This window comes from Numenius arquata, chromosome 6, assembly GCF_964106895.1.
Source record: "Numenius arquata chromosome 6, bNumArq3.hap1.1, whole genome shotgun sequence".
Taxonomy (NCBI): Eukaryota; Metazoa; Chordata; class Aves; order Charadriiformes; family Scolopacidae; genus Numenius; species Numenius arquata.
In genome coordinates this window covers 6176630-6319383 of record NC_133581.1, presented here as the reverse complement: position 1 = coordinate 6319383, position 142754 = coordinate 6176630, and the positions used below count along the sequence as shown (strand labels likewise).

The window sequence follows — 142754 nt, the reverse complement described above, 5'->3', positions numbered from 1 at the left end:
AGTGAAGTCTCTTTGCCGGGGCTGTTTAACGAGGCCCAGCAGCTCTGCATGCTATTTCAGCCAAAGGTGAAATCAGACGGTGGGCTGCCTATCTGCAGCGTCGAGCAATGGGGATTCACGTAACTCCCCATGACTTCCATGTCTGCAAGAAGCTCTGGTGACTGAGTCACTGCCCTAATCACCCCACCAAGGCAGTTAGAAAATCTTTAAAGATGGGAAATTGGAAGGAGAAGCTTTTCACCACTGCTTGTTTCCAAAGTGGTGCACCCAGCCCACCACTGAGAGTTAACTGTAATCTCACAACAGCTGCACGGAGCTGCAGGGTTTTTTTCCTGTGCATTTTACAGATGATAAAATTGAGCAACAAAGGGTTAAGAAGATTTGCCCAAAGGTATCTGGAGCAGAGCCCAGAGGAAAAATCAAACTTGATGAGAACCCATGGAAAGTTAAGCAAGGCCAGAAGCAGTGGGATTCTGAGATTAATTCAGAATTCAGCTTTGGGTGTAGAGTGAAGAATAAAAGAGCTTCTAATATCTTCCACCTGTATCCTAACTTTCCTCTATGAAAACACCTTGGCCAAGTGCTAAGAATTAAATCAAACAGGACTGGAGGGAGACAATATGATGCAAAATGGAGAAGGGTTGATGCAAGGATCTTCAGCAAAGCAATGGGCAAGCTGCTCAGGAGGGGGCTAGCAAGCTGCACTCATCCTGCCTCAATACATGCAACACATAGGAAATGTTTATTTGGTACAATTAGCCCTACCTCCCCCTCCCCATCTGTGGAAGAACAGCACCGTCACACCTGACAGTGTGTCAGTCACACATACGTTGTCTTTCTCACAAGACACATCAGGCGTCTTTGCAGGGATAAAAATAAGACCGGCAAAGAGAAATACTTGTGAGGCAAAGCAGAAACAAAATACAGAAGTTTCCAGAGGAGCAAGTGTACAGTTCAGAAGGGACAAGAACTCAGGTGAAGGATGGGGAGGAGGAAAGCGTAAAGCACCTACTCCAGAAGCTAACAAAAACAAGAGTCTGCAGGGGTGGGAGAGGCAGAGGAAGTCCAGGACTGAACCCAGAGATAACTCCAAGGTTACCTGCAGGTGTCTCTCCCTCCACTTTCTTCCTGCTGGTTGCCATTTTCAGCAAATTCCCTGCCACATCCTCACTGCCAGCCTTCTCCTCCGCTGCCTCTTTCCCACCAGCCACGGCCTTCAGCAATTTGCCTGCCACGGTTTTCAGCTTCCCTCTCCTCTTGGCTTCCTGCTTCTTTCTCTCCTCATGCACGGTCTTGGGAAGCATCCTTGCATTTTCCCCAGCCAACTTGCTGCCTCTTCCTGCGAAGGCACCCCAGGAGTACTTTGTCTTCCTCATAATCCCAGCAGATTCAGATGCTTTCCGTCCAACTGGGAATACTATCAGGAAAAAAAAAAAAAGTTAGAAATACTTCTATGCAAGGTGATCTTAGTGGCTATCTCCCAGAGAAGACATTTCTCCCCAGCTTTATTTTTTTGTCCATGCAGCTATAGGCTTCAGCTGCCTTATAAGAAGTATAACCTGGTTCCTGTCCGCGCAGAGCAGGGACATTTTTATAGGCTGCCAGCCCTCTTATGTAATCTATCTCTCTTCTAGGAAAATAATGTCAAAAACCTCATACACAATCTAACCACAGCCACTGGGGGAAAGCCAGCGGGATTTTCAGCATTTTCTAAATGACTAAAACATTCCTGCGCGCGGCCAGTTATTTCGATGACAATCCTATCAGTTTAAGGGAGTTGATTATTAATAGTTTCTATGAAGCACACATCACTTTCCAGCCGCCCCACATGCCCTGGCTGCACCTGAGCTCTTCCTTGGCAAGGAGATCATGCCTGACTACGGAGCCAAATTTTTTCCCCACCTCCCAGAAAGCCTGGAGTTAGCCAACAGGGAAGTACAGCCCCGGAGAAGAGGTGTTGGTTTTTACGTTTTAGCAGCAGAGGAGGTAAGAGTGATCTCAGCTTTCGGGATTGCGCAATTTTCCAGCAACAATATACACTATTATATATTACTTTATATTTATACACACACGCATAACATTACAGTAATCCCCCCTAAAGTGTGCACGTCTGTGTGTGTCCATATGTGTATGTGCATATATAGCTCTATTCAACATCCAGCCTCCAGGGAAGAGGAGGTCCGTAAGGACCGTACTGACGAGACTGGGACTGTTAAAGGTTCTGATCCATAATCCTCAGAACAAATTCCTGTACAGAAAATACCATTTAACTCCAGGAGCTCATGTTTAAAATAGATTTTTAAAAAGTCCCTGCACTCCTGTGAGAAAGACGCTACACTTGGAGATAAGCTGAAACGCTGTCCTTACCACACTCTCTTTGCTAGATAGTTACAAACTGGTTTTTATTTCTCCTTGCCATTAGTATAAAAACAAAATCAATACCTTGAGGATTTTCATCAGCTGAAGAAAGAATCTTGTATTAGCCATTACAAGCTGTATTGATTCAAAACCATATACTACTCAAGAATTATTTTGGGGATGGTATGAATTTAAGGGACAATTCTTCCACACAGCATCTAGGTTCATCCAAATAAGTGCATTCATCTCTGGGTTTAATGTCTGCAATTTCTTCCAAGATTTTCTACATTTTCGTGACAGTAAAATTCCACTAGTTTTCTACTTGGAAACCAAGTAAAATGTAACATTGTTCTGGCTCTTTTACTCAGTGCTTAATTCCACCAGCATGTTATCATGGAACCATTTGATTCATTAGTAATGATAGGGAGGAGGAAATAAATATATTTCATTTGGAAGGACAAAAACAGAAATTCCAGCAGTAGTCATGCATTTGAGCTGTTGGCAGTAGGAAATACTGAGGTTGCAAAATACAGTGCTTTCCCAGGTTGTGAAAAATGTTGAAAATGGAGAGGCTTTATGTACACCCCATTTTGACCATAATTTTTAATTGGCTAAAGTTAAAATATTTCCTTTGGAATATTATAGCCATACCACCAAGGAATACAAGATAGGGATGGAGGGTTAGTACTGAGGAGATGCATTCCAGGCATGCTGGAAATCCTTCAGCAATATTTTCCCATGAAAATTCCGACACGATGTGTTTAAGTTTCCCTTCATCAGCATTTTTCCAACAAGCCCAGCTCTAACAAAAATCATTTCCCCAGACTTCTCTGTGGAAGGAAATTGGATGTCAAAGTGCCAGTCCTGCAGGCAAGATTCTCTGCAGTATACATATTTTGAACACAGTATAATTGCAGATCGTGCCCTAAACTGAGGCAACATGATGTATGGGAATTGCTGTATTTTCCCAGAAAGCTTCTTTCAAGGGAATACAATGTGAGCCTGTGGAAAGCAGGGAGTGACTGAGCAGAGATGGATAGACTTCCTGAGGCTAGGACCACCTCTTGCTCCATGGTCCACTCAATCAAAGCCATGGCAGACACTCCTCAAGAGGGTGCCCTCAGGGTATACCCCATCTGAGCACCACAGCACCAACTATCCAGATCTCCTCTGTTCTACCTTTAATTGGTTCACAGACCAGGGGCAATGTGTGTAGATAGGCAAAGCAGGCAGTTGCCTGGGGAGCAGGCAGCTGTGAGCACCCTACAACGGGACAGCAAGTTTGGGGTGGCCTTTCTGACGGTGAGCACTAAGCCCATCAGCAGCATGAGGTGGTGCCCCATCCCTCCTGCTGCAGAGGGAGCAGCAACCCATTGTCACCCACTCTGCCCAACACTGCTTTCCAAACGCAAGGGCTGAAGGACAGCCACACTGAGGGAGAATGCACTGTACCAGGAGAGGACGTGCCCCAAAGGAGCTGCTAAGAGGCCACCAGCAGTCTGCTTTTCTGGGTCCTACGTGTCTTAACAGCCCATGCAGGGTGCACAGGCCTCTCTGTACCTAATGCTATTTTACTGCTCAGCCTAAACCTCTGCAGTTCTCTAGGAACATCCTCTATCACAGTGGTTCCATGAATGGTTTTATGCCTAGAGAAGCAAAGCCCCCAGGGAAGTTATACCTTTACAGCAGAAAAGCTGAAAACTGTCAAGATTACACTAGAACAAAGGTCTTTCAGCAAGTGTTTACATAAGGCAAAGGGAATGTGTGCTGCCCAAAACCATCATTTTGGGCAGAGGAATCAGGACACTGTACCTTTTCACCTGCCCCTTCCATGGGCACCTGAGCTGCCCACCCAAGGAGAGTCCTTCCAAACAGAAAGAAGGGCAGCAGGAAACCACAAGGACAGAGCACCCTAACAAGCACAGTTCTGCTTTTAACAATCTCCTTTGTCAGGTGTGCCAAATGACCGCTTTCTTCCTCATAAGCCACTTCTTGAAGCCCATCCTCTCCCTCTCCTTCCTCCTGGTGTTTCAATGCCTCTATTTATCCACAGTGTGACCGTTCTCTAGGGGGAACCTTCTCCTTTCTGGCCTGACCCTTGCTATGCTTACTGAAAGAAAGAGGAGCAATTAGTCTTGTGGGAACATCCCCAGCATTCAGGAGTTTCCCTTTTTTCCTGGAAAGGCCCCCAGCCTCCCCACATCACTGAGACTCTGTCTTACTATCTTGGAAAATCTGTAACTCCTTTGTCTTTAGGAGCTTTCATTAAACAAGCAAATATCTCGGATAAATTTTTAACTCTTAACTCTTTATCTTGCTGCTTCCCATTTCTTTTGCCTATTTAGATAAAATCTCTTCATAATAAGTGGGTTGTGTGCCTGCCTTGAACAATAGCTGTTTGGTCTGGATGCTAATCGCATGAAGTCAGACTATTAGCACTTCAAATGAAATGACTTTGCAAGAGTCCAATTACATCAATATTCCAATTCCAGCAATGCAGTGATGCCCCTGCTTGCTTTGCAGGGACTCCACATGAACACACTCAAGCATATACAATGGAAACTTTGTGCTCAGTAGCATCTGTTATATGAAATACACTTGAGTCCTAACAGGCTGGCTGGATCTGCAGTATCCGCAGAGGAGATCTGGGGGTTTTTCACCTCCTTCTTTGTTCCCAGAACATGCTGGTACTCTCCACCACTTTGAACCAAAGGCATGAAAGATGGCAGAAAGGAATATTAATTATGATGATAAAACATGCAGAGTATGGCACAGAAACCTAGTGGTTCCCTAGGATATAAACCCAGGCAAAAGCACTTTGTGAAGCGATGCTGTAATCTGACTGTGTGTTCCTCCACCCACACACAGCATCTTTGACTTCACCAGCAATCAAAGAACAGCCAGTCTGTATGATAAGCAAGGTAGGCTTTTTGGAGAGAGAGAAAACAAACAAACAAACAAACAAAAATAAAACCTCCCCCTCCAGTTCAACATTGCAGTTGGCATTGCCATAATGGTCATATGCAAGAGGCAACTTTGTTATTTGTGCAAAATTAGTTGTTTATCATTCTGTGGAAAGCATATATTTACTCTTATTTCCTGTGGATAACCCCGTTTCCTAAAGGAATGAGACAACACACCCACAGGATGTATACGTCTCTGTGTTCATCCAATCCCCTGACCTAACACACTCGAGTGGGTTTTAAGTCAGTTTTAACCAATTTTAAAGCCAGTTTTAACCTAACTGACAGAGGGTGGCTGGCACAAAATAGTACACCCTTACACACTTCAGGAAAATACATGGCTGAGGAGAGGAGACCCTCACTGCTCCTGCTGAGGAACAAAACACAGCATGAGCTCAGCCTTTATTAGGCATCAGAGACTCCACCCAGCAGTTCAACCTGAAGGTACATTGACATGGTTTCCTTGCCTCTGTTGCTCACCAAATCCCCTGTTTACTCTCCAGCTAACCTGTGCGTGTGTGCGAGAGTAAATAAAGCAGCACAAATATTTAATACAAGCAACCTTTCCCATGGCAACAGCTGAAACGAAGCTGCTTCCCTACGGTGCCTCCTCACCCCAGGCTGCACCCCCTCATCCCCCACTCCCCCCCCCCGACATCTGTGTCACCCCAAACAGGCAAAAGAGCTGGAGCTAATTTGGAGTTGCCACTGCTGCCTGGTGGCCAGGGTTGGAGCAAAAGGGAAAGAGGGAACCTTCTTCCTTTCTCTTACGGAGCGCTTGAGTACCTTGAGTAGCTCTTCTCTGCTCAGCCAGATTTCCATCACCTTAATCTGAGACTTCTCTCCTGTTCTGGATTTGTCTGGAACTGGAGGAATACAGTTTATTAGGAGGGGACAGACAGACGGATTGACAGACAGACAAACAGACAGGCTGCGTGGTCTCAGCAGTTTCAGAAACCACACTGAAGTCCTAAGAATAAGTCCCCCCAGGAACTGAATACTGCCCCTTCCCCTGGCCTGAATACTGAAACGAAACACGTTTGGACTTGATGTACAATTTGTGCTGCCTCTGGTTTCCTCCTGATTGTGAGGACCCCATTCCAAACTGACCTCAATTTTCACTTAATTAGTAACCTACTTTGCCTTTCCTTTGGAACATTTTTAGCTAATTCCTAGGGATTTTGCCTAATTCTGGGTTTTTTTTCATAATGAAACAAGCATTGCTTTAAGGAAGATGTTTCCCCTTTTGACAACAACAGTAGTAGTAATAAATAAATAAATCATATAACCCCCAAAAAATTTAAAGATGAACTGTAGAAAGCCAAGCAATAGGCATGTTTGATGTGACCCTAAAAATTTCTGCATTAAAAATATCCTATCCATGTACTAAGAGGATAAAGCAATACTTCCTGAAGTAGCAGCTTAGTCTTCAGTAAAGAAACTGGGACCAAGCTGGGAATTCCCACTCCCTGACTGTGCCCTGCAGGCTTCCAGCAAGGACAGAGGATACTGTAGTAATTACAACTTCCTTTTGTTTTCCTTCAGCATCAGTGGAAGAGTGAGAAAAAAAAAAACATCCACCAGACAGAGTACATAGCACACAATACAGACTGGTTTAAAAAAAAAAGTTTCTCCAGACCAAAATAATAGGTGGCTAGGTTAGACCAAACGCTGGGATAATAAAATATTTCAAAGCAAACTTGTTAATTTTCACATATTAAATTGACCTGATGCCCTGTTTGGAGCTGGGTTATATTTGGCTATGGGGAGGCACAGAAATAGCCGACAGCGGGATGAGCAGGAGGTGGTTTCTGTGCTCCCCCAGCTCTCTTGGGAGGCCAGGGGCTGCTGTGGCATGACTGGTGTGGAGGGACGGGGGCTGCAGCCCTCAGCGTGGCACTGGCACCTGCAGGGACACGGGGAGAGAGGGGGGCCCACAGACCCAGGTCAGAGATGGGACAGAGCTGATGGGCTCCATCCCCTCGCCCCATGCACCCCGGTTTGGTAGAAGACCCCACTGCTTGCTACAGCACGGGCTGGGCAGGACGTAAAGTTTCTGCAAAGGTTTGAGGGTTATTTTCCAATTTTTTCACGGACAACAAGTTATCAGGGAAAGTAGCCAGCATGGAAAACATGCCACAAAGTGAGGTAAGCTGACCAAATCTGTGTTTGCCCAGGGCCTCCAGAGTCCTGCGTGGGCAGCAGGTGAAGAAGAGATACTGTCTGACCATGTTCTCCTACCACGTATACCTCTATATAAACAATATAGACAATATATACCCTGTGCCAAACTGCAAAGTATACTGTGCCAACGAGGGGTTTGAAGGACAGGTGACCTTGCCTGTCTGCCTCAGAAGGGATCAGGAAAATACAAAGGAAAAATATCCTAGAAGTAGTTTTTCATACCTTATCTCCTATTATTCAGGGTCCACCCTCAATACTTCAGCGCTGGGAAAGCCCAAGTCCTGAATGGTCTCTTCGTTGCAGCTCAAGGAAGTATTTCTGCCACAGAAACCACCTCAGTGCTACGGGCTGTCCGTCTGGTCACATCCCTAGAAAAGCAGCCACCCAGCAGCTTGGTTTCTAATCCTAAGAGCTATCTGAAGAGTTATCCAAGGAAGGCTCCAGGGGCAGGTCTGCCAGAGGAAAACTACAACTGACATGCTGGTTGCTATCCTTGGCATAGAAAGAGCTTTTTTAAAAAAATACATTACGGATATTGTTTGCTAGTGTGGTAAAGAATGCATTACCTCAACCACCAGCATGTCTCTTTTCAAGACGATCCATGATTTTATCCAGAGGGTTGTTTTTTTCTGAAAGCTTGTATTATGAATATTCCATCTCCAGTTGGACAGACAAGCCTAAAATTATTTTATCTGAGAGTTTTCACGTGGCTTAGATTGACAGGATTCCTCTGTGCAGTTTTACATAGATTCTTTCCAGCAGTAAAAACGTTAGGTTCTGCTTTGTAGGAAACTTCCTACACACATCTGTACCCACAGCCCTACATGGCGCAGCATATGCAGAGATTTGGGACTGAAAATCCACATTACATCATTTGCATGTTTTTCCTGCTGCCACAAGAGGCCAGTGATTGTGTAATTTCCAGTCTCCCGTGTTTCACCCCCATCGTATTGACATGGCTCCACTGGCACATCTGCCAGACACCATCTGGAGGCTAAAACTCATAATTACAGATTGGCTCCCAGGACATCCCCAGGCCTCTCAGATAGGATCCGGGCACATTTAAATATTAACTCAAGATCAAAACTTAACCATTTCTCCACTCAGCATTCCCAGCAGGTATCTCTGGCTACAGACTCAGGCAGGAATGCCCCACACACCTGCGCTGCCAAAGGAGTTGTTATATGCCATGGGATATGTTTACAACACAACTCAAGGCCTTTATCCACATTGCTGAACACTCTGACACAGCAGACAGGTTATTTAGGAGAGGAGGCGAGAGGAAAAAGATCAGTTTTCATATAGACACCTAATAAATCATATTTTCAGAAATGCTCAGCATCTGCCATCGTTACTTCTGGACAGTCCGAGTAAGCACTCCATTCCCACTCCACAGTAAGCAGGGACCTAGTTTAGCCACCAGCCTTGGTAAAGCTCGGGATACCAAAGAAGATGCCATGTCACACTGTAAAATGGTCAGTTTTAAAAGATTTTTGCAGTTTCTAAACACTAGAGCTGGCTAGCTACAGGGAGGGGTTTGCTACAGCAAGAAGAACCCATAAGGGTCCTAGGAGACAGCTAATTGTCCTCAGGAAAATACCCTGGGGAGGAACGCTGCACAAGCATGAAGAGAAGCATTAAATTTTTATCATCATGAGTTCAAGCTGAATAAAGCAGGCCTCTTAAATATATGGCAATAAAACATTTGCACTGCGCCACTGTGTTTTCTTCCAAAAAGCATTTAGAGGAGACACGGCACTAGAAAATTCAGCACTGCTACATGATGTGGAAGCTCCCTGAGAGTCTTCAACATTTTCTGACCCATTCTTCTCTTACAGGAATGAAAGAAATACCAACAAAGCAAGAGGTGGGCAAAACTTGTGGGGGAGGTATCGGATACAGGCAAAGTAAAGGGAAGGGAAGAGTATTTGTCATGCATTCAGTATCAGGATGTATCTCATCTTTCCAGTGCTTCCCACTTCTCAGCAAAGTGGAGGGAGTGCTATATAAAGACTCCGAAACGCTAACCCAGCTCCCGAGAGCTGCACAGCACCCACTGCCAGCACATTGGCACATTGGCAGGGTTCCTCTGCCGCCTTCATCGCAACCGCTCTGCCGGTGTTCATTGCTCACAGCAAGTTTTTCCCTGCAAAGGAGAAAGATGTGGTCCTCGAGGAACCAAAATTAGGTAATTTGTAAGGATATTTCTAAATTACCAAGCACATCAAAAAAGGAACCACTATTTTTTCCCATCCTGAACAAGCACGTTATCTGTTCTGTTATGACCTTAGATCTCCAGCACATGTTATTTACTGGTTGTTAAGAGCCGAGACTCTTGAAATTCAATTAATAAAAGAGCATTAAGGCCACATTCCAACAAAGGATTTAAGTAAGTGACTATTTCCTTTAGTTTCAAAGAGAATATTCAGCCTCTTAGCTGTACACACCTGTTTAGTGAGCAGGAAATAGTTGTGCGGAGTGGTGTTTGTATGCTCCATGGCTACAGGACAACGAATGCCTTGGAGACAGTAACATCTGAAAATCACACAAACTGCAAACCAATTTAATACAGCTGATCTTGACACAGCACAGAATCATTGGATTTTTAAGGCAGCTGCCTTGGAGCTTGATTGAATGAATGGATTTCTAATGGTATTTTCTGCATAAGGTTTTAATGAGGAGCTTCCAAGCCCAGCAATGGTTACATGTTCAGTGAGGTCTCCTTGGCTGTCACTTGATGAAGGTGAGAAGATGAACTGGGCACCCCGTAGCCCCGATTCCTACTAACCTTACTTCTATGCAAAGGGAAAGTCAAAGAGCTGTAAAATATCTTCTGGATCCAAATGGCTATGGATCCCACTTTGTATAAGGGGGACCTGAATCTTTCATGTCTGCAATTGCCTTCTCCCACCCTAAACATGAGCAAGAAAAAGCGTGTTAACATTTTCTTTCCTCTTGCTTCCCAGTCTTGGGGGCCCATCACACACAGAGAAATCTGGACCGTAGTCTTACACAAAATATATAATACAACAGATCTGCTGTGGTACAACTAGTTCCAAGAAGAAGCAGATGTACCTTGTGATATTAATTTATTCTAACGTTTTTTGAAGGGAAGAGATGGGGAGAGATATTGATATGTATGGCAGGTACTGACTGATATTTAAAACCTTTGACATTACCATATGTGCCTGGAAATAACTGCCAGTATTATTAGTTGCTGTCATTGATGACAGCATGTAAATGACTATCTAATCTGCATACACAATTAAATAATTAGATGCTATATGTAAAAGCAGTTATTTATAGATGCGGAATCAGAGAAAAAATTTAAACCCCATCTTCATAATGTATCATCTCACAAATCAGATCCTCTTAAACATAGGTATAGATCTTCATTACTGAGTGTTCCATCTTGGGTTTAAAAAAAATAGTCACAATTAATATTTAATATTATTGATTTCGCCTGTGGTGCACTGAATCACCAATGCCTGCATCCAGCCCGCTGGCAGGAAGCTATAGCTGCCCTCCACAAAACGCCCGTCATTATGACGGAGCTCGTTGTGAACAAAACAAGCCGGGAAAAAAACCCATCCTGCTGAAGGCCCCGTCCACCGCGTTCAATGAAGGCTTGATCTATTCTTACGAACAGCTGACCTAGATTCTCTGCCTGAATGAGAGCATTTCCCAGCATCGAGGCTGTTCAGAGAGTCAGAAATTCATGTACTGCTTATCATGAGAGAGGGGAGAAAAAAAAAAAAAGATATAATCTTAAGGGAAAGCGATGGCATCCATTAGTCATAAAAGAGCTTTATCCATATCCACACAAAGCACTCCCCGACATGCTTCTGCTCTCATTTCAGAGTCTGAAAAGCACTGCAGCCCTCATCTCAGCACAGGCAGCAGGCCAGGCAGACACGGCTCCATGGAGAGGCTGAGATGTGCCAAAGCCGTGGAGGAGACAAGCACACAGCAGGGTGGCCAGCTTGCCGCTCCGGAGCCACCCGCGGCTTTCCGGCAGCTCGAAGGCAGGTCCTGCCCCTGGGCTGCCAGCAGCGAGGCTGTGCTGGATCAAGGACTGCTGGTTCACGTCATGCCAAGAGGAAACAAGCCAGTGAGGTCTGCTGAACCCTACACTGCCAGGTCGCAATGAGATCCAGCTGCAGGCACAGGGCGCATCCATCATCCCTGGGAAGCTCAGGAGGCCTTGAAGAGGCAATGCCGTGTACTACCAATGAACCGCATCGGACACTTCTCCATCTGCCAGTTCTTCAAGAGATGGATGGGAAGTGCATCCTGTGGCACTCAATAACATAATGATGGTGGCATGTGGCTCAGAGGGACAGAAAGGCCGGTCAGCCCTGGAGTAAGGACCTCAGAGACCTTTGCTCCCTGCCTCTGCTACTGATCTGTTTTGCCTACAATCACACTCCTCATCTCCCCAAGATCCTAGTGGGCTCCTCCACCAGCTGGGCCCAGTAACACTTCATATTAACCATTGATACTCACCAGAATGGTGTTCAGGGGACCCTGAGGGTGTCCATCACTATGAGGGATGCCAGCTTGATGCCAGCCCTTAATGGCTGCTGTCACCGACGCTGAGCTGCCCACAGGAGCGGGTCCAGGTCTATGCCAGCACCCAAGCAGCATCTCCCCAGGTGGGATGAGAAGGAACTGGCAGGCAGGGACTAGTGCAAGACACTCTCAGGCCCACCAAAGCACAGCTCCCACCCCAAGGTTATGCTGCAGTGTTGGTTGCAGGGACAAGGACAGGAGCACAGACCAAGTCTCCGGGGCAGGCAGGAGCTGGACAGTCAAGGGAGGTTTCCTTCAATACCAAAATGTTTTGATCTGCCTCACAGATGGAGACAGAAAGCTAAAATCACATCAATTCAGGTCCTCTGATTGCAGAGAAATTCTGCCCTTTCTCCAGGCATGAACATCCCAGGCAGAGTCTACAGAAGAGGACTTCTGCTCATATGGACCCTCACTGACTGCACCACATGGGCAAAATCCACATGTCCAGCCCACTCAGAAGGCAAGTGACCACTGTGGGCCACGCTGCCGGCGAGCATCCCCCCTTCCCCTCTTCCCTGAAACCTCCGGAGGGGCCGCCGAGAGAAGAATGTAAGATCTAATTAACCAGCTCTCAATTCAGATCTAGTTCAGCAAATGCAAATACCACATCAGGCAATTGAGTTTTCCTCACCAACTTATTTTTTGCATGTGGGCAACATGCAAACTAGGTCAGTATTATTCCTACCAAAACACTCGCTACGGGTGTTATTTTTAGAAAACCATGTGATTGTCTGACTTTTATTTATGAGAGCACAGAAAGATCCACTGTATATTTTCCTGTCTGTCTTGTTTGGGGTGGTTTGTTTTTTCAGTTCTTTGGGTGGGCTACTGAGATCTCAGACCTCTTTTAAAAAGGCAAAGTCAGACTCAATCAAGAGACCGTGCAGGTTGCATGCCTTGGCAGTCAATGAAACAAAGCACACGCAGCAGTGAGCAAACCAAACCAGACAAGAGCACAGAGAGGCTATGAAAAGGCAAGACAGTGATGCAGGTAACGAGGGACAAGGATATGGAGCAGAAAAGGTGCCAGGGGACTATGGGGATTCCCCATGGGGATGGGGTGGGGAATCAGGCAGAGTTTGAAGGATGATAGAAAACACTGCGCTTAGATCTTCGCAACTCCTCCAAGGGTAGACCCAAGATCTCAGCAGCTAGACAAAAGTCAGCAGGAGAGCCAAGTTCAGCAAGAGAAAACTTGTCCAGAGGCTCAAGTTCATTTTCTAAGACTTATTCTTACCTCCTTGGCATAAACAAATCAACTTGAGGCAATAAAATCCTGTACCAGCTTCTCATTCAGCAGGTTAGTGGTCACAACCCCAATCCAGATCCATCAGACAACCAAGCCAGGGTAGATCCCCTCAGTGGGGAGGGGGCCCCTATGGCTGAGACCTAACAGGGACCCTCTGTGTCTAGATCTCCACCTGCCTGATTATCATCTGCCCTGTCTGGGCAATCCCGAGTTTTTGCCCAGTGCTTGAGTCAACAGGTGATTCCAGTTCTGGGGATGTGAATCCCTTTACTAACCTTGCATGGCCAATGTGAAGAAGTCTACATCTCTGCTGATAATCCAGACTGCTTTTATAACCTAAAAAAAAGGCACAGGTACGGACCTTCCTCTCCAGAGGATACAGAAGCAGATACAGACATTTAAAACAGGCTAGTCAAGCGGCATGCCCGCACTGCCTAATCCTCTCTATCAACAACAGAAGGAATTCAGAATGAGTAGCTCGGATGTCCCTGCAAGTATTTCAGAGCCTAAATTTCCAGAAATTAACCACCAAAAAAGTGTCAAGAAACTTGTCCCCAGGCCCACAGGTCTTCTGATTTTCCACTCACATGAAACAAATCAGATATATACAGTCTGTGAGGGCACAGGGTCAGTTGTACGGCTGACGAGTCCCATGCCTTTTTGGGTTGCCTATCTGGCAATGGCCCCAGCAACAGTTGCTGGCTGCACCTGGCTCATCTGGAGAAGAGGGGAGCCCCACACAGGAATCATGCTTGCCCACCTCTCCAGGGCACCACCACTAGCCCAGGGCTTCTGCACAGCTGGGAGACACTGCTGGCTCTTGGCTCCAAAACTCTGCAAGCAACATCGGATTTTGCTGCTGAGAGGACGAAAGCATGGGGACGGGCCGCTCCTGCCACGGGGGACAGACAGGGAAGGGAGTGAACTGGTTGGGAGGCCTGGTGCTGGCTGACACCTTTTCTGCCTCTGCCTTTTTGGGGTCCCAATTGCCTCTTTGGCAATCCACCAACAAGCTGCATACACTCAAATTCAGAAAAGCTGTTTTCATCTGTCCTTTCTAATTGATCTCAAGCCCTGAAGCTGCCGTCCCAGGCGGTCTGCCTCACTCAACTCATTGCTGTTATCATCTAGGTGACTCCCCCCCAAAAAGAAATAAAAACTTCAAAAGAAACAACATAGGCAAAGACAACTGGACCAGATCCAACTCAGCTTCCAAACCACAAATAATATTTCTTTCTCCAGCAAGAACCACGCTGCCACAGAGCATTAGGTATGTACTGCAGATAAAGCTGCACAAGCTACATCCTCCACACAGGGCAGGCAACTGTACATTTTCCCGCAAACAGAGATGGCACAAACAAATGGGGACAGGCAGGCATCTGGCTAGGCCATCTTACAGCTTGGGAACTCTGCTCCGTGTGTTCAGGGGTGGTGAGTGAGAACCACGTACAGGGATGCTGAGGGGTGTCTTAAGAACATGGGACATACCCTGGAAGCTCGCCAGAACTGCCTGGGTGATGCAAGCTGGCTGGGGGATTAGCCATGCATTGCTGTGTCATCATCTAACGCTGCTGTGCCACATGATTCTAACACTGCCCCCAGGAAAAACACTGGTTTGGGATAAACAGCATGAAGATGGCTTCTTACACCCTAAACTTCCCATTTTTCTTCCATCACTCACGTAAGACTCGCACACGGGTCACTTCTGCCTCACATCACCTGCAACACATCACATGTGATGTTGCACTGAATTTTCTGTAACTATACTTTTTTGGGACCGATTCATACAAAAATAACATGTACTTTATCGGTCACTGACACACGTGTTCTCTATCTTATTGTTAAAAACAGCAAACTAATATTGCCTTGAAAAAGAACCAAAGGCAGCAATTATTCACTGCACTCAGTAGTAGCGAAAACTGCTTTCCCGCCATCTCAGTTACCCTCCTGAAATTACGCAGTGAGTTGTTGGTGCCACATTCCCATTTATCTCAAGAGCCTTCTGTAACAACAACAAACAATAGCTTCTCCTTCATTTATCAGGCCTCCCATAAGAGGAAGAACTCATGTTACAAAGGAAGGGCCACATAACTTTCACAAGTCCCTTAGAAATTTCAGTGTACACAACATCTAGGAGAGTTCTGAGCAGCCCAAGGAAAACAAGGATCTCAGTAACAGAAGAAGTACTAATGAGCGCAGGACAATAGGCACAGGCGGGCAGGCAAACAAAAAGCAGATGGAGAAGTGTAACGGGAGCCAGGTTATCGGCTGTCCCGTAACAAGAGAGTTGGGGCAGGTCTGCTCTGTTGCCCACCAGCACCATGAGATGTGTCACTGAAGCTCACGGAGCCACCCCAGAAGCTGAAGCTGTTGCAGAGGTGAGGAATGAAACTCCTTTATTTCTGCTAATGAGAGAGCACGAGTCCCCTCCTCCTCTAACCAAAGTGATGTCCCCCTCGCTGCTATGGACGTGCACGCGTCATTCCAGCGCAAAGCCGCTGTGAGAGCAGATTCAGGGTCACATCAGACCGGCGAGCACAAGACAGCCCTGAATTCCCTCATTCTTTAAACATCCCTTCTTTGGTGGTTTGTTGTGTTTTGGTTTTTTACAAGCATGCAATGAAGACTTCGTGTCTTCTTCAGGAAGAGTAATGTTTTATTTAAGATGGCCTGCTAGCACCATGAATTTTACATGACACAAGCTCCATCTCACAACATCTTTAAACCTCTCCTCGTTAGTCAGCAGGGCTCTGATCCTGTAGCCAGGAGACGTGGCACCTCCCACCGGCAGCCCTGCCATGGGGGCTGACTCATGTTGTTCACAAGTATAGCCCTTCTCCCCACCGACCACCACTGAAACACAGCCTGCCCCGAAGCATCCCCTTAGAGACCTTCCCGGGAGACAGAGCTGCTGCATCAGCTCCCCCTCCCAATGCTTCCCACAGAATTCCTCCCTCACACACAGGTTGTTTGGAGAAACACGGATGTGAGCAGAGCGTGGGCAGGTCTAGCGGAGCATCCTATCTGCTGCAAAGCCTCTGGAGGTCGCAGATAAGCAAACACAGGCAAGGGCAATGCTAAGGGCATAGATATATAAGCAAAACAAGAGAGGCAGCAGACCAGACATACCTTCCCATGATTTTGGGTCTAGTGCAAGACTGTTGATGGAGCTATGCCTGGTAATAAGCATTCAGAAAGGCCAGCTTTTACAGTAAACTAACCATATTCAACTCTCAATTAGCCATGGAAGATTAGCTGGGTTGGGGATTAGCTGGACACTTCCTCCCCGTAGCACACGGGGCTACACCACCACACCACCGCACACCTAACGCAGGGCACAGGAGCCTCCGGGACTCCAGCAGGCTAAAGCTGTCCCCGCTCAGCCCAGAAACCAGGAGGCTTGCGACAAGCCTTTCAAAGGTAAAAGACCTGAATACGTTCTTATCCCCTAACTAACACATAGCCTCTACTAGCCAGGCTCTGGCTCTATATAGGTTGCCCCATCCCACATTGTCTTCGATGGCTGAAAGCTGACAGTATCTTAACAAACCAGCCAACGCTAAAACACGAACACGTGGACAGCAAAAGCTGTCCAAAGCGTTAGGCAGCTGGTGTGCTGACACCGTTGCCCGTGTGCCGAGTAACGATGTCTCACCGCTCCTTTGTCCTCCCTTACCCATCTCCTTCCATCTGTTGTTCCTTGGCTCCCACTTGGGTTGTACGCTCTTCAAAGCGGGGCTTTCTGCTAGGACCTAGGAGATAATCTGTGACAGGGCACCAGGAAATCGGCCTGATCAACTCATGTGAGTAATTAGTGAGTTGGAATCGACATTGTACAGGAATGTGTATGTGAACTGGTTAAGCATGATGTGTCTGGATGGAAAACGTGACTCAGAAGTGTTACTAACTTTATTCTTTCTCGTGTCCGTAAACCTAAGTGAGAAATGGAAAAAATGGAGTGGGTAGAAAAAGACAGAAAGACAAAGAGACAGCAGGCTGGCAGGCAACCATCTCTCAAATACAAATGCACTCAGATGACTGGTACACAGATCAGATGCTGAGAAGCGCTGAGCATTTGCAACTTTACACACATTCCCATTTCTTCTTTTACAGTTATTAACTTTGCGTGCTGCTCCATTCTGGTTTTGCTTCATCTTTCACATAAGCAGCCCAAGGTTTGGATCTTATCTTGATGTATCCCAGTGGCATATCGTGCGCAAGCACAGCTACACCCAGGGGTCAAGGCATCTCTTTCGCTGCCTTCTGTACATGATGATAGTGCAACTACGCTGGTCACCAGGACAACAGTCACAGCCTGTCAAGCTGATAAGAAGTTGGTCGGCTGGGTTCATGCTCTGAGAGAGAGTAAGGCCGAAGCAATAAATGCAATGCACAGCAGTGAACTGCAAATGGCATTTGGTTGTCCCCTTAGGGAGCTGGAATGAGAATGAACACAAGAGCCACAAAGAAAGAAGAGGGTCTGAAGAGGTTTGCTGTTTAACTTTTAAAGCTTCACAGTTAATGGGAAATGGGAAAGACTGGAGCTCAGACATGGGGCTTATCTCAGCCCTCTCATGCAGGGAGCGGTTTTGAGCTCACATAGTCCCGAATTTTCCAAAGTGACCAAAGCTATTGTCATGCCTACGGGCTCAGAGGTTGTCCCTGCTGGATACCAAAGTAAGGGGAGACTAAGAGAAATAACCATTACATTTCAGGCGTTCTCTGTTACCAAAATTGCCCCTCGGTAACAGCAGCCAGGACTGCTGAAGGGCTGTACTACCTCATGCTAAGACCTGAGGTGTCTTCTGGCTGGACCTGAACCCACTGCAGGAGGAGGAAGCTGCCTCTTCCCAGAAAAAGCCCCACCAAGCAGACCTGAGCTGAATCCAGGGTGTGTCACTCAAGAGAACTATTTTGCCAAACAGGCATTTGGTAGATTCAGAAGTAAAGCCATAAACCCAATCTTTTGAACGCTGCCAAAGTTCAGGGAAACACAGAACTGGTATCTCTATGTTCAGTCTTACAGCTCCAAGGCCCACAGTCAGACCATTCTGCCAGTGTAAAGTAGATATGAAAGACAGTCTGAAAAGAAAACCAGCTGTCACTGGAAGTCAAGTCCATTTTATCATGCCAGCTGTAGTCCACGGGCAGAGGGGATGTTATAGACAGAATTTATCAAAGTGGTAAAGCCTTGTCAGAACAAGAAGGGATTGTGCATATCCAGGTAAAGTCCAAGAACGCCGATAAGACCATTCTTCATAAAACCGATAAGAAACACCATCCTGTTTCTTTGAGGGATACTCGTGGACACACTGGGGCTTCTGCCAGAGCAAGGCTTTATCAGCTATGTTGAAAATAAGGTCTGGAAACGCAGGTCACACTGGTCAAGCTCTAATCCAAATGGGAAGAGGGGAGCAATACAAATAGTGTCACGCTATATGACATGGGATCAGGCTGCCACACCAGCCAGTGCTAAAGGAGTAGGTGATGGTTAAAGGTCTCCTCCCCGAGTCTGCCCCCCACTCCTTCCTACACACAGAGGAAGAAAGTCAGTCTCTTTCTCCTGTCTCCCAGATGTGATTCAGCAGTGAATTATCTTGTTAGAAAGGTGCCCCAGCATTCAGACACCTTCTATATCCCCCGGCCTACACATCAGGGAGAGGCGAACTGCAAAGCCAGCTGCACAAACATCTCTGCGTGGCTGGGGCCGAGATATACACAATGGCCCAACACATTCAAGGCCTTTCTGAGCACAACAAAGCAATGCCAAGAAACAGAAAAAATGTCATCAAGGCGATATAGGTGGGTTTCTCGCATTTGTCCTGCGTCTCAGTCAAAACAGGCAGGCATAATGCAGGGAGACAAAGAGGCCTTTCTCAGCGAGCAGCGTGCCATGTACTCCCGGGTCACCTCAGGCGGCTGTCTGTCTGCCCACTCTCCTTTCCCCTGTTTTGATTGTAGCTGCATCCTTTCTGTATCAAGATGCGGATACTCAATGCGTGCTCACCTTTGCCCCCAGCTACAAGCTGTTTCTGCTTAGCTAATGCTTTTCTTGGCAGGCTCAGCCCGGCAAGCCAGAGTTCAGTTTGCACCTCGATCAGCTGAAGCACAGACGACCGGCTCTGGGAAATGCTGCGGAGATATGGCCAAAGTGGAGCTTTTACATGGAGCTGCAAATTGCTCTGTGCTGGTACTCGGCCAGTGAGATGCTGACCCACAACTGGGCGTCCAGCCACAGCCAAAGGACAAATCAAAATAAACAAACCAGGAGTTTCTTCCAGGGACATATTATGAAGAGATTTTTCAAAGCAGGATTTAAGAACAGAATCCTGTCTGTCCTTAATGACTTAGCACGGACTGTGCACAGTGACAGACCCTCGAAAAAGCTTGAAACACAGTTAATGTAAATGGGAAATAAGGAAGATATAAGACACAGGAAAAGAGTTAAGACATATAGGGCTTTTCACAGCTCTGGCACAGCTCTCCCATGCAAGTAAGCTTGGCATGCATTTCCAAAGTGGTCAGAGCAAACGGCAGAAGCTTAGCTGGTCCTGAGTAAAGGCTTAAGAATTTGATTTCATTTTATCTGATATTTTTATTTCTTTGTGGAGAAGTAGCCATTAGTCAGCATTCCATGAAAGAGGCTGCTATGGGAAACCCACGACTAAGAACTCTCCTTTGACTCACTTTTTCTCATTAGCAGGTTTTTTGGAAGAAAATATTGCACAGCCTCTTCTGCAATAGCCCTGTGCAGAATCCACAGATGTAGGGAGACGGACCTCCCCAACACCAATCACATCTTCCAAAGATCTCTCAGCTGAAATACGTAGGTTGAAATTACTGTGGCAAACACAACGCTGTTTGCAGATCTTGGGCACAATAAGTAAACAGGCAAAATAAAGCAAATATGCCACAAGCCAAAGTAAGCTACAGAGCTGCCTCTTTAAGACCTTTGCTAGGGTAAGAGAAGATGTTACTGAGTGGCTTACTCCGTCCGTAGCAGGGGATAAGGGGGTTTGTGCTGACTCTCAAGCGATCTAGCGAGCAGACTGTGACTTGGCAGCCTGCTGTACTTTGCCCGCTTCCCTGCTGCTCCAAGAATTGAGTAAGCGGTGAGCGATCTGCCCGCAGATGTCATGGCATATGCCTCCCTGGGCACCAGAACCAGCACACTGCCAGGTGAGGTGCAGGGGCCGAGTCATTCACCCTCCTGGCCACCCGAACCTTTTGCAGGGCGCAGAATGCAGCAGCTCAGGACTCTCTGCAGAGGAAGCGATGGGGCTCCCTCACATCTGCAAGGGGAGACGTGTCAATCTTTACCTATATGACTCAGCCCTTCACTGCAGCTCTCTGTGGGAGCAGCGGTGACAATGAGATTTGTAACTGGTTATCTATAAAATGAGAAGAATTTTTATCAAACGCGTAAACATCAAACTAGTAAACATCCTCCAGAGTGCACAGACTCTCACAGAGACTTACCCTCGCAGCAGGTAGACTAAACTATCAAAACTCCTTGTCGCAGCACTCCTTGTCTCAGTGCACCAAGACAAAAATAGCAAGCAGGGAAAATAAGGGCCTTCTTTAGCCCCAGTAGGTACGACTAATCAAAAGAACCAGATATCTACAAACTAAAAATAATAATTTATAAGCATACACCTTTGAAGACAAGAGTATTGTATCTATATAGCATAATCAGGGATAAGTGCACAAAGCTACTAACAGGAAAGACGTCCCAGAAGTAAAGTCTCTGAGTTAAACCAGCACGTTCTCCACTGGTATAAAATAGTGCATCTCCATGGACTTGGATGAGCTCACAAGCATTTACATACAACCTTCGAGATCCCACCTGCACCCACACACCCTCCCTAACTTCATCTAGAACAGAGAATCCATCCATCACCTAGTCATCCATTAATCTGTTGACTGTGCAAACAATCAGAAACAAGAGGAGCTGTGTATTTATTACACATTTCTGAATAAGTCATGCCCAATATCTAGGACAAACAATACTTTAAACCCCAAAGAACCCTTTGAAAGCTTTTTGCCTGATGGAGACAACAATGAAAAAGTAACATGATAGAAAGGGAACAGTAAATCATTCATGAGAATGATTAAAAACAAACTGTGGGTGAGGTGCAGCAAAACAACACTGAAAACCGCCAGTGTATTCTTCTTGAGTATCTTGTCTTCTAGAGGGTGGAGTAGTTGTAAGCAACTTAAGGAAGTCCTACTTTGCGTTCTTTAGTGCAAAGATGACGTACCAGGTACAAAATCCCTGGAGAACTGCACAACCGCAAGTTACAGCTTATTCAGATGACCCATGACTACGTCAGGCACTGAAGCAATAATGCTACTGTGCTTAAAATTACTTGTGCAAATAAGACTTAACAAAAAGGCATGTTAAGGACAGTATTGAAATAAGGATAAATTAGACTCCCAAGGGCTGAATAACGCTTTACACCAGTGATCTCACTTACATGTACACGATCATTTTGGAATCCTAAAATCAAGTTCTGAAAGAGTTATGGTGCCAAAATATTCACAGCTACCACCTAATTTAATCCAGTTGTTGGTACCACAGCTTCCCAGATGAGTGTGTTAGCCACAAATCATGCTATTGGCATTTATTTTTGGTCCCTTCAATTCTATGAAAATGCCTGTTTCAGGAAAGCTTGTTTCCTAAAACTATCTCAAGTAAAAAGCTCAAAAACAATCAATGTAGACAAGATTTGTTTCTTAAAGAATCTTAAAACAACATCCTTGAGCTTCAAGGCAAAATTCAGCCTCCGTTATGTATTTGAACATTCATTGACCCAACTGTGTGTCTTAAGACCTTTCAAAAACTGATTCTGAAAACAGTTCAAGGCGGTAATATCCTTGTAAGAAAGTTCTGCCTTCAGTGTGTCTCCTGGGTTGTTCTCAAAAACAAAAATCTGCATTAGGTCAATGAAATCATGCTAGACTTTACGGTCAACACCATGTTTGACCTGGATTCCAATTCAAGGGTATTTTTAGCCTAATTTCTTAAACAAGCAAGACTTATGTGATCATGATGTGTGTTTCTGTGTGTCTGTCTCGTCAGCCCCATCTACCTGTTCCTGAACCCCCTGGATAATTCCAAATACACTGACATTCAGGTACATGAGGCTTGGGTAGATGGGTAGAGTAAGACATTATTAGTGCTTCAAGTCAGCTTTTATCAGCCATCACAGAATCCTCATAGGCCAAAACCAGACTTAATTCATTACACCACTCTTGGAAACCATGTGTGCTATCAGCTATTTTAATATTACTACTAGCCTATGTAATATCCTAAGCATACATAACACTTGACATATGCAAACCATAGAACAAAGTTTCTGCCTGTGTTTTCTCACTTTAAGTACCTCTCCCTTTTTTTTCTTTTTCGTTTTTTTTTTTTTTTTTAGTTTGGCAAATAATTTACTTTAGTAATATAAATATTTGAGCCACAAACCACCCTAGCATTCAAAGACTTTGGCACTGCATCGCAGTCATGTATTATTTGCTTCATTACAAAAGGTTATCCCTGTATTTTTATTAAGGAGCCTGCACCAGCTGTACTCAAGCTCAAGGCAAAACATACCAAACAAGCAGCAAATTCTGAATTACAACCTACAAATTCAACATTATCCACTACAAAATTTGTAGTGCCCTGCAAAATACCTTCAATGTTGCAAGAAAGACAATTCTATAAGGGATATAAAACCAGACTTTGGAGACAAAACTTTTTTCTGTTATATGTCTAGCTGTCTGTTTCCAAATGCATGGCTCTGTCCTCCCAGCCAAGCAGCACCTTCGAAGGTTTAGTTCTCGAGAAAATGAAGATTTCCCTTTGCCTTCAAAACAGACTTTTCCTTTGCTTTCAGCACAAGCATCAGGGTTCTATCTCCCTCTACCAGATCTGCCAGCAGAACCACAGACATAATCCCTAGCTGGGCCTCAGTACTGCCTCCAAGCCCCAGCCCTCCCAACAATGCCCTCATATTATTTTAAAGCAAAGAAACTCCTTCGTGCTCAAATGAGCAGAACAGAACAGCAAAACAGTGCAGACCCGTAGAAACTAGCTCAGCAACCACATTTCTGCCCACAGGAGAAGGGCTTTGAAAGCACTTAAGATCTCCGAGATCCCCCCTGACTGGGAGGAGGTTCTGGAGGTTTTCAAAACCAGAGGCTACCACACCTTCCTCTTCGGAAAAGTAGAAAGCCAACAGGTACCTCTAAGCACTCATTACTCTTTTTTACTACTTAGAATTAACAACTGCTGGGAAATCAATACTGATAATCACAGCACTGGTTTGCCAGACCATCAGAGGCCAAAGAAAAAGGATGAGAAAGATGTAGGTGTTGGCAAAGAACACGACAGCTGCAGAGGACCTAAGCAATTTCTTTAATAAAACGGAAATTAAAGTGTAAATCGCTAAAACAATACTGGAAGAGAGATTTAACTTAACGCACAAGCAGACAGATTTTGAAGCCTGAAAGCTAGCTATGACAAGAAGCAGAGAAATGTAAATGCAGTGGTTGCTAATGGGCATAATGAACAGGCAGGCAGCTTCGACAGCATGTTCTCGGCTGGAAGCTATATTCCCCAAGGACTGCTTATCTTCCAAACCCACTTCTTTCAGCAACCATATAAATGTAGCAGGCAGATTTGCCAACCACAAGCATGCAACTGCTGGATAATGGTTAGCGGTTGCCAATTAGGCCAGTAGCCAAAGCTGCTACCTGGACAAACCGAGGAAACCTGGCTTCTATGATTCCTGTCACCAACACTTGCACCTACTGCTGAGACACATGGAGAAAAGACAGCTCTCCAAATGGGGGGCACCCCTCTTTCACAGACCTCTGAACTGTGCTACACTGAATTCACCTCCTGATTGAACTTCCACCCCATTTGCACTGTTCATTCATTTCTGTCAGCTTGCCTTTGTTTATTTGCCTCTTTAAACACAGACAGCCTGGTTTTATTTGCTCAAAAGGATGTTTTATTTTGTCCTTTCATCCAAACAACTACTGTCTGCAAAATTCCAGACTCCTCCCACAAAGAACCAGCCAAGTGCAATGCCAAAGGTAAAGGTACACTATTGAAAAAGCACCAACACAGTAAAAAAACACGCAAAGCAAATCCATGTGTTCATGCTTAAAAAATAAAGAAATACCACAATGAAAATCCATGGTATCCTACCAAACACAGTGGGACCACTGAAAGGGCCATTGAGTACATGCAGCCTGATAGCCCAAACACCCACTTTTCTAATGCATTGCTGAAGATACGCACTGCTTAAAATTCAGAAAAGCACATATCAGCCTTCTGCCCTTTTTTCAGCCCACAGGGATGGGTGCTATTCAGCTGTTCAGGAAGCTTGCTAGTTCTTCCAGATGTACCAGCTGGTCTAAGATACGATGCGTTACTACTATTCTTTTGGAAAGGGTATTCCAGCAGACATACATCCAGACGGAGCCAGGATACTCTGCCCACTTTAACCTTATTCATGGAAGCCAAAGAGACAACAAGCTCTGGGAAGCCACTCCTTACTCTTTTTAACGCAACATGGTGAAGTACTTGATGTTGGATGTAGTGTTGGTACGGGGGCAGTGACCCATCCCAGCAGATAAGCCAGTGTGGAGGTCTCATATTGAGCAGCGCTAACTGGAGAGTCAGGGCCAGCATCCCCTTAGCTCTACTCCACTGCATTCATCCCCCACATTGCATCCTGATAGAAAAACCCTGGGATATAGAAAAAGCATCATTTCCCCTTAACATTTACAGCTCTCAAACAGTAGTTTATATTCTGCAGAGAAAGCTGGTTGCTTCTCCATGCTGAGGCGCCTCCCCTACACAGGCAGACACACACTGGAAGAGAAAGAGGGAGGGCAGGAGGGAGCCTCACGGTGTGAATTGAGACAATAACAACAGATCTGGGGCAGAGCCTGCCTCATGCTGTCAGCTGAACACTGAGCCCTTTCAGGGCACTCAGACCCAAACACTGGCTGGGAGATTTTAGCATTTCTGCATCGTAATAGAAGCAACAAAAATAACCACCATAAATAACGGCTATATGTGTTTCTAACATCATACACTTGCTCTCCTTTTTCTCTCTGTTTACTAATAATAGGTAACAAGAATGATTAACATTACAGAGCATGGAAAGGAAAGCATTTCACAAAGCGAGCCCCCCCCAAGATGAACAGTGAGCTGCCAGACATCAATGTATGTGGAGCTCCTGAACAGTAAAACCAGAATTAACCTCTGCCCTTGCTACCGATCAAGTATCGAGTGTCTAGTAGATTTTGGACTCAGTCTTCCCCAAACGGTGCATATTCAAACCTAGCATGTAAATAATTAAACTTTCTCTACACATTTCCAAGATAGGAAGAGAAAGGCTATTGCTGTTCAGGGTTCAGTGTAACTATACATAATCTTGGCCCTCTTTCCACCTTCTGAAATTACTGAAATTACAGCCAAAGCTGTGAAGACAGCATGACAAGGAATCACTTACTCAGCTGCTAAGGAGCTCCTGCCTGCACTGGACAAAATAACAGCTCCAAACCAGCCACGGGGAGATAACACGTACAGCTTCAGCCACTGGGAGATAACAACACGTACAGCTTAGAGCAGAGAAAAAACATTATTCAAGGCCAAGGTTACCAAGTGGGTACTGAAATAGGGTCCTGTTTATAGCCAGCCACATCACTGATAGGCGACAAACTTGCTGAAGAATAAGCTGCAGACAGGACACAAGGTTGTCTATCAGAGAATATAAACACACATGATTACAACTCCCAGTTTTGAAGATTTACATTTTAAATATAGACCTATGTTAAGATTTTCAATAGAATTTTGATTTTGCTGCATTATCACAAGCATTGACTCTTTGTTGTTTTAAATAAAAACTGACTAAGGCAACACAGAACAAACGAATTGTTCAAGGCTGAATGGAATGATAATACAACATTCCTGTGATAAGGAAACACACCCAAGGTCCACTGCAGAAAACTTCTTATTCTCAGACATGAAACCACTTCCAAAACCTGCCTTACTAATGCCACTTAACATGTCTTAACTACAAAAGTATATATAAAACTCGCTTAGTTTCTACCAAGGAAATGCAAAGCACACAAGTGCTCTGTATTTTGAAAGTCACACAAGCAATGTGAACTATGAACTTCAGGATTCATGAAACCATGACATTTTAAAGTGGGAGGAGAGACAATATTTTTCTATCTTGTCCAAACCACAAAATACTAAAATGAACAAACTACAAACATTAAGATTCAGTAAAAATATTTGGGATCCAACATTTAGTATCAACGAATTGTTCTGGTGAGAAAAAAAAAATCAACAACTAGGCATCAAGAAGACAATCCACAATTTTAGTCAGTTTGTATAATCCAGGAGAATATCATATGACTTCATCTGTATGGGACCTGCTTTTTGCAGAAGGAACACTTAACATCTTAAGACCCTAAAAGGTAACTCTTGAACTTAATTATGTCAATATATGTACTATATTAAAAAAAAAAAAAAATCCTTCTTTATGCTACTAATCATAACTATTTGGAGGTATTAATTATGTCAAACAGCACCAAATCCAGGGTGTCTTTTTCCCTTTTGCTGCTCAATAAAGTGCTGTTGGCAACAGCATGCTTTAACACTCATAATTTATTAACCTCATAGGTGTTGTAGCGTGGAACTAAAGCCACAGACAGGAGGCATTTAGCAAGTTCTACATGCTGCATATTTTCACTGCAAAGGAGTTCCTGCTGTGCTTTTCTTGCCTCCCACATTTTTATGATTTTTCTTCCCCTCATGGTAACTGCCAAGCCTCACATATTTTGGAAATGCCTCCTTATTTCGCCCTAACCCTCTTTCTCATGTTTTAAATAGCGTTGCTGTGCATTTATCGAGACATTTAACATATCCTGATGAATTTTTAACTTTTTCAAATGCAGATAGTGAAGTTCAAGAGAAACATACGATGTTTGACAGGATGGCATCCTGGCTACAAAGACTCGCTATTCCACAGGCTGAAAAGAGATGTAAAACTAGGGCAGCAGCCACCATGTAGGAGGGTCTCGTGAGGAAGCACTGAGATGTGCACATTTATCTCTGGTTGCTCCAGCTGAGGAAACAAGATTTTTATTATTGTGCTGTCACTAGAAGCATTCATAATGATAGCCCAGCTTCTATGATTTCTAAGAAAATCTCATTTGTCAGTCATCTTCACATTTTAAGGCAGTTCTTTTGCGTATCACACCAAAAATGTTCAAGATGTACTTGAAGGTTTCAACAGGATGGGTGTTTCCTTTAATGGTTGGGCTCGATGATTACTTAAAGGTCCTTTCCAACCTAAACGGTTCTACGATTACATCAACACGTTATCAAAGTCAGCTGGGAAACCTACATTTCAAAACTAACTTCAAGCAGAAAGAGATTTAGAGTATATGACATTATTTAATGTCACTACTAGTTTTATCTTCATTCCCTCTATACACCCACAGAGCCATCAAGGAACTTTACAACACTGTTCAGTAAGACACAGTGACGGGAACTGAGGAGTAGTATTCTGCTGGGGAGGATTTATAGGAGTAAGAAAGTTGGTTCAGCACTCAACTGATAAAGTCAAAAAAAGCCCCTTGCTACTTGATCATTCTAGATACTCTAAAACGTCCCAAAATACGCAATTCCTGTGACACCACAAGAGTGAAGACAGATGTGAAAGCATAGAGTACAGGGAAGAAAGGACCAAAGTTTTCTGCTTTTTAAGGGAATGTAAATCCAACCACATCTTTCATCCAGGGTCTCAATTCAGCTAAGGAGGGCTGGCAACATTTTACATTAAGACTAGAAAGTACATGCACATGGAGATTGGGTCATGCTTCACAACATCGCCCAAGCACCCAGAGCTACCTAAAGCTGACTCTTTATACACTGAAGTTAAATGATTAGCTCTTTCCTGCACCCTGAAAGCAGGATGTACAGGAAAAACACAATTTATCCAGCAACTTAATTGCCTTAAATTATTTGTAATATAGTTGCTGTGATGTCAGGCATTCAGTCACTGCCGGTCGCAACCCACCCGCCTAAGTGTGGAAAGCGAAGGCGAGGAGAAGGACTGGGGCCCTTCCCGAAGCGCCCGGCGCCACCGGCCTGCGCGGGTCCGGCCCAAACGCGAGGGGCCCTTCTAGGCCGCGGGGGCTGGGGCGGGAGGGATGGCAGCCCTAAGGGGAAGCAAAGGGGTCGCAGCGGGCGGGACCGCGAGCAGTCTCTCAGCACAGCCAGCAGGAAGGCGCCCGAGGCACTCGGCCAGCCGCGCTGCTGCAGGCCCCGCAGCCACCCCGGGCCCCGCCGCACTGACTCAGCCTTCGTCGGCTCCCCCTACCCGTCCAGTCCCGCGCTCTCTCGCGAGACTCAGCCGCTGTAGACGCGATGTCCTTTGGGGCACTGGCGGGGGGAGGGCAGCGGGGGGAAGGGAGGCGAAGCCAGGGGTGCCTTGATTGATAGCGGTCGCCGCCAGTGGGTGGGGGGGACGGTGAGCCTTCAGCCAATAGCTTCGTCCCGAGGCGAGCGGCCAGCCAATGGAGAGGCTGGGTGGGCGGGGCACGCCGCTGGCTGATTGATCCCAGCTTTGGCGATGTTCAGTCAGAGCGAGAACATTCTAGAGGTGAGTACGGGGCAGCCATTGCTGGGGTCCCGTTAACCACCCCCTTCTGCCGGAGCTGCGCGCTAGCCATCGCCTCTCCCTCCCCCCTTCCCTTTTCTCCCCCTTCCTCCTCCCCCCTCTCCTCACAGGTGCCGCCGCTAACGATGCCCCTGATTGTGTCTTGCCCGCAGATTGTCCGGCACTGCTGTCCCTGCTGATACCGCCCGCCTCAGGACGCCGGGACCCGGAGGCTGCGGCGTCCGCCTCCGCCTCCCTCTCCGTCTGGATATAAGTGCCCCCACGGCCCTGTTCTCCTCGCACACTCGGCTTCGTCGCAGCCCGGGGCGAGCAGCGTTGGGTTTATGTCTTTATTGGACGAAAACGGTGAGTGTTAGCATAGGGCTAAGGGCGGCTGAGGGCAGCTGGGATTGAAAGGAGGGCTTGGGTTCTGGGAAGGTGAGGGGGAGCGAACGGGCGGGCGCCTTAGGCTGGGCTGGGGCGTCGGATTGTCGGGGAACGGTGGATAGTGGGAGAGGTTTTGTGTAACGAGGTGTTGGCTTTGATAGGAGAGGGAGCAGAAAAGAGGGGGGAAAAAAAAATACAAAACCTAACTAAGCTAGAAGCTCCAACGCTTCAGTTGCGCCCGTTTGCTGGGATTTTTTTTGGTGGGTTTTTTTGTTTGTGTGGTTTTGTTTGGTTTTTTTTTTTTTAATATTTTGTTCTTCTTTAATCCCCCCCACCGCCATGCGAGGAGACAAGATGGCGGCGGCCGGGGCCGCGCCTCCCCGCGCTGTGGGCGGGCGGGGGGGGGGGGGGGGAGGGGGCGGTGGCGCAGTTACAAACCCGCCCCGAGGGGGGTGTGGGGGGTCTCCTGTTCTTGAAGGGTTAGCCCCGGGGGGGGGAGATATGGAGGGGGGGGTGGCGGCTGCGGAGCGTCTTCCCCCCCACTCGCGGCTGGAGAGCGCATGCGTGGCTGGAGGTGACTTCCCCCCCCAGTCTCTTCCAGGGCTGACTCAGTGCTTAATTGCTGCATTTATGACTCATCACAGGCCTGAGCGGGGCGGGGAGACTGGGCTTTGAAGCAGGGAGTTTGTCTTCCTTCCCGCTTTTTTTCCTCTGTGCATAGCGTATGGGGGGGGTGTTCGGGATGAGGTGTCCTAGGGACCGGGAGAGGGAGCTTTAGTCTGCGGCGGACAAAAGCAGTAATCTGGAAGGAGGGGTAACCGCATGTTCCGTCTGAGAGCTCCTGCTCCGTCACCGAGGTACCTGCTTCCTCAGTGCTTCTGCAAGCACGTGGTCGGGTCACATGGTGGCTCTTCTGAGACATCTTGGGGAAGGAAACCTCGTGCTTGAAGCAAAGTCCACGGTGCGCTTTTTGCTGAGGAAGGACAGAAATCCGCCTGGGCTTATATAGAACATAAGGCGCATACAGATCTGTTTGCCTCTTTTTTTTTTTTTTTTTTTTTTTTTTAAAGAATTCGTAAACCTGAACGGAGGGATTCAAATCGTGTGGAACCCATAGACGTGCTCTTATGCATAAATACGAAGAATGTTATTTTGATGTGTCAACGCTTCTGTCATTAATGATAACAACATGATGACGTGTCAGAATAGCCATGCTGTGGTCAGGGTTGCCTATGTACTCAACCAGTTGTGGCTTAAGTACTCTTAGATCTGATTATAGAGACACATGTTAATTTAAATATGTAAATACTGCTTAAGGCAACTTTAATAATAGGATTCATCCTCCTTCCCCTCCCCCCTTCCCCTAAGAAAAAAAATCAACTGGAAAATCTGCTGCGCTGCTCTGTACCTCTGCATTGCTAGGCTTTCTACAGTGAAGCAACTTATGTCAGACTTAATCAGGCTTATTGTTAAGTCAAAACTCAACAGAAGCTGCTATGAGAATCCATAAGTGAGAGGGAGAATTACCTAATTTTCAACTCTTTTCCACTCCGATCAAAAAAAACTGGTAAGCCATGTAAAAATTATGTTGGGCTACAGATTGCTGCTGCTTCATCTTACTGATATTTCTCAACATTATGACAAGAGCTCAGTTTATGTGATAGGTTCATGCTAGTATGTGGAATTTGAGACTGTGTTCCCAATCTTTCTCCTGATTTCCTCTGCTCTGCAGCCTTGAAACATCACATGGTGCAAGAGCCATTGGTCTCCAAATCAAGCAGTGTTGCTTTCCCTTCCTTGTTGATCACAGCAGTCCTTCAGGAGTTAATTGTACAGAAAATAGTCTTAAGCCATTGAATGTTTTTTGAGTAGTAAGAAATAAGACGGTGGAAAGCTTTGTGGTGTAGTTGGGGAAAAGTTACTTAGCAGTACAATTCAAGGCTATTGTTTTCAGTTCCCCAAGTTGAAGAAAACCATAGCGTAAAGAGTGTACGCCTTTTTTTTTTTTTCCTTTTTGTGCTAAATATAACCTCTTACGTAGTTCAGTAGCAAGATCTGATTGGTGCACATTAAGATAAACTTCATTTCTTTTCTGTTTATTAACACTTGCAGAGCTGTTGCGCAGCCACTGGTACCTGTATTGGGGAAACATAGCATACAAGCAAGAACCTTACAGCCTCAGTGGCGAAAATTTTTTCATGTCAGAGACCGAGAACTCTTGCAGTCGTTTATGTCATCCCGTCTTCTCCAGACAGAAGATACCAAAAAACTGCAATCAAAGATCTCTTCATCTTATTGATAAAGCTACTAATAAGGCAAAATGTCTGTCAACGTCAACCGCGGTGTTTCAGATCAGTTCTATCGCTACAAAATGCCCCGTCTGATTGCCAAGGTAACTTACTAACCGTTAGTGGTAAGTAGGTAGTGGTTCTTCCCACTTGCTCTCTTGATAGAGGAGGAAGAGAGGTGTGAGCTAATGATAATGCTTAGCCAGTCAGAGGGCAAAGAGGATGTCTGCAGCTTTCTGTCCAGAGAAAGTGCACATTACTTTCCTAAGAATACACACTTCAAAGCAGAACTTTGATGTAGGGAAGTGGGGAATACGTGCTAGGTTTGGCTGTTGCAGTAACTTAAAATCTTGCAACACTTTTTCTTTTTTTTTTTTCCTTTAGGTGGAGGGCAAAGGAAATGGAATAAAGACGGTTATAGTCAACATGGTTGACGTTGCAAAGGCGCTTAATCGGCCTCCAACGTGTAAGTAGTCTGGGGTGACACAGTGGTTTTTTAATGCTTTTTTTGTTTGAAGTGGTAGTGTTAAGGAATTAATAAAGCATTACTACCATTCTTTCAAGATTTGTAAGAAAGAAGTGTGATTATTTTGAGATGAACAAAATGAAGCAATGGCATTATTTACTTGCTGTTAAAAATGGCAGCAAAGACATGAGGACAGTGGTGTTTATTATGCTTTCCTTACAGATCCTACCAAATTTTTTGGTTGTGAGCTGGGAGCACAGACCCAGTTTGATGTTAAGAATGACCGTTACATTGTCAATGGATCTCATGAGGCGAATAAGCTGCAAGACATGTTGGATGGATTCATTAAAAAATTTGTTCTCTGTCCTGAGTGTGAGAATCCTGAAACTGATCTGGTGAGTTCCCTCTGCATTAATGGTAGCACTATGGAAACATTTCATTAGACGTTCATGGAAGTGGCGCAAAGTTAATACATGACTTGAATATGTAGGAAGAGAAAATGCACCCTTTAGGAAGGTTTGACATTTATAACAGTTCAAAACTTTTTTGCTACTTATAAATTTGGCATGTTGGGTGTGATAGAAAGTATCTAAACTTCTGGCTTAGTCCTGTGGAAGTGATAAAGTAAACATCAGGTTTGGGGTTTAACGCATGATTGTTCTGTAAGTGGTGTGTTAACTGGAGATTGTTCTTTTTTTACAGCATGTCAATCCTAAGAAACAAACTATAGGTAATTCTTGCAAAGCCTGTGGCTATCGAGGCATGCTTGACACAAACCATAAACTCTGCACGTTCATTCTCAAAAACCCACCTGGTAAGTGCGTTTCCTTATTTGGTGGGGGTAAAGGGAACTTCTTCAGTGAGCTGTTATGAAGTAGAAAACTTCCTCTAATTAAAGTGTAAAAAGGCTCCAGCACACACCTAGAGTATGTCTGTGGGTCAGGATGAGGTAGCCGTGTTCATAGTTTCAGCATGAGCATTCTCTTCCCTTGTGATCCTTCCCAAGTAGAAGCATTTGTGAGGAGTTGGATCTGCCTATGCAGGACAGAACTGAGGAGAGCTAGTCAGCAGGACTGCATTGCATTTTTGCATTTAACTCGGTGCAAAGTAAAAGCAGTGTAGTAAATGCGAACTGTGATGTACTTGTTCTGTGCAAGCAACACTCTGTAGTAAGCATCTAGTTGCCTGCTGCAATTTAAGCTTGCTAGAGTAGAAAAGTCTAACCTATTCCAGGGGTCTCTGCACTGTGAGGTCACCTGTTATATAGACTTGGACAACTTCATGTCTTGATGAGAAACAAGACTTTCACTGGAACGAGAGGCTTTCCCAGCAGATGTAAATCTGCCCTGAATGTTATCTGGGTTGGGTACTATACATAACTTACTGCTAATAAAAGCATCCAAACCCCTGTAGGGATTTGGCAGAGGTGCAGTAGTAGTGCAGGGACTTAGCTTGCTATAGTTCATAGAATAAAACCTTAAAATTTACTTGCAGAAAGTGGTGAGACTGGTACGGGAAAGAAAGAAAAAGACAAGAAGAACAGGAAAGGAAAAGACAAAGAGAATGGTTCTGTGTCCAGCAATGAGACACTTCCACCCCCACCACCAGAGGAGATCACCCCTCCACAGGTTGTGGTAAGTAGAAGGGAAAGCAGGGAGATGGGTGGGTGTGGTGTCTTGCAAGGAATACCAGCGATTTAGAAGTTTTAAATCTGAGCAAGTCAATGTTGCCAGTCAGTATGTTCTTACTGTATCCGGAACTTCACTGCTGGAATGGAAGTATCTTTATGTCTCCTCTATAGCAGTTTTATCAACTCTTTTGTAACAGTATGTTTGCTTCTTGCTAAGTGAAAGCTGCAGACCCTTTACAGTCCAGGGTTACTTCAAGTAACCCTACAGATGGCTACAAACTCAAGTCTAGCTTCCATTACTTCTTTCTTACATATGCCCTTTTTTCCCATCATCTTTGACTTCCAAATCATAGTATAACCCTTTCATTAGGGAAAAATCAAAAGTACCTGTTCATAAAAAATGCTCTCAAATCTGCATCTAGAAACAACACTCGCCTATTGCTAAGCTTGTAGTAAGGTTGTATGAACCTTTTGGTTTGGTTTTGTTTTCTAGGAGGAGGAGGATGATGATGACTGGGGTGAAGACACAACAGAAGAAGCCCAGAGGCGTAGAATGGATGAAATCAGTGACCATGCAAAGAACCTCACACTTAGTGAAGACCTGGAAAGAACAGTGGAGGAGAGAGTCAACATACTATTTGATTTTGTGAAGGTGAATAGTCTCTGGTTATTTGCGTGGTAGCAGCTCTGCTGTAGTTGTACAAAATGCTGGTTGCAAGCTGCTTAAGCTTCTACTGCAGTACTGGTTCCACCAGTGGTGGGGAAGGAAGCGATGCAATAGAGCATTGATACAGACCTCCGTAGCTTTAAAACGTTTGTGTCCCTGTCTTTGCAGAAAAAGAAGGAAGAAGGTGTCATTGATACTTCTGACAAAGACATTGTAGCAGAAGCAGAGAGACTGGATGTAAAGGCTATGGGCCCGCTGGTTCTCACTGAAGTCCTTTTTGACGAAAAGATTCGTGAACAGATAAGGAAATACAGGCGTCACTTCCTTCGTGTAAGCGGCCTCTTCTTTTGCAGCCAGTGTAACAACCATTGGGTTGGCTTTTTGTAGCAACTAGTTGACTCAGTTGTGGATTGCTTGTTAGTGTGGGGAAAAGGGCTTTTTTTGTAGTCTTTCGTGTTTTTAAAAAAACTACTACTTAACTAGGGAGAGTGCTGGGAGGGATAGTAAAAGCTGTTGTAAATTTTGCTATCTCATTTTGTGGAGAGCAGAAGTAGCAGCTGTTTCTGGAGAGGGAAAAAGCTAATTCAGCTGTCTTTGCTTCCTCTAGTTCTGCCACAACAACAAGAAGGCTCAGAGGTACCTTCTCCATGGCTTTGAGTGTGTGGTGGCCATGCATCAGTCTCAGCTTATTTCTAAAATACCACATATTTTGAAGGAAATGTATGATGCAGATCTTCTGGAAGAAGAAGTCATCCTTAGCTGGGCAGAAAAGGTAAGGGGTAGTACTTCACAGCCCATACCAGCTCAGTACCTGAATGCAGAACGCTGCATCTGATTTCTCCATTCTGGTCTAACTTCTTGTGCAGATGTCTTTTAAACAACCAATCTGAGATGAGTTACTGTCTAGGAGAAACCTCCCTTTCAGAAATGGGGTGCTTGGGGTGGGGTGGGGGAGGTTAGAGTTCTAAGTTAAGCTCTTGCTGTATTTGGGTACAATCTGACGTGAACTCCTTCAGTGTTCAAGCAAAATCTGTGTACTCTTATCCTTCAGGCCTCAAAGAAATATGTTTCAAAGGAGCTTGCCAAAGAAATCCGTGTCAAAGCAGAACCATTTATTAAATGGCTAAAGGAAGCTGAAGAAGAATCTTCCGGTAATGAAGAAGAGGATGAAGATGAAAACTTAGAGGTAGGAAAGGCTCGCTTACTGTAAACCACTCCAAGGTCGTGCTCCTGCAGGCTTGAGTCTTGTACTTCATTTTGGTGCACGATAAAATAGCTTTATGCATTACTGTGCCTGTTAGGAATGTGGAGTTCCTCCAGTTCCCAACTCGTTGTCAGCATTTTTGCTACACAGTCGCTTGTCTACGCAGGATCGTTCCTGTGACAGAACAGGTGCTTCCGAGTAGCCAAAGACAACTCATTGTGAAACAGTGCAAACAGTCTCTTGCACACTACTAGTTCATATAGTGGAAGATTGTCGAGGTATTGTGCATAAAGCCTCGTGTTTTAGAGGAGTTAGTGGGTGTATGTTTATTTAAGAAGCTGATTAAAGATCAAATGGCCATTTTCCTCACGGTTTAGGCCTAGTTAAAATCTGTTACCTACACGCTTCAGCTGACTGCAGCTGGGATTTTTTTTTGCACGTGGGCTTTTTGTTTGTTCGTTCTCCTCCCCAGTAGCACCTACCCATGCTCCTGGATGTGAGATCCCACTCCCTACAGCCAGACATGCACATCTCTGCCTTCTAAAGACAGGTGTTGAGGTGTAGCTGTAGTTTCAACGTGCCTGACTTAACCTCTCCTGTACTGTAGTCGTTCTGGTGCTGAGCACTGCGCTGAGGGCTGTTGTGTGGGCGGGTGTTGGCAACGCCTGATGTTAAAATCCTTCTTGGTTCTTAATGAGGGTGATGTAGATGGTGTAGTAAAAGCGAGTGTCTTGTCTCCGCAGGTGGTGTACTCTACAACTGCCAGCGTACCTAAAGTTGAAACTGTGAAGCCTGCAAACAATAAAGATGACGATATCGATATCGATGCCATTTAAAGTGATGCAACGTAGCTTCCAGCATAATAATGCAAACTTCTCTGCATTTTCTGCCAGAAGTGTGACTTGTATGTGCACAAGCTGAAATGGCTTAACATCCTGCTACTCTTTGTACTCTAAAAAAAAAATGTATCTTTTTACTGTGACTGGTCTTGTGTAACTAAGCCTAATACCAAGGAGTCAGCACGTCGGTGAACTGATTTAGTTTGCAACTGGCATGTTCTGTTTCGTTATTCTAACTTGTGTTGGACTCATAGTTGGAGCACATTTATACAGTTGTGGAAATAAAGGATTTGGTTTTGGTCAATCTTCATTTGTGACTCTGAACTCCCTTATTTCTTTTCCAAGTAAGTATTTACACAACTTGGTGAAACGTACCAAGTTGGAGACAAAAAATGATGAAAATCTCTTAAGGCTATTTTTTTTTTTTTTTTTGGCTGATTTAAGTTAAGAGGCTGTTGCAACAGTGGATGTTTGAAACCTGGGCAAGAAGCGGCTGTTGGGTAATCTACAGTGTGCAGATCACAACCGCTTCAAACGGGGCAACTGTCTGGAGTCTGATCCTTGCAGGCTTTATTTTTAATCTCTTCCAAGTTTTGGTGTGTGTGGGGTTTTTTTCCTGAGGTTTTCAACCGCTCCATTAAATAAAGTTTTTGGTGCTTTGTCTGGAGGTGAGGGAATGGTACCTCTGTAGTTGGGGTGTGCTTGCCACGGGGCGGCTGGCTGTGGCCATGGGTGCCGCTGTGGCAGAGGAAAGGGGCACCTGACTCCTGATTTGGGGCGGGGACAGGAGGGAGCACAGGAGCCCCTGAAGCTGACCCAGGTACCTCTGGAATGGGGTTCAATAGACCATAAATGCCAACACTGGAGGTACTCAATTCCTTTGGAAACTGAGTGCAAAGAGCAGCCTGGTCCATTGAAATCTGGAAATGGCTGTGACGTGGTGACAGGTTTTGGGTGTCCCAGGAGTGTGGGTTCGTTGCTGTGAGATCCAGTATTAAGAGGTTTGGGGAGACTGAGGCTCCAGTGCCTGGTGAGCGGGTTTTTCCCTAATCAAGCTGTTTTAGCAGCATTTGGGATCAGATGAAGGGGGGAGATGGTGTTGCTGGTTGTGATGGCAGGGATTTGAGCTGCAGGTTTTTCTCTCTCCAAACCAGTGCGGTGCAGGTCTGTGAACTGATGGCTGTTGTCGCTTGGTACTGGCAGATGCCAGAAACGGCATTAGAAAGATGGGGTGAAGCCATGAGGCGTTTGAAAGTGTTCTTTTGTTTTCAAAGGGTGTTTATTGCACAAGTACAAAACCATTATTTTTAATAATGTTTATTCCCGGCTTCTTTTTCTTTCAAAGAAAATTTGTTCTTTCTGTTTAAAGCGCTATACAGCGAGACCTGGACAGGCTGGAGAATTGGGCAGAGAGGAACCTGATGAACTTCAACAAGGGCAAGTGCAGGGTGCTGCACCTGGGGAGAAATAACCCCCTGCACCAGGACAGGTTGGGGGCTGACCTGCTGGAGAGCAGCTCTGAGGAGAAAGATCTGGGAGCCTGGTGGACAACAGGATGACCATGAGCCAACAATGTGCCCTTGTGGCCAAGAAGGCCAATGGCATCCTGGGGTGCATCAAGAAGAGTGTGGCCAGCAGGTCAAGGGAAGCCATCCTCCCCCTCTGCTCTGATTTGGTGAGGCCCCATCTGCAGTACTGTGTCCAGTTCTGGGCTCCCCAGTTCAAGAAGGACAGGCGACTGCTGGAGAGGGTACAACAGAGGACCATGAAGATGATGAGGGGACTAGAACATCTCTCTTATGAGGAGAGGCTGAGGGACTTGGGTCTTTTTAGTCTGGAGAAGGGAAGACTGAGGGGGATCTGATCAGTGCTTATAAATATTTTAAAGGGTATAAATAAAGGGTGGGTGTCAGGAGGATGGGGCCAGTCCTTTTTCAGTGGTGCCCAGTGACAGGACAAGAGGGAATGGGCACAAACTTGAACATAGGAAGTTCCACCTAAACATGAGGAGGGACCTTTAAGAGTGGCAGAGCTCTGGAACAGGCTGCCCGGAGAGGTGGTGGAGTCTCCATCTCTGGAGACGTTCAAAACCCACCTGGACGTGTTCCTGTGCAACCTGGTCAGGGTGGACCTGCTTTGGCAGGGGGGTTGGACTGGGTGGTCTTCAGAGGTCCCTTCTAATGCCATATCATTTTGTCATTCTGTGTGACCTCTCCAGAAGATGCCCCCCTGGTGTAACTGTGGTGAGCACCCCATCACAGGCGTGTGCTGCCAGGCTGGAAGCAGCATTGGAAAGGTGGAGATCCTCTGGAAGAATCCCAGGTGAATGCAGCGCAGCTGCTACACGGCTGATGGATTTTGCCTGGTACCACTCTTAGGGGTGGGTTTTAGTTCATGTGGGTCGTAATTAAGAGACTAGAATCTGGGGAATTTATTTTTAAAGTAAAAGGCTAGAACTTCAGGGTGGTGACAGAGGAAAGGGTTAAAGACACTGTCGAGTTGGAGGTTTCAGTCCTGGCTTCCTGCTGGCTTAGAGCAACAGGTTGGGCATTAGCAATACCCAGCACACAAAATCCTTCACCGGTATCTCCCAGTCATGGTGATGACGTGTGTGTAAGACGTCCCTCCTCCAGTTGTGCCTCCCTGGCACGCTCGCCTGTTGCAGGGGGAGGTGGGTGTTTGTGCATCGGGCGAGTGGCTCTGCCTTTCTGAGCAGAACTCCTGCTCGCGGTGGGAACGAGGAGAGGCCTCGCTCTTTCCCGGGACCGTGTCACAGCTGGAATGTCGAGAAATGCTGTGGCCCCTCCACGAGCCCCACAAGAGAGGTCTCTGCAGAATCTCTCCTGATTCTCTGAGCCCAATCCTCAGCTAGTGCAGGTCAGCACGGTCCACCAAAATCATCGGTTGCTCCATGCTGGTGCTCTGCAGGTGTGGCTTTGCAGGTCCAGGTTGCTGCCATCTCTAGGACGTGACCGGAAGGTCTCTGTCAGAAGTATGTGTTGCACGGTGGTGGCTGCTCCCAGCTGTGACGTGGTGAAGTTTCTCTTTGGGTGTAGTTAGTTTCATTTTAGAGCAGACTTGATCTTAATTGGAGGCTGCCACCAAAGAGGATAATCATCTCTTTTTGTTCACCCCAAGACCCAGCAATTAGCAGGACAGACCTTTTCCCCCCAGTAGGGAAACTTGGAAATAAATCCACCAAAAAAAACAGTTTTCCGTGGGATCAGTGAACCAATGATGTCACAGCAAAGCTATACGATGGTAGATTTGGGTTGAAGGCGGTGGGAGTGTGCAGGGAGTGAAGATGTTCTTGTCTGTGGTAGCCTACAGGGGCCTCAGATTAAGTGTATTATAAAGTGGTACCTTAATGTTCAGATATGGGAGGGAGGCTTCTGGAAGCACTTGAGACCACCACTAACTATGGAATTCCTGGCGCTGGGTTACACTTCTCACCCTATTTTCACATTCATGTTGCTGTTTCCATCTGGGGTCGTTACTTGGGGATTCCACCAGCTAATAAAAACAAGCGGTGGTTTCGTTAGCGTTTCTTTAGGGAAGGAAGAAGTCGGACTTAGAAGTTTCCCGAGTCTTTGAATTTACTGCTGCTGCTATCTGGTTAAAAGTAACACGTGCGTCTTCAAAAGGCAACTCGGTGTTTAGATCCGATCTGCTCCAAGCTTCAAAGAGACTTCTGGCACCTGGGATGGAAGCGGTTAAGTGTTGGGTGATTTCCCTCACTTCATACTGTACCCTCTCTCTGATTAAAAACCCTCAGCGTGGATGCTGTGACTTGGGCAGGTGGAACCTCTGGTGGCCGGTCCCTTCGCCTTGGCTTTACAAACCTCCGTCCCCCTCCAGGAGCTGCCATCGGGGCCTTCACCAGCGGCTTCTCTCCACCCAGCACAAAGGGAGCTTCTCAGCTTAACGGCTTTGCTTGGGGCAGCATCACGGGCAGATGAAAGGAGCTCAGCAGCTTCGGCTGGGGCTTGAGATCCTGGTTGCTGTTGAGTGTATAAGAAGTAAAATTGCTCTGTTTTATCAGTGAGAGCCTAAAAATTGTCATTGGAGGCCAGGGCCTCGCTCAGCTGGATGCGGTAGACGTAATCCTGAGAGAGCACAGCTCAGGCGTGCGGCGAGGCAATGACTAAAGGATAAAGGGAAAACGATTTTGAGGGGTCGCAGCAGCCGTAGTAATGTGCTGAAGGCTTTTTATGTCCCCTTGCTGTGGCAGCGGCTGCCCCAGGAGGTGTAACCGTGGTGCGATGCTCCCAACGAGGGCAGCTTTTTAAGCAGGTTGCAGTTCCCTCCCCGGGGTCACCTCCAGGAGGCATTGCCATCAGGCTGTCGTTCCTCGCCGCCAAGACCTTCCACGTTCCTTGGGCTGAGACGCTCGCTGGAAGATCCCGATCACCACCCAAGTCAAACAGCCGGGTTGATTTGTTGCTGGCCAGATGTACCACAGAGTTAAAGAAGATGATTTATAACTCAAATAACGCCTAGCATGCGGGTGTATTTCAGTCGTGCGAGTTCTGAACCTCGATGTTTGAAAAGAAGAGGTATCGCTGAGAAGTAGTTAACGTAGCGATCCGTAACGAAGCTGTCCCTTCGTTTGAGGGCTGCTACAGGGTAGTAATAAAGATCACAGCAGTTCTGGGCTCCCAGTAAAACCAGTGAACGGAAATGGCAAGGGGAGACGGAACAAAAGTAGCTGACCCACCAATTAAGTCTTCCAAACTGTGGCAGCTATTTTCTTCTCAAACTAATTACTCTGACAGAGCCCCGGCGTCTGTTCCTGAGGGTTGACTCCTTGGCATTCAGTAACGCCACCGAACCGTGATGATGTGGAACAGAAAACCCAGAAGTAAAGACAATAAAAAGCAGCTTGAAAACGATGCTCTTCAAAGCCTTATCTGTGAAATACTGTTCGCGTGCTTAAATTTCAGCTTGAGTCTTTTAAAGTGGTTGGAGCTACTGGGATTTTTTAGGTGCTTGACAAGCTGCTGGTGTTGTTTATGTTTCTCATTTTGATGACCATCATCTTGCTGCCGCGGAGGTGTCAGAGTCTGTCTCCTGACTTGGATTTAGTGAGGAGCTCTTCTGGAGAAGCTGACCGGGACATCACTTCCTTCCCCGGTGTGGACCAGCACCGGGGTATCTCCACAGCTTCCTTAGAGCTGTTCCAGTTGACATCCGTCAAGGACACAGCACCCCAGCACTCAGGTGATGAGGCTTTTAAATTCAGTAAAATTCTGCAACTCCTTAATGTTTTTCAGAGGAAAAAAGAAAAAAAACTTTGATATCTTGGGTTAGGAGCCCAAGAAACAGAGGTTCACCAGAGGGAACGGTTCCTCCTGTTGTGATGAGTGTCAGGGAAAACCAATACATGTTAAAACACGTGCTTCTAAGCTGGATACTTCCTGTGATGGCCACGCAAATCCATCACGACGGGGCAGGTCCAGGGTGAAGCCTGGATCAGCAAGGCCCGTGGCTGGGCGCAGGGGTGCTTGGGAGGGTACACAAGCTCCACAAGGGTCCCAGCTGAAATGCCAAGGTGGGTAGGCCCCGGACTGGGCTTCTCCCAGCTCTTTTTCATGCTGCTCCTTCCACATTGCTCAGCTCCAAGGGCGCTTGGCTGGACCATATTGGAGCTGACCTTGAGCACCTGCGAGGTGGGACAAGAGGTTGCAGAGCCTGTTCCTGCTCCAAGGACCCTGACATCTTCTGAGGCTGGAGCTGGAGAGTGCTGGTTTTCCCACTGCTAATCTTATTACCTTGGCGTTAGATGCATTTTTCTGCACAGTATTTTCTTTCTCAAGGTGGGAAGAGATGATGCAAAGGAGAGCTCTTGGTCTGAGCCGGGGGTCATAGGCACTTCAGCCATACATTGCAGATAAGGGAAGTATCAGCATGAGGAACTCCTCAATGGGAGGTTTGTGTGGGTGTTGTATTATTCGCTCTGGATTTTTGCTTGATGCCGATTTTTATACCTTCCTGTTATTAATAAAACCCAGCTCACAGCCCTGACGTCAATGGAGCTTGGCTTCGTATCTGTGCAATTAAGGTAGACATCTGGCATCTTTAAAAGAAACACGAGGAAAGCGTCTTTCCCCAGGTGAATCCCAACCTTGTTGTGAGGGAAATGTTAATAAATTATTAATTACTTAATAATCACTCTTATGGACAAAGTTACGGGTATATATATTGTGAGCAGAGTAGTTCACATAGGAAAAGACTAAATAAAGAAGGAAAAGACTAAATAAAGAAGAAAAAGACTAAACAAAGAGACTAAGGGGTTTTCTTATGGTCTCTGAGGCTGAGAAGCCTGGATTTAAAGGCTTCCATCTCCTGCCTCTGTTGTTCCTTCAGCCTGCACTCATGTTCTGTATCATGAGCCAGAGGAGCCAGCGGTCCCAGTTGGATGGGCTGTGGGGCTCGGGGTGGTTATGGTCGGTGGGCAAGCACGCTCAGGGGTAGACGGGAAGCAAGAGCACAGCTGCAATGACAGGAAAATACTGCGCTGTGTGGGAAAGTCTCTTTTAGATTCCTATTTATCATCTGACATTTAATCCAGGGGTTTGCATTCTCTGTGCCTTCTCCGCAAACAGGGTGGTTAGATTTGAGTTTCCATTCGTTCTACTTGAGAGACTTCTCTATAAGATCCAGAATGCAGAAGGGGCAAGTTTAAGGAAAGTAATTGACTGTTGGTGGACTTTTCACAAAATCAAAAGAACCAGTCTAAATGAGATTAATGATGTCAGCCAGGTCCCGTGAGGTCAGATCAAAGTGGTAACCATGTCCACTCAAGCTGCTGTCAGGAGCACACCATCTCCAGAAGAGCAAAGTCCCTGCTTTGGTGGACAGAAAAAGGGAAGGGAAGCCTTTCTATAAGGAAATGGGTGCTTCCCAGCAGGGGTCACCGAAGAACATCGCCTTCACCTTGAAGGCAAATGGAGGAGCCAAAGTTTTTAGCAAGTAGCGTGACTTGCTGAAGTCAGGAATCCAGAGGTGGAAAAAACACCATAAAAACATGTAGGCAGAAGTATTCTCTGTGTGCTCCTCATGCTGACTAAAAATAAAGGGGATGGAGGGTGGCGAGTCCACCTAGCCAGCTCCTGGTCAATCCTGACGCCAGAAGAGAGGAGCAACACATTTGGCTTTGGCAAAACAAATGCCGTAGGAAGAAAGAGGTGCTCATGAAGCCCCCCTGAGCTCCTCGGGCAGTCTCTCCCCACTAACCAGTTCTGGTGAACCTCCCCACTTGCATGGACCTGGAGATGCTTCCGGTTTTGCACGCCAGGTTTGGATGCCTGTGTGAAAGGGTTGCTCAGGACCGGTCCCTTGGAGAGGGAGGAGTGTGTGGGATGGGAGGGAGGCACAGGCTCAGCACCACGGATACGGCTGGCTGCATCCCGGTCCGGGTCAGCGAGGGGGGAGCCAGGAGGTGAAGGTGGCCATGGTCCACGGGTGGTGGAGGAGTAGGAGGTGACCAGTGAGGCCTGCCTGTTTGGTAACACCAACAGGCTTGTCCCAGGCAAGGGGGTGGTTTTATCTGAATCACCGAGGGGGAACTGAGTGTTCCTGGTGGGAGGAGAAGTGGGAGAGCAGGTACCTGTCTGTCTTGCGAGCTTCTTCTGGGGGCGTTTGGTGATGTGCACCAGCGAGCTGCGGTGCTTCACGAGCACAAGGCACTAACTGCTGCAGTTTCTTTTTTTTTTTTTCACATAGTCTTTTATGATATTGTCACTGCCTTTGTTCCTTCTTTTTTTTTTTTTTTTTTTCCCAGCCTTGGGAGGTGGGACTGGAAGGCAGAAAGCAGCAGCAGCACTATCGCTAATACCAGAAAACCTGTTCTGCAGGAAAACCTGCCGATGGGTGCGCGGGATGGAAGGAGCGGTCGCACTCATGACCCAACCTGCCCCGCACAGAGCAGGCCAGGAGGGTGATCGGGGATGACAGGCACCTTCCTCTCTCCTCCCTGTTCCCAGGAACCTACTTTCAGCCCCGGATCAAAGAAGCCAGATGCTGTTCAGGGCCTGATTTGTTAATCTGTGAGGAGCTGCTGGAGGGCACCTCTCCTCATGGATTACTCTGCCTTTCCTACTCCGTGGGGCTTGCACTGCTTTGGTGGCAAACAGTCTCTGCCATGGTCCAGAGCTGGTCAGTGGTGGGGGATTTTGGTGTGTGTAATGTAGATGCTGAAAGGTGGACACCACCAAGAGGTCCCTGCCCTGCGGAGGTACCCAGGTATCAGAGAAGCCACCAGTGCTGGGAATTTTCCATGACCCGGTTTCCCTCCCTAAATTTCGTGTCTTGACAGTAGCAGAGACCCATTTCCCATGAATGTCCCCCAGGCAGAGGAGAACCTGGCCAGAGGTCTCGACTGGGACTGATGGTGTTCCCTCAGACCCACCAACAGAAGCCAGCCCGAAGCTTCTCCAACGCGAGGTGGGACAAATCCCAGGCAGGTGGGCGGCGGGAAGGGATCGGAGACAGATTTTTTTTTTTTTTTTGACCTGCACCCATCCTGGGTGTCACCTGTGTCCCTGAACAGGGACCCGGCGCGGCAGGGGGGGGGACGGAGACACGGCCCGGCACCGCCCGCCGCACTGACACCGCGCGGCCGCCAGGGGGAGCCCGTGCGCCGGCGGCGCCCCCCGCCCCCGGCCCGGCCCCAAGCGCCCCCACGGCGGGGGGAGACGGAACGGGAACGGAAGGAAGGGAAAAAAGAGGAAAAAAAGGAAAACTAAAAAGAAAACTTAAAAAGAAAAAGGAAAAAAGGGAAAAAAAAGAAAAATATTTAAAAAAATAAAAAAAAAAAACAGGAAAGGAGAAAAAAAAAAGAAAACCAAGGAAAAAACACCAAAAAAATCCCTCACCTCCCTCCAATTTTCCCGCTTTCTGTCTACAGATCTACCCAGACTGGTCTCCTCTCTCCCAGCACCCACTGAGCTCGCATCTCCTTCCACAGGTTTTGGAACAATAAGCACACATATCTCTCTGCAACAGGACAAGAGGAAACGGCCTCAAGTTGCACCGGGGGAGGTTCCGATTGGATATCAGGAAAAAATTTTTACACTGAAAGGGTTATTAAGCGTTGGAACAGGCTTCCCAGGGAAGTGTCTGAGTCACCATCCCTGGCAGCATTTAAAAGACAGGTAGACATAGTGCTTAGTGATACAGTTTAGTGATGGTTTCTGTCAGTGTTAGGTTGCCAGGTGGACTAGATGATCTGAAAGGTCCCTTCCAATCTGGGCAATTCTATGACTCTATGAAAGGGGGCTCTTGGCCCTGCCTCACACCCGCCCCTGCCAGCAGTCCCAGTGGAAGCGGGGTCACACCTGCCACAGGGCCCCAAGAGACACGAGGAGCTTCAGGACAGGGAGGTGGCACAGTGACTGCCTTGTCACCCTCCACCCTGGGATGGCCAGGACATCGCAGTGGGGAGAGATGCCTCTCCAGAAGGAAACAGTGGGGAGCCAAGTGATGGGGCAGGCGGTGGGTGAAGGTAAGGGTGGTGGAAATAACCCTCTCCCGAAACTACTGTCAAGAAAGTGTTCAAGAGAGAGGACGAGCTACAGCTGCCTCTCCAACACACACAGTCTGTAAATCAGGAGGTATTTTTTTCCAGAAGGTATGTGGTATATTCACGTTACACCCAGGGAGGGCTTGCTTGCTGATACCCTCCAGCCTGTGTTAAGCAGGATGGTCTTAAATCCTTGGACTGTGTAATCTCAGTTCACATGCTCCGAGGGCAAAATGATGCCCTTTGTGTTGGAGGGTACATTCAGGCCATACGTAGCCCGCTTACCCTTGGCAGCCTGCAGGACCAACGACAACATCTCCACACTCAGCAGAGCGAACGCTGAAGAGAGTCAGGAGCTGCATCCTCTCTGCATCTCCTGACTCTGTTTCCAGGTAACGTGTCTTGTGAATGAGCTATTTCACCAGCTGTGCTTGCCCAAATGCCATGTGCAGGGGAATCCTGTGTACACAGCTGGGTGCTGCTTTGCCCACATGGGCACTTGCCCCGTCCTGCTGATGATCTTGGAGGTTCAACCTTCCTCCTCCGGCATGGGATGTGGTGGTGGTGCCGGTGCCAGGAGGAAGACAGTCCCCTCTCCTGCACCAGTGACCCACCACAGCACCCTGCTGTCTCATGGTCCCTGCTCCAGCTGCATTCCTGATACCTGGGATGCTGGAATTAAACACCTCCAAAGAGCTGTGTTAGCATGAGGGGTACCCACAGCCGCAGGGAACCGCAGAGAAAATACAACTAATGGCCTGGCAATGCCATCCAGTTCCTCCCTAGCAGTCCAAGGGGATGAATCTGAGCATCTATTCTTTTGCCCACTCTTCTGTGATGTTATTTTTCTGCGATCAGATTCTGCTGGTTTTGCACACAGCAAAACTTAAATGAAAAGCACAATGGCAAGAGCATCAGCCTTGCAGGAGGAGAGAACTCCCTACACGATCCCACCCGAAGCTGCTCCTGGACTGCAGGGTTGAGCATCTTGACTTTGTGAGATGAGGTGGGATGGTTTGATGGAGGCTGAGTCTTCTGCCTGTGCGGAGCACTGAGGCACCAGCTGCTCTGCCATCCCCTTGGCTCTGGCAGAGATCGGTCCAAAATCTTGCCACCAGCATCTGGCTGCATCCATGTAGCTCTACCGGGCATGGGCAGGCACAGCATCACACGGGGAGAGGTGAATCCATGCCTCCAGCATCTCCCTCTTGCCTAGGAACCAAAGGGATGCTCCTCAATGTGGTGGTTTCACAGTGTGAGTAGCTGCTGAGCATCAGGCAAGCTCTGCCTGGCAGCTCTACGTGCAGTGAGCAAGGAAAAGATCCTCATGGAGAAAAGGGAAAATTTTGGGGTGATGTCTTCTCTTGGAAATGGAAAAAAAAAATATGGCAGGGGGGTTGGAACTAGATGATCTTTAAGGTTCCTTTCCAACTCCAACCACTCTCTGATTCTGTGATTCTATATCATTTTTCATGATAAGTGAAGACAGCAGGGGTTGGGCTTCTTTTGAAAGATTTTCCCTATATCTTCCTAACTTCTTCAAATGTAAGTGTCACCTGCATCTTCTGGAAGGGCTTCTGGGTGACTGCCAGACAAGTGAATTTACGGCCTTGCAGGTGTCAGAGAAGGAAAAACCTGATTGTCTGATTCAGGTTTGGGCAATTTTAATGTATTTGAGCTCCTCTCACTCAATACTTGTGAGATCAGATGCCTGGGGAAAAGCTGCCTGGCCTCAGGTCTCTCCATGAGGTGGGAACAGTTAGACATCAAAGTCAAAAAGAGGGGTGAGTCATCATCCTGGGCCTGGGTTACAGGTGCCGTTTGTGGGGGGACAGCGTGAAGGCAGTGCCACTCGTGTCACCCACAGCAGGACAGGGTGGCTCCAGGAGGGTCCCTGCAGCTCCCTCCCCTGTGCTCCAGGGCTCTCCCACCCCAAGAGGGTTCAGCCAGACCCTGCAAACCCCCATGTTTCTAAGAAGTGGGGTTTTTTTCCCCAAAGGGGGTGTGTGATGAGTGCTGCATCTCTGCGTCCCTATTTTCTTGTTTGGCTTTGAAACATTAAACCCCAGTCAGGGCATTAAACCACCCCTTGTTTAGGCATTCCCGGGCAGGTATTTTCTCCGTGCTGGGCTGCTGATGGAGACGGCAGGTTTCCCCCTCCCCGCTCTCCTCCCACCCCTCCGGTCTTTGATCCCAGCAGCTCTGGAAACGAAGCTTTGAAACTACAGTGATTTCATAGATGTGTTGATTAGGAAATGAAATTCCAAGAAGCAAATGACAACCCGGCTGCACCGCTTGGCTCCGTCAGGCTGGAGCTCCCCACCAGGAAATGTATTCTCATATTTTTTTGACACATCCAGGGTGTTGTATTATTAATAAAAAATGCAGACAGAACTTCTTAAGAGAAAATGACTTCCAAAGAAAATGCTTTTTTTCTTTTTTTTCAGTTTTTCCTGTGAATCTGTCATCTTGCTTGAAGACAGCTCGGTCCTTTCTCTGTTTTGCAGAGCGAAAACAAGGCGTACGTTCACCCCAGAGCAGGGACAATCTCCTGGGCACAAAGAAAGACCCTAGGGATTTGTCTCCCCTAGCAGGCTGTTAATCAAGGTTTCCAGTTTCATAGGAAAATGGATTTAATGGAGGCTGGAGAGAGGACTGGGGACCGTCATGGTTATTTCTACAGAAAAATAACCCCAGCCCTGCAGTCCTGTGAGGACTGGATTGCGTCTGGTCCATCCCGCTGGGATGGGGAGAGGACCAGCTGATGTGGCTGCCTCCACAGCAGCTGTGATGCCATGTGGCGATTCCAAGTAAGACTTCCTTATTCAAACACCTCAAAATTCAGCTCTTAAAAACAATCTTTTCCCCCTTCCCATCTGTATTAATAGCATTGTGCTTTTTTTGAGTGCCCCAAACACTACTCTGAACATATCAGCCCAGGGTGGGAAGGTGTTTTGGGGCTGATTCTCCTCATTTTTTGCGGGGATTGCCCTCAGCAGGGGATAAGCTTGGGCAGCTTTGCACTCCAAGCCTAGGATAAGTGGGATGCTGGATCCACCCTGCCTGGTTAGTCCCCGCTGCAGCGGCTGGAACCTGCCAGCCCTCACTGGGGCCACATTGTGGTCCACAGCAGGGAGAAAAAAACACAGAGGTAGGTTTCCATTTGTGGAAACTGCCATTTCTTTGGAGTCTTGGTGTCTCGGCATCGACCTGAAGACAGCTGTGGGGTGGCTTAGACTCCTCTTGTTTGCCCATGGGTGCGTTGATCACTTGGGAATCAGACCCCAGGGAGCCTGATCCCCCAGCGTGGCTCCGGCAGAGCTTCTGACAGCCCAGCCAGCTCAGAGCCACTGCACCCAGCAGAGCCCTGGGCTGCTTTGCGGGCACCCACCTGTGCAAGGAAGCAACCTCAGAGAAGTTTAGGTGGTGGATGCGGAGAAGGTGGGCTCAGGAGCTTAGTGGAGAGGCTGGGGATCAGGTAGGATCCGTCAGCTTCCAGCGCTGGCCACCAAGGGGACAGCAGGGGCTGAGCTGGTTTGGTTTCAGAGGAGGTTTGAGGAGCTCCTTGACGCTGGCAGGAGGGGAAAAACTGAAACGGGCTGTGCCTGTGCGGAGCAGCCGTGTATCCATGGGGTATCCAGCAACCATGGGGTTGGGTGATGGTTCAGACCCACTGGAGGGTCACAGCTGCAGCAGCGGGTGGGACTTTGCGGGGGTGTCATGGTTTGCTTTGTCTCCAGTTTAAAGTGTAATGGAAGGTTTTTGAAGAAGGCTTGAAAGGAAGATGAGGAGACATCCACAGAACCTTTCTGCAAGGTAGAAATACCTCTGTAGGAGGAAGGAGGAAGTCGATTCACTGGGAAACATGGCAAATATCCAGCAAAGGAGAGACCAGTCTCTGGTTGACCCTACAGTTTTGATGTGAAGAGGCTGTAAAGGGCCTTTCAGGAAAATACAGATCATTTTTTCCTGGATGCAGTGAGGGAAGAAGAGCTAGGGAAGCTGTGCAAAGAAAACCTGTCAAAGCAACAAGTCAGGAAAAGAAGCTTTGCAGAAGTGCTTTGAATGAGTGCACGTGCTGTGACAGGGGATGTATCAGAGCCAGAGAGGTTAAAGTACATAAAATGAGAGAAAATGCTGCCCTAGAGGTGAAGGACTTTATCCTACTCTTCTTTAGCTTGGATATTCAGAAATATCCAATCAGACAGGGTCTGATCTCTAAACACTGAACAGAGGTGGACAACAGACCTGTAGATCATCTTCCCCACCAGCACAGAAAGGGTAAAAATATTTCTCTCTCAATGGGTTGCCTCCCTTCCCTCGGTGCTGCTTAAAAATCACTCCCAGAATTAAAACCAGGGATGAGCCCATACATCTGTAACTTGTTCTGCACAATGCACCCCATCGGGAAGGGAGTTTTTCTGGTGGAGGAAACTGCAGGAAACCCATTTTGTGCTCCCCAGCGCTCATGCTGCGGCAGGCCCCCTCCCTGGAGGTATCCCCAAAATGCCAGAGGCTCATTCTCCCTGCAGCGTGGGGAATGGAGGCAGACGTGGGACAAGAGGTGGGAATGTGGGGTGGGAGACGGCCAAGCAACCCCAACCCTGACTGCCGTCCCCGGTGGTACAAGGCTGCTCTGCTCCCTCCAGCTGGCTGCTCTCACCCATCCCGTCCCCATCTCCAGCCCCATCCCCACCCCTGCAAAGAGCAGCTTGAAGGTGACATCTTTGACACCTCCATCTCTCTCTCTGCTACATCGCAGCTTTTCATCTCTGGCAGCTAATAGCAGAGCGCTGGGGGAAGGGACCATCTGCCAAAGCAGCTCATCTAAGGCACCTTCTTACTAATAACATTATGTACCCTCCTAGCAAGAGAAAGGTTTGGAAATGTGGTTACGGCAGTCACCAGAATGTGTCCCCTCTCACCGTGCTGTAGGTGATGCTTTTGCCTCTGTGCTGGTGGCAGGAGGCGGCTCTGCGACGGGACAGGAGACAGACCCCCCTCTGTTTGGAGTGATACCACAAAAAAAGCACAGGCTGGTGGCAGCCAGGAGCACATGCTTCTGCCAAAAGTCCAGTTACAGGAGTGCTCGGGGTAAGCAGCTGCTGTGGAGTGTGACAGCGCTGGAACAAAGGCAGTGGCTGAATTAATCTGCAGAAAGAGCCACCTTCCTTCACGCTGCTGCCTGCAGGGTGTTTGCTGGAAGTAACGACTGAATCACGACAGCCTGGGGTAATTAGGGGGTATGGAGCTCACGGGCTCAGTTCAGCTGCAGGGAATTTTGCTCCCCTCCTTCCACTGTTTGTAGCTCCGAGGAGCTCTGGTGCCATCCTAATTAACGACGTATCCCGACAAGGGGTGATCCTACACACTGAATGCGGGTGTCAGAGAGCAGCACCAAGGTGACGGATTCACCATTGGAGGGGAGGTGGTGTCCTGGCATCCTGACCCTCTTCCAGAGGAGGGGAGGACCCCAAGGGAGGATGAGAAGCTGAGCTGCCAGGTGATGCTGTCACCCTCTCCAGGTCCTGTCTGCCCCGCACTGTTCCCTCCAGGAGCCAGAGTACATCCTATCGCAGCCGTGATTTGAAATGGAACTGGTGTCCAGGGTCTGGCTGCGGGGAGGTGGCAGTGGCAGGAGATTGTGTCCACGGGGGCTTGGGAGGGCCTGCAGAGCACTGGCGGATGCTCTGTCATGGGGCTACGCATGGGGGTTGGCCCATGAGCATCCAAACCCTCTCCCTGCCTTTTGCTGGCCGACCTGACAGGGAGCCCAGTAGCTGCAAAAGGTGAACTGGTGGCCCCGTCCATCTCTCAGTGCGTGGAAAAACATTCCTTCTGCATTTATTTTTTTTTTTTAAATACATGGGGCTGCTAAATATGCAGGTGGTCTTCTCTGGAGCTCTGAGCCTTGTGATGAGGTCGCTCCGGTGAGCAGTGGCTGGAAGGTGTTGCTGGCAGGAGCTGGGCACCAGCCTGCAGAGGGGGGAGGCAGGCTTGCTTTCCAGCTGGGTGGTTCCACATCTGCTTCTGCCCTCTTCCTCTTGGATAAAATGGATAATAAAACTCAGGAGGTAGCTGAATCACTAGTGGGTGTAAAGCCAGGGAGATCTGAGCCAGACCTACTCTCTCGCATTCGGGGAAATTAACTCCAGGTAAGATTCTCAGAGGAGGATGAACCAATGAGGCACTCGAATCTCCTGAGCTTTTGATGGGAGTTGCTCCCATTTCATAACTTCTACGCTTGGGATTCCTGAAACCCCCACTGGCAGTGGATGCTCCCACCCGTGCGTGCCTGGAGCTCTCTGGGGACCCAGACCCACCAGACCCGCTATTACAGAGGGTTTTCTGGGGACTGTCCCCTTCTCTACCCCTGCCGCCACTACCCAACCCACTGGCCAGAGACACAGGCATGCACAAGTTTCAGTATGTGTCTCTTTTTTAATGCATTTATTTTTAGCTTGTTTTTGTGGCCGGTAGAGGATTCCACAGGAAATCCTGCAGCCATGGGATCATGAAAAGCTCAGGTTCCCGATTGTGTTACATACGTTAACAGAGATGTGATCTATACGGGGTTTGTTTTTTTTTTAAAAAAAAGCAGCTATAAATACTTTCTCCAGCTGCACCAATATCCCCTCGTCCCTCTTCCCTCCATGGCACCTGTTGACACTCGTGTACCCAGTTAAGATTAGCTGTTTCACGGGGAAGGGAAGCCCCGGCTCCGCAGCCATCCCGCCCAGCAGCACCCGGCCGGCCCGTTTCGGGAGGCCACTGGGGCTGTCACAATTTGCACAACCCCAAAGGGTCGGCTCCACCGATGGGTTTGTTTTACTCCAGCAAGCAGCTCCCTAGGGGGAGAGACCCAGGAACTGATCCCACGTGATGTGGTGGCACCTTGGCATCTGAGCCCCAGGGCAAGGGCAGCCCCAGATCTCCTGGCCTGGCAGTACCACCACTGCGCTGAGGTTGTCAGTTCTCAGCCCGGCTTCCTTCCTAAGCTCAGGCTGGCGCAGGAAGTAGGGGTGCTCAGGGCTGATGTGTGCATGCGGGTTTTGTTTTGCATCCGTGGGGTGAACTACCAAGTGCATCATTTCCCTCCAGCTGTGGAAGCAGCTGGCTCTTTTGCAGGATCCCTCCAGGCTCACCAGAGTGAGTAACGCCTGCAGGGTTTGCCTGTGTAGAATATGGAGAAATGTGGTCTACGCAGCTCGGGTTCATGGCATCCAAGCGTGGAGGAGACATTTGGGTTCTTTTGCCTAGAAGACAAGGGACTTCTCAACTATAAGAGACGGCTCTTGGGTTCCTCACCAGCAATGAGCAAATGAGCATCATGAGAAGGTGCTGCGCAGGGTGCCCTGTGGAGGAAACATCTGCCAGGAATCTGTCCTATTGGTTATGTGATTTGTGCAGGCTCTGAGCTCAATCCCAAAACCCTCTTCCATGCAGAGAAAACCCCAGCAAGATGAGAGGGAGCTGTGCCGGGGGCCGATCCCTGCTTCCCTGTAAAGATGCTAGCTCTGTGCTGGCATCCGTGGTGGACACTGCTGGTCAAAGTCCAGCTCGGAGCTGTGCCCCTGGTTTTCCCAGCCCCACGTGTTGTCATTCCTGGCTGCTGGTGAGTCAGTCCTTGGCCGTGCTGGCTGCCTCCACAGCAGCTGTGCTCTGCTGCTCTGCAGAAAGCTCAGCCATCTGGGGGAGCCCATAATATAGCGGTTGCAGACGGTATTCCCCTTCCGTGCTGGGATAGAGCCAAGACTTTCTTAAAGGTTTGTTTATGCAGAAATTATCCAATTCATAAAGAGAGATTCCTTCATTTGCCACTTTCTCCCCTACAGAAGAAACACCTTAGAATCATAGAATGGTTCGGGTTGGAAGGGACCTTAAAGACCATGGAGTTCCAACCCCCCTGCCATGGGCAGGGACACCTCCCACCAGACCAGGTTGCTCAAAGCCCCATCCAGCCTGGCCTTGAACAGCTCCAGGGATGGGGCATCCACAACTTCCCTGGGCAACCTGTTCCAGTGCCTCACCACCCTCAGAGTGAAAAATTTTTTCCTAATATCTAGTTTAAATCTCCCCTCTTTCAGTTTAAAACTGTTACCCCTCGTCCTATTGCTCCAGTCTCTGATAAAGAGTCCCTCCCCATCTCTCCTGTAGCCCCCTTTAGGTGCTGGAAAGCTGCTATAAGGTCTCCCCAGGGCCTTCTCTTCTCCAGGCTGAACAACCCCAACTCACTCAGCTTGTCCTCATAGGAGAGGTGCTCCAGCCCTCTGAGCATCTTTGTGGCCCTCCGCTGGACCCCTTCCAATAGGTCCATGTCCTTCCTTGTCCTGCTCTCTTGTACCTCTCCCACCCCCCTGGGTGACCTATTCCCATCCACTAACACAACTCAACCTCAGCAGGGGCAGGACTTTGACTCAGGCTTCCCACTCCCTGGGAGAGCTGGAATCATGATGCAAATGGTTAAATTCCTGCTGGTGGAGAGGTGTGACCAGCCCAGCAAGGCTGTTCAGACATCTCGTGTCTCCTTAGCCCACCAGCTCCGGATCAGGCTGCAGGGAGCTGGCAAGTGTGGGATGGAACTTGGGCTCCTGGTGGTCTGGGTGAATGCTATAACCCTTCACACTCCTCTGGCTCTGAGTTTGTCTGGAGAGTCCATCCTGGAGCCAGGAGAAAATTTAGCTGATGAAAATTTAGCTGAACCTGAACCGCAAAACAACTTGGCTTTCACCAATGAGGATTTTCTGGTGAAAGCTGGCCTGTTGACTGCATCATGAGGCTTGGGGGCTGATGCAAGTTGAAGGAGCTGGAAGATACATTCAATTCAAAGTTAAAGCAATCACAAATTTACCCATCACTTGGAAATTCTTCTGACTCTCGCCTACAGTCTCTTAAACTACACCTTGGAGCGTGCCACATTCCCAGGCTGGCAGCTGGGTTGGTGTCACATCCATCTTTGCCAGTGTGCAGGATTGAACACGAGTCAAGCAAAGCCCTTCTCCCAGGTAGACCCTGCTGAGATCCTGATGTGGGTCCTGTAGACAGGGTTTCAGATGCATGTTGTCAGCCATGGGTTGTGTGCCGCTCCACTGTTTTCATACCTCAGTAGCCCTGTTCGCTTGTACAGATGGAAAGGCAGGAATCCTAGGAAAGGCTCGTGATACCATCATGGAGAAGAGCACAGAGAGAAGAGTGGGATTAGGCCAGCTCAGCTGATGGAGGAGAAGACAAAGCCCTGAGTCAGAAGCAGAGGACAGTGGGCTTGGAAGTAAATGGAGTCTGTTTATGGAGATTTCAGATTCAGATCCAAAACACCGCAGTGAAGCCTGCCCTGGAGGAATTGCCGTCACACACCATGGGATGCATGAGTGCTGCTCTGGTCCTCCGACTGCCCAGGGCCTCCTGGATCTGCAGAAGGTCTTGGCAGAGGGATGGAATGTAAGGAGGTGGGGGAGGGAAGAAACAGCAGTATTTGCTTTCTTCTGCCTCGCTCCTCCCAGGCTGTCGCTTTTGTCAGGGCTCCTGACAACCCTTTCAGCTGAAGTGCACTCCAAAAATGTATGCGGGGTTTATATAAGACTCCAGTACCTTCGGTGACTCACACGCCTTGTCCTAGCACGCCGTTCCCCACAGCCGTTGTGTAACCTCACCAGGAAAGCACGCCGGCCCCGGGGATGGGGAGCCGCCACAGGGATGGAGAGCCATGGCCCCGGGGGTCTCCCCTTCCAGGGAAAGGCAAACCCACTGAGGGACCATCCCATCCCTCTTGCACGGGGAGAGAAAGGAGTCATGCCACAGGGTTGGTCCTGCAACGGGAGGGACTGGCGGGGAAAAGAAAAATGTAAGATTCATTGGAGTAGAAAGTTTGTGGTTGGCATCGAAACCTGTGGTTTTCCTTATCGTGTCCTTGTAGTGAAAGGTCTAGTAGTGTTTGTAATGAAAGGGCTCGTTGGTAAGAGGGCAGGAAAGGGGATATTGTCTTCCCTTGGCCAGGAAGCCTTCCTCCCACAGTGAAGGAACTTGAGTTTTCTCTCATTTAAGCAGGGAAACATCAGGACGGACTTTGCTGCCAGCAGTGGAGATACCAGCTGTCTCTCTGGCACGAAAGGAGGACCAGGCCATTGAGGAGCTCCTGGAGCTTGCAGCAGAAGGACAGGCAAGGCGAGAGCTTTGCAGCAGCCGGGGTGCAGGCAGCCATGGGCAGCAGCATTGGGAGCGGGGGCAGTATTCCTAGCAGCAAGATGGGGATGGAGCAGCCCGAGGATGTCAGGATGGACAAGCCCAGAGGGGCAAATGGCATGTGGCTGTGTCTGGGTGTGAGGGGCTGCGAAGGGAAGCACGTGTGTCTGTGTACTGGGGAGGCACTTTGCCCCGGGCTCTTTGCAGCCAGCTCCTGGGGCAGCATCCCTAGTGTCACAGAGCACGGCAGGGGCCAGGGGAGCAGAGGGGACCTCGCGCCAGCCTCACCTTACCTCCTCATTCACAGTTCACAGCTGCTGGAAGGACACAAGCCACACCTGGGCAGCTGTACCTCGGCATTTCATCTTGCTGTGGTTTGGTTTGTCACCCTGTGTTTCAATGCATGTGCCACAAACTGAGCTCAAACGCCTCAGCCCTCCAAGGCAGCAGAGCTGCTGTAGACGTGGGGACGTTGGAGGAAGGCTGAGCGTTGGCAAGCTGGCAGCAAACGGTCTGCTCCTCTGACCTAAACCTGCTGAGGAGGTTTGGACCTCATCCTGCCTTGCACTAGTGTCTCCCAAAGAAATCAGAGGCACTGAACAGCACGCTCCAGGTTCAGGTGCTGCCTTGTGACTTCAGGGCCAGCTCATCCGTTGGGACAAGTCAGGGGAGCTGCACGGAAGGCAGTCCAGATGAGCAGATATTTTCCTGACGTCTTGCCAGTCCTTGATTTCTGTCCAGGACTCCACACCTACCCCAGCCTACCTTCTGGTGCAGAAGTGCTGGGTTTGAATCATGCGAAGGATTCGCAGCCCGGCTCATTAGCTGAAACTGAAAAATAAAGTTAATGAAACTCTTCTTGTTCAGCCGAGGATCTGGTTCCCAGTGTTGAGTAGCTCTGCAATGGAGTGATAACATATTGGGGCTGACTTTCGGCTTCATGACTCTACTTTTAGACTAGTGTAAAATCACAGTAACGGAGGCATCAGACTCATTATTTATGATACAGTTATAAATTATACAATTTTGCCCCCTCAGTCCATAGCTAGAAATCACCACTTCCCACATGCGGCATATGCAATGTTTTATTTTTAAAAAATAACTTCCCTCTTTCTAAAGAGTAAAGGCAGAGCAAAAAGATGAATTAATGTGACCTATTATTAAGTTATGAAATGCTTACAAGCCCATAAAACCATGCAAGCATTCAGCTTCCACAGGAAAGAGGGCAACTGAACTGAATTTCGGAGCCAGAACCTTGCCTGGTGGAAAGCAGAAGACACCTCTTCAGCAGAAGTGTCTGTTCCCAACTGCAGATCCAGTTCCCAGAAACGGCTCACCATGAAGCCCTGGTGACGTTGAGAGATGCTGATGAGAAGCAAACCAGTTATTTCCCCAGATTAATACGGCAGAAGGATCCACACGTCGTGTTTGAATGGCTACAATCACACGGCCACCACGAATTACGTCTGCAGGAACCTGCCCTGCCTTTGCCAGCCATCCTCGTGGGCTGCTTGGGCACAGGATGTCTCCTCCGACTGGCAGCGCTGCCTGCTGTCAACGCAGCCCGGCGTTTCTTACTGTAAAACCTGTTTCAGTTGCTTTTTTCACAGGCTCTACCCGCCCGAGCTGGACCCAGCCGTGCCGGCACCTGCCGTGCCAGGAAGTCTTGGACAAAGGAGTTTAGCAAGGATGACGCCGGGGGGTGACATGTTTTGTCCTCAACCTTTTGGAAAAGCTCTAGGATGAAGAGGTAAAAAAAAGAGGTGTGGGCATCCTGGGAACAGAGGGGGAAAGTCTGAGACTGGAGTGGGATGGGCCAGGAGAGAGAAGTTGGGATAAGGAGCTGGGGGAGAGGAGGAGCTGGACCTCAGAGGACATGGGACAAAAGTAGGAAAGAGGAATCCCTTCTCTCCGTTAGGACGTGTCCCCTGCAATGCCTGGGATGAACAAAACATTCCCATCTGCGTTTCTCCTCCGTCATCAGCTGAAACCTTCTGGTCCTACGTCTCACATCGGTTGACACATTGTGCATGGCAGCCTTCTCCTGTGACAAATGCTTTGTTAGCTCCTGTCACGCTTCTGCTTGATGGCCTTGGACCTCTGGCTCTGCTGTCACCAACGCATGGTGGGCCATGCTGGGCATCTCCAGTTTGCTTCCTGTGAACCTGGAAGGCCAATGCAGAGGCAAGCAGGCGTGCAAGTGACCTTCAGAAAGCTGGGGTTGAGCGGCCGGCCACTCCAGAGTTAGGAGACACCAAAGGAAGGCTGCCCCTGCATGTTTCTCATTTCACTGTTTCCTCAAGGTTCCCCACCCAGGCTCATCTCCACGCATAAAATGGAGAGGAGGAGATCAGGGAGACCTTACGGCAGCCTTCCAGTACCCAAAGGGGACCTACAGAAGAGATGGGGAGGGACTCTTTATCAGAGACTGGAGTGATAGGACAAGGGGTAACAGTTTTAAACTGAAAGAGGGGAAATTTAAATTAGATATTAGGAAGAAATTCTTTACTGTGAAGGTGGTGAGGCACTGGAACAGGTTGCCCAGAGAAGCTGTGGATGCCCCATCCCTGGAGGGGTTCAAGGCCAGGCTGGATGGGGCTTTGAGCAACCTGCTCTAGTGGGAGGTGTCCCTGCCCGTGGCAGGGGGGTTGGAACTCGATGAGCTTTAAGGTCCCTTCCAACCCAAACCATTCTATGGTTCTATGAAAATGGACGGTTCCCACCTGCAGAACAACAGGTAAGTAAAAACCCTGCTTGGAGAGATACCTGAAGCGGCCCTGTGCAAGCCTTGCAGCATTTAACAGCTGAGTTTAGGGGAAATTAGGCCACTCCGTGGCATTAACGCGTTTATATTGCTCCTGGTAGAGGTACCTGCTCTAACCCATCCAACCAAACAGCATGGCCCTGCGCCATTGGCGTATCCCAGCAAACAGCTCCGAGTTTTTTCTTTCTCCGTGCTGGCCTTTGCAGCTGATTGCACGAAATTCCCTTGGATTTCAACATGCAGGAGTTTGGCAGTCCCCACTGAAGTCAGCTTTACGGGCTGCCTTCCCCTGGGGAGACACCTTCCCCCACCTCCCGCCCCCCCCAGCTCGGCAGCCTCACCACCTCCGGAGGCAAAGCAAAGGGGATTCCTCTCCCACGCGTAGCTCCGTGCCCCCAGAGCAGATCCTGCACGCAGGGGGGCTCTGGAGAGGCAGCGTGCGGTCCTGTAATTAAAGCCTGGATCCTAATGGGCAAGTACAGAGAAGCCGCATGCCAGCTGATTTACTTTGTAGCTTCAATAGCGTTTCTTTAATGTAGGTGGGTTGGTTTTTTTGGTCGTTTTTTTTTGTGTGTGCGTGTGAGAAACATAAATAGGACTTCATCTTTTATGCATTTTCTTGTGCCTTCCAGACCCAGCGCTCCTCTCCATCATTTGACATCGTTCCTTGTTTTGAAAGACGCATTTACTAGAAAAAGATAGAAGGGTGTTTTCATTGCAGTGCATCATATTCACATACATAAAATATTAACAGCAATACAGCTGAACCCAAAAACAACGCAGTACTTTAGAAAATAGTATTAGCCTTTTCCCTAGGTGTTAGGGAACGTGATAAATCCTACTCTGTTATACATTACAGCCTCCATGGGTTCCCAAGGGGACCGTGCGTCACGTAGAGATACCAGGAGGGTCTGTTATGAAGGGAGCAGAAGGTGGTTTGCTGTTATACGTATGCACGCACACAGGGATATAAATATATGTATGTGTGTATAGATGCTTACACAGCATTTGTCAGCGCTGCCGAGGTGGATTGGCTGTGTCTGCCCAAATCTGCCGAGGACATAGTGCATTTCCCAAATCCTCTCCCAGTCTGTGCTGGGTCTTCCCAGACAAGTCCCAAGAGAGATCCTGGCGTCCAAGGACACAATGCCATGGAGGGGGCTACAGGACATAGCAGCATATGGCAAACACAGAGCAAACGTAGCCCTGTGGAAATGTTTTCCTCTAATGGGCAGCCCCACTAAAGGAGCCCTTTAATGTCCTCCAAATATCTCCACTCAACTCATTCCAGTCACACTTCGGTCCCAGGTGAGAGCAGGCTTGGTCTCAGGTGGCCGCAGGTGATGCCTCAGACCTTCAGCAATGTCCCCTGGGGACAAATGTCCTAGCAGGTTGTCTGCCTTGTATAAGGAGGCAGAATGCTTTTCCTCCTCTTAAAGGGTGTCCTACAGGCTCATCCCCGCAATAACCAACTGCTATATTCACTGAAGCCAGTTGTTATTAGGAAACAAGGACTCAAACCACCAAGGATCATCAAACCCCGTGTAGGACCTGATCCGGCCTTTCAGTTCACTCCCCCTTATGAGAGGGGCGGATTTACTCAAAAGGAATATTCTCCCAGGGTTAGTGCCTGCATGTTTTTCCAGCTGCTAGCTCTTTCCCTGTCCCTCAGATCCATGTGCTTTTCCAGTCTGTCAGATCTTCCTTCGTGTCCCGCACACGTGTTCCCTTCCTCTTCTCCCCCCCCCGCCCCAGAAGCCTCCCCAGCCCCTCTGACACCATCCTTCCCTTCCTCCCCCAGGGCAGGGCAGCAGGAAAGAGCCCAGCTCCCATCTCCCTGCTTACTGGGCTTCAAACCATTTCATCTGCTAACATAGATGGCCAAAAGTGCTTTCAGCAAAAGCTACTTGAAAAATAGGAGCAAGAATTTACTGAATCTTTAAGAATCTGCAAAGTCCTCCCTGTTCTGCTGGATTCCAAGAGGGAGGAATCTTTTCCTTTGCTCAAAAATTCTTAGAAAAGGTTTATATTAAAAATTATCGGTGGCTCTTTTTCCATCTTGCTTCTTTTTTTTTTCCATCTTGCTTCTTTTTTTTTTCCATCTTGCTTCTTTTTTTTTTCCTTTTTTTTCCATCTTGCTACTGAAAAAAAGAGTAAGTATAAATGGTTTCTAAAACATTCAAAGTCATACCCCTGCATTTCTCTCCAATATTATCTTGCTTTTCAAAATCAGCTCAACAAATCTGCAATGATTGTGAAATTTTTAAGACAAATTTAAAATGCTGGCTCCCAAAGTTCAAGCTTCAGTAGCCACAAGTGAAAAAAAAAACAGAACCCACAGAAAACACAAGAACCCTTTTATGGGCAGCAAATGTTAATGGGAGACACGTTAAAGGTGTTAATAGCACCAACGCCACATTCGGCATCTCCTATAAACGTGGAAGGGAATGTTACTGTTGGCAACCTTCGGCAACGACGGGAAGTATTGATTAGCTCAGTGGGATCCTATATTTGTAAGCGTATATCCTGCCAGCAAGACTTATCGTTCTCTTGCCAGACGGGAAAAGAGGCCAGGGAGAAGGTAGGTGGCAAAGTGGGCATTCGGTGCCACCAGGAGAGGGGTGCAGAGCCCCTCCCAAAGCAGCGCTCCCCAGGCAAGAGGGTCCCTGGGGCTCCCCGCCTGCCCCGCTCCCAGCAGCTCGTGGCTGCAGCCACTTGGATGGTATTTTTACGAGTGGTGAAAGGAAACTTTGCTCCACCGAGAGAAGTAACAGGCTAAAAAAGGGCAAAAGGGAAGAAAAGCAACGAATGGTAATTAAGGTAATATAGTTGCAGTTAGATGTTTGTCTGTAAATCATGTGATGCTCTATAACCCGTGAAAAGAAAATCAATGCGAGCTGTTCAAAGGGAAAGTCCGTGATAGATGGAGAAAACTCTTCAGCTGAATTTTCTCCACCGAGAATACCTGCAGCATGCACGGACCTCCCTGCCAAAAGGGACTGTTCTTTTATTAGGTTTATATAGCGCCAGGCATTTCAAGCAAGTCATACAGAGGGATGTGATTCATACAGAGCACAGACCTAATCCCAACACGTTTATTGTCATCAGTGACAAAAAGGCTAAGCTGCGACTGGCACTCCTGGCCAGGAAGAAGCAGAGCCGGTGCCCTGGCTATTTTGGGAGGAAGACGACCTGTTCCTCTAAAGCCTGAGCCAGGAGCACGTCTTCCCTGCGGGGCAGCACCTGCTGGGCTGGCTCCAGGGGCAGCCAGGGGGAACCTGGCCCTCACCAGCACCTTCGGATACCTGTTCAGATAAATACAGCTGCAGGTGAACACAGGACTTGAGTTTATTATCTCTGTGTGTTTGAAATTACGCCAGTCCCAATTCCTGGTTCTTATTTCGATGATATTAAAACATTCCTTTCAATTCGTTTTGTTCTTCTACGCATCTTGCAAACTGTCCTGTGCTTAGATGATAAAACATCCTCGCTCTCTCCAAGAGTGTTTTCATGTTCTTGTCTGATGTGAATTCTAATCAGGATTGGGGCAACAGCACTAATGTGATATTTTTCCAATTCAATTTGAAGCTGTTGACCTTCTAGCAGGTATTTTCAAATCAGCAGCTCATCTTTTCTTACAAAACAAGCCCAAACACATGATGTGTTTGTCATCTCCTTGATGTTCTGAAGCAACCCCAAAAGAATGGATGATGTTACTACACCTCCACAGTAACAGTAGTGACAACAGGGCTGTTTCTCCATCTCCTGGGTTGCTGTCGTCGTTTGAGAAGAATGGAAGGCACAAAGTGGTTTAGCATGTGAAGAGCAAAGGTGCTGTAAGCACCGTGCTGGGGACCATCCACAAACCCCATCTGGGCTGTGCCTCCCTCTGGCCAGTCTTCTGTAAACCCTTTTTTTAAATCATCCATGCCTTTAAAAAAGGCCCTTTGTCATAGTACTAGGTTGTGATACAGAAACTCAGCATAGGGATGCAAATGAAATATTTCTTCCCATGCTTTTGCAAAGGTTGCTTATGATTGTAGAATTAATTAATTGTTTGAAAACTCCTTGCTTCAGTAGAATATATAACACAGCTGGCTTTGCCAGGGTGATTAGCCAGGATGTCTTCTCCAAGGCATAAGTGAAGCACTACAGTAATCTCCAGTAACTTTCTGGGCAGTGGGGAAGCTCCAAAGGAAAGCAAATGTTAGGAAAGTTTTTGGAAAAGGTAAAGAGAAAGATCTAAGTATTTATAGGCCTGTCTTCTGACATGAGTCCCAGCAGTATAATGGAATGACTCATACGGATCTAGATTAACAAAGAATTAAGGGAGGGAAATATAATTAATGCCAATCAACAGCAGTTTATGGGAAGAGACCCTTTCAAACTGACTTGTTATCTTTCACCAAGGAGATTGCAAGACTGAGTGATAAATGTAACAAAGCTGGTGTAAAACACCTGGACTTCTTTTAGGCCTTCAGCTTGTTGCAGCAGGACACGTTGGTTAAGAAGCCGGAACAGTACAAACCCAAGGTGACACATATGAAATGGTTGTCTAACTAATCATCCCTAAACCACCACCGCGGTGCTCCTGGAAGAGCGCCTGGGGCACCACAGGCAGTAGGCACTGCTCCTGGGTGCCACCATTTGGCTCAGTGTCCTACTCCATCCATGTACCGAACCCTCAGCCCTTGCATGCCTTCCCTTTGCTCGCTGGTAGACCCCAGAAATCAGCTGGGTTTTCTCCAAGTTGTTTATTGTCCCTCCAGCCCTTGCCCACCCTGGGACAGCCAGCACGTTTTGTGATTTCAAGGTGGCAACTACTTATCAACTATCTTTTAATGGCAGAAAAATGCAATATGGTCCCATAACCCTGCACAATCAGTTCTTCATCTGCACCAATTGATATTTTACCGAGGACCATAGAGAAACGGAGAGGATTACTGATACGCTTTTAGATGACACCAAGATGGAGAGAAGAGGTGGAACTGAAAGGATGTGTCACTGGTGCGGAGCAAACCAGTTTGCAAAACTGCGTTCAGGCGAACGATATATATTTGAGTGCGAAGAAAGTTAAAAAGCATACCTGTAGGAATAATAAAGCATAGTTTCAAGGCAGAAGATGTGAGTGTGGAAGGGAAGGGTCAGAGATACTGAAAAAAAACTGAGTTTCCAGAGTTCAGAGTTTCTATATCCGAGACGGCTAAACGGGTTCTTTGGCTGTGGCATCAGCAAAATGAGTTATATCACGTCTGCATTTGGGTTTTGTGTTATTACAGCTGGAATACCATGTTCACGTCTGGTATTTGCAGCACAATTGGCTTGACAACGTGGAGACGAATCAGAGAAAAGACACACACTAGTGCCTATAACTGGAATAGGATGTCTTTTGGTGACGGACCTCAGGATTTCAATCTCTTAGAGAGTGGCTGTGGGGTGAGTGAAGTCCTGGTTAGGAGGAAAATTTTGATCGTCTACCAGACAAACACAGGAGAGATGCAGTAGGTAGAAGCTGTCATTGGGCATATCCAGAGCAGAAGCAAAGCTTTCTAACGGTGAGGGGGAACAATCACATGGACAGCTTTCCTGGACAAGGAAATATTGCCTCTGGCAATATTTAAATGAAGATTAACCTTCTTTTTCTCAAAAGATACAATCTAAATCAAATACAAGTTACTTCAGGGAAATCCACATAGAGGGACTTAAGGGCTTGGTTCTGCCAATGCTTTAGAGATCACATGAGCAAGAACCTTGACCTTCATCTGAGGAGCCTTCAGAGACCACTGGGGCTCAGCCTGAGCTGGGACCTGAATGCACACGAAATAGGGTGGACTTATAAGAGGTTTGAGTGTACACTGAGCTGTCTGTGTAGACGCACTTTGAGGTCTCTGGAGAATAAAGGATTCTTCTCAGAGAAGAGCATGGAAGGGTATAACCAAGAGGGATGGCAGCTGAGAGGCTCTGCTGATGACTGAAGGTGCAAACGGTAATTAGAGGTGGGAGCTGCAGCTTGGATGCTCGATGTTTGGGGGTTGGAGACGGAAAAGGAAGCTCTAACAACTCCTCAGAGAGTCTCTCCAACCAAAACCCAGCTCCTGGGGCTTATCATGGGCCCAAAGAATTTCAGCCGAGCTGCGTATTTCCCATTAGCCTGTCGACAATTTTAGCTGTTCCTTTTCAAACAAGCGTGGGCTATACCATTTTTAGATAACCTGTGCCCAAAACCCCTGGAATTTATCTCACCGCTACAAAACAATTACTTCCCACTAATGCTCGGGCACACCAATTTTTAATTTGCACTTGAAAACATTACATGTGCTAGAGTCATCTATTCTTTTCCCATCATTGTGAATGGAGTCTTTGATTCAGTATCAACCACACAGGAAACGGCGTAGGAGGAACAGTAACATGCCTGACTCAGATGGCAAAGCATCCGAAAGGATTTATGTTAAAGATGCAGCTCTGCTGGGGTCATGCACTAGTAGGAATGGAAGAGGCTTGTTATAAAACACCTATTTTAGCTTCAAACATACGGAGTCAAATTCAGAGCTAGCACCACTGCCAACTGGCTACTCGTCCTTTGCGTTTCTTTTGTAACCCACAAGGCGTCAGGTTTATGGAAAGATAAGGAGGCATTTTCAATTGTCTCACTTTTCTAAACACTGACCTTGTCCCAACCCAAGAGAGCAGCGTGACTCTGTCCCAGAGCCTACGATCCATACGGGCATTTGCATCAAAGGGTGGAGGAAATGGTGCAGTTCAGGCACTTGACCACAGTCTCATCACGAAGGTTGACGTCTGGTGCACCACGCCATATGGCTCTGCAGGCAAAGCACAGCGTGCTTGGCCTGACAGATAAGGAATTAAATGAGGCATGCCGTCCAGCAACAGCCACTGTTTGCTCCGGTTTCCTCATAGTCACAGCCCGGTGCCTGCACCTCTCCGGCACCTGAGGAACATAGAGCAATTGCACTGCCACAACCACTCTGCTGTCCCCAGGGACTTGTTGTTCTTCTCCTGTACAGAAAGGAGAGCTCAGAAATTAAATGGGCACAGATCAAAGGAAGAAGTCAACACACAAAAATCCCACCTTTCAGATCTCATTCTCTGCCAGATGTGAAGTCAAGGAGGGAGATCTTTTCTCTTTCCATTGTTTTCTCTGATGTCAAAAACACATTTCACCCTGGCTTTGCAGTGTGTTGCACTTGGGCCTCATTATGATCGAGCATGGATGACTGATTCAGGTTGCAGACAGTAATCTGTCCTTTTCTATCAATAGCTTTGTCATTTCCATTTTCAAAATCACACACTTCTTCCTACTATAAAACACTGTTAAGGTTATGTATTCTTTGGAATTTAAAATTTTAAAAAGAAATACAAATAGTGATTTCAAAGACAAGTAATGATTTTAGTTTTAAAGGCAACACTGGTGATGAAACAGTCCTGGAAATCTTCCACTGCAAGGGATTATCTTAGAATTTCTACAAGAAAACAACAACAAAGGCATCAGAATAAGAATGAATAACACTGGTTACATCCCTGTGGATGCTACACATTTTAAAATGTGTTTTGTAAAGGCTTAAAGAAACACCAAAGAGTTGCACAAGGGATAACACTGATCAGTCTAAACTGGTATTTATAGATATAAAATATATTATAACTATTATAACAATATTATATATGTATATATATAATATTTGGGCAGATTCCCAGTTGATGTATACTGTCATAGCTGCAGTGCACAAGGCAGCTATAACAATTACATTACCTGATTCTCTACTTGCCTCTACCAACCGATGTCTTTCAGTCCCCAGCCTTTAAAGTGAGAAATTCCTCAGTCAGTTTTGCATTTGCAATCCTTTTTCCAGAATTGAGACTCAAAACCCCTGCATTCAAGCACATTAAAACCAATTCTTATGTTTTGTCCAGCAATTGTAATCAATTCCATCATTTTTTACTCTGATTGCAAATGCATTAAAGTCAGGATCAGCTCTGTCTGTGCAGTGCACTGTTAAGAGATTCTTAGTGTGACTTTTAATGTCCAGAAGAAAAAAAAAAAATCTAAACTCTTCACCACAATGATGTTGTTTTGCACCGTATTGTTTTCTTTTGTTTTCTGTGTGTGGTGACAGCCGGGAGTGACATAAAAAAAAGCACCTTAACTAGCAGATCTGCTTCCTGTGCGTCTTTGAGTCATATTCTCCAACTCTACTGGCAAAAACAAGCTTTTACAACTGTTAGCGCTCTAGCCAGTGCAGCTCAAAGCGCGAGTTCCAGCCTCTCCTGGATAGCGTACAAACATTGTCATCTCAGTCCCACTTAACGAAATCACTGTCACTATCACTAGAGATAGCACGAGAACCAGAAAGCACGATTCGATTATCAGACTGCTTTCTGAGTTTTTAGATAGGGAAAAAAATCACCCTCTGATTTACGAATATGGTTTAAGTGGTACCTGACGATACACAGAATATTTATAGGCAACAAAGAAATAAGAAACCCGTGCAATCAGTTTTTTGAATGTGGCCCAATTTCTAAGAAGAAAATTAATACACTTTGAAATGAACTAATCTGTTTCAATGGGAAAAACAGAATATAGCAACAATGAAATAGAAAGTAGCAGCTATGCAGTTTGTTGCTCCCTATGCAAGTTTTGCTACACAGAAAAAACAGCACTAATCAATGTTGCTGTTTGTTGGCAATGAAACAGCAAATTCAGCTGCTCTTCTTTTTGTGGTCTCAAGCATTTCTTCAAAAGTTCTTATTTCAAAATCACTTTGCCCATCAGGAACGTGACTCTGAAAGAGGCAGAGGCAGACAGCCCTTCCCCACCAACTTCCCTTCCCCCTGCACCCTTTCCCCAGCCCCCTTTAATTAGGACCGCGAGTATTAAACGTGGGCTTTATTGAGGGCAACAGCGAAACTCCTATTGTACCGACAGGCCCAGGATTTTCACCTAACTATCCACCATTGTACAGTTCAGATTTTATCTGAGTGGCTGCTGCTTCCATGGAACGGCAACGCAAGTATGTGTAACACAATGCTTAGCTTAGCTTAATACCTCTTTGTGCCTGCGCACAGAACTTCCACAGATCTCAGTTTTGCCAAGGCACCCTTCCCGAGCGCAGGGTGACAGCATCCCTCTGGTTAACAACCCAAGTAAACCTCCCTCTACTTTTTACCCTTTTTCTGACTCTGCCATAAGCCAATTACAATTTTCTACAAGAACATTGTAAATAACGTATTCTACCGGCAACTGAAAAGAAAAAGATGAAGCGGCAGCCCCGTAGCAAAAGGAGAGAGTCAAAAGATCTCGATACTTTTTCTGGCTTCGCTTCTGACTTGGTGACTGCCCTTGGCAAGCCAGACAGAGGCAAATCCCACTGCCTTCTCCGTGAAAACAATCCTGCCAGCTACCCAGAGAGAGCGGCTCTGCTATGAGGACGTACTGCCTGAGCATATACACACATGGACGTGTATGTACGCACGGAAATACACATCATTTGCACAAGAGACGAGTGTTCAAACCCAAAATTGCTGTCGTCGTCACAGATCAAGGCGTTAGCTTAACTTCACTGAATTTCACTGAATTTTTAGAGTTGGAAGGGACAATAAAGATCATCTAGTCCAAGTCCCCTGCTGAAGCAGGATTGCCCAGAGCATGTCAGAGCATGTTACTCAGGATTGCATCCAGGCGGGTCTTGAAAATCTCCAAAGAAGGGGACTCCACAACCTCCCTGGGCAGCCTGTTCCAGGGCTCTGTCACCCTCACTGTGAAGAAAACTTGAGAGCAAGGATGGCAGGTAAGACGCCGCGCAAGTCTGCTGGGTTCCTCCTTCTGCAGGCCAGGTGGTGTGGAGCGTTTTATAGCTCTGACGATGAAGCAACAGAGAAGCAGCTTATTTATTGGGTAGTGTTCAAGGGCTATCTTTCCTTGCTCATGTCTCTAAAAGCAAGGAAAAATATTACCTACATTGTAGGATGGATTTCATGGCTAAGCTGGTAAATATTTATGAGACATAAAGTTTGTCAGATAAACTATACTTTAGAAAGACAAAATGTTATCGCTAGGCTGCCAGATCCCCAGAGATGCCAAGTTTCTACAGAGGTTCATATTTTCTCTGTAAAAAACAGAAACAGATTCATTTCTAAACCACCTATATACTGAATATACACGTTACACCCCTTCCTCCTTTTTAATTCATAACTAGATCTACTCATGACTATACTGAGATCTTCTTTGTACACTTAAAAATGATTGTGGAGAGTAACTACTGGATATACGAAGCATGTTCTGATAGTCCAGGCTTCCACCTTCCTCCACCAAATGAGCCGAGCACCAAGCTGCTATGAAAACGTGGGGCTGTAACACCGCATGGGCGCCTGACCATGGCAGGCGAGATCTGCTAACACCAGCTTCGAACCCCCCCCAGGTGTGAGCTCCCTTCTTTACCACACACCACCTTCTGGGCTGAAGTCCAAGAAAAGAGGGAAGATTTAGACTAAAGAAGAACTTTTTTACACTGAGGGTGGTGAAATACAGGGGCAGGTTGCCCAGAGAGGTGGTAGATGCTCCATCCCTGGAAACATTCAAGGTCAGGTTGGACGGGGCTCTGAGGAACCTGCTCTAGTTGAAGATGTCCCTGCTCATTGCAGGGGGTTGGACTAGATGACCTTTAAAGGTCCCTTCCAACCCAAACTATTCTTATGATTCTATGAAAAGGGAGGACATGCTTTGGCAGAAGACCTGAGGACCAACCCCTGAACACGGCTGTACAGCAGGCGCACTTCTGGAGGACACATGTCCCCGTTCCTGGCTGTAAGCGGGCAGGGGGGTCTGTTCCTGCGTCCCTTCTCTGGTTGAGGACTGGCTCCCCAGGGAGGAGATGCTGCCATTTCTCCAGCCACTCCCCGCTCCTTCACCCCCTCTGCCCCATGCTGCTCCCCAGCACCTCAGCTTCCCGCCCCGCTTCACAACGCTTCTCCCCTCACGCCCAGCCTGGCCCCACCGGGGGCCCCGCCGCTCCCCGGGGGCCTGTTGAGGAAAATCCCCCCTGTCCAGGCCGCGCCGCCCCGGGGGCCGAAGGGCGGCCGAGCCGTGACCGCTCACGCTGACCGACGCCCGCAGGACGAGGGGGGGGAATCACCACACGGGGAAGGGCTCGGCCCGGCCCCGCTCGCCGCCGCCGGGCCCCCGCCCCGCCCCTCCGCGGCCCCTAGCAACAAGCCGCCGGCGCCGGCCTCCCCGCCGCGGCCGGGCGAGGGGCGGGCCCTTCCGGTTCATGTCGGAGCTGGGCTCCGCGCGGAGGAAGCCGGGCGGCCATCTTGGCTCGTCCGGTAACGGCGGAGGGGCGGGGGGCAGGCAGGCGAGCATTGGGGGAGCGCTAGGCGAGCATTTGGGCGGGCGGGGAGAGGCGGGTCGCTATGCGAGCGGCGGCCCGGTGAAGGAGAGGGGGGCCCCCCTCGGCAGCGGGCCTGCGCTAACCATCGTGCCCCGGCTGCGGCGGAGAGTGGCCGGCGAGAGGAGCCGGGCTGCGCCCCGCTGCCGCCTCCTCCCTGCCCGCCCTGCGTTTCCTCACCCCATCCCGCAGTCGCTCCCTCGTTGCCTCCCTTCCCCCGGCTCCATCCCTCCCTGCTTGATGAGGCGCCCCGCTCCCCGCTGCTGACCCCCGCGGAGCCCGGCCTGGCCGTAGTATGAGCCCGGAGGACTCGGAGGGGGCGAGGCGGCTCCGCTCCCTGAGGGGGATCTAGCTCGGGCGTGGGGCGCCGCCGGAGGGTGGGGGGCACCGAGGCGACGCCGCCCCCCCGCCAGCCCACCTCGTCCTTCATGGTGGCTCCCTGCGACCACCATCTCCGAGCAGACGGGGGCTCGTGTGTGTGTGTCTGTGCGCGCCGCCGTCGCGGTCAGCGCGGCCGCCCGAGGGAAGTAAAATGTCCACTCGGACTCCATTGCCCACGGTGAACGAGCGCGACACCGAGAACGTGAGTACCGCCGGCCGCGGGGGGGGGGGGGGGGGGACCGGCCCCAACACCCTCCCCCGACCCCGCCGCCTCTGGGGGACACCGGGCCCCGGCCAGCCGGGGCGGGGGAGGGAAAGGGGGGGGGGGGGGAGGCATCGCCCTGCTGTCATTAACCTCTTACCGCTTGCACTGTTCCCAAATTATCGATTTATTTTACATTAATTTTTTTTTTTTTTTTTAACTCCCTCCACCCACCCATCCGGCACGGTTCCCCTATTTAGTCGCATTGGTGGGCATCCCTCCCCCAAACCCGGTGTCCCCCTCTCCAACGCCTTTATTCGCTGTTTCTCGGTGGTGGGGATGGGGTTTGTTCTGGTGGTAACGGGGGAGAGAAGATCCTCGGTGGGGAGGGGGCTCCTGGGGGGTTGCTATCTTCTCCTAATATGCCAATTTACTCCTAAAAGCAGCGGAATAAACCTCTGGTAAACAGATGGGAATCATTTGGCTTCGATAGGGGTGGGCTAGGTGACCTAGATAATAGGCCTCTTCCCTGCTTAATTTGCAGGGTTCTCGATGATAATGATGCTGTTAGACTAGTCACCTGTTCGGATGACATTAAAAGGGTTTCTTTATTGGAATTATCTTCCAGATAAGGGAGCCTGTTCCTTCTCCCCTCCATACTCCACACCCCCCCCCCCCCTTTTTTTTTTTTTCCCGTAACAAAGCCAGGGTCTAGGACATTTTATTTACGAGATTGAGTCAAAGACTGTATTAACAATCACACAGGTCATATGGTAAAGGAAGAAAGGAAAGAAAAGTAGTCCTACCACACGAGCAGATAGCCACAAACGAAGCTCAGCAGGAGACTCCCTTTCTGCAGAGAGGAGCTGTATTTCTTTTAAGTTAAAACTTACTTGATCCCAGTGTATCCTGTCTAACCATTTTTCTACATAGGCTCTGACACGTCCCCAGATGATAAACAGAAGGGAGTTGTCAGTCACCGTAGTCTAAAATGAGTCGATTAGTGAACTTTGTATTCAGCTTTCTGTAAAGGCTATCTGATATTCTTTAGAAGACAGATGCTAGGCTTGACAGAGCAGGCTTTTTTTTTTTTTTTTAATGAGGACTGCTTGTGTTTTGGACTGGCATAAAAAGTGGAAACTTTGGTTAAAGATCAGGAAAAACTGTTGGATTGTTCCAGACCATAAATAGTCCAAGAAAAGTGATGGTAGTCCCATTGTTTAAAACAAGACCAGACAAAGTGTTAGAAAACATGCTGCATGGAACAATTACTGCATTACTAGGGATTTAGATTTTATTGACATAATAGGCACTTCTAACTTCTGTGATCTTTATTTGTTTTAGCACTAGATGCAACCTGCAGGCTAAGGGCTGAATTGAGCAAAAAGCCAACTAAGCATATTTGGTTGTAAAATCTCAATGAGCTTCCTGCCTTCTGGAAGAAAATAATTAAAATATTATGCGGCCCTTCCTATGCCATGGGGAGAGTTGAAGTTGTAGTATACTCTACAAAATACTATACAAAGCTTATTTGGTTAATTGTTTTAGTCTATAAGCAAACCTGACTGAGGTTTTCAAGCCCCACGTATATTTATGGAGGCCACCTAGTAAATCATTTTAGGAAGTGTTCAGATCAGGTTCTCTACTGTAATTGATTCAAACTCTGCTATGGATAACTTAACGGTGGAAAGACTTAGTATGTGCTCGAGGAAGTACATTATTCACAAGCTGTGTGTTTTAGCACTTGACGTTAGATTTTTACATGTCTTCCACTTAAGGCACCTTGTTCTCACTTCAAAATATTGGTCTAGTACTTCTCTTTAGTAATCTTCATAATTTAACATACGGGGATTGTCTTTCTTGCAGATTAATTGCCTTAGGTTTAGATTAAGGCGTATCTTTCAACTGCTGTAATCTGGGTTGGTGACCACAGAAATACCTGTAGGTAGTGGTACTGGCAGGGAGCCAAATCCATTGAACCAACCCCTCCAGTACAATTCCGTATCCCTCGAGAAGCTGTCTTTCATGTTCTGGCCATCTAGAAATTCACCAAAAAGCCTTACTTAAAACTAAATTTAAATCTGACATTTAGACTGTCTGAATTACCCCTACAGCTATGAGTGCCAGGTCCCTTTTTTAATACCAAATGTAACAATTTTGATACTTCAACTAACTGTTCTTCCACCCCAAAGCTGGCCGTATTGTGTTGGGAGGTAAATCGAGCCCTTGATTCTCTTTCACATAAGAAAAGTCTTAATTAGTTAATATTCATAGGTCTCATGGAAGCTCAGGTGGGAAGAGGCTTAAGAGGTGCCAAGGTATCCAGCCAGCCTTTGGGCCATGGTTGTGGACCCCCTTAATGCCTTCTTTCTACTTGGAAGGTTACCACTGCTGACAAAGGCTTGGCTGGTGTTGAATCTGGTTGAAGCGTGCTGATCGTAGCGGTTCCATGCCTATACTTGCAGTTTTGGAAATGGGGTTAGCCTCCAGAATGACGGTGAGCGTAAATTATCATTGTCTGTTCTTGCAGTTAACCACGCTCAGTGGTTGGCAACTTCTGTTGAATAGACAAGGTCTAATTGTCAGTACTTAGTTGGGATTTTTTTAAGGCAGTGTATATGACTTCTTATCGAGACACTTCATGCGTGTACTGCTGAAGTGGAAATACTGTCGCAGTGACTTTCCCCAAAAGCCACTCACAGCTATCAAGCCTTTAGTGCCTTTGAGATTAAAGAATTTGGCTCCGAGTCACCTGGTTTTGAGAGGAAAGGCATCCCAGATGATCTGTGATCACAGGAACTTCACACTTGAACAGTTGGAAGCTGGCTGTTGGCCTGTGATGAGTTGGCTTCTCACCGCAAAGGTGGAGCAGCCCCTTGCTGGCCATGGCTTGTGCAACGATGGCTGCCAGCTGCTTAGGGGACAGAAGTGAAGGAGAGGAGCAGATCTTTCCTGTCTTCTTCAGAATTATGTCCTGCATGTGGAGAAAAAGCAACAAAGGCAGCAGAAACCTTCATCTAAACCTGGGAGACAAGGTAGACATGGATGAAGGACCTGTAGGTGACAGAAGAATGAGTAAACTTGTTTTACTAGTGAAGAGGAGGAAGGGAGAGAAGACAGTGGAGGCAAGAATATGGAAACACAATGGGAAAGGAAGGTAGATGGTGGAAAACAAAAGGTAAAGAGGAAGCACAGAGGAATGTGCATATGGCAGGATGGGGGACAACAAGTGACAAAGAAATAGGAGCAGAAGAAACAAGATTGTGGAGAGTAGGACAAATACGCATTTAAAAAAAATCCCCAAAGAGTGGCAAGATGATAGAGAACTGTAGGTAGAAAAAGGAAACACAACTGATATGGAGATTGGTGGATTTTTATTCTTAGGAACGTGAAATGGAAAAGAAAAAATCTTAGACTAAACCATTTAATTTGAACTTCTGTGTCCATTGCACAGCTGTGTTTCTGGGGGAAAAAGGTAACTGTTTTGAGTATGTTGGTACTGCAGGCCAATCTGAATTAAAAAATGTAAGTAATTTGAGGAAAAGCGAGACTAAAATATACTCTTATCTCCATGACTGTGCCTAATGTGAAAAATTTGCTATTGAAAAGTACCAGTGTGATGGCAACTGTGCTGGTACAAGCCTATACAAATGGATTCTGTGCAGCAAAAGTATCTCATTTATTTTTTTTTTTCATTTAAAAAAGGTTTAGTAACAGCAGGGTTAGGTTCAAAAAAACACTTTTAAGATACTGTGAAGGTTAGTGCGGTACCTCTTGATTTATTACCAATTAGCTGTGAAATGCATTAGAGCATCTGCAGACAATATGCAAGCTCACATTAATCTATATATTATTTATCAGTCTTCTCCTATTACAGATAGATCTGTAATCAGAATGCTTTCTTCCGTAGTGTGAAACCCTGTTTTGTTTTGTTTTTTTTTTTTTTAAAGAAAGGGCTGAGGAGGGAAGCGTGCCAGTGGCCAAGAATTCTGGTAGATTTTCTTCTACGTGGACCTTCTATGTTCTTCCATTTTTTTCATAGTTGTTTCATAAGTTGTCATAAATGGTCTGGTTTGAAATAAATTAGGTGAAGGTGGCAAAATAACCAGAAATAAAATATGTTTTAGGAGTTCACCTGGGATGTATTTTTTTTTTTATTCCAAATTTTCACAGAGCAGGAAAATGCTTTTTGTGCGTTTCTTACTGCCTGGGATGCCTGACAGGTCCAGTACTGTGTTTGTACTCAAAAAATACCTCGCTTAGGTTGTGTGGTCTTGCGAGTCAGCCATTGACTGTTAGTATTTTCCCATTTTGAAGTGAGAGTTTTCATTCTTCAGCTCTGCTAAACAGCCTGTGCCATGTCGTTTAATCATTTCGGCGTCACTGTCGGCTCCAGCTGACAGGAGGCTGCTGGGGGTGTCAGCCGTGGCCACCTCTCCCCACCCGGGGTTTGTGCCAGCACTAATTACTGCTGGGCTGTATGACGAGCCTGCTCAGTGCTCTGACCCAACTCAATCGAATCCTTAAGGAAAGTGGGGTTTATCCCCCTTCTGCATGGCTGCAAATACACAGAGGGAGAGGATGGGAATGTCCAGTTCAGGTGGGAAAGGCTAGAAATGCTTCTTACTATTTTTGGTTTGGTTTGATTTAAGGCAATCGAAGCCCTAGGTGTGCTGCGCCTAAGGTAACTTGAGTTGTGCCACAACTGCAAAGAGATATCTAACTGCGGTGGTGCACCTTTCACAAATTGTGGTGTTCTGCGCCTGGAAATGTACTTCTTTTTATCCTTTTTTTCATTATTTCAGTAACTTAGAAGAACTAAGCTACAGGACCTTACTCCAGAAGCTGTTAAAAAGTCAGACTTAGTTCATCTATTTTATTAGCACCACTGAATGTGACTTAAATTGTGGCTTTAGAAATAGCAGCCTGAAAAACAGAACACAACTACAGAAATTATTGAAAGAAAATAAACAAGAGGAAATAAGGGGTTTAGTACCCTAAATTCCATAGACTTCTTCCTAGGCTTTCTTAACCGCTCACCTAATATCCTTACCTGCTCGATTCTCCATTTTAGTTGAAAGACATTCTCGCGTTGATGTAAGCGGACAGTTCCTGTTGACTACATGTCTCAGGTGACTCAAGTCAAAGGAATTCTAAGAGTGGAGGCATTTGTCTCTCCAGATCTCCATTTCAGATGATATATAAGTAGCATGTGTCTGCAACTTCCTCCTCTTCTCAGGCAAGTAATGCTGCCTCATGGATGTCAGCCAGATCAAAAATGGAGGTCACTTTTTTTTTTTTTTTAAGGCTCATGGCATATCAAGGTTGGCTCTGCTTAGCGTGGAGATCACCTGCCACTAAACATCTTTAGAACGTATGATGAATAGATGCTTATTGCTCTTAAAACACAAACCTGAAAGGGTACTGTGTGGTAACACTCCTGTCAGTCTCCTGGATGAAACCCTTGGGTTAAGAAGAATTCTTGGCCTGTAAAGCAGCAACTTGTTGAGCTCTGTGTGTGTGTATATATACATATAAACAAAAATTAACTTTCAAATAAAATTTGTTCCTGCAGGGTTAAAGCCTAAACAAAGTTTTCTATCTGCAAGCTCAATGTGGTCTTTGAAAACCAACTGTGAGGATTTTTTTTTTTTTTTTTTTTTTGTTTAGCATGTAATTACCGACAGCGATCATTCTGGAAACAACTTAGTTGGCAGTATTGTTGATGAAGAATAGAATATGGTTGGCTCTTCAGCTATAATTCCCCAGGCTGATGTCAATAAATATCCATTTTAATCACCAGTAAAGAAACTTTGGCTGGAAAGATATGATGAATGTCAGATCTTGATAATGTGAAGCAACAAAAGAGCTTTTAAAAAGTTTTTCTAACCAGCACCAGACTTATCTTTTTGATTATATAAGCAGGATTTCTTCACTGTTGTGTTGTTCGGTGCTAATCATAGAGTTACAGGTTCACTCTTTCATACAGCGTATAGAGTACGAACCAAGTAATGTCAAATACCTCAGCAGAGGCTTTGGTGGTGACACGAGGAGAGGACTCCTGAGCCAGACCCTGTATGTCCCCCAAGGGGAGCATCCTTCCTTCACTGGAGGATGTTACTGCTTTGCTGTCGGTGCTCTCCTGCTCTGATCTTCAGGGTGACGGTGCAATTGTCATTAGCTCTTCCCACCGCAGGTCTGTGGCCAGAATTGTGAGCGTGCCGACTGTTACTCCTGTTTTTTTCCTTTATTTCACCCTTCTCCCTGAGGTTAGGGTGCATTAGGAATGTATGTCAAGACGTATAGCCTGTGTGTGCTAAAGCTTGTATTTACTCTTCAGGATCTCCCTTTAAACTGGTTGTTTGACAAATATGACCTAATTAAACTAGCCACTCGTTTTCATGAAGTGTCATACCAGTTAAATAAATGAGTACTACGGTAGGCTGAGAATTGCGTGGTGAGTTCTTCACCTTTTGACAATGGAAGCATCAAAATTAGTGTTTTCTCTCCTTTACCAGCTATAATGTGTTTCCAGAAGGTCTGTTTGTCTCCCCTGCTGAGCTCTAACCCTCTCTGTTCCACTCGATCTCAGCATCCATAATGGTAGGACTGTATCATGCTTCAGTGAATAAATCTGCCTTCGTGGATTGATAACTTCATTTTGGATAGAATTTTTCTTTGTAGGACAGCGTTTAAAATGTTATGAGATGGAAGATGTGACTGTTCACCCTTAAGAGTGACTATGTAGCTAGTTAATCTAAAAACTGCCTTTTAATTATATGTGCTGGAACATTGGCACGGGCATACTGGGTCTGACAAAATCCGCCTTTCTCCATGTTCTGATTTGTGCCCTGGTCAGCAGTAGGAGGGAAGTAAAATCAGGACAAGTACAGGACATCTTCACCTGATGTCTTCCTATTTTATAATGTAAAAAAATAATGTAATATTTTATAATACATGATGACATAGGGATTCCCAGAGCAGTAACTGGTATATAGACAATTGTGGTTGAGTGTTTGCTGTGACACCTCTTGGTGGTTGCCAGAACTGTGAGTCTGTGTTTTGACTTTCCAGTAGAATTCCTTCGTCAGCATTCGCAGGATGCCCTACTGTGCTGTTTCATGGATTTATCCACACAATAAGACACTACCTACCTCTGTGAATATCCTTAGGGCTAACCTTTTTTTTCTTACACTGGGAAGTACTCAGCAGTCTATATGTTCTTAAAGATGTTAATGATAAATAGGAAATAAAATAAACCCATTGTTAGGAAGGGCTGCAGTGAAATTTGCCTTCACTTGTTCCATTTAAAATATTTTTGTGTTTTAAAAAACTGTGTTTCCTGATAAGTTTTTCTATAAACAAGAGTGCTGGAGGAGAGCGCATAGCCAGAAATGACCATGTATTTATATGTTGTGCGCCCAGGTTAGGGTAATGAAGCAATTTAGTGTCTCAAATGTTCATCATGCCCTGGAATGTTCAGTTTATTAACATTTTATGGATAGGCTTTAAGCACAGTTTTTTTCTTATTATAATTAAAAATGCTGAATCGAATGAGGCTATCGTGGTTGTTACTGGTCTTACAGCTTTCCAATAAATTCTATAATACCAGTTCATAGTATTTCATACAAAGATGAGGTAACAGCTAAGGTAATAAGCATTCCTAGAGACTTTTGTAAGATTACATTTTATTAGATCATTTGGCTGATGAGAAGGTAGTTTTCACTTTTGTATAAAATAAATGTTTTTAAAAATATGTTGATACCATTTGTCCTCCCTGATTTAGAAAGAAAGCTTCCTACTTACTGTAAATAAACATGGATTTTTGCAGGTCTTGAGCATTCTAATTTCTTACTGTTTTTCAGCTCTTCAAATGGATATCAGATTCTGTCTCTTCCAGATTTTTCTCAGCTGTTGGCACCTTCTTAAGCAGTATAAGAACTTTGATACTAGTCAGCCTCTGCCCTGTGTGTTTCTAATGCTCTGAATGTTAAGATATCTCTAATCATACAGATGCTGGATAAAGCTAACATCTACCAAAAAGATTTCAGTTACCGGCACCTTCATACTTCATTTGCTTTTTACTTTCTTTTCTTTTCTTTTTCTTTCTCTTCATGCTAATCATTATCTGGCTATGAAAGGATGTCGGCTCATCATTGGGGGAAGGCTTTTGCGAAAAGGTGGGTTTTACATCGTGTTCCAAATATAGTTGGTCTTAGGCTCAGTCCCTCCCTCTCAGTAAGGTCTCCCACGAGTGGAGATGTTCTATTCCATTTCCTTCTGGGTTGAGTAACACCAGGGTGGGGCTGGGGGGAGGAGGAGAGAATGCTACTTTATTTATTTAATTTTTTTTATGAGAGAGGTTGTCTTGTTGGCTTGAAGATGGGTAGTTTTTTTGAGAACCCTCCTTCTATGTGAAAAAACCCACCTCTCTAAAGTATGTAAAAGATTTTGAAATGGAACCTGATGCATGCCAAGATATGGAAGAAAGTGCTGTCTTGCCATGAGTGGATTTCAGGAGGCATTTCTTTTAAAAGAGGTGGTGACTCCGGCTAGCCTGAAGCCACACAAAATGTCCACTCTCTTTGCTTCAGTTCCCAATCTGCAGTATAATGGTCTTCCTTTGCATGAATTTTGGGAATCCCTCAGCCATGGGGAGTGTCATGAACAAGTGTTAACCCTTACACAAAATGAACTTCCAGGAGATACAGTTCACCTACCACAATGTATGGAAAATTACTACAAATAAATGCATGCTTGTTTTAAATCTTATGTTTTTAAGACAAACCCCCTTTCTTATTGAAGCCATATAAATGTGGACCTAGAAAAGAAGCCTGAAACTGAACAGAATCTTTGGAGGTCGAGGGATGAAGGAAGCAAAATCCGTGGAGTTGAGGGTCTGCTTGGGAAAAGACAAATAACCTGCATCTCAATTTAGAGCAGAGGATGCTGTTGCTATTTCTCCAGGCTGAGATTGGAGCTGTTAGTCTGTGATGATGGTTTGGTTGCATCAAAGTAGCTGCTGAGGAAACTACCCTGTGAAGTAGCTGAATACAGCCAAATGCTATACAAGCCAATGCCTGATTTGAACTTTTCCTAGACCATCTATGTTTTTACTTTTTGCCTACACCATTTAGCTTCCCATCTACCTATCATGGCTTCTTGAAAATTGTTTGGGTGGGAGAAGCACTTGTACTCTGTTTTGAGTTTATGCCTTTTAGTACTGTATGCTACCAAGCCCTCTTCTTTCTTCATCCCCATAAGCAAAAGAAAATCCATGTTGAAACTGGGAAGTTGTTTTCTGAAGTTTTTTTAGAACACTTTTGTTCTGTTTGATATAATAATCTTGTATTTGACAGAGGAAGGACTTGCTGATAGATTTGCTTATGTGAAGTGAAATAAAGTCCAAATGAGATGTGCTTGCAAATGGACAGATTTCCACAGAGCAAAACACGACTATGAGCAAGTCAGTGGAGATAACTAAAATGCTTAGGAACATTCAACTTGATATTCAAAAACCACATCTGAAATAGGTCATTTTCTTGAAAAGAAATAATCTGGGTTAGAGTGGAAATGCAAACCTCCATACAAGGAGATAGTGTTAAATTTATCAACACTTGTCCAAATAAGTTCACAGCTGTTAATTCCTCCCTTTAAGTGTAAAGCTAGAAAGCATGAAAAAAAATGATAGGACACAAGAAGTCATTCCTAAACAGAGGACAGTGAAGCTCTCAAGATATGTTTACTGGGGGGTTTACTGTGTGGAATAGAATTTGTTAGTGGAATCTTTCTTTTACCTAATATTGTTTATATAAAGTGGGATATGAGTAAGATGCAGTTGTGAATAACCCGTACACAGGTTCTGTGGTTTGGGAATACATGGTACCCGATGCCCGCATCTCACCTGCCTCATAAGCTAGCTCAGGTTTAACATAGTTCATTAGTTCAGGCACAGACCAGCACAGATGCAGATACACTGTTTTCAGTCTCACCTGTGGGGTTCAAAAGCAACCTACTTGTGGAACGTGTCTGCTGGGGAGCCTGGAATAAGCCCTGCCTGTAGGTGGGCTGGCTCTTGCTGAAGCCATTTGTGTTCCTGTGCCACGTGTGCCCAGCTGTGAAAGGGCTGTGTCTAAATAGTGCTGATATACTTCTTTTTCCGAGGTAGGTTATCAGCTCAGTGTAGTGCAATGTAAGTAGTTCAGCTGTATTCCTGGGATGCTGTACTTGAAGTAAAAGTGAGCCTTCCTCTAATATAGCCAAGAAACATCCTTGTGGCCCTGTACAGAGCATCCTGGTTCCTGATGCTGGGGGTAGCAGTGTAGGAGGGTGTTAACATCTAGCATCAGCAGTTGCTGCTTTTTTCTAGCTGGTCTGGATAACTTGACACTTGAAGGTACCAAAGGAGCTGACGGAGAAGTTCTCTGTGTTGTGTGCTGCAGGGTTTGTTAGAAGTTGAAGGTCGGGGAAGTATAGAGGATTGGCATTGCTGTGCAGTATATGCAGGGTAAATAAGATAGTCTGAACAACCAGCACCAGCCTGGTGTTCAGGGCATGCAAAATAGTGAAATTGCTGATACAGGATTTCCCTGGCTGTAGTAGTTCCTTCAGCTGAGTAACTAGTTGTTTCAAACCGGGACACTAGTCTTGTCCTTCCTTTCCTTGAGAATTATTGATTGATAAATAGTTACCTAGTTGTTATGGGTCTTGAGATATTAGTGAGAACAAGGAATTGTTATCAAGCGTTGAATTTTTACTGGATCTTGTTACGGGTGTACTTCTTGTTCCTACGTCATTTATTAGTGATTTGGAAGAAGTGTATGCTACTGCTCCTGAAAACTAGGATAAAGATTGCACGAATGTTAAATAGGACAGGATGGGCCAGTCATCAAGAACATGTAATAACCTGCATGTAAGGAAATTCTGCGTTTCACTTTAGCCAAATATAAGATCGTGTATTTAAGGAACCAGGAATGAAAGTCATCATGCGTGGTAAGGGAATGGGAAGCAGTAATTTTAAAGAAGAGTTAGAGTCCATGTTGGATGGCCAGATACAGATGGTCTTCTGCCAAGAAGGGCTAGTTCTGTCCATGTAAAATCAGTGGAGTGTTGAACAGAAGATGCGATCTCTGGTGCACCTACTGGTTATATGGCATGTCCAGTTCTAGCATAAGCCCCACAAAAAGATCTTGGAAAAATAAGAGAGGGTTCTGAAGAGAACTATGAGAAATGTTTTCTTGTCTTTAGTCATTCTTGCAGTTCAATATATATACACATATATCTTATTAAGTGAAGGAGTAATGTGATGATAGTACTTAAGTACCTATATGGGAAGTACAAATCTAGTGATAAACCAGTGGTCCGGCAGTACAGAAAAGCTAAAGCCAGATTGATACTAAAACATTATATGCACCACAGCGTGTGTGTGTGTTAAGTAGTAACTATTGAAACAACTTTCCAAGACCTGCTGTAGACTATCGGTAATATTTCTTAAATGAAATGAGTGTGTTTTTAAAAATAATTGGATCACAGCTGTTGCACTCAAATTAACAAACCAAGGAGCTTAAGATGCCAGAGTATATGGTCACAAGGTTATGTCAGGTTATTAAACAGAGCGTGAAACTGGCCTACTGTCATGCAAGCGTGGATTTGTTCCTTTGTGCCTCTACCATGGTTGTTAGCTCTTGAGTTATGATCTCACATCCTTTTGCTGCAGTGATTTTCAGACAGTGTTGCTGTAATGCCAGATTTTCAGTTGTTCCTGCTGGGTTTCAGCAAGAGGAGTAGTAGAAGAGCAAGATCTGGGATTTCTGGGATGACTGTGAACTTAGTGTGTCATCTTCTGTTTAGCCAGACATTTGTTCCACATTTGCAGACTACTGAGCATTTCTAACTACTGCTTTAATTAGTGAAGTTGGTACATAGACCTCAACTATGAGTTGAGATCTAAGGGACGTGAGCAGTCCCTTAGTCTCTTTCATAAACAGGCTATCAGGAAATGAAAAAGACTTTACTGTTATCTTAACCATGGCATCTAATGAATAAAGACTATTATAGATATGATATATACCCATTCATTTTTACAGTTAATAGCTGTTCAGGGAAACTGAGTGAAAACAGATTTCAGACAGTATCTCAGGTCTTTGTAACTGGTGCTCAGCCTATTAATATCTGAGGTTTCTATACGTTAGGTAAGATTGCTTCCCTTGTTCTCCAGGCCTTCCAGGCTGTGAGGCTTTGTAGGAACAGGAGTCTAATATGAAAGAAAAAAAACAACAACCACCTTTTATTATTTTATCAGTAGTATTAAACTGTCCAATAAGGGTGAACATTTTACTGTGTGTCCTTTTGGAAAAGCTTTGTCCATGTCTCCTTTCCAAAGGCTTTCCTGCTCTAGTTAGGCACAGTAATGCAAATAAGAAATAGTATCAAATACCTCCGTGTTTCAGAACCGATTCTTCAGTCCATGTAGGTTACAAAAATGCTCAACTGTTGCTGCAGTTTAGGTGATGTTCCACTTGCTCTTTACCAGGGGATGAAATGGAAATTGTGTTATAAACTGGGAGCCTCTGTTGTCTCCCATGAGAGCAAAGTTCAACGTGAATCTGAAGTTCGTGTTGGATCCTTTGAAGGTTTCTTCAAAGGAGTCGCTAACGTTTTTGAATGTTGTATACTTCTCATCATTGATGTGTTTTGTCTTTATTTCTCAGCCTTATCTGTGTGTGTTTTTCTTGCAGCATGCATCCCATGGAGATGGACGGCAGGAAGTTTCCTCTCGAACTGGGCGCTCTGGAGCTCGCTGCAGGAGCTCTATAGCTTCCTGCACGGATGAGCAGCAGAATATTGGAAATTACAGACTCCTTAAAACGATTGGAAAGGGGAATTTTGCAAAAGTAAAACTGGCAAGGCACATCCTAACTGGCAGAGAGGTAAAGTAGTATGGGTGTAAACAGTAGTGAATTGCAGTAGGTGTGAAGGTTGTCTTAGAATAGCATCATCTAAGTCTGTGAACATTTAGCACATTTTACTAGAGATACTGCCACTGATGTAGAAAACTACAGAAATGGAGAACTGTATTTTTTCTTTTTTAGTAATGATTACAAAACAATTTATCTGGAAAATGGTCTCTTAAATTTGCATTTTTGACAAGTCGCTGTCCATTAAATTGGGTTCAGGTTTGCTACTGGAATTCTCTGCTAAATCCTCCATTCGCAAAAAAAGGGCTCAATATATAGCAATTAAATAAGCTTGCTGGAAAGGCTGCCTCTTGGTGTCTCTGTGCTGCACAGTTCAATGCTGTATTGGAGGGGATGTCAGGAATGAGAACTAATATATCTTCTTGATTGTGGTCTGAGTAGCCCAAATGCAGTATTTTCTTGCCAAAGCAATGTATCTCCCAGGAATTCTGCCAGTGTTTTGCAGTGCTTGGAAGCTTTGGGAAGACACCGCAGTTTGTTCAGAGCCGGTTTGTGTGTCACTCGGTGTTGGCGTAGGCAAGCTTCCTCTTCTATCTCTTCATAGTGTCTAACTCAGCTCCATAATTAGTTTCTGCATGCCATTACAATGTAATTAATAACTTGCACTTAATGAGGGTTCTGATTTGGTGAGCTCTAGTCCTGTTTGCTTGTTACAAGAAGGTGTTTCTTGGTGCTGCTTTATTAATAGCAACTCTATGTACTGAAAGAGGGAGAAACACCTTGTTGACTTTTTCTTGCCAGACCTGTCTAATGAAGTAAATATTTGCCGATACCGGCAAGGACTTTTAGAAGGCTCTCTGGCTGACTGCAATGCTTTAAAAGAATTTACTTTTTCTGAGCTAATACGGAGTTCAGTAGCACTATGAGGAACAGAGGGAACATCATTTTGCAAGAGTTGTTGGGAGGGATTTTTTTTTATTGTTACTTTTTTTTTAACTGACGGTTCTGGTGATCAGCTGTAGTCTTCTGGTGTTAAAGTTAGTGCATGTTTGTAGACAAAGTTTTTGGTTAACTGCTTTCCAGTTGAGTTCCCTTCTCTTTTTACTGATACTTAACACAGGAAATGCAAGTACTTGGTTAGTATTTCTTTGCTATTATTATAGATATAGGATTTGGAGATAGGTATCATGTCACACGTTGCTTTGCAAAAATTAAACTACATTTTCTTTTACTTGCACATAATGAACCAGAGCTCAACAGACAGTTATTTTTGTTTGAAATTTCAACAAATAAAGTGAAAGTGTAAAATCTTTGGCCAAATTTGGAAAGATTTAAGTATTAAGTTTCTTTAACTCTGACTAGATGTCATTGAATCAGTTCAGAGCATAAATACGTTCCGGGTCGTGGCCATTGGTCCTGGCTGCCTAGAATGAGGGGCATTCCTTTGAATGCTAGTTTTATAAAAGTATCTTGAAGGTTTTTTAAACTTTTTTTTTTTCTTTGTAGGAGAGATGAGTAAAAGTTTCTCTTCTTGCTAGGTGATCTCTTGATAATAGTTACATATTTTCGATGTGTGTGACCAGAATTCTTCACAGTATTCTGGATAACAATTTCCCCAGTGTCATCAACGTACCCTTGCAGAAGTATTTATCCAATTAATCTTTAGATTGTGCTAACCTTTTTCATGGCTGTGACATTGATGTGTTTTGGTTGTGATCAGCAGCAGCACCTTGTACTTTGTTGAATCTCACTTTTTCTTTGCAAACTCATGTCCAAGGTTGTTTATATCAGTTTTCCATTGTATTTGATGGTGCCTCTTAACTCCTTCAACAGACTTAATCATTCTGGTTTGACTTCCTGTGCCAAAGCCCCTGATAGAGATACTAAACAGGATTGGTCCCAACTCTTGTCCTTGAAAAACTCCTGGTACCTCTTTAGACTTCTTTTTTTTTTTTTTTTTAATTAAAAAAGCTCTGTGCACATTTCAGCTTATCTAGTTCAATAATTTCCATGCATCCTCCTAGATGAGGCTTTACAGTAGTCTAGATAGTCATATCTTGTGTGTTTCCATAGGGCACAATTAACTGTAGGAAAATCTGTTGCATTTAACCCTTTTGTCTGTTTCCCTATTTTTTCCCTGCAAGTTTTGAGCTCAAGAATTCTGTGGTAACTGGCTCTCCTGGGGAAAAAAAAAAAAAAAGTTTGATAACTTCTAAACCTGTGCTGACATTTTGTTCTTGATAGGTGTTAGAAATCTGTGCTACAAGAATGCTTTTTTTTTTTTGCTTTTTTTTTTTTTCTTTAAACCTGCCACTCTTAATAATTCCGGGATAATGTTCTAAGTCTGACCTCAGCCAGACGGCACTCATCTTCCTGAATTTGTGATTTGCTGCTTTACACACTCATTCCTCCTGGCTGTCCTGTCTTAGTTCCTGTTCTTTTTTCCATCTTATGTACCAGAATCCAAAATAAAATGCTTAGTTTCGGGAGTTACACGTCAATGAGTTTTCATTTCTACTATATCCTTGCTGTGTTTGAACCCTACTTACCTTCTCGTTATCTATGTGGCTATTCTTAATGTCCTTTTAAGTGCCCAGTTCAGTTTTACTTTATGGCAATTCTGCTTTATATCTCTGCCCTGATTAACTTCTAAATCATGCAACAGATCAGCACTTTTCTGTTACTTCTTGGGAGGAGGGTATGTTTGTTCAAGCATTCTTTTAGGGTAGTTGCTCATCTCCTTACATCTGGAGTCCTTCCCCATGAATTTTCCTCTTGCTTGAGATACAGCTTTGGTGTTTCCAGCTGGAGTAAGTTCCAGGACTCTTTCGTTTCCATCTTTAGTGTGTCCGCAGGATATATGATGAGAGCCCAGCCTCAAATTACAGAAAGGGTGGTGAGAACATCAGCTTAACTTGGGGGGGGTTGAATTGTCCTGCCGAGGAGTGTGTGGCTTTCTGCTCACAACAGAGGTGTGGAGGGTGGGTTAAGCTTCACTGCTCCAGAGCCGCTGTTTGGAAACACACTCCTTTGAGATCCTCTGCTGAGGAGAGTATTATTTGTAGTCTGCCTGCCTTTTCGAAACCAAGAGTCTTTATTGTAAATCTGCTTTTGTTAATTCTTTGGGTTTTAAGCCATGTATTTTCTGTTGTAATTTATCAAGGGTTATTTCCTTTGACAAGCTCTCCATACTTGCCAAAATTAATCTAAAAGATAAAACTACCTTTTGCTGTTACCAAGGTGGTTGGAATCATAGCCAAAAATACATGGATCCTTCTGTTCGTTAAAGGCATGTGTTCAGTTAATAGCCAAGAAGTTGAAGTTTCCTAGTGAGACAGGATTCTTTCCGGATCCAAGTCTGACTCCAAGGAATCTATTGTCATATTTCTTCTATTCTTTCCTTGGAAAAAGTGAAATTTAAGAGGGAGAAACCATTCTGAATGGTAGCATTTTGGCCAATTTGCTCAGTGTCTCAACTTCTGATTGCTTTAACTCCCTCATTCATGTCATGTAGGGGGAATGTTTTAAGTCATGTTGTTGTGAATGGTGAAAGCGAAGTTAATTTTAATTCTACTAACGATCTCGCACAGAATATCATGGCTGATGCAGTGGTGTAACAGTGTAGGTGGGCTTGCATTCCTCCAGCATTGGCCATAGCACACAATACTTGAAACTGTTCCAGATTCGCTTTGTGTAAAGAGAGCAAAGTTTCTGGTTTGGAAGGCAATTTGATGCTTTATTAACTGTGCTTAGTAAAACAGAGGATTTTCTTTCTCAGGCTGGTCAAAACTATTCTGGAGGGCAGGTTCCCCTTGCCTGTGATTTGGAAACCTTATCAAGGCACCTGAAATTGCTCCCTGTTCTGATGATGGGTTCGAGCTCTCAAAGTCAATGTTAACACATTGTACTCTCAGTGTTGATGTGGGTAGGAATTCTCTAAATTCATCCTGCCTTTAAGGCTATAATTAGCGCACCAAACAGGCCTGGGAGTCTGCCTTTCAGAAGAGCGAGGTGTGTACCTTCCCTGTATCTCCACGGGTTTGCCAGCGTCAGGGTCCTCTCTGATCATCTGGCACCAACACACGGTGTGAGAGGGGAGCTGTGTTTCGCAGAAACCCAATACCTTAAGACTTTGTGGGTTGAAACGAGTTTAAGTCTTTCAAAGATTGACTGGAATGGTACAGCTCAACACAAGTGCAACTTTTTCTGAGTGGAATGCACTTACCAAGCAAATGGCTGTCTTCTGTGGCATGGGTAGTCTTGGGACACCAGGTGTCCTTCAAATAATGTTATCTACTGTTGACAAAGGCAGTGGTCACTCTACATCTAGTATGAATGTGTAAGAGATTGCAGGAATTGAATATCTTTGTTACCTTCACGACAATAGTTCAATGGGCATAAAGGTAGAGATAAAAATCTTTCTTGGTTTTGTACACAGCTGCTAATATAAAAATACCTATTGCTTAATATGTTTATCTCGTTTGTATTTTTGAAGTGATTTCTCAAGGTTTTGCAATGGAATTTTGCCTCAGGAAATAGTGATCTTTAATTTCAGGAGCACTCCTTAGAAGAAAATACTCCTCAAAGCAAAAGTATTCTTAGGTGGCTTCTTGGTGACGTCTCCTTGTATCTTGCATCTAGAAGGGCTCAAAATAAATCTTGAATCTCAGTTTCAGAAAACACCGTATCCATCATATAATTCTGTGATGCACCCAAGTGTTGAACACTGTTCCCCTCTTTCCCTCTTCATCATGATGATCCATCCCCTGTGTTTTTGCACTTGAATGTAGGGATATAATTTTGCTTTGATGTAAGATATTCTTTATTCCATATGTTGCCAACCTCACGTTAACGGGATGGCAAAGATAGCACAAAGCCATGCAGGGAAATGGGGAGCTGTGGCATGGGAAGGAGCAACAGCTATTGCTTGAGCCAAAAATTCAAGGGGAATTGAAAGCCCTTGCTTTGCACCCCTGAGGTATTATAATCAGCTGAGTTGCAGCATCTTGCCTCTTTGAGAGGCACCATCTCCTTGGCTTCTGTAGAGTTTCTTCTGGTATGTTGAGTCTCTAATTTAGAAAGGAAAAATACCAATTGGCATGTAATTCTAGAAAGATTCCCATTTCCTGTTGTAACTCATCCTGTATCCAAATTGCATTGCACTGACGCTCATCTCTCTTGCCTGTTCATTGTCTCAAATCTTCAGGTTCTGACTAGTTACCGTAGGGAATTTCTCTTTTGATTCTTTTGTGAAATTTTTATTTTGCTCTTTAATATTTCTCTACAGTATTAACTGAAAAGATTAGAACCAGTAAAAGAATGAATGTGCCCAACTTCTTGTACTGTAGCCAATGGGTATTTGTTAATGCAGAAGTGATACTTCATTTCATATCACCAGGGAGCAAATTGACACAAATAATCAGTGAATTTCCAAAGGTGAAGTTAGTTCTTGAAAAATCTCTATGGAATTACTTTCAATTTGCTCTGAAATCTCTGCTTTTAGAAGCATCTTCACAAGCTGCCAGTGCCCTGCCAGTGCTGTGTAATCTGTTGTGTAATTATAATGTGTAAATATTATTTGTAGCACGCTGCTCTCTGTCGGGGCACTGTCTGGTGTGGGAGCTTCCACTCTAATTGTGATGGTCTTAATGTCAAGCAAAAGACTAAGTGAGCTTCTTGTCTTAATGCGCTTAAAATACTAGGGGTTTTTCCACTCTCCTGTTTAGTTTGTTGCAGTAGAAGTAAAGTACGCTTTGGCTGTTAATTCCAAACATTTTTAGTTTAGATATAATTACATAATTTGCTGAAGAAACTTGAGTGGGTTTTGTGCAATTTTCATATTTTCCATTTCTGTTAATGGATTTGACCATCTTGTAATAACGCTGCATTGTTCATATGGAAAATACTGATTATGAACTCTTCCTTTAGGTTGCTGTAAAAATAATTGACAAAGCACAGCTGAACCCAACTAGTCTACAAAAGGTAGGTTTTTACATTTAATCTTTAAACTGTATTGTAACTCATTTTGTGTCACCACCTCCTTCCTTTAACCCTGAATGCCTGTGCTGGAGAACCTGAAGCATTGCATACCTTGCACACATCTGACTACTGTATTTAATAACTAGTTTTGTAACAGATATTTTTGACAGCGCTGCAGTTGTTCAAGATGAACTCGTAGAGAGCTGTAAACTGAGAGAACAGTGGTGTTAGCCACTTCCTTTGTCTCCCGAGCACAGCGAACTCTGTAGAGAGGACATTCGTGGTTTGGTATCGTGTCCCCTGTGTCCTTTGTGCTAGTCACTGTGTTAAACTTTAAAAATACAAAGCTTGTCTTCTGTCCTCTTAAACCAGCCTTGAAAATACTGCCTCTGGACTGAAGGCCGAGCAGTATCTATGCCTTTCACATAGTTTGCAGCAGAAAAGGTGCTGTGGTTTTGTGGAACAAATGGGAGCATGGCTATCCTGGTTTCTTCCCTCTAGCCTCAAATGTTTAATGTGCTGTTAGAGTTGTGTCGCCTTATCTATTTTAGTAAGTAGTGATAAATCCTACTCTTTCATCAAGCAACCAGTCTGCTTTGGAGTGCCTGCAGGAAGTACGTTTAAATGTCACTTTTACCTAGGACTTTTCTAACCCTGTCCTTTTAAGTGCTGCTGTCAAAGGCTTTTTATTTACTTTTGAGTACTTTGATAAAAAAAACCTCCCTGCAATATTTCTGTTTGAACGAGAGAATACCCAGAACTTACCTGCAAACAAATCGAAATAGCGTGACCAGAGTAAACTGGAGAATACATACATTTGGATTTTATACAAATACTATAAAGATCTTGCGGCTGGATGTTTTTATCAAAATTAATGGTGCAAAAGTAAATTGGAAAAACACACAAATTCTTCCATTGTGCAGTTTGGTTGAGAGGCAAAGAGTAACCTATAGAAGAAAGGCTCTGTCATCTGAGCAGGTAGGAGCTTCCTACTGACTCTGTAGACTGGGTAAAAGTACATAAAAGCGGTTCCAGCTTTCTCAGAATTTTTTTCAGCTTAATCCCTGAGGTTATTGGTAATTTCTGGGTAAGCAGGGAGGAAATGAAATGCAAATTAGGTAATATGATGGATTAGATAAAGTTGATTTGAGTGGCAGATCTGGGCAACTTTGAGTACCTGAAAATATTGTTAAATGCTTGAAGCACTTGGAAGAGAAACAAAAGCTGTGTGGTACGAAGGGGAGGGGTTAGGGCATGGGAAAAGCAGTCAGAGAAAAGTAGAGAGGCCGTGTTTTCAGACAAGTATGTAAAATCTTAATCCTCCAAATGGTGTTGTTTTGAGATTGGGCCGTAATGCTTAGCTGGAGCTCATATTGAGGTACAAAGCAAACCTTTCCCAAGTCGCAGGTGTTCAGTTGGCAAGGCCACAAGCTGGAAGTGCGCTTGTTGGCCCTTTTGGTTCCTGGATTTCAGCCTGCTCAGTGTTCGCTCGTGTTGTGATTTCATTTTTATTTACAATTTATAAAATTAGGTTATAAAGTGTGATTTGTAAATTGGTCTTGCCTACCACTAGGTTTTTTAAATGAGAGTCTGGAAGAATAGTGCAAAACAGCAGGGTAGGAATCAGATCAAATTTGGGGGGTGAGATTGCTAATGTGCTCTTCTCCCTAAGCTCGTTTGTTACGTGAGCACAGGAAAAAAATTATCGAGATATATCAGTGTTCTCAATTCAAAAATGGAAAGTAATTTCCTTGAGGTTAAATGCCTGTTTGTCACAGTAAGCCGAGTGAACGCACAATGCGTTTCTTAACAATTTTGCTTTACCGAGGCTTTTTTTGCAAACCTTGCCCCTTTTCCCCCAGCAGCGTGTTTGAAGCCAACTGCGCACGCGACCTGTAGATGCAGGGGAAGCTTAAGATGGAAGTGCTTCTGATCTTGCACTTCTGGAGAGAGCGATAAAATATTTGAGGTATGGTGGGGAGGGAAGGGCCCTGCCGAGAAGAGGGTGTGGTGTGTAGCGTCTCAGCTGCGGTGTAGCTGCATACCCTGCTCGTTCCCGAGGTGGGGAAACAGATGGTGATTAAGGCTGCCGGTTCTGATTTCTTTGTGTTACGCCTTCCACACCGATACTTCAGCTGCCAGAAAGAAGTTAACCTCGTTAAGGGCTTGCTTTGCTTTCTGGAACAGTAATTCTTGGTATGTCCTCGCAGTAAGCTCCGGGCGGCTGCGGTCCTGACAGCCCAACGTTCAGCAGCGCGGCTCTTCGGAAGAGTCAGGTTTCTTGTCTGCTGCTGAGGAAGTCTGTGGTAGCCACATGCAGCTACTCTTAACTGTTGTTTTAGGACCCAATTACTACTCTGCTACTCTTGCTTAGTGAAGAGGAAACTGTAAGCGGTACTTCCCTGCTTTGAAAGAAAAGGGAATTCTTAGAGCTTTTTTCCCATGCTGGTGGTGTTAGTCATAATCACTGTTCTCCACAAATGTACTTGTGTACCCGGTTCCAATGAGTATTGGCCTCGCTGGAAACAAGTGCTGATGCTACAGTAGTTCACTTCCTCCTAGACAAAAAAAAAAAAAATTTGTTTGTTTTTGTTTCTTTTGAATTAGCAATGCCATTATATGCAAGGGTTTTTTTTTACCAAGCCCGTGTAATAGCACTTAATCACTTCTCATTTTCTTTTTTTAGAACCCTGCTCCCCAGCCAAATAGTTTTGTTCATTATGTGCAGATGTTTTGCCACTTGTTTGGGCCATTTTTTTGCTAAAGCTTTTTAGAGTTTTTAAACACCAATTTTAACATAGACTCTGTCCTTTCTGACCACGGTTCAATCAGTATTTTAAAAACTGCAAGAAAAGGATGAGACTTTAAAATGCCCAGGCTTTTCTGTTTATAACAAGTATTTTTTTTCTTTTTTCACATTGTGGTTTGTTTGAGGCAAACTCGTTTAAAGGCTTCCTGCTTGAGGCTCCTAATTATATGCAGGGCATATTTCAGTGGGGGGTTTTCTGGAGTAGCCTAATACACAGGTAAAGCTTGAGCTGGCTTGGGACAATATCTCATGGAAAGCCCCCCCGCTCTGGGGGTAAGGAGTCCAGGATATGCTCTGCCTCTGATGAGTGTACTGACTTGCTTTTTAGCAAACTATTTCAGTATTTTTTAAAATCATTTGTTACCAAAACTCTTGCAATAGCTAATGCAGGAACATTTCTAATCTGTCTTTCGGTGTGTTCAAGGAGACTTGGCTTAAAAGATGGGTCCTTCTTCCCTCCACTCCCTTGTTGCTTCGGATATGTCAGCATAATAAAGTAAAATTGATTCAAGATCATTACTCAGTATGTGTCTCTGCTTCCATTGCTGGTTTGCTGGGTTTTTGTTACTCAGTTTGTTGGCTAGCAGCACTAATTAGATGTAATTCTTTTCCCATATCTAACATGGCTTACAGTCAAAGGACCAGACCACAACAAAGCTAAAAGCCATTTGTTTGGCAGACTAAGGATGTTTGTCTTTGCCTAGAAACATTTGTAGAGCTCCTGTTGACGGAAAATGAGCTGTTCAACAAGTTGGGAGTAGTTTTTTCATCTCGGTATTAGAAATTAAAATGATAAGCACTGTTTTCAGTTGTTTGTCTGTGTTTATGGTCTCATTATAACAAGTAAGTTCCTAAAACTAAGATGTCTATGTTCTGTATTGAGAACCTTCATGTTACATCTGATGTTAAACCACCTTCTGTGTTCCTGTGGTAGAGAACCTCAGATGAGTGGGCTTTTATCATAACTGGCTGTTTGCAATGAATTTTACGGTGTGGTGATAAGTACTACTTCATTTGCTAGAACTTGATGCACATAATGTTTTGGGGGAATGAAATCTGGGAAGCCTTTTTTCAGCGTTCTGTGTGGAAGTTGTATGATGTTTTATGTTGTATTCCTCTATCAGAAACAGACCATAATACAAGTCAAGCACTTGCAGATATCCCTGTGAAAGTTGCTGTCTGTGTCACAGTGCCACACATAACGTTTAGACTGACTAGGGGAGCACAACCTGAAGTGTATTTATATACCTAAAATTATAATAAAAATTTTGGTGGTAGTTGTATCCTATTCTCAAGCATTTTTATTTTTAATTTTCTCTGAGACAAAAATAGTCTTTTTTTTTAAAAAAAGCTTGTTTCTGGCCACTCACTTTAACAAATGGCTCATATGTAGAAGCTACTTTTTTGACATGCTTCGTTTGGGTTAGTAATGCAGAGTACTCATCTTGTGGACCAACGTTGTATTTAGAGCAGCCCAAAACATTACATGAGCTTGATTTTATCATATTAGACCATCAAAGTGTACAGTGTACAATGGAGGAAGTAGCTAGCTCCAGCCAAGGCAGCATACTTTATTAAAAAAAAGTAAGAGTAATGAATATATTCATTTACATGATGGTATTGTGACTTTTAGCCTCATTTTTACTTTCTTATTTGACGATGCCCTTGGTTGACTCTCCTTGTTTGGTGGCACCAGTTATGACTGCGTATATTCACATACTTAATCCTATGAACATATCTCTTTTTTTCAGGTGGGGAGGGTGATGATAAATAGGCTGATGGCTGAATAACAGCCAAGGTCTTCATCTGAGCAGCAGTGGAGTTGTCCTTGGTGAGAGTCTGACTCAATGGGCTTTATCTGAGTGTTGGGGGTGGAAGATACCAACAATGAATTGAGAGCAAATTAAGCAAACTGTCTTCAGAACTTTAAAATCTGACCAGAGGCTTTCAGTTACATAAACTGCGAGTTCATAAGTATTAATAGAATATTAATACACCAGTTCAGCTGAACTGATTGAAAAGTAAGGAAAAAAAACACCTTATAGATTCAACTGCTTTTAAATTTCTGATGATCAGGTAAAGTTGATGAAGTAGTCTACATTGTCTAATTAGATATGAAAAATCTCCAGAAATAACACAGTTCAGAGGGAAAAAAACCCAAAACCCATTTACTTATCTCTCTGGGTGAAAAATAAAACATGCATTTGTAGTTTTTGAAACTGTTTTTCATGGCCAAAAATTTACTTGATCAGTCAGTCCTAATTGCATTTAAGCAGCTTGTCATCTAGCAAAGTGTCAAGCATAGACCTGGATAATGATAATGAGATAAAAGCATTTGGAAAACTGTTTGGTTTTACTCTGTGTTGAGGTAGTGTGCCATTCGCCGCTGTGGCTGTAGCACGGGGAAGGTGGTCTGTTGGGCAGCACAATGGGGGTTTCTCCCCAAATCTTAGCCTTCACAGAAACATCGGAAAGCAGAGAATGATTAGAACAACTGGTCTCCAAATTGTGATTTTTCCTTTCCTATTTATTTAGTTATTTAAATCTCACTGCCCACATTTTCTTTTAATAAAAGACACAAAAGCACAAGGTTTTTTTGTTAACTCTTTGGTTGTTTTCTGTTTGTTTCCTGTGTTTAACTTTTTTTTTTTCTTTTATTGAGTAAGTGCACCTACAGGTTTTTGAGTCACTAGTAATATGTGTAGACATATTAAATGTCTTCACTTTATCTGAAATCTGACCTGAGGCAAATCTTGCAGCAGCGCTTTTTGCTTCCTTACAGTTAGTAACAACGCTGTTAACTCTTTTTTGCAAAACTCTTTTCTTTTCTCCCACGTCTGCATTCCTGCAGAGCTGTGGACTTTGGTTCTGCTTCAGCCTCTTTACATTAAGTTCAAGATGATCTGTTATGTTGCTGGTATTCCTGTAGAAGTTGGTTTATAATAAGACCTCTTGATTACTCCTGCTTTTTGAAACATGCTGTTAGGAAGAAGAAATTGAGGCTTAAGAAGTATGGGGGGAGCTGCGGAGGGAGAACAGGTACACACTTGGCCGTAATATAGCATGCAGCCTAAAAAGATAATTCTTTGGGTTTTCTGAACACAATAGTATTTGCACTTCAAGTTCTTTCATAATATTTTTTTTAATCTTGGGTCTTTTCTGGGAGAAGTGGGACTACATTTACTTCATCTGCTATTAACCAACTTCATTAAAAAGCAATGTTTTATATTGCAGTAACAACACCTGTGGCATTTTTAGTATTACCCTTACAGTTTATGTGCATCTTTTAATTGTCTTTTGCAGAAGAGGGTTTTCAGAGGTGAAAATAATTATCAGCTGATCAGTAACAGACTGCTTTCATTTGTGGTTTGTTAAATGTCATTGACGTATTATTGTCCAGTTGCAGGATGGCAGAGTTTACTCTGTGTGACAGGCAAAGTTGAACTCTTTGGAAATAACTGCTCAAGCGAGACCCTCTTTCCATGAGTCTTGGTGTCAGGAACAAGATCCTGACAATGAGTCTGTGGCCTCTGGATGCAGCACCGTTCATCTAACGTGATGCTGCAGCTTGAAACGGGCAGTTGTACTCCCTCATCACCCATCCTGCCAAAATAGATGTGCTAGGGCAGGCAGGGGGTTTTCTGCAACAGAAAACTAAGAGATGGAGTCTTTTAGTTCGGGGGATTTATGTGTTTTGTGAGATTTTCTATTGAATTCATTCCTGGACCTTGTGCCTCAGTCTGGGTTTACACCAGGGCTTATGTAAAGGGAAGCGGCACGACCCTGTTGCGTAGGGAGGTGGATGGGGAAGAGGGTGGGAGCAGGCTGATCCCTTTGAGACTGTACCCCTGAAGTAATGGTCTTTCTTCTGTCTGCTGGGGATTGTTGGGTCGGGAATACACTGTTTGTCTTCTGCCCTGTTAATTTTGGCAAGTACGCTCAGCGTGTTGTACTGGCCGAGCAGGCTCAGAGGCTGGATGTCTGGCAGGGAGAGTCAGTGGAACTGTGGTGACAAACCCAGGACTGGATGCTACTGTGTCTCAGTCAGCTTGCAGGAATGCTTCTGAAGGGCTGAGGGGGAGCCTTGCCTCCCCATCTCTCCTTAAAACTTGCTCCTTGGTGGTGATGTTGGGTAACATTTTTTGTGTGATATAAGCAGGTGGGGTTTTCCCCCTGTGAATTCCTGTTCTACCACAGTAATTGCCTGGCTTTAATGAAGTACGGAAGAGTGATGAGTTCATACCAGTAACACAGTGCAGTGGTCTTCAAAAGGTGTTCTGGTGGGGGTTCACGAAACTTTGGAAACAGTATTTTCTGTATAAGGGTGAACAATTGTGTGAGATGTACTGGCCAGCAAGAAGCTGCGTGGGCTTGTAATGGTCTGCTGGCCCCAAAAGTCTTCAAACCACAGTGCTAAGATCACTTCTCTCTTGAGTTATCTGGAGCGCTTTGTGGGTGCTTTCACCTTTTTAAGGGTTGGTTTGTTTGGGGCGGGGTCTTAAAAGAAGCAAGCACTTACCTCTTACCTCCAATAAGTGCTTATTTAATGAACTCTATTGAAATGCTAATAGTAATGTTTGCCCTTTGTGTTTAAATAAATATATCAAAATGATCAGGCTTAGGAAGAATGGGTGTTACCTATTTCATTAACTTCTTTCTTTCATGTTATATGTTTATTTCAGCTCTTTAGAGAAGTAAGAATAATGAAGATCCTAAATCATCCAAATATAGGTAACTTGTTTCTTTCATGTAATTTCCAGTTGTGGAGAAATGTTAGCTTTTTCACTGTTAAAATTGTCATGGTATGAGTTTAAAAGATGATTCTGCACTAGGGTGTCAATTTACTGTAAAGTGGCAGTAATAAATACTTTTTCAGAGCTGTGTGTTGAAAAAAAAAAAACAAAGCCAAACACAGTATTTTGGTCCCTTTGCACAAACTGTTATTTGTGTAGATAACTGATAATTTTTTCCCATGTAACAGAAGCAAAGAGTTGTTTCTTGAGAAAGTGTTCTGTATGAGTTGACCAAATGTCTAATGGTATTTTCCATTTAAGAACATTAGACAAAGAGCTTCTTTAGAGTAAGTCTGATAATGTCAAACAGCAAGCAAATAGGGTTTGCTTTGGGTTTTCTTTGACTGAATTTTTTATGGGGTTAACATAATACTTTTCCAGCTAGTTAACTGATTAATAAATGGCTTTCTTTTCTAGTGAAACTATTTGAAGTCATTGAAAAGGAAAAAACTCTCTATTTAGTAATGGAATATGCAAGTGGGGGTAAGTACCTCTCTGCTTTGACACACGTAAACAAATTGCCAAGTGGGAGAAAGCACTTGTTTTCTTAAAAGTTTTGCTTTCTTTTTCAGGAGATATTAATGTCACAGTAGTGTAAAATCTTAAGCAAAATCTTTGATGTTTTCTGGGACTTCTTTGGGCAACAGAATTAATGAGAGCTTTTAAAAGCAGCTTCTGAACTTATTGCAACTTAGTAACATTTGCTTTGTTTTCACAACTCGGATTTAATGGAAATCTTTATTTGGCCATCAATTGTTCCTCTCCGTAACAAATGCCAACCTTTTTGATTTATTACATTCAGCTCCCTACCTCTGGTGTCCTATTTTGTGTAAGATATTTGGTAAAAACATGTTCAGATGAAACGTCTTTAACTTTTGCTTTCAAAAGCAGAAGTACTGCAACTTCTATTTTCTTAGATGTTGATGATATTTGACGTATCTTTATCGATCGCAGACCTTCTACTGTCAAGAGTTGTTAGGCTTAGCCTTATGCCATTTTAGGAGGAACTTAAAAATTTGTTCCTGATTGCAGAGGGCAGAGGGGGGAAGTGTGCATTGTGCAATTCTAGCTCTGAAAATATCTTGACATTAAGGTATTTGGGCTTAAGTTACTCCTTGCTGTCTAAAACCTAGTAGTGCTCAGTTTGTCATGCCTTTAGCATCGGCAGCTGGGAAACTCAGAGTTGAGGCTTTTCTTTAGTTTCGGGAAGGAGATAAAAATATTTCGTTTCAGAGAAAATCAGCATTGAATTTTGACTCTGATGTTAGATTATGTGAGGTTTAACGATTACTACAAATAAGGTAGTGATTCTCTACCTGTCTATGTCTTCTTCTAGCAGCTCCCTAAATGCTCAGCCAGTGTTTGTATGAGCAGAAACAAAGCTGGTAAAATATCATTAAAATATTGGCTGATGCAGGTGTTTGTGGAAGCATCTCTGTGCTGTTCGGTGGGACTAGACTTGAAAGTGAAGTCCTATTGCCATCTAGTGATTAGCTTCTAGGAGGTAGAAGGGCCAGGGATTCTCTAAAGAAGGCAGGATCTTTCTTAGGGTAATGGAGAGATATGTACTGGGCCAGTCTAAAAGGCTGTGAGCCATACCCTTTGCACGTGCCCTGTTGTGCAGGACAGGAATGGCTGGTAATCTCAGTGCCAGGGATCAATTTCCCGTGTTTCCTCTTTAGCAAGATACTGGTCACGCATGTCGCATATGAACTCTGTGGCTGCAGGATGAAAGAAACTATTGCTACAACTGCAAGATTTTGCATAAATTTGGGATAATTTCTTTTCTCTGGTGTCTTTTTCCCTGAATTGTGAAGTGTTAAGGGTTGTTCCTTCGAGGTTTTTGAAGAAACACCTGTGAAATACAGCTGAGACAGTTACTCGAGTTGGATATTAAATAATACACTACAGAGGGAAATAAGGCTATTTTGTAGAAAACCCTGACATTCCCTCAGATTGCTCAGTTGTTGCTTTTCCTACTGTATGACTCTGAGTTTCTTCTTCAAATTTGGTGGAGTTATTTCTTTTCAAAAGTAAACGTGAAGTTACTCGGCTCTTCCTTTGTGAGGTGACTATATATAAAACAGCATTTTCTCGCTTAGTAGAGAATATTTAGATGTTTGATCCACTTCTAAAGTTTTTATTTATTTTGCATATTAGCAAAGCATTTTTAAAACTGTACTAGTCTGTGTTTCTAGTTCTTATGTACATGACTATTGGGTTTTAGTAAAGAAAATCTCCCGTGCTCTCACAAACATGTCAGTGTTTCATGGGCCAGTTGATTGCACCTAAAGCTGAAATGTTGTAGTCTGTATTGATGTGCTGTGAAATGACTGGATTGATTAAAGGGGAAAAAAAAAAAAAACCAAACAAACCACAACAGATCTTTAGTACTGCTTTAGTAATCTCCTTTAGTTGTCCACAGCCGTACAACATAGGGCTTCTTCAGGAGTAATCCTTCTCAGTGTGTCTTACAGCTCTGATGGTTGTGTGATGGATTATGTGAGCGTGTCCTGCTGTGCTCATTATTGTGACCTTCCTTGTGGGTACCTCTCTGAAGCCTTGGTTAAAGCTAAGATTTCTGATTTTGGATAGAACACTTTCATACACATGCACAAAGAAAAATTCTAGTGCTGGTATGACAATATTTACAAATATCACCAGGTGTTACAGAATCATAGAATGGTTTGGGTTGGAAGGGACCTTGAAGATCATTGAGTTCCAAGCCCCTGCCATGGGCAGGAACACCTCCCGCCAGACCAGGTTGCTCAAAGCCCCATCCAGCCTGGCCTTGAACACTTCTAGGGATGGGGCATCCACAGCTTCCCTGGGCAACCTGTTCCAGTGTCTCACCACCCTCACAGTAAAGAATTTCTTCCTAGTATCTAATCAAATTTCCCCCTTTTCAGTTTAAAACCATCACCCCTTGTCCTATCGCTACACTCTCTGGTAAAGAGTCCCCCTCCATCTCTTCTGTAGGCCCCCTTTGAGTACTGAAAGGCTGCTGTAATGTCTTATATACGTGTTTTTATATATGATACTTTTTCGGAGGACAAAATAAACCCTTGTGAGAAAACCTGAAGTACATGGGTACACTTAATCTTTATTTACAAAACAGAACTATGCTGCTCAGTTTCTATCATAAATAATTGGAAGGAAATGGGTGTTTTGTCTATATCCAGCTATTCATTAAGTCTTACTATTTCCTTGTGTAAGAGATGATGACTGTGTAGTAAATTGCAGAGCAGTTGTGCCTTGTTCTCTTGAGCTAACCTGTAATCATAAACTTGAAGTACAGTCATTGCAGTGAAGCTGCTGTGGGCAACTGCTAGAGGGGAATCTCTAGATTCCGAAATTGCCATTAATGTATCTCATTATTGAATTGTAGGGGAAGTGTTTGACTATCTGGTTGCACATGGAAGAATGAAGGAAAAGGAGGCTAGAGCTAAATTTAGACAGGTATGTATAACATTTCTGTACATCAGCTCCTGCCCCCTCCCTCCCCCCGCCCCGTTTTTAATGCTGAAATGAGTAAAATGGCTGTCCGTTGCATTTGACTTCTAGCAGTGTTAAGCTATAAGTGGACGGATAGCCCCAAGTGAGAAAAAACTTGGGTTACAGTAGTATTTTGAAGGGGTTAGTAGACCATTCAGTGGTGCTGATTTCCTCAGTGCTGTGTACGGGGGTGTCCAGGAGTGCCAGAACATAGCGACTGCTTGATTTGGAAGTGTGTTCTGCTCAAAAATTAATTTCCTCTGGGTTGATTTCATATATCCTTAGTTCAGCTGGTCTGTAACCTTTTGGAAGTCATTCAAATGTAACAGGCTACAATCTGGCCAGTGTCAAAACGCAGGCAGTGCATGCAGTAGGTGTCCATTCCCGTCCATCCGCTTACATGAAAAGATGCAATTTAATAATTGTTCTAAAAAGACACAGAAAAATAATTTCTAGGCTTGTTAGTTTAGCTTTATTTATGATGTGTAAACTAGCCCTGCAAAGATGTTGGCGTTTCATTGATCTGTAAAAAGCATTTCCATTCTGCAATAAAGCAGTATTGAACATAACCAGATACTTTTGCATAACTGATTAAAATCCAAATCTCTGCTCTTGTAGCATCTAGAGTTCCATTTGCAGATCTGACTGTTCTGCCTTATTTTGTTTTGTGCTCTTGTGCAGAAATTTGTGAATGTATACATTATTTCCATCCCTTTGATCACTTGGATAACCTAGATAATGTTGTGGAAAGTAATAAATATCAAAATTATACTCCTGCTTAACGACGCCTTAGAATAATGAACAGGGATGAGAGTGTTCTGTTGAACGGGGCAGGGGTTTTAAATTGGTGACATTGTGGCAATGACGTGACAGTTTCACTGTTGGAAGGGGAGGCTCCAATAGCTTTGCTGCTTAAGTGTAGCTATGCAAAGGTAGAAGAAATTTGATTTAATATGTGAGACTTCCAGGAAATTAACTAATGACTTTCACAAAATGCCTTGTAAAGAAAACTTGTACGCTTCTCTAGTGTGGGTTACATGACTGAAGGAACAATTTGGGAACTAGAAAACTGTGCCACAGCTGTTTTGCTCCCTATCTCTCCAACAGCAAGAATTTTGAAAGCAATATAAACAATAAGCTCAGAAGTTGCAATGAAAGTAAAGAAAAATAGAAACGTATTTAACCCAACATAAGGAGGCAACAAAAGCGTTTCTGTGAAATCCTCGTTCCTTTGTTTTCTCTCATCTTTTTAAATCTTGTATTTACCCTCTTTATCTTTTGAGAAAATAAACAAAAACAAAAAAAACACACACACCAAAAATCAACCAAACAAAAGCAGCTGCAGACTTTGTATCCCCAGAAGTGATTTGTGCTCACTGGAGTTATACAGCTTGATAGCAAGGAAAATTTTTCTTTAACAAAATCTTACATGTCTTTTTAAAGCTGCTTCCCACCCTTTCATATTGCGGCAGGTAGAGAATTTTCCTTTGTGACTGAGGTTTTTCTGGTGTGTGTTTCTGGGCTGTGCTGGAGTAGATGTGATGGGTCGTGGAGCAGCCATTCCCGCTTCAGCCCTCTCTTCGAAATCTCAGACTGTTGCCTTGCTCTTTGTAATGTCACTTGAAGAGCTTCAGAGTAACTTGAGAGGATTTGCTGTTCTCTCTCAGATGTGAACGAAGAAAGTAGAAGAAAACTTCTACTTGTCTGGTTCTCTGCTCTTTGTCCTCAGTTTCTTTTATCAGGAGTTGTGTGGAAAAAGATCTTACAGTAATTCCATTGAAATTGCACATTTGTTCAACAATTACCTTTTTATTAACTATTCAACTCCCCTTTAAGTAAAAACTTGTGGAGACAGGTCAAACATGTTTTACAGGTACACTTAGTGCTTAATTTTATGGGATAATGTGAATAGTAGAGGATACGTGTAACTTCATTTTTCAAAAACGAATGTCAAGGGAAAGAATTCAAAAGATCGTTACCTGCTGAGCCGGGTATTTGGCCCGTCGAGAGCCGATTTTATGTACTTCAGATTCTCAGCTTGGTTTTTCTCATTTTTTTTTACTTCGGCAGACTAAATGCTGTTTGTAAAGATAGGTATATAGATGGCCTCACTTGAATCCGCAGAAATATGTTTTCTGTTCCTCCTTATAAGTCTTGTCTCCTGGCACAGGCAGCTGTGCTCTATCCTCCCTCAACAGCTGACTTCCCGGCTACCGAGCTCAGCAATTTTAGAGGACCTTGATCTCAAAGATAGAAGGTTCTTGGGAAATTGAAAAGCATGAGTGCCTGGCCAAAAAAAAAAAAAAAAAACAAAAAAAAACAAACAAACAAACAAAAAAACCAGAACCCTTATAATAACCCGAAGAGAGAAACTATAGCACAAGCATATTGCACTTTGCTGGAGAGAAGAGCATGCGCGCGGGACAGAAGTCGGGAAACTTTGATCAGAGCTTGGCATTTATTAAGAGACTCGGACTCTGACTGTGGGACAGTATCAAAAGAAACTAGATCTTGCTGGGTTTACAGGTCATAAAACTATTCATTTCACCTTACTGTAGTCCCAGAATAGCTTCGTGTAGCTTTTAGCCATTGTTGGAGAGAGAATACTCTCTGTAGACCTTTTATCTGATTCAGTGCAGCTGTTCTTATGTTAGATGGGGACTTGTGACATAATAGGGATTTATTTTTTTTAATTCACTGTCTGGTTTAAGAGACGGTGACTCTCTTTAAACTGAGGAAACAGTTGTGCTGTGTGGTATTGAGCTCCGTTGTTACAATAGGTTGTATTATATCTTGTGTTTGAATCATGTTTCTTCTTTCAGTAGATGTGATTTCTGCATCGAACACTTGTGTTTTATCTGAGGAGGTGCTTCCTCTCTAGTGGGCAAAGAGCAGAATTTGGTAATTCTCCCCTCTTTGCTTGTTAAAAAAATCGATTTTGTCTGTTTTGGTATGCATACTTAAGGTTTTTAGCAGGAAAAAAGAATATAAAAGATAGTGATCACATTATTCCAGTAACCTTTGACAAGGAACACAGGAGAGGGTACAAACACTAAAAATACAGCCATGCTCTGCATTTCTCCATTTCAAGCTCCTTTTGTGCAGCAATGTGTGAGAAATTCGAATCCAGAATGTTTCACATTCTTAATGTTACCTTGTTTTTCTTTCCCTGTTGCAGGCTTCCAACCAGTTCTGGTTCGATCTTGCAATCCTTTTTCCATCAAAAAATCTGCCTATCTGGATAAGAATTAACACCAAAATGGGAAGCCAAAACTTAAGGCAGGGGGTCTCCCAAAATCCATGTGTATTGCTTCCCTCTTTTCCTTTACTGCAGCCGATTAGATCTGGCCTCCTTCAGTCTTCCCACTGTTTACCTGCAGAAGCTATTCAGAATTTTTCATGCTGGTAGATGTTAGGACACATCTTGGAAAATAAAAAAAAATCCACAAAACACATCTTACTTGTATGTTCCAGTTAAGAAACTAAATACTTGTGGCAGTGTGGAAGGGACCTTGAGAGTCATTTATCTCTCCTTTTGTCATTTAATCCTTATGAAGAATGGTTTGTCTGCCTAGAGATAACTTGTTCTAACATGTTTTTCAAAACCTATGATTATACAGATCTTTGAAATCCCTCCCAAGAAATGTATTTCAATGCTCCAATTGTTATCTCGAGCAAAAAGGTCTGCTGTTCCTTCCCCTCTTCTCCCCACCTGCCGAGCGTCAGCAGATTTCTCACACTCGCGTAGGTTGGGGGTGAGGGGGCTGTCAATGGAAACAACGATGGAAAGTGGAAGACGAGGGACTCAATCCAGAGCAGCCATGCTTTGTGCTATTTTTCATTCGGTTTTGATTGCTGCTGTTCAATTATTAATGCCGTGCACATTGCGTTGTTTCCCTTCCGTTTAGATTGGTCTCGCTTCTGCAGTCTCTGCCGTCCTGTTGCAATGCAGAGTAGTTCAAAAGCATCTCCAAAGGAAACTACTGATTGATCATCTGCTAGACCTCACGCTCTTACATAGTCAGAGTAAAAGCAGTTTAGGAGTGAATGGTATATTGCTGTGTCTCTGCAGTCCCAAATAAAGCTTGAGGTGTTTGTCATGCTGTCAGCCTTGGAAGCCCCTGCAGAGTGAGCTTGTGACTGGCGCTGAAGTAACGGCAGCGGAGAGGAGAGGAAGGAAAACCAAAAAGATGGTACAAGTGATGGCGTGGGAGAACTTTGGCAGTTTCAGTAACTGTAAAAAGCTGAACTGGGAGTCTGAAAGAGGGAGCCAATATATAAAGGAAGAAGTGAAACCAGGATGAAAGCATAGGAAATAGAAATATTTCAACTTTTCTTAGACTGCTTGGTTTCTGAGGTGGCATTTTGCACATGTGTGATTCAGTAATACAGGAGTACAAGGATGATAACATCGGTGCTTAAGTTTCAAACGCAAAATTGACCAGTAGGTCAGTTCTTTGACCTACCAAGAACCTTACTTTCACCTACTCTAAATACTGGGTGGGTGAACCATTGCTTCTTACCAGTGCAGGAGGATGTGTACGCTAAGCTGGGTGGTCTGATCATGAGTTATTTTTTTGTAACAGTAATGATACCTCATCTTTCTGTGTTGGAATCTTCATGATCTTGAACAGAGAATGGAAATACATTTATTTAAGTGTAGTTATTAAAGTAAATTATTTTTATGTGCAGTTCTACTTATTTTAAGAAGTCATAACATCTGCCTCAATTCTGACCATGTATGCATGACAATAAAATGTATTTGATCACACTTGTGATCATGCAACAATAAGACTTTATCCAGCTTTTCCATGCATGTAGAGTTCTGCAGCAGCACTTATGACTCTAAAGCAATGTACTAGGACACTGTGCTGTGTAAATAGCTTATATAGTTTGCTATATAAAGCAGGAAAACCTTAATGATATTTGGAAGTTATGATGGAAGAAATTACTCCATTACACTTGAGAGACATAGAGAGTTTTTTCCATTGAGCTTGCTACTCTTGTACGGTATAAAAAATACAATAAACCATATGCACTTAAACAGCAGACCTCTGTCAGATGCTTAGTTGCTTCTCACTGCGTAAGTTTTGAAAAACAAGCTGTTTCCCAGTAGTTTCTCCAGTAGCTAAGCCGGTTTCTTACCTTTTTCTCTTCACGCTGTGGCATGAAAAATCACCTTTGGAGAGGGACTGGAAAACTTCAGTCTAGAGGGAAAGCTTTTATAGCTGTATACAGTATTGGAGTGGAAATACTTCAGTAACCTTTCTGAAAGTCATTGCTTCTACTGGTCTATAATTAGCCACACAGGAAAAACAAAATCTTCTTTCAAGTATAGTAGAAACCAAATAGATCAAATAGCAAACAGCTAAGTTATTTAGCAGCTTTCCCCCAAATACACTTGGTCACTGTAGTAGTTGGTCATGTAGTTCTGAGTGGATAAGTATGTGTCAACTTCAGTAATAAATGTTGAACCTTTTGATTAAAAGTCCCGTTTCTTTGAGATGTCACTTATATAATTGGGCTTGTTTTCTCTCCAGATAGTATCTGCAGTGCAGTATTGCCATCAAAAGCATATTGTTCATAGAGATCTGAAGGTGAGTAGGAAAAAGCACATGAAGCATGTGTGTGTCAGCTTCTGCACCTGTGGGTGTGATATTTATCATGCTGATAAAATGTAGTATATGTTAGAGTTTCTGATTATTTTTTTTGCATGCGTTATAGCAATTTTTGAGGAATGTTTACAGTATAGAACCATTTCAAATAAAAAAAAAGAGGATTTGTAAGACTTTTAAATACAGAAATTTAAAGGCTGCTGAAAGATAGAAAGATTGCCTCTCACCCTGTGGTCAGATTCAAATCTGATGCAAGACAGTGTTAGCTAAGAGATCTTTAAATAATTTTAAAAAAAAAAAAAGGTAGTTTCATAGAGGTATGACAAGTTTCGGTCTTCAACAGAATGAATTACCAGTTGTGATGATGAAACTGAGGTATGGCTTCTTTGTAGCTTGGCACGAAATGGTATATTCTGTCTTTAAACTATGCCTTTTATAGTGCTGCCACATAATTTGTTCAACATGTCATAACTTTGTAACTTGAAAAAAAAAAAGCAAACCACACTTGAAAAAATTTTGAAGGTTTTATGTGTTACTAACCTTTTGTAAGAATACAGAAAACTGTATCTTGTTTTCTTCTTAATAGATCAAAAGTAAGTTATAATAGAATCGCAGAATAGTTTGGGTTGGAAGGGACCGTTAAAGGTCACCTGGTCCAACCCCCATGGTCAGGGAAGCATTTCTGTGGGGAAAACCGATAGTAGTAGCACAGTTTTCCGGTAGCATAACAGCTCACATAGTCTGAAGCTATTGTACAGAGATTTTTAAAATAGAGGATATATGAATTATAGACTAAAGCATACCTGAAGACCTTGCAAGGAAGGGAATGTTAACAGATTTTTCAGCTTTTTGCCTTTTAAGAATGAGTAAAACCAGACAATAGCATTCTAAATCAAGTATCTTAAGTTCATCTTATCGACCATTTTTTCTCTTCCAGGCTGAAAATCTACTGCTAGATGCAGATATGAACATTAAAATAGCTGACTTTGGTTTTAGCAATGAGTTTACAGTCGGAAATAAACTGGACACCTTTTGTGGCAGCCCACCATATGCTGCTCCAGAGCTCTTTCAAGGGAAAAAATATGATGGACCTGAAGTAGATGTTTGGAGTTTAGGTGTTATTCTTTATACCCTTGTGAGTGGATCTCTTCCTTTCGATGGACAAAACTTAAAGGTGTGTTTTTGAAGAACATGTTGGGCATGTTTACCTAATGTTGTAAGTGATTTGCTGCTTACAACTCACTGTCTGTTCTTCTTCTGTTACCAAGGAACTTAGGGAAAGAGTGCTAAGAGGAAAATACAGGATTCCTTTCTACATGTCCACAGACTGTGAAAACCTCCTCAAACGTTTCCTGGTGCTAAACCCAACAAAAAGAGGCACTCTAGAGGTAATGGCACAAATAATGTCTAGCTTTCTGATGGACCTTATATTTTGCAAACTGTATTTTTGAGCTGTAACTTATTATTGTCATACCATTCCTGAATAATTTATTTGGAGTGGGTTCAGGAGTAGAGGATTGTTGAGTAAAGCATATGGCTCTTTCTGTCTCCTCATGGAGGAGAAAGGCCAAAACAATACTGGCTTCCACAGACTTCCGTAGTCAAGCCTGGACTTGCTAGACTTGTCAGAGTTGTCGCACTGCTCCTGGTCTGTGTTACGGGCTTTTAGCTCTCGGCTATGTGCTAGAAGACAGCTGATTGGGAAGCTTGGCTTGATGTGCATAGTTGATTCTCTTCACTGGAGCAAAACAAAACTGAGTAGGTGCTGGGACCTGTTCTGGAAAAGAAAAACGAGAAGAGGCCTTAGTGTTTGGTACATGGAGGAGGGGGGAGTTCATTCAACAACTTATTTTCTTTGCTGTGAAGTGTATTGTACTAACAAAGCCCTTTCTTTTATAGCAAATTATGAAGGACAGGTGGATCAATGCAGGGCATGAGGAGGATGAACTTAAACCTTTTGTTGAACCAGAACTAGACATCTCGGACCAGAAAAGAATAGGTAATCAAGTATTTTTCAGAATATGAAACTGTTTGCATGATGTGGGTGGGGTTTTTTCCTCTACCACTCTGTATTTGTTTGTCCTTTGGAAAAAGCAACTAATCTTCTAATATTGATATTTCTTTAGGCTTATGTTCTCAGGCTTAATTGTTTTGTGTAATTCTTTAAACGTTCTAAACATCAGAGTGTTTCTGTTACTTACAGAGCATATTTGTTTTTAGATATTATAGTAGGAATGGGATATTCTCAAGAAGAAATTCAAGAATCCCTTAGTAAAATGAAGTATGATGAAATCACAGCTACATACTTACTGCTAGGAAGGAAATCGTCAGAGGTAAGTACCATTCCGAAAAATGCAAAGAAACAAAGGAATCAAAAAGTGGCCTTAGCAAAATTAGAAGCAAAAATTAAGTCAGTACCTATAGGCATTGCATTCCTGCAAAAAAGTCCGTTACATTTAAAATCACATTATTCTAATCATCAGTGTCAACTGTCCAAATGGTGCTTTGTTTGTTCTCACGCTGATCTCAGTCAGTAAACTCTTGTCTTTAGGTTCCCAAAACTGCCTTGCTTGCTCAGCAGTTATTCCTCTGAAGGACTTCATAGGCCAGCTACTGTCCTGTCTAGTCTAGGAGCTCGAGTGTGAATGTGCCAGCTCTAAATATTTTGAGAGAATCAAGGAGCAGGATGAATCAACCTAAAAAAGTTCTTGCCTTGTGGATTACCTTTCCATATGATGCTGAGAGGGCTCGGCATCAGTAAGCTGCTCTTGGTTCCTCTGCTGGAGGAGTTGGTGTGGTGGCTACTAAATATCCTACAAATACCCTCTCTTCCTGTTTAAATCTTAGAGAACTCTGAGGAGAGAGTACTGAAAGTAGAGATGGGTTTTCTTTATCTGATTGTCCTTTGAGGGGCTGCAGATTCCACTGAGTTTCACCTCAGGCAGTTGCACAAGAATCTAAGAGAAGTTGGGGCCTCTAAGCACCTTCCTCGCTGTCACAAAATTCCCTATGTACCAGAGCCATCTTCCTTCTGCTTCCCTGTTACTGCTCCCATAATGCGATGGATGTTTAATTTGTTTTGTCTGAACTCCCTGTTTTAATATTCTCATTTGTATTGTAGTTGGATGCAAGTGATTCAAGCTCCAGCAGCAATCTTTCACTTGCCAAAGTTAGGCCAAGTAGTGATCTTAATAATAGCACTGGACAATCTCCTCATCACAAAGTTCAGAGAAGCATATCTTCTAGCCAGAAACAGCGGCGGTACAGTGATCACGGTGAGCAATTCTCATTTTCAGTGTTGCAGAATATAGTGACTTCCAGTTCTGTTCGGTTTCTGATTTTGTCTCTATCCCCCAAAGGCAAGGAGGATGACAACAGTGTAGCTCACAGCACAGTGGTTAAATAATTTACTGAATAACTAATTTTTTTTTTAACTGGTTTTGTTACAAAGCCTTCAAAAACAGCCTCTAGAGGAAGGCTGAATACACCAACTTAATTCTCTTATTCTGCCTTGTGTCATCCCTTGCATTTCTGACCGTGCTGGCAAAGTCTTGTTACACAAATTGAAGAGAATGTTACAACCCCCTTTTTCATGAAAAGCACAGTGCTCCTCCCCCACGCTCTTGTATATCTGTTTAGCTTTTGTTTTCTTCTGACACTAGTAGGTCAGCTTGTGTCTAAAACTTGAAAAAATGTCAGTTTGCCAATATTTCTTGTTTCCTGTTTCCTGAGGGTAATGTCACTTGATTGTCCTGCAGGAATTAAATTTCTAAAGATCAGCGACTCAGGCAAACTTAGGACTCTTCTGCTTAATGAGTGTGCAGGATAGTGGCTTAGAGTTTTCTAAGTATCTTAAACATCTTCCTGCCCAGACACTAACTCATAAAAGGAGTTTAGGTCTACTTTTAAATACATCAAGTGCATCCAGAGGTTGCTTTCCTTGGGGAGTCTCCTGGTATGATGGTTATTGTGGTTTGTGATGCTTTTTAATATATATCTATATAAATGTTTATATATATATATATCAATATATATGCATTTTAATGTGTGTATATATACATACACTTTTTTTGATTAATTCTTATTAAAACACTAACTACAAAGTTGATGTATCTTGATGTATCCTCTTCTGAGGAGATGTAGCTGAGACAGCAGAAAACCCAATCCTGACATTCCCCCAGGCTTTTCCTAGCGTCCAGGAACCTAGTAAAACAGGAGTGAGCTTGCGGCTGCTGAAGGGGCTCCCTCATTCTTGGGTGTCCTGGCACACCCAGGGAGGCTGTTAGCAAACCGCTGCTGCTTCTGGGCTAGTCCAGGAGCACAGTCCACTGGCTATTAGCACCACTGGTGGTCCAGGGTAGTGTCACCAGCTACCTGTCTCAGGAGCCCAATTTTATCACAAATTGGCTTGAACAGCGTGTGCCAGCTTTGTGCTAATGAAGGATCCTCTGATTTGGATGAGTCAGTTCCCTGTTAAGTGTCTTCAAGATGATTCTAACGGGTTTTTTCCTACCAAGCCAAATCAGTACTCAAACACCAAAAGACTCCATTAAATTCGTAAGTCTTTCAATCAAGTTATATCTTTGCTTAATGAATTCAAATTAATGTCTGTTATTATTGCCTTCCTGTTCTTAGCAAGGTAAACAAAAGGAAATGACATATCTTTGAATTAAGATATAAGGGGAAGCCCTACTAGAGTTGACTTGAATATCAAATCTGTCAGATTTTATTACAAAATGGGGTGGCATTGCTTCAGGGTGTTGTGTCCCTGGGTTGTCACCTCCCTCCTGTCTCCCCCTACCCTTAAAGAGAAAGGAAACAAAACAGTTTGGAAAGTGTTTTGGTTTTCACAATATTTTACTGTCTTCTGAAATGCGTATATTTCAATAATTTAAATAACTGCCTTTTTGCAACTCTGATTCCCGGTGTTAATTATTTTGATTCTCATGTGTAAATGCGTTTCCATTGTAGTGAAAAATAGCTACTGAACTTCTGAGAAGAAAAATCCCTTTCCTGTTTCTTTTGGTTTTTTTAGCCGGACCATCCATCCCCTCAGTAGTGGCGTATCCCAAAAGAAGCCAGACTAGTACTACAGACGGTGACCTCAAAGAGGAAGGAATTCAGTCAAGAAAATCCAGTAGTAGTGCTGTTGGAGGAAGAGGAATTGCACCAGCTAGTCCAATGCTTGGAAATGCCAGCAATCCCAATAAGGCTGATATTCCTGAACGTAAGAAAGGTTCAGCTGTTCCTAGGGTAAGTAAAAACGCTTTTTTTACCAAAACCATGAAATATTTTTGAGGGGTGAAGAAGTGTTAAACCTGTGATTTATCAGTGGTGCTGATTTTACTTTTCGTTCATCGAGAATAAACGTAGGTATCTCATACTGTTGTGTTTTTTCTTTTTTTCCCCCCCTGCATTAGTCAGCTCCTCGAGTTACCTCTTAATATTCCTGAAGTAGTTAGCTACTAGCACTAATTATTAATACCTGCTGTTAATGAACAGACATACTTTGGGTATTAAAAATCATTTAGAAAAAAGAAACTGAACCCGAAGGCTGTCCCCTGAAATTTGCTGAGTTATTTCTGGTATCGGCAACTACTCTTGTGTGGCCTCCCTACAGAAGAATGAAATCTCTGATTATTCTGTTTTATAGTTTCATGTGTATAAGGAGCCACCTAATCTTTGTTCTTAAACAGGCTATTCCCAGTCATAGTTATGTATATCAAGTTTATCAAAGAAATACAGCTCCAAAAACTGTTCAAAGGTGTATTTCAACCTGTATTTAAAAGTAGCGTGCCTGGCTTTTGTCCTCGTGGGCTTCCCCTGCCTGCCTCTAAACCTCGACAACAGCAAAAAAAAAACACACTAAGGTGCATCACTAGTGAGTTTGCAGGGTCGAGCAGTAGGCAGTGTGCCAAAAGAAAGAAAATCCTTTGTTTGGTTTGGCTTTAGCTTGTATACTCTGGTGCCTCCCTCTGAGGCAAAGCTGGAAATCTGTTTTCACATAATAGATCTTGAGTCTTGTAACGTTTCATTTCTAAAACTTTGGGATTTTGTATTGAAAAGCTTCCTTCTTTTCAGAAGAAATAACTTCCCAGTCCTTTATTCAACTTGCAATGGAGTGATTTTTTTTTATTTTTTTTAAATTTACCCACAAAGCTGTCATATTTGCTCATATACTCTGCACCATAACTTACAACAAATGAGAACAGAACTTCCTGAGCTTACAGCTTTTTGACAATCTAAAGCAAAAGAAGTGGAAGTGTTTTACTTTTCTGGCTCCATATTGTCAGTTGGCTCAGTTGGATGACAGTGGCTTGGCTGGAGGATTTCAGCCAAAGAGATTCCATGGAAAGACACGTCTCCTACTCCAGCAGCTGTTATTCATAAATGTGAACAAGGGCTCATGATTTTGGAGGACCCTCTTCTGATGTTTGTGGTCCCCTGTCCTTTCCCTTAGTTTATGATCAGTCCAGAAACTGTTCAGATTTTGTTTCTTCTTACATGACAGTTCTTAGCTGCTGAGTCTCCAAATGGTAGGATAATCAAACCGGTTTTGTCCAACGTGGGACTTCACTAAGTATTGTGTAGTGCCTTATTCAAGAGCTTTGCATCACAGTTACAACCTAATTTTACATTTAGTATCTTCAGTATTTTGATCTGCTCTTCTACACCACTCCCAAATCCCAGGGATTTATTCCAGTAGTCTTGTTTCAAATTCCTTACTACTGCAGCTGAAATAAAATTTGAGCTCATAACCATAGGATACTTCTCTCTTCTGATTCAGTATGCAACTGATCTTTTACAAGCAGTGGTACAAGGTGGTGAATGTGGAATCAGACTTGCGATGTCACTCAATTGATTGGTGATTAATTAATTAGCTTAAAGTTGTCTCTTTATAGCTCATCATGTCAGACCATGCAAACTCTTAATTTCCCCCCCCCCAAAGCTAGAGATACGTCTTTTGCTTTCTGATTGCTGGGGATGGAGGGAAGCAGTGACTTCTTACACAATTCCTGGAACTGATTAGGGAGTTTTATTTCTTACAGTATTGGCATACATCTAGAAGGGGAAAAAAAAAGGATATTGGAGTTACCATATCAGCCCTGAAGTTGAAAAAAGTTTGAGGTAGAGAGAGTTTGTGTTCTCACTGAGCGCTTAAGTCGGTAATATGATAAGAAAGGCACTGAAGTGACAGAAAAATACTGTTTAAAAAAATTACTAATTTGACAGACACAACAAGAGTAGTGGAACTGGTCCTTGCTGGAGACCCTTAGCCGGTTGTGTGCTGCTGTTATTTAATGACAAAGCTTACAAGCATGCACTTAAGGATAAGAGTTGTGTTTGTAGAGCAGATAGCTCAGTCTGGGCTTGGAGTATGGAGCTCCAAGCAGTACTTCTAAACTTGACAGCGTTTAAACTCTTGCAAACTAAATAGTTCTGCAAGCTGAACAAGTGCATATCAGAAAGCTTCAGGTTTATCAGGCAAATACCAAATTAATAACAAAAACCTGCTACAGGGGTTGCATAGTTAGCAGCAAGTAATAACTCCTTGTTTATTGCTCACAGCTTTGGATTTTTCCTCAATGCTTGTTATAAGGCTGCCCCAGAGCCCCTTAATACAGCTTTAAGAAAACTGGAAGAGGAGAATAGATGGTATGTTTGTAAAATCATTTAGGACCAAAAAAACACACTAGTGCTCTTAATTTAGATTGGTTCATTATTGTAAGTCAGAAGCCGATTCTTTGAAAGGTTTTCATCAGTCCTCGCCTTGGTGTCTCTTAATTTGAAAAGAGCCTGCCTAAGCAGAGGGCACAAGGCTCTGTAGGAATAGAGGAGGACTCTGTACCACAAATTCATCCTTTGTGCTGTGACTGGACCTTGTGCACATGCTCGGAAGTTTCAACATGTGCTTTTGCAGTGTCAACACCTCTTGCAAAGGCGGCAGATGATGCCACGAGAATAAACTTATGCAGCTGACCCTAACCTTAGGAATTGTCATTCCATCAGGGAGTGTGGTTGACACCAGTTCCAGGGTTCTTGTGCTCTGCACCTGTGCAACTTAGTCATGGCCAGAGATTAGCAGTTTGTAGACTGGCTGGACAAAAAAAGTTGTAGCTAAAGAGCTTCCTTGGTGAATCATGAAAAGTGTAAAGGCCCCAATACCAAGACTGTATTCTTGCTAAAACTGAAATGTGAAAGCTTGAAATGCTTAAATCTCCTCTCATGACCTCTGAAATCTGAGCCAAACGTAAAAAAATGTATATGGATCCTTCTGTCTTTGTGTTCCAGAAAGAGCTGGCAAAGTGTATCTTTAGAGACCTCTGATTCCAGATATGAATAACAAAATGTGTCCACTCCCAAACCTGAAAATGCATAGTCTTTAAAGTTTGATCCAGCACAGAGATTGCTGTCTTGTCTTTCTAGATGTGCAGCATCACAGTGCATTTTAATGTTATATGGTGGCTTCTCAAGGGAAACAAATATTTAATGTTTGAAGGGAGCAGGTGGAAAGAAGTAAACCACCCATTATTGTGCACGTATCCCACCAAAAAAACACTGTCAGATATTCTAGGTGCTTCATTCTCTAATATGTTCAGGATCACAGAACAAACTAATATGCAAATATTAATATACAATACTTCAGTGTGCTATTGGTTTGCGAGGGCTCCCCAAAGTGTCTTGAACAGCATGACTTCTCAAGAACGTTTTAAACCCAACTTCACATTAGGTGCACGGTTTCATTGCAGCGAGTTTAGTAGAGAAAGGGGAGTTTGCACAATGACAAATGTCAGAGGAAAGTGAAAGAATCAATGAGTTAGTTTAAAGACACGATAAGACAAGGGGATGTGTAAGGAATAAAGTACAAGGAAAGGGCCAGGAAGACTTCTTCTGGTGCTTGGCACGTGTATATCCCTAAAGAATATCCAGTGTAGAATACTTGAGAACCCTCCAGACAGCTACGTACTACTTATGATTTAGTTAATAATTCTGTGAATCTAAAATACTCTTGATGCTCTTTGTACTTTTTAACACTAGGAGGTTGCACAGTTCACTCTTTCATTTTTATTTGTACGTTCGTGTGGAGATGTGTAACAGGTCAGCAGTCTTTTGAACAGCCAAGATGGCTTCAGTGTTAAATCTGCAGTGAGGGTTTGAGTTGCTTGAGACTCCCTGTGTAGCAAATATTTTGCCTAAAGGCACTGGTGAAGCTTTTGCTGGTTATTGAGAATACTCCACTTTAACAGTTTTATTTCAGGTTTGGAAACAAAAAAGGTTTGGCTGCTCTCCTTTTGTGCTTGAAATTTTTTTTTTTTAATCCTTTTTATCCTTCTTCCCGTGATTCTCTGCTGTGACCATTTATGTGAAACCTTTTCTTAATGCTATTTTAAAAATCCACTGAATTTCCCTTGTCTATCATAGCAGTAATTCTTCAAAGAACTACAAAAGGTTAGTTGAGCATGAAGTCCCCTGCCTGATTCTTAGTGGCCATCCTTACTCAACTTGTGCTTATCCAGGTGCTGACCAGTCATTCCCTTAAGCTAGCCTCCTCCAAGACTTTCCCCAGCAGTGATGTTTAAAGTTAAGAACCTATTTTGCTTCCTGCTTTGCCCCATGATTCTTTACTTTAAAAACAATTTTTAAAGGTTTTTTCCAATTTCCAACCATATGCAGTTTCCTGTGTTATGTTCTTGGGGTGGGGAGTAAAAATGTAAGGCTTGCCGGCTTTTACTTCCTCTACAACCTGGGGGTGCATGTTTATCTGGACCACCATGCTTTTCCTACAGTAATTGCATCTAACATTTTGTAATTCTGTTATCTGTGAATTACCTAGCTTCTCAGTCGTTCCTGGAAAATTGACCGCCAACTTGGGCATATCTCCACCCTCTTTCTCTGTAAAGACAGAGGCAAAGTAATTCTATTTCTTTTCTCCCCTCTAAAGTAAGGTCTGTAGTTTAAGTTCCCCTGGCTCTCTTGTCCTCAATGTATTATGCTTGTATTTAAATGTATATTTTTTTAAATGTCTTATTCAAATTCTCTGCAATTTGTGTCTTTGAGTTATTCTTCCCTTTTTTAAAAAACTTGTCTAGTGTTTTATAGTATTTTAATACTTAAAAGTTCATGTTTACCTTCCCACTGAATTTTACCACATTTGTTTCTTAAGTCTTTGCTTTTCCTATCTTGTTTAAGGGTATGATTTTAACTTAAAGGAAAATTCTACAATCTACAAGTGGTAAAGTATTTCAAAAATAGGTTATAAAGATGTAGGCCATCCAGATGTAGATGAAAGCTATACATACTGAGAATTTGTAATTCAGAACATTGGTAATTAAAAACTTTAAGTGATAATAATTTTGAACTATCAACATGAAGTACCAGAACAGCCTGTTATAATTATTTTTTCTGATTGCATTACTCCTTAAGAATACTGGAAGGTGTTTGTATATTAACCTATTTAATTATTGTAAGTTTTATAACTGTGTAGAACTAGCATGAAGTAAAACAGCCTTCAATTATATATAGACTTAACCCCGGAAAAGCCTTTTGTAGGGAATAACAAGCCTATGTTTTTTAATTGTAGAATAATACTGCCCCCGGAGCAATGACACGGCGCAACACATATGTTTGTAGTGAAAGAACCACTGCTGATAGGCATTCAGTGATACAAAATGGCAAGGAGAAAAGGTATATGAAATGTCTTCTTATGGTGTATGTCCCTTGTCTTCACACTTCCAAAAAATTATAATGCCTAATTTAGAAAAGAGTAATATTCTAGTGTAATTCTTAATGAAAGGTGAGTACAGATCTTCGGTTATGGAGCACCTGTAAGTATGTTGGGTTTTTTTCTATGCTTAATTCATACAGTCTTTATATTTAGAAAGTAAAAGGAAGGTCCTAATTTCAGGTTAAATGTTTAGAATATAAAAGGAAGATCCTAATTTCTGGTTAAATACATGTCATATTTGTACAGCCTTCATCTTAAGTCAGTTTTTAACTCCTGTGGCCAAACAACATGCGCTTGCAGAAGAGTCTTGTTTAGTGTCAAACTACAAAGTCCATCTCTTTTGGGCCATTTTCTTTTTATGTTTCACTCTGTACTGTACTACTTTGGAATTATTTGGAATACCGTTTTTTCTACCAAGTCTCAGTGAGAAAGTCAGTTTTTCTGAGCAAAGATAGAACAGTGATGGGCCATTGTCTTGGACTGATAACATTCCTTACTGATATCCTTGTAGTTTAATTGCTTTCCAGTACTTATAGAACTCATCTTGAGAAGAGTGGCACTGATATCTCCATATTCTGAGTGAAAACAGTCAGAGAAATAATCTCCTCTTACTTTACTGGATGAAAGCCTGACTGGAGCATGCAATGGAGTTGGAGTTAACCAGTTCATGTCTTGGCACCACAGCCACATCTAGTGCCATCCTTCCCTGTGCACCAAAGACCGAGGAGAGCTGTAGAAAATGTAGTAGTGAAAGTAGTTATTAGCTATAGAGTAACACTTTTGAAGAATATCACCAAATTTCCTGGCTGGCTGAGGTGTTTTGAGTTCCATCTGACTGTTCTTCATAGAATTCTACTGGTCTCAAAAGCTGGTTACAATTAAGTATTTGACTGTTGCCAGGAGAGTGCCCAGATAATAGCTAGTACTTAATAAAAATGCTTAAGCTTGGAGGAATGTGAACCTCTCTCCTACTCGTCCCACTTTTCTTCACCCCGCCTAATTTTCTGAGAGACTGTAAAGGGTGGGAAGAAAATACTTTTCTTCTACCCCGTGTTGAATTTGGTGAAAGATGTGCCATTTTTTTGCACAGAATTTTTCCCCTTCCTTTTGGCAGTTCAGAAGGAAGAGTGGCGAAGCTGCGATGTTGAATAGAAAGTCTGTCTGTCCCTTGTTTGACCCCTGGACCCTAGGGATAAAGAACATGATTTCGACCCTGTCTCTTCCTCCTAGCTTTCTGCAAACTGAAAGGGATTAAGGAAAAAGTCAAGTATAAGTTTGAAGAGTGCCAAAGGTCTAGTTGGCCAGCTGGGCCTGCAGTCAACTGTTTTGTGAAGTACAGCACAGCTATTTGGTTACGGTCTCTTAGTGTGTCGGTCTCGGCCTTCGTTGGTTAGTTCTTGTTAACGTTACCAAGTTTCTATAGATTAAAGCTCACCATCCTTTCTTTGATTTGATGTTAATAGCTTTTTTTTTTTTGCTTTCCAAACTGTCTTTGAAAAATGAACCTTTCTGTCCAAAATAATTGTGATCAGATTTGGTTACTTGATTTCTTGGTTTAATGACATTTTTGTTCATCTTTAAACTAATATCTTTGCTATATCTTGTCTACAATTTCTTTATTACTTTTTTAAAGCTATTAGATACTGTTTACTAGGAATGTTTGGGATTCAAATGTCCAATTAATTTAGGAGTAACTTCATACTCCCAAGGAGCTGTCTTTTGAAGTTGTTTGGTTGTTTTCTTCTCCAGCTTTGAGTTTCTCAGCAAAATGCTTTCTTTCTGGTTTGTCACATACGGGCATTGTATTTAACTCTATTTTATATCCATAATTGGTTATCCATATGTAACTTACCTGTTATTGTCAATATGGTATCCAAACATCATTTGCTTGTCTTGCAAACTTTAGCCATATTTGGGTCATTTGAAATGTCCAGACATTTATATTTTCATTTTCAGGAAAAAAAAAACTTCATAGTTTTTATCAATGTATTTTTGATTACTACTTTCGTTACTCTTTATAGAGGTTTAAAACAAGGAGAGATAATGAGAATGTATTGCTAATTGTTCTAGAGTTGGAGACTTCTCATTGTCTGAAGTGCTTCAACACTAAACTGCACATGCGTTTTGGCACTGTTTCAGAATTACTGTGATTTGGCACAGAATTCAGAATTTACATCTGAATATATTTTGTTGCTGTAAATGGGCAAAGGCTTGACTGATCACATGAAATGCAGGGGCCTTTAATGCAGGCTAAATAAACATGGCTGTTGATGGGGCTGGATCTTCAGCATGAATTTTGCCAGCCTTCAGGTGTTTCTGTAGTATCTCTAATACTATTGTATTCTCATCTTGGCAGAAAGTAACTTCAGAAACTTGTAATGGCTTTTCTTCTGTGAAGCAAGATCTGAAGTAGAACCTGGGCTTTGTCTAAATCCAAGGTTTCGTTAAAAATGCTTTCTGTGCTTTTGAAATGTCTATTGGTGGCAAACGTTAAAGGTAGAAGTAATTACCATAAATGATTTGTTACAGATGGGATTTTAGATTTTCCATAGCCAGTCAGATACTGACTGTGACGCACTGAAAACTTGGGAGACTGGCCTTAAAAGGCAAGATGTGGACATTCAAAGTCTGTTCTTTCATTGAGAAAGTGTTAAAATGTTGCCTGTTCTGTTTTTTATCTTGCACATTGAATTCTGAGAAGGCACCGTTTCTGAAGGTATGGAAACTTTGAAGAATCAATAGTCAGCTGGTTGGCTTGATGTTGGAGAAAGTAGCCTTGAAGCCCCCGTGCCAGACCGGTAGAAGCAAAGGGTTTTGAAGTCACGCATCCCTATTTTAACATGTTGTGTGGCTGACACAGGCATTCTGCTGGAGATGACTCTGTTGGCTTTCCTCCAAAGCCTGAGCATTAATTAACGCACTCGGGGACTCATGAAACACTCGTCATAATGATAGGCAATTGCTTTAAATCATTTCTAACACAAATGATTTACAACAGCCTCGGATTTTTAATAAGCCTTGGCACTAATTGGTGAATGTTAGTTCACTGTTTCTGTGTTCCCAGGCTAGTAATCCAAGGAAGCTGATTTCTAGCAAAGCTTCACAGGAAGAAATATAAATGTTTTAATATGTGCTGTGGTACCTTATTGGTAGGTTTTAGGTATCACATCTTTGGAGGCAGGTGACTAAATAAAACTTGATACTAACACGTTGCAAAACTAGATTGTTTCTCCTTTATCTTTTGCAACACGTTGAGAGGGAAGGAGCTAGAAGTGCTTGAGAGGCTGGTGACCAATTATTTGGGGATTACTTGACTTCGTGGTACTGCTTTTGAGACGAATGCTCATTTCCTTACAATTTCTTAATACCCTGGGGTACTGTAAAAGCTGGGCTGTGTTGGGAGCTTCGTTGTGGTAGTGGTTGTAGTTGGCATCCTGCTGGATTCAGCATTGTAAAGAGGTGTATGCATCACTCAGATGAAGTTTTCTAGATTCTGAAAAGTTAAAAACAAAAAAAGTAGATTTTTCTAAGCATTCTAGCCAGCATCTAGCTCTGATGTCTGAGCTGTAAGTTTGAGAGCTAAGCCCAAAAAGTGGGTGAGCTGATGCTTGTAGCTGGAGTAGCGTTCTGCGCTCCGAAGTGTGACATGCCAGAATGAGAACAGGACTGGAATTTCAGAGTGTGTAGCCATGAAATAACTTGGAAGTGAACATGCAGTGTCATGAAACTGTCACTGACAGATTTCTTAAATATTTCTGAATTTCAGTTGCCTTACTTTTAAAGGCAAACTTAACATGAGTGATATACGGTGTGGTAGCCTGAAAGGCCCGATACATCTTGTGGCCTCTCAGTTTTCTCCTATCCTTATCGTTACTAGATATTGTGAAGGCTGCAAAGAGTATTTTGGCCCAGAGAAAGAAGATGATTTCATACTCCTGTTTTAACATATTGTACAGCTGGCAGCTTGCTGGCCATTCTGCCAAGACAGCACTGTAGACCTTCCTTCAAAGCCTGAATGGTAATTTGGAGAATTTAAGGTTTGTGGCCAAGCAATGTGAGATGCTCTTCAACAGTCATACCTCTTTCTTCAGAGAACACCAAGCGTTAATTCATTGCCTCCTACATGTACAGGTTGACTAATAGTAGCCTTTTCGTTTGGGCCTCTCTGGACTTGTTAAAAATCATTATATTGTTGTTTTCGATTGTGCCTGTGAAGTCCTTTGCTTATCAGATGTAGATCAAGATTTGACAGCTTGCCCAACTTAACATTGATTTCTTTTAACATGGATACATTCTGAAAACAAAGTATTTCACTGCGATAATGAAGCTATCGTCAGTCTTTTGGAAAGTGCAGTTGATGGGGTTTTTTTAATGCATTTTTTTAATGGTAAGACCAGTATGAATTACATCAGTGCTTTATACTAGTGCTTTGGCACAGAACACTGAGTTATTCGGGTTCTGTACGTCAAGGAGGGTGTCACCGCAAACTAATGCTAATGGTAAGAGAATGATCACTTCATAGATGTTAAGTGCTACAGTAAGGATGCTTTTTAAAGGGAGTGTAGGGTAGTTACTGCTGTTTACATAGAAGAGGGCTGATAGAGTTCGTGTTCTTTGATAAATTGGTTAATAGAAGGAAAAGTTTGCTGTTTTTTCTATGCAGTAGTTTGTTGTTGGTCCATCATGCTCTTCTTTCTGCCTCTGCCTGAACCCAAACCCCCTCACAGCCTGACAGAAATGTTCGCTTACGCAGCTAGCCCTGCTTCAGTTTGTACTACATCCTTCTCCAGTGTTCGGCTGCGACATCAGAAGTCGATGTCCATGTCAGCCTCTGTGCACACGAAGATGATGTTGCCTCCAATAGACAATGGCGCAGATAACTTCAGGCCTATGTAAGAACCTGAAATCGTTGTGAAACTAACTTATACCCACTGCTTCTTAACTTTGTGCTGTGGAATTTTAGTCCTAGATTGTTCTAGTATATATTGCCCACAAGATGTGTGTTTCCTCCATTTTTTTTAGTCTTGTTTACATTTGTCTTGTGGTGTGTCAGGCTGTCTGTGACATAATCCTGCAATAATGAACCTTAATTTTTTTCCAAGTGTTAGGCGTATTGGACATTCCCTATTGTCAAAGTTTGTGGGAGACTTTAATTGTGTATCCTGAAGGACTTTGCTACTTGGAGCGGTTCCCTTGTAGAGAATTTTGTGTAGGACACTTTCAAATTAGTAAGATTTTCAAAGATGTGTAAATAGAATGTGGAGGGAGAGTCACTAAAGTTACCTATTGCTTCTCTTTCCTGGGAGGAAACTTGACTCATCTATTCTTTTATCAGGCTTCTCAGCGAAACATTGTATGCCTAGGTTATCTGGTCTTTTCCAGGATACTCCTGTTGCATTTTTCTGCCTATGTAGGTTTCTGTTTCGGCAGCCTTTTAATCCTAACTTCTTACAAGTTTTGATTCCATACAGTGCTGTAATAATGTTGATATTTCCAACCCTGCCTTATATAAAAGTGTCTGCTTATGCTTTACTGTAGAACGTAGTGTTTTGTGTTTCCTGCAGAACTGTAGTGCTTCTGTAAACGAGTTCTAGCATTGTTTTTTGTTTCCCGCTCTAGCACTATTCCCGATCAAAGAACTCCTGTTTCTTCAACTCACAGCATTAGCAGTGCAACCACACCTGATCGTATTCATTTCCCCAGAGGAACGGCTAGTCGGAGCACTTTCCACGGCCAGCTCAGAGAGCGACGTACTGCTACCTACAACGGACCACCAGCCTCCCCCAGCCTCTCCCACGAAGCAACACCCCTCTCACAGACTCGAACCAGGGGTTCCACTAATCTGTTTAGTAAACTAACTTCAAAGCTAACAAGAAGGTAAGCCTCTTAAAATGGTAACGCAATGTTTCCTTTTTTATCAGGTACTAGACATACCTAGTTGTTCATTGCTTAGGTTGTTTCGTCCACATTCTCTGGTTAATGGTTTAACAATTCCTGCAGCTGGCTTAGGATTTTTACAGTAGTTCTTTTTGGTTAAAGACACCATTTGTTTTTAGCAGTTGAATCAAATGGGATAAAAACTGAGACAGTTTGGTTTGGGCTGTTTGTTCTGTACTCTTCATCCTCATGTCTGAGGTACAGACGCTGCAGAGCTGAAACATTTCAGCTCAGTTCAAAAGCTGCTCACTGTGACTGCACAGTCTATCAGTTGATGGCATAAGCTAGAGTCCCAGTCTTGATATTTAATGTAGCATTAGAAGTTCAGGTTGTGTTTCCCAATCACTTAGGCCATTAATATTTTCAGAATAATCTTGCCGGCAACACACAAATAGATGACAGGTGAAAGGGTAGGGGCAGGACACAAAAGCTGCTTTTTGGCCATGGTGCTGGCCTTAAATTAATGGCAGTACTATGGTCTCAGTCCAGGCAGGAGTCTGGTCAAACCTTGGAAAAACTTACTTCTATTTTGAGCTTTAGTTCATGTGCAGATTCTAGTTTTGGTACAAAGCTGTGTTGGTCTAGCCAATGCCTAGCTTAAGTAGGTGTCCTTCCTGCACTAGCAGTTTTTATTCTAATTGGACTTCTAGTTTCAAATCCATGTACGATTTAAATTAGCTCCTGCAAACCCTAAAATTGAAAACCACTTCTTTTCCTTCTATATTTAAAACCTGTCGGTTCACATACCGCATACTTCAGACCACTCTGATATCCACAGCTTGTGTTTGCAGAAGTGAGGGTTTGTTTATCTTTGCCGTAAGGTAATCTCCATGCTTTTGTACCATCATCATCATGTGAAATTTTTTGGAATGTATCATTCTGATCTTGGCCTGCTTGCTTTTGTTTTAGGCTTATATCACATCAGCACCAAGCCATTTCCTTCCTGTCTGTTCTGTGACTATACATGCCTCCCTCTCAGCGTCCTCTTCATAGTCTCCTATTCCTACAAAGTAATGCTTAGCCAAACTCCAGTTTTCCACAGCTGGCCAATTTCGATGCAGAGAGGGAATTTCTTTACAAATGTAGAAGTTGGTTTTTGAGAAAAACAAAAACATGACAGGCTAGTCTTTGGTCAACGTCTTACCCTGCTCAACTCTCTGCCAGCTAATGCTTCCCTGGGAAATAGGTTTTGGGTTTTTTTTCTTCTTTTTCTGTTGAGAGAGAGAAAGATAAAATATTAATTTGAATATATATTATTTTTTTTTAAGAATTAAGTCATCTGCTTTTTGTCAAGTGAAGTCTTAATCAAACACATCCTTTTGGCACATCTTTCTTTCTGTACTTTTGTTTGTAATATCCTTGCTTAATTTTCCATCTGAGGTTCCAAATATGGACACTCAAACTGTGAACATGCAAGCTTTTCACTTGTGCTGCTGGAACATACTATTTATTGTTGTGTGTCACTCGGTTGTTTAGGCAGCATTCAAGCTTCTGTCATTACCTCCGAGTTTCAACTTCTGCAGTGCAGTGTGGTTTTCTTGAAGAAGTTTTTCCCCACCACTTTTGACAATAGTTTAAATTCCATCTGGACTTGATTAAATAATGTAGAGTTGTAACACAATAGGGCTGTTGCATATGGTTAAGTTTGCACTTGGAGGACCTCTTATGGCCAGGGCTCTGTTGTAGTAGGTGCTGTACAAACTACTAAGGAGGTGGATAGTCCCATCAAAGGACAAGGTTATGTTTCTTCTCTTTAAATAAATTTTAAAAAACTTAAAACCTGTTTAATTTATTCTAGCATTCTCTATGGGGGATCAGAACGCTTTTGATAATGAACTAATTATGTTCTGGTGTAGGCAATTGTTACAGCTTCTGCCACTAAATTAACTAAATATTTAAGGCAGTTTTTGGCACGACATGACTGACCTAATGTTATGAAAGGAAAAAGAAACCTAACTCTGAAGATATTCAAGATCTAATTATAGTAGATTTTTGCTTTCTGTTTGAGATACATGAAGAAAATCCAAACATCTTTTTATGTGACCTTGCAGATTATAAATTGTAAAGTGTTTTGACACCAGTATGAATTTTAAGTCATAATAACTACTGGTGGCCTATTTCTGATAAAAACTAAGTTTGGAAATAGCAGTGCTAAGAGTTTGACTCTTCAGACCCTAAATCATCTGCCTAATCTCAGAATGTATTGAAGTGTAATTTCATTGTGCATTTTAAATGAGATCTTTTTGCATGTTTCACTCTAAATGGCTTTTTCAATTTATTTTGTACAAAACTTTCTGTTAATTATTATTTTGGCTTAATTTCTTTTAGAAACATGTCATTCAGGTTTATCAAAAGGTAGGATTTATTTATATTTAAAAAAAAGTCGCTCCTGCAATTAACAACAGATTTGGCTTTCTAGCCTTGGTTTTCTGAAAACTAAACTTTCCGCTGAGAACTAAATACTTCCTTTCTTGAGAGGAAAACATAGAATAAATCCATTAACTCATGATGATACTTCAGAATCTGTGGCACCTGTATAACAAGATGCTACGCATGCCTTGTGAATTCTTCTGTCTTTGATAGAGTTGGTAGTCCCAAAGTAATTCTGTTCTCTGTACTAATACACTGAGCATGCTTATGTTTGAAGAATGAGGTGTTTGATAACAATGATGAAAGTATAAACAAAACATAAGGTTACAAGCAAATAAAGGTAAGTGATGCTAAATTTATATTCTCTATCTCTTTGCTTCATCATATTTTATAAAAAATTAATCAGCTTGAAGTGTTGCCTGCAGTTGATACAATAGAAAGCAACCTGAACACGGTTCTGAATCCAAGAGATTTGGATGAAGATGCAATGGCTGTGCATTTATTTGAAAATGGGATGCATTTGCTGAAGTGAATTGCAGCCAAAGTGCAAACAGAGCACTTAAGTTACCAAAAAAAAGTACATCTATGCAAATTTCTTAACAAAAGGGAAAAGCTCAAAAGTCTGATTCGCATTTCAAGCCCAAAGGATTGAATTTAGTTTTACAGTTTGGGAATGAATCAAGCTGCCATATATCCCGTTAATCCACTATGACTCATGAAAGTTGGTGATACGGTTTTGACCCGCAGGTAAATTTTCCAGTAGAATCTTGTAATATTCCATTAAGTTTTATCATATTTTGTGGCTTCTTAAAGGGTAGTACTTTTCAGTTTCCAGCTACTTGTCAAAAAAAAGAAGACAGGGCCAAAAACCAGACGTCTGTTTTAACTTTCAAAATGCAAGGCTATGCACGTGACTGTAATTTGAAGGTTTTCACTCCATTTCAAGGAAATTCTTAGATTAGGGAGACCTGAGATATGTAAATAGCTACTTAAATTTGGGTTTATTGTGTACAGTCTGAGTCTAATGGTACTGCCCCAATTACCACGCCACGGTAATAATAATCAGTGCTCTTCCAAACATGACTATGTTTAGAACTGGCGTTGGTTGGGTTGGCTGGCATTGTCACAGCTGCCTTGAGAAAAGGAACATGCACAAACTGTTTGTTAGGGAAGGAAGCCATCCAAGACAGTATAGACAGATGAAACTGAGCAGCAGCAGCCGTTTGAACCCCTTGAGCATCTTGAGCTGCGGGGTGCCTTCTGCTTTGTCTCTCTGGAGTCACGTTGCTTTTAAAACAAAGGATTGCGACTTCAATTTCCACAACTGGAGTAAGTTTGTTCCTCTGCTGCTCTGAAGACAGACGGAAAATGCTAATATGAGTACGGTTTTAAACTAGAAGGTTACTGTTCAAATTTGAGACTTAACAAAAGTAATTTTTTTAATAATTTTTAAAAATTTTCCTTTGACTTCAGGCCAGGAATCTTAGACTATTGTGGAAATAGCTGCTGCAGCTTCCACTGCGGATTTGCAGAGTCTTTACATCACCTACACAGGACCAGACTGTGCTTTTTAAATTCTATTTTAAGTGTGCGTGGTGTGCACCCATACCTGATCTTGTACATAGGTACAAAATTAAAATGTTGGGGGTTTTGGCAGTTTCTTATCCCTTTATATCTTACAAATCTTAGCTAAACTCTTTTTCTTTGATACTGAAAGAACTACTATAACCCAGTACCACGCGCATATATATATAGTACTGCAACATCACTTTGGGCAACTGAACAAAAGTAAATAATCAGTTCCTCCTTTTTTTAACTGCTGAGTTCTAATATTGTACTTGGTACACAGAGGTATAAAATATATACAGATCTCTTACACCATGTCATTGGCACTGTCCTTGCCAATCTGCATACTGTGGAAATCTTACTTTTTTCCTGGCAGCAAAAATCACTTTCAATGTTCTGCATTTTATTGCAGCCTCTTTTCTCCATTCCATAAATTGATCTTATTTGAGCGTCTTGCACTTTTTGCTGTTTTTCCTTATCTTTTTCGACAATTTTCTTTGTGTTTATTTGGATTTTTAACATTGTGTACAAAGATGTAAAGAACAGAAAACACAGTGTAACTCAGGACAGATGTATGGAAATATTTTTTTTTAAAGCCTTCCACAAACCATAAAGGAGTTAGTGTATAGGCATTGCATGACAAATGAGAACGCAACTTTCCTATATATTTGTTCCATTCTCAAGACCAAAGAGCATCTTGGTCCGTAAAATTAATTTATGTAAAAAATACAAGCAAAAGCAGAAAATTTTGAACATAAACTAGGAATTTGCGGTTCCCACAGAAGTGCAGATTGTATTAGGAGTGAGGAGGCCTCGGGGCTGCATCTGACTCTCAGACCCACCAAAACAATACTGGCAGTACAGTCAGTGCCTGTTCCCAAAGCACCAGTGCTGGGCTGTGGGGCTGGACCATAACCACCTCCTGCGCCAAGGAACAAGCATCTAGAGAGACTGGCACAGCTCTCCAAAGCCTGGCACGATGGCTGTATTTGAGGGTGCATGTCACCAAATGCAGTTCCTCATGCTAAATGAATGGAACACTGATGTACTGAAAAACTGAACAAAGAAAGGATTTCCTGAGAGACTTCTGTGAAAGCACGTTTGTTATTTCAAAGGGGCAGGTATTTTGTAAATAACGACCTGTCTTAGCTTTAGAGTACAGTGGTTTAGAAGCTGAGCAGTTCAGCTTAATTTCAACCTAAAAAGGATCTGAAAACATCATTAGGGAGTTTTTCTCCTGGACTTTTGTGGACAGATTCCAATAACAGTGAGACTATTCGTTGTTGGGGAGACTGGTTATGCTCCTGTTTTCTACAACCTCTGACAAGTCTTCCACTTCGTAGGAACACAGTAGGCACTTTTACAGTTGAGCACTGTCTCCAGACTTGTTGCTTGCTTTGCCTGCTAAAACGAGCCTTTCCCAGATCATCTGACAGGTATGGATTTGTTCAGATGGCACACGGGATGGTTCCCCCCCCTGCCTACCTACCCCCACCTCGGTTCTGCACAACTGTCGTAAAGAATGAGTTCATGGACTGTATACACAGACCTTATAAATCTTTTTCCACCCTCTCCTGTATCCGCCATAGTAAAGTAGCATGTGATCTTAATCTCCTTACTAAACAGATCATCAGTGCTGTCGATGTTTAAAACTCTTAACATGGATTTTGGAAATCTGACATCAAGTATCAATTGGAGATCGGGGTTGCTGCAGCCTCCGACTCAGTTCCCTCCTGTGTTACTGAGGGGAACAGTTCTCCCTCTCTTTCTTTTTAAGTTGAATTTTAACAATTCTATATAAAATTGTGCTATGATGAAAATTATTACCATTAAAAACACACTTTGAAGAGCTAGAATTAGTTGGGGATTTGTCAGTTGTTTTCTTCTTACTATCTTCCTTGTCCTTTTTGGCTGAGGACAGCTTTAGTCCATGGAAACGTTTCCGAGCAGGGAGCCCGTCTTGCTGTGTGCTGTGCAGGGCTCTGATCAGCTGTTGTTGCGATAAACAGCTCGTAGCTGAGTGATGTACTACTTTCTTAACTGGATTTCTATTGCAGTGTGAGTTTTGAGCAAGGAGCGGGGTCCGTGGCCCGTAGAGCGAGGGCTGCCACCGTGCTCCTCAATGTGCCAGCACGGCCTCTGTCCCCTTGTGACAGGGGCTGCACTGAGGCATCTCACAAACCTGTTCCCTCACTGCAGCCTTCAAAAGGAGGGAAAGGAGGAAATTAAGCCTTGTAACACCCCCCCACACCCTGATACAAATACTGCTGTGCATCAAAAAATAAGCTTACTGTCTTATGTTCCTGTCCCTGGACACCTGATAATCAAACTGCTTTAATAATTTACATTATTCAGTGTCCTACCTAAGAGTAGGCTTGATAAGGGTCTTATCAAAGATAGGTTCCCTGCAAGCAGAATTAGCACTGAGATGTAGAACCTTGGTTACATTAATGGGAAGGCAGAGGAACGTGATTTTCTCCCTTTTTTTCTTACTGGGCTTTTAAAAAATGGTAGTGGTCAGCAAAATAGCTTCAATCAATGCAAGAAGGCAGAAAGCTTAAGTTTACTTAGATGTTGAAGGTGCATCAGTGTGGGAATCGATAGGATGGCCACAGCACGGCTTGAGAAATCTTGGATTTACCTCTAAATCCCTCTGAAAATGTATGTGTATCTTGTTCTTTTGCTCCAAGGTATTTGGTATTGTTTAAACACCTAATACCTCAGATTTGATGTGCTTGCAAACACACAGGGTGACCAGACTTGTCTGTAAATAGGGTATTTTTTCAAATATATATATTGTATTACCAGATAAAACTGTAAAATATAATTAGCCTAAAAATAATTGGGAGTTATTTCTCTTTTAAGAGGTACTTACTAAACAATACAATAACTTCAATACAGTTTGTAACTTCAGTTTAACACTTTCTGCTTTTAGAAGCTGAGCTTTAATCAGTGAGTTCTACAGTATTAATGTCTATAAACATATGCTGTAAAAATCAGTTACGCTCTTTTTAAAAACTGTAGTTTATAGACTTCCATTTGGTTTGACAATATGTTATATTCTGAATTTGGTCTAACCAGTCAAGTTCTTTACATCTTTGTTGCTTTGTATTTTAACACACTTTTGGTATGATTGCAGTATCTTTTAGCAGCTGCTGAGATATTGTATATTGTAGTGTAAGATTTGTCTTCTCTTTCCCACTTCCTTTTGCTTCTGCATTCTTTTCAATGAGGCTCCCAACTGAATATGAGAGGAACGGGAGATTTGAGGGCTCAAGGTGAGGGTAAAATTTTTGTTTAAAATGTTACGTAGGTGAGTTTGAACCTTTCTCCCCTTGGTCATGTGGCACAGTGGCTTCAGGCGGCAGCTTTTGTTTTGTGTAAGGCTTTGAAACTAAACAAAGAAGCATTTCTGTCTGCAAAACAGCTATTAAAGCACTGACTGACTTGGTTCTGAACCTTCATCTTTCCTGTTGCCTTTTCCCTTGTGTGTTTTTTGCATTTTAGTCGTTATAATTTGCTGTTGTCTTGTAGATGTTTAGGTAACTGGTCTCTAGTGAGGCTGAAAATGTGTGTGATAACCACCGAAGGGTGTTAAGATATTTCTCATCTCCAAAATCACAGATAATTCAATAATATTTTTTCATGTTATAATCGTCTTCCAAAATTTGCATATCAAAAAATACTATAAAGGATCAAACTCGTGCTGGTTCTGCCAACTGTTTTCAAGTAGAAAAAGCTTTCAAAAATAAAATGAGCATTGAATAGAAGTTGGTGTTCCCCCTGGCCCCTTACAGCCTTACTAAATTGAAACCTTAAAGTTAAAACAAAGTACTCCAATTTGCTTGCTGAATTTAGTTAACATCTGGCAAGTCACGTAGCTGGATCTGACAGCATAATCCTGTGACTCTCACAGTTACTGGAAGTCCTAATAGAATGTAAAATTATGAAATAGGTTATCTAGATGAGAGAGATTTATTTAGTTTTGACCTTGCTATCACTTCTTATTTAACTTTTTCATAATTGCCTGCTTAATGGTGGGTAGAAGGAAAGGATTTTGCAACCAGAAATTCATTGCTAACTATTTTAAAGAGCAGCTTGACTTAATATTGTAAATTAAACTTTGAAGTTCAACAGGAGACCTAAACTGCATGGTTTGTGGTCTGTTAGGTTAGGCATTTTCAGAAAACATTTAAACTTGACAGTCAAATAAGTCTCTTGTCCTGAGGACAAGTAAATTTGAAGAGGCGACTGACAGTGTGCAAATACTCATAAAGCAAATCTGTCATGTTTTTTTCCCTGGAGGTCCAAATGTAGCTCCTTATTCTTTAGCTACGTGACCACTGATTTTTAACTGAGATAGAAGAATCATAGCAAACTAGAAATTTCTGGAACTTCTCTTTTCTTTGTCCTCTATAACTTTGTTTATCCTTACCAAAGGAAAAGCTTTTTTTTTTTTTTTATTTTAAAAAATAATAATTGCAGACTTGGGAAATTCAGCCTCAATGTTTTGTGCTTTATCTCTGAAAACTGTGACAGTAATAGTAACACTCTTATGCTCTATCTTTACTAACAACATTGAGGAGGTGTCTGATAGTGACTTCCAACTCTCCTTCCTGCATTCGGCCTCGAAGGCACATAACTGCACAGCTTGTAGCAGCGAAAGATTTCATCACTTTACCCCTCTCAGTCATTTGTATTAAACAAATCACTGACTGGCTCAGAGACGAGGCATTTCCTCCCTGTTGAAGGTAACCCCAGTAGCCTACAGTGTGGTGGGTCTCTAGTGATCATCTCCAACACCAGGGCACAAAGGCCAGAGTGAAACCGAACCAGCCCAGAATTGGGTGGCACGTGTTGGTCTTGGGGCAGTAGGTGGGTGACCTCCTGGCGAGGTCCCCTGGTCCTGCTGTCCTTCCTCCTGCTTGTAGCTAACTCTTGTGGGACTCCATGGGTCCTTCCACTGCTTGGTCTCTGACCTGCTGCGCAGGAGGAGGTGCAGAGGAACCCCCAGGATCTTTCTGTACAGGCTCATCCCCATGGCGTATGAGTAGGCACCTCCCACCACAACCTGGGCTGAGCACCCTTTTATCACAGGTCACTGCTATTTGAATGTTCCAGAAACTTCTAGCGCAGAGCTGGTGTTCCAGCTGTCCACGTGGCCCAAGAATAGGGGTTTGAGCAGAACCTGCCTTAAAATCGAGTCATAGGGTGATGCATGTAGTTCTACCTCCGCAAGGTCATTTCCCTCATGCTCTTGACTCCAGTGACTTCCAGTTGTGTCGCCCGTCGTACCATACCTTCGTTTCAGCCCCAACAGCTAACGCTTTACCTCGACTGTGTGTTTGTAGAGCAGCTCGGAAAGCGGGGCATTGCTCACAGCCGGAGCCTCTAGATGCTGCTCTAATCCCGGCAGTGTGCGTTGAGTGTTCGTTTGCTTCACTAACGTGAGACGTGGAGAAGGTGGCTGGCCCTGCTAACTCATAGATTCCTGTCTTTCAGCCGCAACGTCGCTGCGGATCAGAAGGATGAGAATAAGGAAGCCAAGCCTCGGTCGCTGCGTTTTACCTGGAACATGAAAACCACCAGCTCCATGGATCCCAATGACATGATGAGGGAAATACGAAAGGTCCTGGATGCCAATAATTGTGACTATGAACAAAGAGAGCGTTTCTTGCTTTTCTGTGTCCATGGAGATGGGCATGCGGAAAACCTTGTACAGTGGGAGATGGAGGTGTGTAAACTGCCAAGACTGTCGCTGAATGGAGTTCGCTTTAAGCGGATATTGGGAACATCCATAGCTTTTAAAAACATTGCTTCCAAAATTGCCAATGAGTTAAAGCTGTAACAAGAAAAATAGTTAAGTTGTAAATTAGTGAGCAATTTCAAGTGTTTTTGAGAATTCTGATGGAAATGTATAGAATAACATTTAGGCAATAACTTCTGCATCCTTCTGAATAGTGATATTAAAAAAAAAAAAAAGCTGCTGAGCTGGGAGGGAGAGTTGGACTTTTTTTATAAGTGCACTACAGCATTAAAGTTGCCTACTATGTAAAATATTACCCCTTCTGCTTTATTTCCATTGCTCCTAAGTCTTTGACGACAAACTGAAACACAGAATATATTCATTTAAATATGCCTCCTGTTTGTGTGGACGTGTGAATGTACAGTATGTGTGTATAATATATAAAGTATTATATGTAAACAATTCATTTACAACATCGAGCTGTACCAGTACCTCTTTTTGGGCTAATTTTGGTGCTAAAAATTGAAATGGCCAAGGAGGAAACACTTGAGTTAATATTTAAAATAACCGAAGCGATAACCAGTAAATGCAGGTTTACAGTTCACTGCTGTGTTAAGGACAAAAAAAAAAAAAAGTGTGTGAAGGGTTTGGATTTACGGTTGTGAACATTATTAGTCCTGTTTTCTAAGTAGATCTCATGAGATTATTAAAAATTCACTTTTACTGAATAAGTCTTGCATTATATTTTGCCCACCTATTTATTATTTAAGTCTGAATCAAATTTAAAAAAATGTAGCTGATTTGTGCATTAAAATTTGGGTAAAAGCTTCCATTCTTCTGCTTCTGCTAAACTACTAAAACTGTATCCTTGTCCTTTTGGCTTATGAGTATTGATTGCAGCTAAGAACACTTTTCCGTTGTTCCACCGTTCCTCTGCAGAACGAGGCGGTCTAAAAGGACGTGCTGAACGCCGACTGGTGACTTTTTCCTTTCAGACCAAGTTCTCCACGTTTAGACTAGGTCAGACCGATACAAAGCACAAAAGGACTCTCAAATATCGACTGTATTTTGAGGCGAGGTGCCGCTCTGAGGTGTCGCTGCACACGTGGCAACACCCTCCTTTGCCTTCTGGGCACGCACGGTATCAAATTGGCTACTGAGCTCCTCTCCTGTAACGTCCAACTCGCTGAACTGCAGCCATAGGCGGTAGCAGGTAAAAAACTTTTTCCTTGCAGCTCTCTTCCAGCCTGCTTCCTACTGGCCCCCGTTGTGTTGCTTTCGGTGGCTTCGTGCCGATTGTGTCTCCAGCTTCTGCCACGGAGGGAGTCCGCTGTCGCTTTCTTAACATGCAGGGTGGAAACCCTCATGCCCTTGATGAACTCTGGGATGGCCAACTAGCTTTCTGTAGGACGTGAAGCTATTCTGGGACGGTCCCCGCTTTTTTACCATCACTGTGGTGAGCCAGATTTGATTTTTTGCAAACTAGAATGAAGAAATTTCTTCATGCGTTGTTTCCTACTGATACTCAGTTTATTTCATCAAGGACTTCTGTAGATAACAATCCCGCATTATCTACTTGACTTTTTGTATTAATGTTTTATGGTTATATTTCAGTGAAGCACTTAAAGCACACGTTAAGTACATGCTTAAACTGGAGCCTAAATTTGCATTTTAAATTTGCAGTGAGCTAATAGTTATTCATAGTACACAGTTCAGATTTGACCCCAGGTGAAAATGCAAAATCCTTAATATTTTGCAAGTTAGTTCTTGTGATCTGTAGTCTCTGAAGGCAGCAGACTTCCCCTCAGCATCGATATTGATTATGCTAGTTTAAAGGGTAGTCGTAGTTGTTAAATGTAGTAAATATTCCTGAATTTGCATTTTATTCTCTGTATATTCTGTATCACACCATGGCTTGAGAACTCCAGGTGCTGCCGGAGTTCAGTTGGCTTTCAGTGCTCTGCCCGTGCCTGTGCTGCTCAGTATGGTTTTTTTTTCCCATGAAAACTCCATTTTGTAATAGCAATAAGACATTTCAGGGCAGTCATTGTACTCTCTCAGGTGAATGGTCACCTGTCCTTTCACTTCCTACGTTTTAAGCACTCCTCCAAATGTATTTATTTTTTTTTTTCATCCGGCAGCGCACTTTGTTGTCTGAACTGAAAAAGTGTTCTGATAAATGATGTAAATCTGTATTCGATGGAAGTTCCAAAAGGTTTCATATTAAATGTTTTCTGAAATACTCTCTTCCTACTTCACCTGTTAAGTATGTAATTGTTTCTAGAAAGTGCACCAGTACCATTCTTTGGATATTTAAAGTTTGTACTTAAGTATTTTTCTTAAAGTGTTCTCAAAAGTTCCTTTCAGAGTAAATCTGTATTTGAGGTATTAAAAAAAAAAAATAATTATTATAATCAGAAACAGATTTTTAACAGCTTCCTTCCCAAATGCCTTACAAAATGGCCAAGTTGCAGCAATATACCTTTGTTTCTTTAGCAAACCGCATGCTTACTGTTCAGGCCTCTAGGAGCTGCCTGAAAAGGAAAACTGCTTCCTTCAGATCTCCAAACCAAAGAGGAACTTCTTCCCCAACACAGGCCTTGTACTTGTTCGTATTCCTTGGGGATCTGTGTAGCTTTATCAGCTCTGTTGGTGACGTGACTCTGCAGAAGTGCAGCTGGTTTTACTCTCCTTAAGAGACAAGTTTTTAAAAATACTGGGAGGTCAACGTGTGGTGAGGATGTAGCTGCAGGTCCAGGCATTTGGAGATGCGTCTCCGGCGTCCGAGCAGTGGTTTTAGGTAACGGCATGACTGGTGTCCCGGAATGTGTGGCCCAAATGGGGTGTTGGGGAGTGTTTGCAATGGGCTGGTGACTAAACGTTTGCATTGCTACAACCCCTGTCGTCCAGCTCTGAAGATGTCTTTTGGTTGCTGGATCTGGCAGAGAAAAAATGTCTTAATGAGTTTGGGTTGTGGGGAGTTGACTGCTTTAAGTAAGTGTTTAAAGATATCTATGTTAAAAAAAAATCTGACCACTGAGCCGGAGCAAACAAGTTCAGATAAACTTCTCCTCATGCGAAGCTTCCCTGTAGTTAGGCTTTCTGAAACACCTCAGTCTGACTTCTTTACAAGCTCTAAGGTCCTTGACCATGTTAAGAAGAAGTAGAGAGGGGCAGGTTAGAGGAACAGCTCGTCCTGCTGGTCTGTTTTGCGTACTACTTCTATTCAAGTTACAGCATATGGTCCAATATTTGTGGGTTCAAAGACTTTATTTTTTTTTTGTACTACAGATTTGGGCAAGGCTCTTTTCTCTTGTATTGCAGTGAAATCTCAAGAGCTGAGATACTGTATCCCAAATTTTTCAATATAAGTTAGATTATTTAAAAACAGTGAATCTGAAATTAGTATCCGTGTGTTTATGTTAAAGAAACGAAGTCAGAGGTTCAGGAGTCTTTCTAGTCAAATGGAAAGATGGTGGAAGATCTGGAATTTGAATAGAGATCTCTCCCGTTCAGTTAAAAGCTTGGATATACATGGCCCCACTGGGATAATGCGTTGAGACTTTTAATCAGCCTTTCCCACAGCTGCTGCGTCATACCCTGTGTTGTGGATTGCAATTTAATTAGGACTGCAGCCAACCCACAGAACCGTTTTTTCTCTCTTAAGCCCTGGTCTGGAGCAGCAGGACGTATGCGGCCGCTTTGAGTTAAAACCCACTGGTTTCTGTTCCCGAAGGGCTCGGGAACCTTCCTGGGAACAGGCAGAGGCCACCACCAAGCGAGGGTCCTTCTCTGTAGCTCAAGGGGAGGGTGGTTGGGTGTTTCTTGCTGCGCCATCTGTGGTCAGCTGTCCGAGACCATATACGTTCTTAGAAACCTAAAGAGTGAAATACTTACAGAATCTCAGTAGTAGATGGTATTTCTGCTATTAGAGGGAGGGAAAAGGGTCGTACTAATGTAAAATTTTTTTCTAACTCGCGTTGCAGATGTTTAGGAAATACTAAATACAGTTTTGGAAAGCTGATCCTACTGTAGATTAATGTTTCATTTTAAACACGTAGTTTTGCAATTTCCTGTATTTCCAACTGTCAATACAATCTCATTTCTATAAGTTTTCATAGAGGAGCCCTGGAGCTTTCCTTTAAAGGTAGGCTGGCGTTATTGCAAATCACTGGTGCTGCCAGTTAACCCCCCCGATCTGCCATTCTGATGGAGTCTGGTTGTGAAAATTCCACCTTTGACTGGAATTTTTCCCTACGGTAGCAGTGAATTGTTTCATTGATTTCACCACTTACCATCTCTCCATCACTGTTATCCAGCAGGAAGGGGCGTAAGCGTTGGATAAAAGCTCTCAATGTAGTGCAATTAATAAGGGTTTTTTAAATCACGCTTCATACCAAGGGCCCATCGGTGTCCTACGTTACGGCGGCAGTAAATGCTTAGAGAAATCCGAGAACACAAAGATAAAGTAATTGTTCTCTGTCTTTGTGCTCCTTCTGACAAAATTAAGAGCGGGTAAAAGCTAACCTTTAAGCTTACTCAGATATTTATTGGTTTTCGTGTTCCTGTTTCTGCTGGTCTCCTCTCAGTGCACAACCAGGTGCTGCTTCCAAGCAGAGGGGCTGGATAACATGAGGAAAACCGGGAGGAGCAGTCTCCTCATCCGACGCCTCTGAAGTCGAAACAGTATGCTATTGGAAGCAAAAAAATTTGAAAGACCCTTAACTGGTCTTTTTTAGCCTTCTAAGAGTGTTTTAACCAGCGGGCTCTTGTTCCAGCAGTAACTGAAAAGAGAAGGTGTGTCAGGACCAACACTATGAATCCTGTATCCGCGCACGTTCAGGGCATTAATTGCCAGTTGTTGGGTGTTCATCTTCACCTACAAGGGCCGTTAACACCTGGTAATGGTTGTGACTTAGCAGGTGAGATATTTATTGCAGGGAAAAAATGAGTTTTTACTTGATTTTTGCTTATGTGCATTGAGCAGTTGGAACTGTGTGCTCCGAGGCTGGGATGTAGAATTCATGCAGAGTGGCCACGGTTATGGTTGCTGTGGGAACCGCGGCATTGAATTTCAAGGCGTAGAAATGCACTTCTCATCCCATTAATACCCTTATGTTACCGTTTAATAACATCCTTATGAAATTCAGGGCATAAAAACAAAATATTCGTACGGTTCATGTTTCCTTGTAGTTGCTGGTCACACTGAATGTATTAGGGGAATAAAATCAGATAATGAGATATCTCGCCACGAAAATAATTCTGTTAAAGCATATGGGGATGCAGAATTGGAAAGTAAAGTGCTACCTGTGTCACAATCGCATGGTTTTCAGTCGTTTGCCTGTCTCGAAGTAAAGTCCTGGTTGCTTGGAGGTGTCTCTCACCAGGACCTCAGTGTGAGCGCTGCAACCAGCTACAATAGAGTCTTTCTCAGCATAGAATTAATTTCCCTCCCGGCTTACCCAGCCACAAGGTACGAAATAAAGTGCTTTCACACGTGTTTCCACATAGATGGGAAAAACAGCAGCCTGATGGGAGCTTGGAGACACTGGAAGGCGTGTTTTAATTGTCCCGTGTCTGCGGTACCCGCAGGGGCAGGGGCTGGAGGCATGAAAAAGCCAGAGGCTGTGCGGCAGCGTCAGGGGATGGAGGGAGGGATGGAGGGATGGATGGTCCCTGCTGCAATGAAAGGCAAGCTGCAGAGGAAGGTTGCAGTGTCTGCAGCGGCCACAGGATGTCTCTCAAATGCAGAAACACCGCTCTGGTCGGGTGTTCGTTTGGAATATTTTTAGAAGTGAGCTCCAAGGATCACTTGCTCCGTGCAGAGCAGTGATTTCACATCGGTTACCGGTGTTACCATCCACTCAGCAAACTTTGACTTATTGTTAAAAGCATTAGGGGGGGAAATGTACTTCAAGATATTGACAGAAGTTCCGTATTTGTCAGGTTGAAAAGCACCCTAATGCTACATTTAACTTCCCACTATGTTTTATTGCTTTCGGAGCTGAGGTATAGTTAAATGATCTTTAGCTTTGCCGTGGAAAACCCGTAGGGCTGCAAAACTCTGTTCTGCTTTGTCAAACCTTGTTCCCTCTCCTTTCCTAGAAAATGACCGTGTTGGGCAGCAGACTTTTTTCTGCTGAGAAGAGTAAAAGGAATATTGAATATTTAAATTCATTTCCAGCTTTTTAAAAGGCAAGAATCTTTGTTTTCCTGTTCGGAAATTTAATTAGTGAAGCTCTTTTGCCATTCATCCTTTAGTAATCAGTCTAATCAAGGCTGTAAATTTCAGCCAGCCTTTTCTGAAATAATCTGGGATCACTTGCCATTTATATTTCACTGTATTAAGTAACTCTGAAGCTTTATGCCTGGCATTTTCCATGCCTGCAGTCGGTTCTAATCTTCAAACAAATTTTGTCGCTTGTGCTTCAAAGTAGGCAAGAAGTGAACTTCCTTATTTGCTCAGGATTTTTTTTTTTCAAATCGTATTTTGCTGTGGCTTTCACTTCTATTGTAATCAAAGTTTTGCCGTTGGGGGATTACTAGTGACTGGTATTAATATTTATCGCTGGGATGTTTGGATTCAGCGAGTGGAAATGGAGAAGCTGTTTATTTCAGGGGATCTTGGGCTCCTTTTTGTTCTTTCTGTCCCCTCCTTCCTTCAGTCCCAGACCCCATCGGCTGCTGCTGAGCCCTTTTCCGCGCCTCCCAAGGTGATGCTCTAAAGCCTTGGTTGTGGGGGGAGTCTCGTGGCGTGCACAGGGCTTGTCGCTTCCTGCGTGGCCGTGCCGTGGGAGCAGCAAAAGCAGAATTTTGCTGTTGGGAAGTTCTGTACCTCGTCACCCATCTGGGAGCAGCCACCAGAGCAAACTTGTTGGATCAAATATATGTATTTTAATGGTTTTATCTAACTGACCCCTTTATGACTCTCTTTATCCCTGGCATTTAAAGCTTGTTACTTTCTCCTTATCTCCAGAGATGAGCCTTGGCTGAACTCTTCTGGCTGAAGACTTCAAGCTAAAGTCTCGATTCAAGGGACAGTCCCTTTTGGAGGTCTCCTGTGGTGTCAGAGCTCCGTGAATGTCCCCAGACCGGGTCTGTAGGTGCCCTTCTAGCTGGGGAAAAGGGTTTAAGTGCTCTAGGAGCCCCCTGAAGTATCTCAGTATGGGTCCTTGGTACAGGGCATGGCCAATGCGGAGGGATCTCCTCGGTGCTCAGTTGAAGTGATTCTTCAGACCCGAGGGACAGTTTAGCTCAAGCGTGTGTAGGGCTGCAGTGAGTGATTGAATTCAGAGAGGTCTCTAGGATGAGGAGGAAAGCGAGTCATCTCTTCTGGATGACCTCGGGTCCTAGGTGCTTTCCAGGCTTCTCGTTACAGCATCAAACACATCACCAGAACTCGTGCTTAATTAGAGGTGTTCTGTAATGCACGTAGGGCCTGCACAGTGGTGGGCAATGTGCGTGACAACAAAATGCCCCAGCAAGGAGCTGTGTGGGCTCTGGGTACTGATGAAATGAGCAGGACTGTCCTCTCATTGTGGCTCTCCATAAGCAGGCGGGAAAGCTTGTTCTGGTCGTGTTGCTGGAGGGAACCATGTCTGTCTGTCTCCCCCATGGCCCTTTGGCTCTGCTGAGGAGGGACATTAAAAGGAGTATTGCAAGGTGTGAAGGGAGTGGTGGTGGGAGCTTACTGGTGGCAGGAGAGGAGCTTGGTGAGCACCACCTCCAGTGGCCCCTCATTCGGCTGGATTTGTGTCCGGGGTGCAGCTGTACCGTTTCCCCCACAGCTGCACGCTGTACGTGTTGGTGCAAACAGCTCTTGGGGTCAATCTGCAGCTCGCAGGGGCTGCGTGGAAAGGCTCGTTTCTCTTCTGAGCTCTGTTTTCAGGGGACATGCAGGGACGTTTATCTCCGATCCGTCCACCAGCCCTGCTTGGAGCCAGCTTGCCGGTTCAGCAGCTACAGGGAGGACAGACCCAGCGGACACAAGCACAGGCACTCCCGCACATGGATGTAGCACATGGCTACATAAGGCTTGTTTCTCTGGGAAACCAGCCTAAAAGCCGTGGCACTTCACACCAGGGACCAGATCTGCTGATTAAGAGGCAGCTCTCCTTAAAAGGTCACTTTTCAGGTCAGAGCTGTGCTCGGAGTGAATCCTGATGGAATAGGGATGGATTCTGCTGTGCACCAAAGGGAGCCGAGCTCCAGTCTGTGCTCCCAATGGCTCGGGTAACTTAAAATACCAAAGACTCTTCTCCAATTTTCTTTCTACTGCTGGCATTATTGGCTTGGTCTGCCAGGGTGAATGTTGCATCACGTAAGACACATTATAATATTTTTTTTTCCTGACTATTTTACATCTGGCTAATTCCACTGAAGCAGCGGGGAAATGTGGAACCACCTTTGCAAAGCAGTACAAGTAAAGGCGGTGACAAAAGCATTCGTCAAGGATAAAAATAAAGCAGAGGGCTGAGAGCCAAGGTTTATGGGGAGACATGCTGTTTATTTAACCAGCATCCAGAATCTCTCATTAACTTACTGTTACCTCTACCTTACCCTCCCCTTCTGTCCTGCGACAACGTGTGAGAAAAAAAGAATGTTTCATCCTCGCCTTGTTTTGTCACTCGGATGATGCCTTTTCCCAGTTTTCTGTCTTGGAAGCGGTAGCATTCAGCATTTCCCTGCAAAGCTGAGTTCCATTGATTTAGCAGCTGAGTTCAGGGGAGGCAGGGGATGAAAACAAGTCCTAAATTTGGACCGAACCAAAGATAGACATGCTGCTAAATGGAAAACCAAAAACCCTGGAAGTAGAGCTCTGGATCAGCATGGTATTGCATTGAAATGTGTGGTGATGCTGATGGTTATGCTTGCTGCTGTATCGTGCCCTTTTATCTGTACTTAGGGCACGTGCAGGTGTCCTGGCTGGGGACGTGTGGAGCGTGGTGGCGGTCACCTCTTCCGTGGTATAGGCTGGTTGCCGAGAAAGGGGTGTTTGTGCTGCTAAATTCACTGGGGATAGAGTAACCCAGTGGGCAAAGGCATTGCAGAGGTTGGAGGCCAAATTGTGACCTCTGAAAGGGTCTGATCCTCCTCCCTGCTGATCATCTTGTTCCAACCCCCCTGCCATGGGCAGGGACACCTCCCACTAGACCAGGTTGCTCAAAGCCCCATCCAGCCTGGCCTTGAACACCTCCAGGGATGGGACATCCACAACTTGCCTGGGCAACCTGTTCCACCCTCACAGTAAAGAATTTCTTCCCGATATCTAATCTAAATCCCCCCCCTTTCAGTTTAAAACCGTTACCCCTCGTCCTGTCACCCCACTCCCTCATAAAGAGTCCCTCCCCATCTCTCGTGTAGCCCCCTTTAGGTACTGGAAGGCTGCTATACTGGTGCTCATTGCTGTAACTTGCCCTTTTTTTTCATTACCATGTGGACAAGTACGTGGCTGAAGACATCTCCAGCTGTGGGTCATGCTGGCAAGGACCTCTTGTGCCATGTCAAACTGATTCTGCTAGAGGAGGATTTTCTGGACGTCCTTCTCAGCCCCTTCTCTGAGCGGTGCCCGGTGCCCACCCTGGCTGCAGAGCACCCTCCAGCCTGGCTTCGGGTGCGAGGGCAAAGGGTCTCTGCAGCAAAGATGCTCTTCGTGCAGCTTAGGAGGACCTCTGTCAGCTCTCCGGGGCTCTGGGGAACAGCTTGTGCCTATTTAGAAACCAACGGACGTGCTAAGAGGATGTGGTCACCAGCAAATCTGAGGCCCCAAACCCGTTCTTTCGCTTGTAGCACAGCAAGCCCTCTGCACTTGCGTGGCGTTGTACAATTTGCTGTTGAGCCTAAAGGGCCCGTAGCCTCCT

The 142754-nt window shown here is 44.0% G+C and overlaps 2 protein-coding genes and 1 non-coding gene across 18 annotated transcripts; all 3 read left to right on the top strand.

The window, feature by feature from the left end:
- Positions 1–28981: 28981 nt before the first annotated feature.
- Positions 28982–36803, top strand: EIF5 (eukaryotic translation initiation factor 5). 7 transcript variants are annotated; one of them, XM_074149480.1, is made up of 13 exons: positions 28992–29015; positions 29186–29378; positions 30768–30966; positions 31512–31791; positions 32072–32153; positions 32376–32548; positions 32856–32967; positions 33648–33787; positions 34277–34435; positions 34619–34780; positions 35058–35222; positions 35502–35636; positions 36398–36803. In XM_074149480.1, exons 4-13 carry the CDS (start codon positions 31720–31722, stop codon positions 36488–36490), a joined length of 1293 nt encoding a protein of 430 aa, XP_074005581.1. In that variant the 5' UTR covers positions 28992–29015; positions 29186–29378; positions 30768–30966; positions 31512–31719; the 3' UTR covers positions 36491–36803. The 7 variants fall into 7 exon arrangements, with proteins under 7 accessions (XP_074005579.1, XP_074005581.1, XP_074005583.1 ...); XM_074149482.1 differs by having other exon boundaries at positions 30470–30966; XM_074149478.1 differs by lacking the exon at positions 30768–30966 and having other exon boundaries at positions 28982–29015.
- On the top strand, positions 33308–33431 carry LOC141466259 (small nucleolar RNA SNORA28). The gene has a single exon (XR_012463296.1). It is a non-coding gene; the product is annotated as a small nucleolar RNA SNORA28 (small nucleolar RNA).
- Positions 36804–70365: 33562 nt separating the features above from the next.
- On the top strand, positions 70366–133620 carry MARK3 (microtubule affinity regulating kinase 3). Of its 10 annotated transcripts, XM_074149450.1 has the most exons (18): positions 70366–70941; positions 83679–83870; positions 89787–89840; positions 97329–97377; positions 97857–97922; positions 100828–100898; positions 106475–106531; positions 107487–107723; positions 107818–107937; positions 108449–108548; positions 108770–108882; positions 109671–109824; positions 111585–111802; positions 117132–117235; positions 122895–123152; positions 125541–125567; positions 130382–130426; positions 132651–133614. In XM_074149450.1, exons 1-18 carry the CDS (start codon positions 70891–70893, stop codon positions 132994–132996), a joined length of 2262 nt encoding a protein of 753 aa, XP_074005551.1. In that variant the 5' UTR covers positions 70366–70890; the 3' UTR covers positions 132997–133614. The 10 variants fall into 10 exon arrangements, with proteins under 10 accessions (XP_074005551.1, XP_074005553.1, XP_074005552.1 ...); XM_074149452.1 differs by lacking the exon at positions 130382–130426 and having other exon boundaries at positions 70823–70941; positions 132651–133620; XM_074149451.1 differs by lacking the exon at positions 125541–125567 and having other exon boundaries at positions 70823–70941.
- Positions 133621–142754: the final 9134 nt, after the last annotated feature.

Excerpts from the sequence above, each read along its gene's own strand:
- EIF5 (XM_074149478.1), top strand. The coding sequence starts at position 31,720 with ATGTCTGTCAACGTCAACCGCGGTGTTTCAGATCAGTTCTATCGCTAC. Across the intron at positions 32,968-33,647 it reads CATTCTCAAAAACCCACCTG|AAAGTGGTGAGACTGGTACG; the intron begins GTAAGTGCGTTT and ends ATTTACTTGCAG. Across the intron at positions 35,637-36,397 it reads ATGAAGATGAAAACTTAGAG|GTGGTGTACTCTACAACTGC; the intron begins GTAGGAAAGGCT and ends TTGTCTCCGCAG.
- MARK3 (XM_074149450.1), top strand. The coding sequence starts at position 70,891 with ATGTCCACTCGGACTCCATTGCCCACGGTGAACGAGCGCGACACCGAG. Across the intron at positions 97,378-97,856 it reads CCTAAATCATCCAAATATAG|TGAAACTATTTGAAGTCATT; the intron begins GTAACTTGTTTC and ends TTTCTTTTCTAG. Across the intron at positions 117,236-122,894 it reads CAAAATGGCAAGGAGAAAAG|CACTATTCCCGATCAAAGAA; the intron begins GTATATGAAATG and ends TTCCCGCTCTAG.